The sequence below is a fragment of the Lathyrus oleraceus genome, chromosome 1, assembly GCF_024323335.1.
Source record: "Lathyrus oleraceus cultivar Zhongwan6 chromosome 1, CAAS_Psat_ZW6_1.0, whole genome shotgun sequence".
Classification (NCBI taxonomy): domain Eukaryota; kingdom Viridiplantae; phylum Streptophyta; class Magnoliopsida; order Fabales; family Fabaceae; genus Lathyrus; species Lathyrus oleraceus.
In genome coordinates, this window is record NC_066579.1 from 59782129 (window position 1) to 59926307 (window position 144179).

The following is a 144179-nucleotide window of genomic DNA, read 5'->3' on the forward strand; positions in this document are numbered from 1 at the left end:
ATCGTGAATACTCTAAAACAAATTATTTTATAATTATAATTATAATTATAACAACATATTCTTCTTAAATAAATCTAATCATAGAATTTATGATGAATTATTAACATTTTTCAAAATCCATTTAATTTGAATTTGTCACATATTTAAATGTTATTTTCAAAATAATATATAAAACAAATTTTAAATGAATGCAACTAAATCCTATATATATATATATATATATATATATATATATATATATATATATATATATATATATATATATATATATATATATATATATATATATATATATATATATATATATATATATATATATATATAAGAATATGTCAAAATAAGAAAGGCAGTGAAAAGATAATATTTGAAACATTATTATATTAATATTATTATCATGAGATCATGTCATCAATTTATTACGCAAAATTAATTTAAATGAATTTAAAATTTAAAATATTAATTTTATATAGGAAAAATTACAGTAGAATTTTTTTAAATTACTTATGTATTAAATGGATTTTTTAAATTTTTTTAATAATAATTTGTTCCTTTAAAATTTTGAATGGTATGAAAATAATGAAAAAAAACTTAAATTAAAAATATAGCAAAATATCAAAAGTAATAAAATATGATGAAAATATAATATTTGCAACATTATTATATTAATATTATTATGACTATATATTATTCATCAAAAGATATATATTATTCATCAAAAAGTAGGGTTTCTGTTAGCTCTTTTTAGTCAGGTTTGTTCATCCCAACTATGATACAACCCATCAAACCTTCTGCCAGAATATAAAGATATGATTTTGATCATCTCGAGTAAGAAATACACTATTAAAACTGCTTCGCAAGACATCACATTCAGTATTAGAGGATGATGCAACTCTTATTTGAGATGTTGATCCTGAAGATCCGTTAAAGCTTCCTGCAGAGCCACAATTGTATCACACGTTTTCTAAAAATATAGTTTGAATTTTACAATACTCTCTTCTCCATCTATTGAAAACTTGGCATTTGTTGGAGTATTATTGAGAGAAACTAAAAGAACAATAATTTTAAAGTAAATAAAATGTAAGACTTGACTCTATATTTATATCTATATCAAGACACTGACACACCCGTAATAATTTTAATATCTCAATAGGCCAACCAAATAACAATAACAATCTTATTAACTTGATTCACACTTTTAGGCAGTGCTGCGAATGACTTCAATCACGGATACTTCCGATATATATTTCAAAATAATCATTTGGCACAAATGAAAGGACTAATTTACTAAAAATGTATTTATGTTAAATCTAGCTCATACAATGAAATTAAAACAAATTGCCTTTTTCTTTCAAATGCGTTCAATTGAAGGAAACAGAGTTATTTAAAATGATTTTCTAAAAAAAAAATCTCTAATAAACTTTTCTATGTACAATAAATTAAATATATATTAGAATAAATGACCGTAAATTTCTAAAATAAAATTGTTAAACAAACAATCAAATAAGGTTTCAATATAATATAAAAAACCTAAGTAATATCTGTACAAATCTCAACTTGCAAAAAAATATTTAATTCATTAAATGAAATAAAAGAGATTTTAATATTTTTTTCTGAAATTTTAATAAATATTTATAGAATTAATTTAAATTTATATAAAAAAAATTAAGAAAGGATTTACGTGAAGTCTCCCAATTATCTTCTTTAATTTTCAACACAAAAATATCATAGTATCACAAAATAAAGAGTCATGCATAAGACAATTCATCAAATAGATGATCAAATGAATATTCAAATATAAAAGACAATTACCATAAATCTCGCGCATAATTTGATTCTAATCATCATTTAACCCGTACCCATAATAAATGTTATATTTCAATATAAATACTTCAAAAATTTTAATAAAATATTTTTATTTTTTTATTTTTGTAAACTAATAATTGAAATTTCAAAATTAAAAGTGAAAATCAAAAAGTCAAATATTTAATTCAAAATATCATTTTATCGTTAGCAAAGTATGAGACAATATAAAAATAAATTATTCATATTATTGTAATTTTTTTAAAATTGTCAAACATAAATAGAAAACCTCCTTGTATAAAGATTCAACAATAAATGAATAATATATAAATTTCAAGTAATCTATTAATATTATATGAGTCTTACTAACGAGTTCATCGAGGACACTCTTTATGTATTTTAAATAAAGAAAATAGTATATAACACAAGTATTTTAATTTCCGAAATATTAAATACATACGTTTAAAAAAAACTCATTTTACGGCCTTAAAGCGTGTCCCTAAGGCGTTCGTTAACATTTTCCATATTATATTCAAAGTTTTCAATAACCGATTAATATTATAGTTAGAATTGTAGATATAGCTTGACAAGTATCCCGACAAAAAGAATTACACTTCAACCGAATATTTAAAGTTGATAAATTAATTGATAGCTTAGAGTTTATAATTAATGACTGATTATTGATAACTTATAATTCGAGCTAATGACGGATGACTTATAATTTATAAGCTAATTAAAGTATTTAATAAAATTAACAATTCAACTAGTTGATAAATATAAAATGACGTAATTGTTTTGTATTTTTTGTAATATATAATTATTTTATTTTAAATTAAAATAAATTATAAAGAGTAAAAATGAGATACACAAATTATATTAAATATAACATAAAATTATATTAAACATTAATATATAAATTTTATAATAAATTTAATTAGATACACGAAATAATATCATTGCAATTTTGCATTCAGTTATATTAATTCAAAATAATAAAAAAAATTAAGTTTATCGTCTAATACTATACAATAAAGCTTCGATCCTTTTAATAGTCACCCATAAGACAATCCATCAAATAGATCTCGCACTTAAATCAAACAAATATTCAAATATAAAAGATAATTACCACAAATCTCGTACATAATTTGATTATAATCATCACTCAATCAGTACCTATAATAAATGTTCTATCTCAATATAAAAATTTAAAACTTTAAAGAAAATATTTTTATTTTTTTATTTTTGTAAACTAATAACAAAATTTCATAACTAAAAGTGAATAATTAAAAAGTCAAATATTTAATTCAAGATATCCTTGAATTGTTAGCAAAATATGAGACAATATAAAATAAATTATTCATATTATTGCAATTAAAAATTTGTCAAACATAAATAAAAAATCTCCTTATATAAAGATTCAAGAATGAATAAACAATGTATAAGTTTTAAATAATCTATTAAAATATTATATGAGTCTCGCTAAGGAGTGCATCAGGGGACAGTCTTTATGCATTCTAAATAAAGAAAATATTTTATAGCACAACTATTTTAATTTCCGAAGCATTAAATACACACGTTTCCAAAAAATATATTTTAAAGCCTTAAAGTGTGTCCCTGAGGTGTTCTTTAGCATTTCTCATATTATATTTAAAGTTTTTAATAATCTATTAATATTATAGTTAGAATTGTAAATATGGCTCGACAAGTATCCTGACAAAAAGAATTACACTTCAACTAAATATTTAAAGTTGATAAATTAATTGATAGCTTAGAACTTATAGCCCATGACTCATTATTGATAACTTATAATTTTGAGCTAATGACGGATGACTCGTAACTTATTATTAGAGTTAATTCTTTTTCAAAAACTTGTCTACAAAATTTATTATAGGGTATTTTAGTATTTTCTTTTAAGTCTCATTTGTTAGAACATGATTTGGTTTTGCATCTATACCTTGAGTTTTCATGATAATAATATTGTATTTGTGTGAGAACAATTTTGGTACCACAATGGTTTGTTATTGTGTAGCTTTAACAACTAATTCTGATTCTGAATATATGATGTGCAACATCATCAATTTCTGAACTATGTCCCTCTAAATCCGCTTTTACGCAAAGTATTAGAAGTTCTAAAAAACGTCATTATTGTTACTGCAATGTTCTTTCTGCTTCTAAGTTGTTTCACTTATTAGAAGCTTTTGAGGAGACTCTATGTTGCTGCTGCAATGTTCTCTCAGGTTGTGCTTCTGGACGTGATCTGATAACCAAACTTCTGAAGAATAACAAGCTTCTGAAGTTGTGTTATGAGGTTAAAGATTCTGAAGATCTCAAGCCATACAATTGAAGTAATCAAGGTTTTGTGTGAGGATTCCGAAGACTTTGAAGATTTTGAAGATACTGAAGACCTCAAGCCAGATTACTGACGCTATATAAGTTCTGACCCAAGGTTTTGAAGTTTCTGAATCCAGCTCTCTACTTCTTCACTTCATGCTTCAACCATCTTCCATCATAAGCCAGTGAATTTGAAGATAAGATCAAAATGGGAACGTGATCAAATAATACATGATACAAATCAAATAACCTTTCCACTACCTGATTTCATGGGCAAGGACAGTACTATACATCACACATGTCATTGATTTTATGGGCGAAATGACAGTACGCAATATCATTCCTTTCCCATCCAACAGTGGAATGCCGCTCAAATGAGCTTTCCCTATTTTGCCCCCAACGGTCACATGCTTATGCTATATAAGCATGCATTGGACACTTGAAGAAAATGTTGGTTGCACAAGTATTTTGACAAGCCATTTTTCTTTGTGAAAAGCTATCATTCTTTGTATACAGTTTTCTTTAAGTGTTTGTTATTCATTTCTATAAAATCTACTTATGTAGAAGCATCTTGTAACACACTAAATATTCTTCAAACTATTTGTTTGAGTCCTTAAAGAGGTTATCCTTGAGAAGACAAAGAAAATTGTTCTTTGTGAGTCCTTAAGAGACTAAGGTTTAGTTGGATCCTCAAGAAGATAAAGAAGGTTATTCTTTGTGTTTATTGTAATTTGTTGATTACAGTCGATTAAGTCCTTGTGTATAAGGCAAAATCACATTGGTGGGTGGACTGGATTAGCTTTGAGTTCAATCGAACCAGGATAAAAGTCTTGTGTTTTTATCTCTTTGTCATTTACTTGTTAGTGGTGTTTTTGTTTTGGAACAAGATTTTTATTGTAAAACCCAATTCATTACAGTGCAAAACCACCTATTTTTGACGGTGAGAAATTTGATTATTGGAAAGACAAAATAAAAAGTCTCTTTCTTCGTTACGATGTTGATCTCTAGGATCTCGTAGTCGATGGCTATGTTCACCCAGTAAACGCTGAAGGAAAAACTTTAGCAAGAAGTGTTACGTCTGATCAACAGAAGTAAGACTTCAAAAATCATCATAAGATCAAAACCATATTGCTTAATGATATCTCTTATACGAAGTATGATAAGATAACAAACATGGATTCTGCCAAATCCATCTTTAACTCTCTGAGAATGACTCATGAGGGAAACGCTCAAGTAAAGGAGACAGAGGCCTTGGCCTTAATCCAGAAATATGAGGCTTTCAAAATGGAAGATGATGAAAAAGTTGAGACTATGTTCTCAAGGTTTCAGCTGCTTGTCGCAGGGCTTAAAGTTCTGGACAAAGGATATTCTACAGCAGATCATGTCAAGAAAATTATCATAAGTCTTCCTAAAAAATGGAGACCTATGGTAACTACCTTAAAGTTGGCAAAGGATCTCAACAACATCAGTCTTGAAGAACTTGTTAGTTTTTTATGAAGATGAGATTGAGCTAAAAGAAGATGAACCTCATAAGAGAGGTAAATTTGTAGCTCTAAAATCCAAGCCTAAGAAGTCTGGAGCATATCTAGTTGAGGAAGAATCAGAAGGATCTGATGAAGACTCAGAAGATGACGATGACCTGTCTCTAATCTCAACGAGAGTCAACAGACTCTGGAAACATAGGCAAAGTGGTCAAGGGAAATTCAAAGGAGTCAGAAGGACTGGTGGTCGCTTCGAATCTTCAACTGGACAAAAGAAGCAAGTTTCTGGAGAAGAAGTTATCTGCTTCGAGTGCAAGGAGTCAGACCACTACAAAAATGGTTGCCCTAAGCTGAAGAAGGACATAAGGTTCCAAAAGAACTTCTCCAAAGTCAAGAAGGGGCTAATGGTAACCTGATATGATACAGAATTTGAAGAAGAAGATTATGACGAAGAAAAGGCCAATGTTGCACTGATGACAAACACTGAGGAACCATAAGACAAAGAATTATCATAATCATAATCTGACTCCGATTCTGAAGACGTATTATCGACCACGTAGCCATTAGATCATGTCATTAATATATTACACAAAACTAATATATATAAAATTTGTTTTAGAACAATTTAGTAATCTAAATTACCAAACGCGTGCACCCATTTTGAGTGGTATGAAAATAGGAAGAAAAAAAAATATAAAGTAAGAATATGTCAAAATAACAAAAACAACAAAATATGATGGAAATATAATATTTAAAATATTATTATATTGATATTATTATAACAATATATTATAAATCAAGAAATATGGTTTCAATCAGCTCTTTTTATCCATATTTGTTACTATAATACAATCCATCCGGCTTTATTTACCAAAATATAAAGATATGCTTTTGATCCTATGCACTATTGAATTCGGTGGTTTTTTATTTTTAAACATTTATATCTAAATTTTATAATAAAATTTAGCAATATACATGAAATAAAAACATTGCAATTTGGAATACAACCTTTAAAGTCTTTTAAGCTTAACATTAGTCTTGTCAGAGAACTATTATTTGGAATGTATTTGAAATAATAACAAGTGACTTATTAAGCTTCATTTCCCCTTCTTCAATGATTTCCCATATTTTAATTTAAGTTATTGACTTAAATATTTTTGTCAAATATTTTGCTAAATAAATATTAAAATGATTTCCCATATTTTAATTACAATGATTTCCCATATTATATTCATAGTTTTTAATAACCTATTAATATTATAGTTAGAATTCTAAATATGGCTTGACAAATATCCCAACATAAAGAATTAGACTTCAACAAAATATTTAAAATTGATAAATGATAGCTTAGAACTTATAACTAATTACTGATTATTGATAACTTATAATTTTTAGTTAATGACGGATGATTGGTAATTTATAAGCTAATTAAATTATTTGATAAAATTAGCGATTGAACTAGTTGATAAATGTAAAATGACATAATTTTTTTTTATATTTTGTAATACATAATTATTTTATTTTAAATTAAACTAAATTATAAAGAGTAAAAATGAGATACACGGATTATATTAAAGATAACATCAAATTATATTAAACATTCATATATAAATTTTATAATAAAATTTAATGAGATACACGAAATAATATCATTGCAATTTTAAATTCAGTTATATTAATTCAAAATAATAATAAAATAAGTTTATCGTCTAATATTATACAATAAGGCTTCAATCCATTTAAGAGTCACCCATAAGACAATTGATCAAATAGATCTCGCACGTAAATCAAACAAATATTCAAATATAAAAGTCAATTACCATAAATCTCGTACATAATTTGATTCTAATCATCACTGAATCTCTACCCATAATAAATGTTATATCTCAATATAAATATTTCAAAATTCTAAACATAATATTTTTTTTTGTATTTTTGTATTTTATTATTTTCAAAAACTTGTTATTAGAATTAATTCATTTTCAGAAACTTGTTGACAAAGTTTATTAGAGGGCATTTTAGTATTTTCTTTTAAGTCCCACGTGTTAGAACAAGTTTGGTTCTGCATCTATACCTTGAGTTTTGATGATAACAATATTGTATTTGTGTAAGAATTTTTTTGGTACCTTAATGGTTTGTTATTGTGCAACTTTAACAACTAATTCTGATTCTGAATATATGATGTGCAACATCATCAGTTTCTGAACTATGTGCCTCTAAATCTGCTTCTGCGGAAAGTATTAGAAGTTCTGAAAAACGTCATTATTGCTGCTGCAATATTCTTTCTGCTTCTAAGTTGTTTCACTCATTAGAAGCTTCTAATGAGACTCTATGTTGCTGCTGCAATATTCTCTTAGTTCGTGCTTCTGGACGTGACTCTGATAACCAAACTTCTGAAGAATAACAAGCTTCTGAAGTTGTGTTATGAGGCTAAAGATTCTGAAGATCTCAAGCCAGACAATTGAAGTTATCAAGGTTCTGACTGAGGATTCTAAAGACTTTGAAGATTCTGAAGATACTAAAGACCTCAAGCCAAATTACTGACGATGTCAAAGTTCTGACCCAAGATTTTAAAGTTTTTGAATCCAGCTCTCTACTTTTTCACTTCATGCTTCAACCACCTTCCATCATAAGCCAATGAATTTGAAGATAAGATCAAAATAGGAACGTGATCAAATAATACATGGTACAAATCAAACAACCTTTCCACTACCTGATTTCATGGGCAAGGACAGTACTATACATCACACCTGTCATTGATTTTGTGGGTGAAATGACAGTATGCAGTATCATTCCTTTCCCATCCAACAGTGGACTGCCGCTCAAATGAGCTTTCCCTATTTTTTTGCCAACGGTCACATGCTTATGCTATATAAGCATGCATTGGACACTTGAAGAAAATGTTGGTTGCACAAGTATTTTGACAAGCTATTTTTCTTTGTGAAAAGCTATCATTCTTTGTATACAATTTTCTTCAAGTGTTTGTTATTCATTTGTATAAAATCTACTTGTGTAGAAGCATCTTGTAACACACTAAATAATCTTCAAACTATTTGTTTGAGTCCTTAAGGAGGTTATCCTTGAGAAGACAAAGAAAATTGTTCTTTGGGAGTCCTTAAGGAGACTAAAGTTTAGTTGGATCCTCGAGAAGACAAAGAAGGTTAATCTATGTGTTTATTGTAATATGTTGATTACAGTTGATTAAGTTCTTGTGTATAAGGCAAAATTACATTGGCGGGTGAACTGGATTAGCTTTGAGTTTAATCGAACCAGGATAAAAATCTTTTTTGTTTTTATCTCTTTGTCATTATCTTGTTAGTTATCATGTTAGTGGTGTTTTTGTTTTGGAAAAAACTTTTTCTTGTAAAACCCAATTCATTACAGTGCAAAACCACCTATTTTTAACGATGAGAAATTTGACTATTGGAAAGACAAAATAGAAAGTCTCTTTCTTCGTTACGATGTTGATCTCTGGGATCTCGTAGTCGATGGCTATGTTCACCCAATAAACGCTGAAGGAAAAACTTTTGCAAGAAGTGTTACGTCTGATCAACAGAAGTAAGACTTCAAAAATCATCATAAGAACAAAACCATATTGCTTAATGTTATCTCTTATACGGAGTATGATAAGATAACAAACATGGATTCTGCCAAATCCATCTTTAACTCTCTGAGAATGACTCATGAGGGAAACACTCAAGTAAAGGAGACAGAGGCCTTGACCTTAATCCAGAAATATGAGGCTTTCAAAATGGAAGATGATGAAAAAGTTGAGACTATGTTCTCAAGGTTTCAGATGCTTGTCGCAGGGCTTAAAGTTCTGGACAAAGGATATTCTACAACAGATCATGTCAAGAAAATTATCAGAAGTCTTCCTAAAAAATGGAGACCTATGGTAACTACCTTAAAGCTGGAAAAGTATCTCAACAACATCAGTCTTGAAGAACTTGTTAGTTCTTTAAGAAGTCATGAGATTGAGCTAGAAGAAGATGAACCTCATAAGAGAGGTAAATTTGTATCTCTAAAATCCAAGCCTGAGAAGTCTGGAGCATATCAAGCTGAGGAAGAATCAGAAGGATCTGATGAAGACTCAAAAGATGATGATGAGTTGTCTCTAATCTCAAAGAGAGTCAACAGACTCTGGAAACACAGGCAAAATGGTCAAGGGAAATTCAAAGGAGTCAGTAGGACCGGTGGTCGCTTCGAATCTTCATCTAAACAAAAGAAGCAAGTTTCTGGAGAAGAAGTTATCTGCTTTGAGTGCAAGGAGTCAAGCCACTACAAAAATGATTATCCTAAGATGAAGAAGGATAGAAGGTCCAAGAAGAACTTCTCCAAAGTCAAGAAGGGGTTGATGGCTATCTGGGATGATTCAGAATTTGAAGAAGAAGATTATGACGAAGAAAAGGCCAATATTGCACTGATGGCAAACATTGAGGAACCAGAAGACAAAGAATTATCAGAATCAAAATCTGACTCCGATTCTGAAGACGTATTATCGACCACGTAGCCATTAGATAATGTCATTAATTTATTACGCAAAACTAATATATATAAAATTTGTTTTATAACAATTTAGTAATCTAAATTACCAAACATGTGCACCCATTTTGAATGGTATGAAAATAGAAAAAAAAAACATAAAGTAAGAATATGTCAAAATAACAATAGCAATAAAATGTGATGGAAATATAATATTTGAAATATTATTATATTAATATTATTATAACAATCTACTATAAATCAAGAAATATGGTTCCAACCAGCTATTTTTACCATATTTGTTCATCCCAACTATAATTCAATCAATCATGCTTTACTTGCCTGAATCTAAAGATATGATTTTGATCATATGCACCATTGAATCGGGTGGTTTTTTTTATTTTTAAACATTTATAGATAAATTTTATTATAAATTTCTTTCATCTTGATTGATCTATATACAAATTTTATTTTTAAACATTTTATATAAATTTTTAACGAGATACATGAAATAATAGCATTGCAAATTTGAATTTAGTTATAATAATTTCAAAATAATAAAAATATAGTTTACAGTCTAATATTCTATAATAAAACTCCAATCATATTATAAATTTCGTTCGTCTTGATTGATGTATTGACTCTCTTAGACGCTTCACTAAGTTAAGAATTGACTGTGTGTGATTTGGATATTACTAAAAAACATTAAACATTGTATTTTATGGTGAATTGACGCGTGTCTATTAGTGTGTGCGCGCATGTGGATATCTGCGTGCGCGTGTTTGTGGGTTGCTACCCGAATAATTTTTTATTAAAATAATTAAAGTATAAATAAAATAAAATGTAACAAGATAAAAGTTAAACATCACTTATTAAACAAAGTTTTTTCTATTAAAGTGGGTTGAAAAAATAAAAGTTATAAATTAAAAGCTAAAATTTGTTTTTTGGTTTTACCAAACATATTTTATGTGTAGCGTTCTTATCTTATGTTGTCGATCATAGTGTTGTAACCATAAGGGAAATACAATCTTTAAAGTCTTTTAAGCTTAAAATTAGTCTTGTCGGAAAACTATTGTATAAAATGTATTTTTTACCAGAAGTCTTGTGTGACTGACGCGGTGTTGCTGGTAAAAACTAGTGAGTTATTAAGCTTCATTTTTCCTTTTTCAATGTTAAATTTGGTGAACTTTCAAGGTTGTGGTGGTGCAGTGAATGTGAAAGAATTATGGAAGTTATCGAGTTTGAGAAAAGAAAAGAAAAAATTACATAAATCCCATGAAAATATTCTCTCTAATACTTGCAAATACTTTCCTTTGATGATTTTGTTATTTTGTTTTGATCTTGAGTGTAGTAGTCTAAACTATATATGCCTTGTGCTATTATACCATAATCTAAAACTTTAATACAAGGTTCAAATAAATTCAATGACAGTGATAAATTGTCGAATTCAATGACAATGTCAAAGACAATCAATAAATACTATATTTTTTAGGGCTAAAATTGATTATTCAAAATGAAAAAAATGATAGTGACGTAGAATTTAAAGTGACCACTGTATAGTAATAATTGTGTGACAACTATGAAATAAAATAAGTAATTGTCATTATTAATGTAATTTAAAATGAGTTCATTTTTACAACAAAAAAAAATTAACCTAAAATTACAATAAATTACATAATTATTATAACAACTAGTTATGTGCAAAAATAATAAGTACATAAAAACATTCTAATTTGAAAATATATTGTATTACATTTTTTTTATGAAAAACAAATATATTCTATAATAAAATTAAAGGAAGAGTAAAAATAAATAACAATAGAACAAAACAGATAAGAGAATATCAAGAATATCGGGAATACCCTAAAACAAATTATATCATAATTATAACAACATATTCTTCTTAAATAATTATAATCATAGGAGTTATGATGAATCATTAATATTTTTCAAAATCCATTTAATTTGAATTTTTTACATATTTAAATGTTATTTTTCAAAATAATACATAAAACAAATTTTAAATTAATGCAACTAAATTTTTTATATTAATTTACACTTCACAATTATTTAATTATTTTAAAAAAAAATACATATTTAAAATATATCCATACCCATATATATATATATATATATATATATATATATATATATATATATATATATATCATGAGATAATGTCATAAAAATTAAGAATATGTCAAAATAAGAAAGGCAACGAATGAAAATATAATATTTGAAATATTATTATATTAATATTATTATGATAATATATATATTATTGACCACGTAGTCATGAGATCATGTTGTCAATTTTTTACACAAAATTAATTTAAACTAATTTAAAATTTAAATAGACAAAATTACAGTAGACTTCCTTTAAATTAGTTAGGTAATAAATGGATCTTTTAACTTTTTTAAATAATTATTTGGTCCTTTAAATTATCAAACGCGTGCATCTATTTTGAATGATATGAAAATAAACTTAAATTATAAATATAGCAAAATATCAAAATTAATAAAATATGATAAAAGTATAATATTTGCAATATTATTATATTAATATTATTATGACAATATATTATTGATCAAAAGTATATATTATTCATCAAAAAGTAGGGTTCCAATTAGCTCTTTTTACCCATGTTTGTTCATCCCAACTATGATACAACCCATCAGCCCTTATCTGCCAAAATATAAAGATGTGATTTTGATCATATGCAGTATCTCGAGCAAGAAATACACTATTAAAACTGCTTCGCAAGACATCACATTCAGTATTAGAGGATGCAGCAACTATTATTTGAGAGGTTGATCCTGAAGATCCCGCAAAGCTTCCTGCCGAGCCACAATTGTATCTCACATTTTCTGACAATATAGTTTGAATTTTTATAATACTCTCTCCTACATCAATAGAAAGCTCGGCACTTGTTGGAGAGTTATCGAGAGAAACTAAAAGAACAATAAAAAGGACAACATGCCAAAGAGTTGTCATTTTAAAGTAAATAAAACGTAAGATTTGACTCTATATTTATATCAAGACACTTTTAATATCTTAAAATGGAAGCCAAATATTTAATTCATTAAATGCAATAAAATACATTAATAATTTTTTCTGAAATTTTAAATAAATATTTATAGAATTAATTTAAGTTTATATAATTTTTCAAGAAATAGTTTACGTGAAATCTCCCAATTATCCTCTTTAATTTTCAACACAAAAATATTATAATATCACAAAAAACCATAAGACAATTGATCAAATACATACCACATATCTGGCACATAATTCTATTCTAATCATCACTCAATCCGTACTCATAATAAATGTTATATCTCAATATAAATATTTTAAAAATTTAAACAAAACATTTTTATATTTTTATTTTTGTAAACTAATAATTGAAATTTCAAAATTAAAAGTGAATAATTAAAAAGTCAAATATTTAATTCAAGATATCTTTTATTGTTAGCAAAATATCAGGCAATATAAAAATAATTAGAATGATTTCCCATATTACAATGATTTCCCATATTTTAATTCAAGATATTTTTGTCAAATAACCAATATTTTATTGACTTAAATATTTTAATTCAATGATTTCCCATATTTTAATTCAAGATATTGACTTAAATATTTTTGTCAAATATTTTGCTAACATAAATATTAGAATGATTTCCAAAAAGAATTACACTTCAACAAAATATTTAAAATTGATAAATTAATTGGTAGTTTAGAGCTTATAACTAATTACTAATTATTGATAACTTATAATTTTTAGTTAATGACGGATGATTGGTAATTTATAAGCTAATTAAATTATTTGATAAAATTAGCGATTGAACTAGTTGATAAATGTAAAATGACGTAATTGTTTTGTATTTTTTGCAATACATAATTATTTTATTTTAAATTAAAATAAATTATAAAGAATAAAAATGAGATACACGGGTTATATTAAAGATAACATAAAAATACTATTAAACATTCATATATAAATTTTAAAATAAAATTCAATCAGATACACAACATAATATCATTGCAATTTTGAATTCAGTTATATTAATTCAAAATAATAAAAAAATAAGTTTATAGTCTAATATTATACAATAAATCTTCAATCCTTTTAAGAGTCACCCATAAGACAATTGATCAAATAGATCTCCCACGTAAATAAAAAAAATATTCAAATATAAAAGACAATTACCACAAATCTCGTACATAACTTGATTCTAATAATCACTCAATTTGTACCCATAATAAATGTTATATCTCAATATAAATATTTCAAAATTCTAAACAGAATATTTTTATTTTTGTATTTTTGTATTTTATTATTTTCAAAAACCTGTTATTAGAATTAATTCATTTTCAGAAACTTGTTGACAAAGTTTATTAGAGGGTATCTTAGTATGTTCTTTTAAGTCCCACTTGTTAGAACATGTTTGGTTCTGCATCTATACCTTGAGTTTTGATGATAACAATATTGTATTTGTGTGAGAGAATTTTTGGTACCTTAATGGTTTGTTATTGTGTAACTTTAACAACCAATTCTGATTCTGAATATATGATGTGCAACATCATCAGTTTCTGAACTATGTGCCTCTAAATCTATATCTGCGGAAAGTATTAGAAGTTCTGAAAAACGTCATTATTGCTACTGCAATATTTTTTCTACTTCTAAGTTGTTTCACTCATTAGAAGCTTCTAATGAGACTCTATGTTGCTGCTGCAATATTCTCTCAATTCGTGCTTCTGGACGTGACTCTGATAACCAAACTTCTGAAGAATGACAAACTTCTGAAGTTGTGTTATGAAGCTTAAGATTATGAAGATCTCAAGCCAGACAATTGAAGTTATCAAGGTTCTGACTGAGGATTCTGAAGACTTTGAAGATTCTGAAGATACTGAAGACCTCGAGCCAAATTACTCACGCTGTCAAAGTTCTGACCCAAGGTTCTGAAGTTTTTGAATCCAACTCTCTACTTCTTCACTTCATGCTCCAATCATCTTCCATCAGAAGCCAATAAATTTGAAGATAAAATCGAAATGGGGAACGTGATCAAATAGTACATGATACAAATCGAACAACCTTTCCACTACCTGATTTCATGGGCAAGAACATCACTATACATCACACTTGTCACTAATTTTGTGGCTGAAAGAAAAATATGCAGTATCATTGCTTTCGCATCCAACAGTGGACTGTCGCTCAAATGAGCTATCCCTATTTTGCCCTTCAACAGTCACATGCTTATGCTATATAAGTATACATTGAAGACTTGAAGATAACGCTGGTTGCACAAGTATTTTGACAAGTTATTTTTCTTTGTGAAATCTATCATTCTTTGTATACAATTTTATTTAAGTGTTTGTTATTCATTTGTGTAAAATCTGCTTGTGTAGAAGCATCTTGTAACATGCTAAATATTCTTCAAACTATTTGTTTGAGTCCTTAAGGAGGTTATCCTTGAGAAGACAAAGAAAGTTGTTCTTTATGAGTCCTTAAGGAGACTAAGGTTTTGTTAGATCCTTGAGAAGATAAAGAAGATTATTCTTTGTGTTTATTGTAATCTGTTAATTACAGTGGATTAAGTCCTTGTGTATAAGGCAAAATCACATTGGCGGGTGGACTGGATTAGCTTTGAGTTCAAGCGAGTCAGGATAAAAATCTTTGTGTTTTTATCTCTTTATTATTATCTTGCTAGTGGTGTTTTTGCTTTGGAATTTTTTTTTGCTTGTAAAATCCAATTTAAACCCTCCCTTTCTTGTGTTTTTCACACCTTGAATTGGCATCAGAGCTCCGGTTCTGATTGTGATAAAATGTTTTATCAACACCTCACAATATTCAGTATTGATCTAGTTGTGTGAGAAACAATGGTTGCTGCTAACATTGTTAATAATAATGATAGAGATCATTGCAGTGCAAAACCACCTATTTTTTATGGTGAGAATTTTGACTAATGGAAAGACAGAATAAAGAGTTTCTTTCTTGGTTACGATGTTGATCTCTGGGATCTTGTAGTCGATGTCTATGTTCACCCAGTAAATGCTGAAGGAAATACCGTAGCAAGAAGTGCTATGTCCATTACAATCAAAATCAACCATTTAAACATCCATTCAATCCATGTTACAAGTAGTTGGTTCATACTTGATATTTCAACTTTTCATGACTTGATCCACCCATCAATTTAACCTACAATCATTCCACAAAGGTTCAAACTTCATTTCCCATCATGATATGATCATATAAACTCAAAAAAATCCACCATTGTGCCTTGAAAAGTAAGAAATCACAAAATCATCAAATTAGGTCATGTTGGTTGGTCACATTTTGACAAGAATGACCCATGGGAAGTTCCAAAGACCATAACTCTCTCATCTTCAATATTTTTTCATTCCATTTTGAGACAAATGTCCTAAATAACTTCCTATCCAACTTTGTTTCAAGGTCCAAGACCTAATTTATTGAGGAAGGGGTTCAATTTTGCTATTGATCAAGCTGGTCCAACATGCCCACCATGCCTTAAAATCATGTCATAACCACTACTTTGACAAATTGCCATTTCCAAACCACAAACCCTTTTGACCTAGTTCTTTTTGCATTCAATCAAGTTCATAGCAAAGAATAAATTTCCCAAAATTGAAGTAAAATTCACGAATCAATTTTATTTGTCCTTGGTTCAAAGTTGTCGACTTTCCATGATGCACAAGCCAAATGCACATTAGTCCAAATTTGCAATTCAACACTCCAAGTCCTCAAACTCATTCCTTATGATCCCAATTCTTAATAAACACTCTACAAATGGTATTTTGGTAGGTTTGGAAGTCCACTTTCACATGGAAACATCCCCAAACAAAGAACCTGATGCCATGTGCAAAATTCAGCTTTTGCCCAAAATGGCAAAAAGCAGATTTTGCAGCAGGACTACTCATTGCCCTTGGTTATTCCAAAACCATGCTAGGGACCAAGATAAATTTTCCTGCAATGCAAACAACCATAAAGGTATCCATTTTTGTGTTCCCAAAGTCAACACCAACCTTGTTCTAACTCACATGCCAACTCTGCTCAAACTCTTTCAAACTCCCCCCAAACACCATCTGCATATTTACACTAAACCACCATTAACAGAGCATCGAGTTTTTAGTTCCAAGACTTTTCAACCCCAAACCACCACCCAGAAACACTCACGTCACATCACTCAAGCTTCCCAAACTCTGAAACACCCTTCCCCAAGCCTCATCTGACCAAAGCCCAACCGTTAGAAAACTCCCCTGAGCAACTTCTGATTAGGTAGTTTCACTCACCCCCATCTTTGAAACAAGTTCCTAATCACTTCGAAATCACTCACTGAATATTTCCCCCAACATTGAACCTTTGATTGCTTAGTTTTTAGAGTCTAATTTTTATTTTAGGTCATTTGTGTTCTTCAATATCGTGGTAAAACACTCCTCACTCAGAGCCAATCAATGGCTCATGAAAAGAGAGAACATTTTGTTATTGATCATACAATAAATCTTGATGCTTAAAACTGATTGAAAATTCGTGTTTTTGAGTTTTGATTATGAGTTGGCCAAAGGTTGAAGACAATCGTTGGCGCGTGTTTTAAATTCAAATGAAATGTTTCTCATACTATGATAGGCTGAAACGCGCGTGCATCCCATTTTTTATTGTTTTTATTATTTATGCGCTTCACTCTGTTTTATATCACAACCGGGCCTTTGGCCTAGTGGGTGAGGGGGTTGATCCCCCCGTGACCCCAAGGTCAGGGGTTTGACCCCCAGTGTGTGCACCCTGACTATATTTTTCTTACTTTGTGATATTTTATTTATTTACTTTCCTTTTTATCATCCTCTGTATTTTATTTTTTAACCCCTCCATTTTTATTGTTTTGCAATTTTGTTGAACACAAACCCCCTTTATTGTTTCCTCTAGAATTTAATGATGACTTGTTTGATTCCATTTGGGTTATTTTTGATAGACTTTTGAAGCCTTGAAGTTAAGGACTGATGAAAACCATTTAAGTCATGATATGTTTGTATTAGGGTGGGTTAAAATCTTTCATACTTCAAACCTACCATTGGATGATCAAGTATCCATCCATGGTACTTTAAAGCATGGATAGGTTTCCCCTACTTCAAACAACTTGGTCATTTTACTTGTGGATGAAGTCCTATTTTATTAACATGGATTCATTTGATACATTTATATTTCTTTTGTTTATGCAAACCTATTAACCCCTCTATACTCTTTTATTTATCATATTGACTTGTTAACCTAACCTTGCTAACATTATGTTGCTGTTATCATTGTTATTATTCATTGTGTTTACTTTTATGTAATTTAGTTCAAATATTCATCATCATCATTACCATTGTATATACTTCAATCATGCATGTTTATCACATTATCTTTACATTATTGTTATCATATTCATAAAATCAACAAAAACATGATAAAATTATAAGACCAAAAACAAATCATGGTACTTAATAAACTTGGACTTAGAGGATTCTATTTAGGACCTTTGCTTGGAGCCTTTTCCATTACTATCTTGTGACACTTTGTTTCAAACACTTGGGTTTCATATGTAACTTACATGCATGTTGTAAGAATGGCATCATGGTACCACCTTAGGGGACATGTTTGTAAGACCATTACCCTTTGTTTAGCATAGGTCACTTTTTGCAAACACAAGGTTTTCATTGGTCTACCTTACAATGAGACCCTTTTATTTCCTTGTTGGTTAGTTTGCATCCATGTTGCATTAAGCCAAATTTCTCAATCAAATAAACAAACCCTTAATCCAACGTCAAGTGACTTTTTCATAATCAAATTCAAAACACTTAATAAGTACGATTAAGTATTGTGCGCCACGAGCCTTAAGCGGTGGAGAATGAGTGAGAATGGAGCATTCCTTTCCTCACTCTGATTATTTTGGACGCAAGACACTAGGCTTGTTGTATAGAATGTTCACCTCCGTCCATAGACTTTAGTGCAATCTAATCCCAAAATCTTTCCATAAACCCTTATTCAAGGTAAAAACAACACAACCCATCAAACCTAATTTTTATGCCTTAGGGAACCCCTCCCTGAAACCCTTTTCTCAAAGGTAAAATCAACCAACACACAAACATTTTCTACTCTGAACTACGGAGCTTTGATTTCTCATCCCCGAATGAGTGATATGTAGGCACAAGGAACATAATCCTTGGCGAGCATTATAATAAAAAAAACAAAACCCCTCTCTTTCACACACATTCTTTTGAAAATAAAACAATAATAGATAAATACCCATATATGTAAAACAACCCAAATGGTTCTCATAGAATACCATGGACGTGAGGGGTGCTAATACCTTCCCCTTGCGCAACCGACTCCCGAACACTAACCTCGGTTGCGAGACTGATTCTTTATCCTTTCCCTAGCGCTTATCTTTTTTGATGGTTTTATTGACTATTTCCCCTCGCCTCTCCGATATAGGCACACAAATAAAATTCGGTGGCGACTCTTTTGATCTTTTTCGTTCAGTAAAGTCCAGTTCACTCGCTATCCCCGAAACCCCGGTGGCGACACACATGCAAATTCAATTCCCTCATAATAGAATAATAAACAACATTAAAAAGTATATCAACAATGACAAACCTCATAGTGACTCAAAGACTCAGTTGAAGAACTATAAATCCTTGAAGAACACCACTACCACTAATGCATACACCAATATTATTGAACAAGTGACTCCAAACACAAGAGGGGGGAGGTGAATTGTGGTATTCAAAATTCAATATTAATTAAAAAAGTTATATTACATAAATATAAAATTGTGTTAATATTTACAAGATCATAGAGAAAATAAGCGGAAAATAAAATTGTAAAGTAAACAACATAATTTAAAAAGATAAAGGTTAGAGAGATGACAATAGAGAATTAGCCAGGTTCGGCCAAATGTTGCCCTAATCCTATCCCCAAGAAATCTTCTTGAGATTTTACTATAATAATGAACTTTTACATGTTATGACCACGAACCTTCGATACAAGAAAATTTTACACCGGCTTATCCCACCAACTAAAAAAGAGTTTTTCTATGGGCTGAACTTACGAACCGAGTAGGGATTTTAGAGGCTGCTCTCAATGACCAAACAAAACTATTTCATTATGAGTTCTATAACCAAAAAAATATTTTAAAAATGGTTGATATCAAAAACCAAACTCAATTCTTCAAGAGTATTTCACTCTTGAAAATAACAATAGTGGCACGACACTGATACAACTCTTTCCTCACAAGCAATTTTCACTCACAAGGCACTAAGAAAACTTTTGTGAAGTAAAATATTTAAAGAGAGAGAAGAGCGAGACAAATTGTAATTAATTAAGAAAACTCCAAATTCTAGTGTGTAACAAATTGAAGGGAGGATTTCTTTATATAGGAGAAAGTTTGGCTCAAATGGAAACAATCCATGGGCTGAATTAATGGCCTAATCGATTAGGCTAACCAATTAGGTACATCCAATAATCGATTATTATGGACCATTATTAGGTTGTAAATTATAGATGAATAAATAAAACAAAGAATTCTAATAACCACGTTCGAAAATGCTAAATGTCAAGAGCCTTAAACATAGCTTCAACATATTAATCACGTCGACTGAAAATGATTCGACCATCTTGTCGGATGACCTGGGATTCAGTGTATTTTAATGCCTATGTAGAATGGTTTGAAAGAGTCTCATGAAAAAATCCATAATATTAAGATTACTCTCTCTTTGAAATATGTCCAAAATGTCGAAGGGAATTACACAAATTAACACTTCAACAAGGGTCGAGTTCGACACGTCTATTAGATTTGGGGACTTAGTGTGTTTTCAGTCTATAAGTCAGCCCAACTAAGGATGTTGAGAAAACACCATGTGGATAGACCAAAGAATTTCAACCATAAGCAGATACAGGGTTCAAAGGTAGTTATTAGCATAATGGGTGGTTTTCAGCAGTTTCAACATTGAAGACGCGTGGAAGCAAGTTAGAGAATTGAAGCCCACTGTCGCAACCTGCGAAAAAGAAAATGACAGAAGAGTCGCCACCGTGCGTTATTTATCCCAAAGGAGGGAAAGGAAACGCTCAAAGTAAACCTGGAAAAAGGAAAGAAAAAGACAAGGTCTCGCAACCAAATCTTGGGTTCGGGAGTCGATTATGCGAAAGGAAGGTATTAGCACCCCTACGCATCCGTAGTACTCTACGAGATCCACTCTTGTTGTTCTTGTCTAAAGGGTGTGTGTTTATCTAATGTACTATTTACTAAAAGAAAGGGTTAAAAGAAAATGACTCGCACGGATATCGCATCCACTGCATATGTATCTCATCTGAACATGAGAATCAGAGTCTTCGTAGCTCGGCTACCTATGGGTGAAAGAGAAGTGTGCTCGCTAAGACGTCGTGTCTTATGCCTACGTATCTCATCTGGAATGAGAATCAGAGCAAAACGTAGTTCAGCTAACTACGGGAACAAGGGTCTCGATTGCAACTAGGGCAAGAGAAAGGGAAGGTCTCGATCGCAACAAGGGCGAGAGAAAAGAATCACAACGAGGGCGAAAGCAACCAAGGATTAGTTGTTAGTTGTCAATAAAAAAAAGGAACTCGGCAAGACATCGCATCTTATGCCTACGTATCTCATCTGAACATGAGAATCAGAGTTGTCGTAGTTCGGCTACATAGGGGTTTCCATCTGAACATGGACTTACAAAGGAGGACACCAGTTGTGTCAAAGGAAGGTGGGCAATGTGTTCACGTCCTAGCAGCAGGTGTCGCAGCTCGCTGAATCGAGTCTTAGGCAGTTACCTCTTTGCAATAGAACGGACTACATGCCACAAGATCAGAGACGCACGGAAGGTCTAAGAAAATGGGGAAGCTCTTCCCTAGAGTTGTCATGCAATATGGACTTAAGTGTTAGGATTTACAAATGGGAACATCTACATAACGTTAGCATGCAAAGAATAAGGGAATTCTACCTATGTTATCATACAAAAGAATGAAGGAATTCTACCTATGTTATCATACAAAAGAATGAGGGAATTCTACCTATGTTATCATACAAAGGGTTCTACCTATTGGGTGCTACCTAAACGGAACAAGAATCGACGAATGGAGCAAGGAGAAGAGTCACTGGTAAGGGTGGATGGCGATGCATGAAGTAATCGACTTACAGGTGGTAGATGGTGATGCCTGAAGCAATCGACTTACAAGAGAAATGGTGATGCATGAAGCAATCGACTTACAAAAGAATGGATGAATACGTGCTGGTTCTGTTAAGTTTTGAAAATGATTACTCGACGTTGGATCGAGGTTTTGATCTTGTTTTGAAATGGTTACCGGGTGTTCGTTTTAATTCTTGTATTAACAGATGAATAAAGAGTGAAAGAATAAACATTATACAATTCATGGGAGAGGGGTACATTTGTTATGAATGGGGGTTGTTCATGGCAATCAAACAATAATATTATATGCCTCATACACCATACAAGTAGGCCACAGTTAGCAATCAAGCCAGATATATAAACAAGTATATGATCAAATCAAATAATCAAAGAATGAAGTAATGAAACATTAGACAATGCATGAGAAGTATAGACATGTTAAGCAATCAAACAATAGAAACATGGATGAAAGAAACAAGTATAAAAAATATCAGATGAAACAGACAGGTGAAATTATGCACACAAGGGATCACTGAATAATTTAATCGGGAAATGATGCAAGGATCAAATAAAATCAAGATGAAATGCCTATAATACATGGCATATGAGATGAACAAGGGAGGATCAAAAGATCTCTTTAATTGCCTTAAGCAATCCCTAAGTCAAACATCAATCATAGAAAGGTCAACTGTAAAGTCAAGTCAACTTGAAAATTACCAAAAAAATAGTAAATTAATCAATAAAATTATGAAAAATTAAACTAAATAAGGTGGGTTCAGGACATCATCATCCCCCCAAAAGATTTCAAAAATAATGAAAATTGGTTATTGAATTAATCGAATCAAAACAAAGGTCAAACCAAAAGTCAAACAACAAGACTAAGTTAGAAATAAATCAAGAATAAATAGTAAATTAATCACAAAAATTATGAAAAATTAAACTAACTAAGGTGGGATTAGGACATCATCATCCCCTAAAAAGATTTTAAAAATAATGTGAATTAGTATATAAATTAATTGAAATAAAATAGAAGTCAAATGAAAAGTCAACCAAGCAAACTAGGTCAAAAATAAATCCAAAATAAATTGAAAATAGGAAATAAAATTCCAATAAAAGGTCAGGTTGACCATGAGACATTGGTCAACCCTCATCCCAAAAATAAGAAGTTAAAAATAAATTTAAGCTATAAAAGTAAAATTAATAAAAAAAAAGTGTACTTAAAAGAACCACTTGAAATAAATAATTAGAATAAAATATCAACATTAAATAAAATATGAAAATAAAAAATAAATAAATAAAATAAAATATTAAGGAAAGTAAAAAATATTTTTTGGTATTTATGAATAAATAAAATATTTTTATTAATTAAAACAAAACAGAATAAAAAGAAAATGAATAAAAGAATGGAAATGAAAATAAAATGGAGAAATGTAAGTGGGCCAGGCGGGAGGTGTTAGTAGCAAGCTGCCAGCGCTAAGCCCAGGTCTAACTGAATTTAATTAAGTGTGATATTAAATAATAAAATGTACAATCTAATATGCTATGTGAACATGCCATCAATGGGTCAGCTTTCATTAAAAGCCACTACAAGACAAAAATGCAGCTGGACGGTGGTGATAAGAAGCAAACGTGGAATCAGACGGTTATAGGCTGCCGCGTGTGGCCTTGTTTTCATGCAACATAAAAAAGTTAATAACATGCATGCTGGGACGTAAAAACGCAGGCAATCTCATCTTCAAACCAACATAACAAATGCTATGGTCCACCAAATGGGATGAAGTAAAAAGCAAATTTCTAGTACTAAATGAGTAGAACATAATGGTGTTTTATTTCATGAAAAATAGTGATCTTAGCATGGTGAAAAGTGAACAACAAGGTGGCTTCATGAACATGGATACAACAAAAATTCAATGTCACAAAACTCCAACTTAAAGCAATGCCCCATGGTGAGGGCTTCATAAACAAGCATGGTATATTGTTAACATGGAAAATAAGCATGGCATGACATGGTATAAATGAAAAATAACATGAAGTATGGATGGTAAGCATGGAAGAAACAAGTGGCGAACAAGTATGATATGAGATGAACAAGGCCTTGGAAGAGAATGGATTAGAGCTTACCTAGTGGATGCAAGGTCCACTGCCCCTTGAAGATGGAGAGGATGGAAAGAGAATGAGCCTTGACGTTGCAACTTTGAGTGCTTGTGCAATGGAGAAGGAATGAAAAACCAGATCTTGACCTTGCCTTTGTTTGCTTGCTCTAAAGTTCTGCAGCCACTACTCTTCAAGTTAGGGTTTTACAAGCTTAAATATGTAGGGTTTCGTGTCTTAAATGGGCTTGAAGTATTTGGTTTGGATTCATAAGCACAATGTGCAAAAAGTGGGGTGGTATGAGCAAGTTCTAAATGTAGCAAAACTTAAGTGAGTGAACATAAAGCAAATGGCCAAATGAGGTAAAAGCAAGGGCTGGTCAATTTTTGTGGTCTGACTTGGTTTTCTTGTGCAGCACAAAAATAGTCCAACAGGGTGACTTTGAGGCTTTGTATCTTGATGAATACATGTCCAAATGGCAAGACAATGCAAACAGTAGAAAGAGGGCATGGAACTTAACATCTTTCATGTTGAACACAAGTTGAAATGATGAGTGGAAAGAGGTGAAAAATGGCCATAAAGTGCAGGTTCCATGGCTGCAAAATGGCTGGGCCAGTTTGGCCTAAATGCTGCCAAAAAATTCAGTCCATGAGGCCAACTTTAGATGAGTGTATCTTTCAAACCAATGATCCAAATGGGATGATTCTAAAAGGATGTGAAAGAGGACATGTCAAGGTACAATTGTCATGAAGAAAGTGTTTTCAAAAGATGCCTTGAAGTGCAATAAAACTGGCCCATAAATCTTGACAAATCTTGAAGATTTTGGACTTAGAAAATTTTCTAAGTGTCCTAAAATAATGTCTTACTTTGACCAAGCATAACTTTCTCAATTTTAATCCAAATGAAACAAACTTTATATATCTAGAAAGCTTGAAACAAGAGGCACAACTTTCATGTTGGATAAATTTTCAAATGGAGCTTGCATCTTGATGGAATATAGGCTTAACGTGGGTGCAAAAACCATAAAAACTTGCCATAAATGGAAAGTGAACTATTTCCAAATTTAGTAACTTTTCCAACTCCTGATTAAATGATGAATCCATGATCCAACCTTGATCAAATTTCACATGTAGGCTTCCTTAGGCATGAATTTGAGATTCCACTTTCAAAATGTCAGGAGTTGACTTTTCCCAAACTGTCTGATTCTCGATTCCATTGATTAATTGAAGCACCTCTGGCTCAAATAAAGAGCTGATTTTTTGTATGTAGACTCTTGTGGACATATGGAGGGCCATGGAAAAGAGTTTCACCCAAGGAATCAGAAATAAACCGATTTTATACCAAATCCTAGTTTTAGGGCAAATTGATCAGGAATTGATTGCACTGATTGCCAATGGATCTTTCTGAGATAATTTTGGATCTTCTTAGGCCAAGATTCCTCCATAATCATGACATGAATGAGCCCCTTCACTTCCAATCAAACCTTGCCTGTTGCAGATAGCCATGAAACCCTGATTTCTGATTAAATCCAGATGCACACTCTGAGAGCTTTGAATCTTCCACTGATGAACTGTAGACCACCACAAGATACCTGGACCACCTTGAGACTTGTATATTTGGAGAATGAAGTTCAATTCTCAGTCTTGCTTTGTGTGGGATCCTTCTGGTAAGGAGTGATCAATTAAACCCTGATTTCCCAAGTCACTAATGCAATATGCAATGAGTATGACCTAGTATGATGCTAATGCAGTGTGAAACATAATCCCATGTTTCCATGAAAAATGAAGGGTAAATTTTGGGGTATTACACCCACGTAATGAGATATGTTTCAAATCCCTTGGAAATAGACATTTTCGATGGTTACTATTGTATTAGTATATATAATCAATCTCATTTTTAGGACCGGGGTCGCAAATCTCATTTATTCTCTATAAAACTAAAGTACCCAAGTTATAGAGAAAAACAGTTTGTGGGAAATGTATGAGTCTAAGTCCTCTCTTTAAATTCTTCATGTATTTTTAATTAAATCATTTTTACTTTAATGATATTTATCACACTTTTTTTATTATCTTCATCAAAACCTTATTTTTATTGGAGTTTATGTTTAGTTTATCATTAACATTTAAGATTCAATCACACACACTTTTTGTGGCACATTTCTTCATAAATTGTCCTTGAGATTTTTTCGAGTTTTATCTCTTAAGTGAACCAAACTCGTGATTATTTACTAAAAATACCAGTAAACAAATTGACACACCCAGTGGGATCCTTTTGTGCAAGAAATCTTAAATTTTACAGAAAAACGTTGTGCTTTATATTCTTTATTTTTGTTCTTCATATAAATGTTTGAAAGTGCATATGTTTGAGAAGCGGCAGAGTTAAAAGGAGTATGGCCGCAAGAAATTCAAAAAATATTTCCCTTCCTCAAAATGATGCACCAAATATAGAAGAACAATCAACTGAAATGATGGTTGATGGTGTGGGAACTTCAACATCCATTGAAGTAATCGCTCCTGTTATAATCCAAATATTGGTTTCGACACTATCACAAGAAATGGTGGTTTCCCTATCATAAGTAAGAAGTGTTCCCACTATTCCCAGGGTTACACAACCAATTTTGGGAGATCCTAGACCAACTTTTCCCCCCAATTTTACCCTACCCCCTCTTGGTAAGGAGTATCCTTATGGCATGTCAATTGCAATGAGGGTAGGCCTATAAACAAATGCATCTATGTATGTAGATAATGCAATAAATGTTGCATCCTCTCTCAATCCATACTTAGCATCAAGATCTACTATAAGGAATCCAAGTCGAATGGTATAACCACAAGGAAGGGTATGATATGTCCCTCAGGTTATGCCATCCTTAACAACCAGTTCCCTCTTATATTATATAATAAAGCTTCAATCCTTTTAATAGTCACCCAGAAGACAATTGATCAAATAGATCTCGCACGTAAATCAAACAAATATTCAAATATAATAGACAATTACCACATATCTCGTACATAATTTGATTCTAATCATCACTCAATTTGTACGCATAATGAATGTTAGATCTCAATATAAATACTTCAAAATTTTAAACAAAATATTTTTATTTTTTTATTTTTGTAAACTAATAACGAAATTTCAAAACTAAAAGTGAATAATTAAAAAGTCAAATATTTAATTCAAGATATCCTTGAATCGTTAGAAAAATATGAGACAATATAAAAATAAATTATTCATATTATTGCAATTTAAAATTTGTCAAACATAAATAGAAAATCTCCTTGTATAAAGATTCAACAATAAATAAACAATGTATAAGTTTTAAATAATCTATTAATATTATATGAGTCTCGCTAACGAATGCACCAGGGACATTCTTTATGCATTCTGAATAAAAAAAACATTATATAGCACAACTATTTCAATTTCCAAAGCATTAAATACACATGTTTCCAAAAAAATATATTATATAGCACAACTATTTCAATTTCTGAAGCATTAAATACACACGTTTCCAAAAAAAACTTATTTTAAAGCCTTAAAGTGTGCCCCTGAGGTGTTTATTAGGATTTCTCATATTATATTTAAAGTTTTTAATAGCGTATTAATATTATAGTTAGAATTGTAATTATGGCTCGACAAGTATCCCGACAAAAAGAATTACACTTCAACTAAATATTTAAAGTTGATAAATTAATTGATAGCTTAGAACTTATAGCTGATGACTCATTATTGATAACTTATAATTTTGAGCTAATGACGGATGACTCGTAACTTATTATTAGAGTTAATTCTTTTTCAAAAACATGTTGACAAAGTTTATTAGATGGTACTTTAGTATTTTCTTTTAAGTCCCACTTGTTAGTATAAAATTTGATTCTGCATCTATACCTTGAGTTTTGATGATAACAATATTGTATTTGTGTGAGAATAATTTTGATACCCTAATGGTTTGTTATTGTGTAGCTTTAACAACCAGTTCGGATTCTGAATATATGATGTGCAACACCATCAGTTTCTGAACTATGTGCCTCTAAATCCGCTTATGCGCAAAGTATTAGAAGTTCTGAAAGATGTCACTATTGTTGTTGCAATGTTCTTTCTGCTTCTGAGTTGTTTCACTCATTAAAAGCTTCTGAGGAGACTCTATGTTGTTGCTGCGATGTTCTCTCAGTTCGTGCTTTTGGACGTGACTCTGATAGTCAAGATTTTGAAGAATGGCAAGCTTTTGAAGTTGTGTTATGAGGTCGTCGCTACGCGAAAAATACAGAGTCGCCATCGGTTTTTCTTTATTCCAAAGAAAAGGGAAAATATCGAGAAAACCCCAAACAATAGTCATCGCAACCAAGAACAGGTTCGAAAGTCGGTTATGCGAGGGGAAGGTATTAGCACCTCTCACATCCATGGTACTCCATGGGAACCATCTAGGGTATTTACGCTTGATTGGGTGTTATTATTGAAAGGTTTACTTGCCAAAGGTTTGCGGAGTGGAGATAGTTTTTAAATTAGTGTGCTGGCCGAGGATTTGGATCCTCGTGCCTACGTATGCCCACTTGTTGAAGTGAGCAATCAGAGCCCTGTAGTTCGTGGGTACAAAATGTTGTTTGTTTTGTTGATTTTAGACCTTGAAGAAGGGTTTTCGAAAGTGATGCCCTAAGGCTCAAACAAAAGATTTGAATGAGTTGATGTTGTTTTTTAGTTTTTTAATAGAAAGTTCTTGACTTCGGATTGCACTAAATACTATGGATAAAGGTGAATACCTCGAACTACCAAGCCAAACGTCTTGTGTTCAAAGCATTCAGAACGAGTATAGGAAAACTCCATTCTCATCCCTTCTTTACCACTTAAGGCTCGTGACATACAATCCTAACCGTATCTTATTGTGTTTTTGAGTTTGATTTAAAGAAAGACCGCTTGAAGTTGGATCAAGGGTTTGTTTATTGATTGCGAAATAGTAATCGTTCCTAATGTCTAAGGAATAGCTAGCAAACAATAAAGATAAGGAAAGCAAGTAAAAACATACATCTGAAAGGGGAGGGGGTACATGAAAAGCACAAGGGAGTGCGGAAATAAAAGGTCTCATTTTCAGATAGCCCAAGAAAAAACCTTGTGTATGTATTGTGTCATAAGCTAGAAATTGCATAAAAGATTACAAATTCTTCTTGATTCTTGAATGCTCCTTTCGTGTTAGGGTCAAATGCTTGTCTAAAGTCTATTGCAAAGGGGCCTAATAACAAATCTCTAAGTCCATTGTCCATTTCATTCCATGTTTAGGTTTTATTATCTTTTTTCATTTTTTTTTAAATCCATTCCATTTTAAATCCATTTTCAAGATGAAGTGAATGATGATATGGATGTACAATATGATATAAAGTAAAATAAAAACAAATAAATGACGAAAATTAAATTTTGTTAGTACTGATGAATTTATAGAGTGATGAGAGGGTAGATTGGGAAAGGGGTTGATGAGTTGGACATGAGCTTCATATTTTATTTGAATTAAATAAAAATTAAAATACTGAAAAATCTCATGAGCTTGGAACAGATCGGATAAGTTAGTGAACCAGTTTCTTTGAGCTTGGTTGATTTAAATGATTTTTTGGGGTCGGCTTAAATTGCTTGGAATGCAACATTTGTGGACTGACTTCCTGTTTTACACTGAATTTTGTTGGGTTTTCTCCATGCTAATGATGATGGGCCCGCTACAACATCGGTTCTACAGGTCTGAACCCTTGGCATAATGCAGGTTGGTTAGTTTCTCTGGATTAGTTATGGACATGCCACCTCCGGTTTAAAGCTTGAAAGCAAGAGCATTACCGAACGTTACAGGTGAACCAAAGATCTCTGTGGAGTCATACTCGGAAGACAAGGTTATGAATGAATTTGGCTTCCATGCTTGTTGGCACTGGAAGGCGGCTTTGCCATCATCACCGAACTGAGTCTTCAAGACTGTTTTTGGATCCACCGATTGTGGAGTCCTAATGGTAAATCTGTTCTCAGAGGAAGATAACCTGTGAACAAGTTTGGCAGTAGCTGTTAATCCATCTGGGCGGTCCACATAATGAAGGTACCACGTCTTCGGGGCCTCTCCTTTATCATCCAGCATAGGTGTTATAGAGAAATTTGGTTTAGTGAAGGTAATTCCGGCATTATTTTGAGAATGAATTAGAAGTTGTATTGAATCCAATTTCAATATTTTGCAACCAGCATGTGGTAGTACTACTTGTGCATCCAAGCCAACAACAACCTGTGACTTATGAGCACATCGCGGCACATCCATGGAGTGGGATGCTAGTATTTCCTCCACCAAATATTGACTCTTAGATAGAATATTAGCTTTCCTCCCTGCTGCTAACTCGAAATGCACAAATTCTGTCAATGTCGTCATGTTAGCCAACTAGAGCGTTACTGCTAATTTCTGGTATAACCTGTTAGTTTTTTGTTGTTGTTAATGTTGTGTAACATTTATTCGTCATGCCAACTGTGCCACTGCCCATGTTACGCTTCAATGCTGAACCATTTTATACGTGTAGCAGTGAGTCTTTTTGTTGTTCTCAATTTCTTTTTCTATTTTCCTTGTGGAAACACCGATGGTGATGCTTTTGTATGTTATTTGCTGCTAAACCAATTTGTGTTGAACCCATGTAATGTTTTGGACTTGACGTTGCAACATTCGTGGCAATGATTATTCACTTGCTCCACCTTCTGTTCCTGATTCTTTGTGAAGTGAATTACCTGGACTGCATCTTACTGTGGGTAAGAATCCTCGATCCCGAACTTAGTTCATTGTTGTTTTAGTTTAATGTACTTGTGAACTGATTTGGTGTACTACTGTGATGCCTGGTGGTTCTGAATTCTGTTGGCCTATGATTGCTCATGATTTTGATGACAGGTATGATACGGTGTTCCGGAGGCCTATTCATTTTGATTTGCTAATTCCAACTTGGACTGATGCAGCATGGAATCATGCTTCATGCTTCCTATGAACTCCGACTTCATTCATTGCCACGCCTTTTATCATGTTCTCACTCGTGATTTGCAGGATCCTTGGAATTGGCTTATGTTGACATGTCCTCGCTTCAGGGTCCATGTATGCATGTTTTGCAGCAAATCTTCATGGCATCACCTATTACTTTGGCTTTATGCATATGAAATGGGCAAAAGAAGCATGCCATCAACATGTACAAGTGGCTAACCATGTGATCAAGTATCAAAGATTGAAGATTAGGAATGAAATTGGGATTAGGTTTTTAGGATCTTTTGGGGATTGGATTGACTTTGGTCAATGTTGACTAGAAAGTCAATTGTTGACCCCAAAGTCAACATGTGGTCAACTTGCCATTTTTTTTGTAATTTTTTCCAATGTTTGGACCCTTATGATGAATATATAATGGAAACTGAACTTGAATGAAATGGATGGTTTATGAATGGAAGTGATACTTGTATGATCTTGAGTGAATTGAATCTGAAATGAATGAATTTGATGACCCTGATTATGATCATGCCTTGACTTGAAATGTATGATGAATTTGAACATAAACATTAAATCTTATACAAACTTGACCTTTGAACTGAATGGACTTGATATGAACTAAATGGTGAATTGATGCATTGATGAACTTGATGAATCAATGAATATGACTTGCAATTTGGACAACATCGTGACTTGAAATGAATTGACACTTGAAATGAATGAATCATTAACATGAATCAAGGGACATAACCATAACTTGAATGACCAATGGCAAGCATGAAACAAAGATCTTGGCAAGGACCAAGAGGCACAATGAACTAGGACCTAACTAGATATTCATGGACCAAGAACCAATGGCAATGAAAATGGCATGGAGTGGACTTGAATAATATTGACCAAATGAAGCCAAGCAAAGTATGAACCTTGTACTCGAAGTGTTGGTGTAAGCCCTAGAGGCCAATACTTTTGGTACTTGTATCGAATTATTTAAAGGCATTTTCTTTATTATGGTTGATTAATAAAGTCCCTAGAATAGATAGTCCGTTTAATGTATTAAGTGTGACTTAATCATGAGAACACATTAAACATAAGGCACTATTCTTAAAGTATCCGTAGTCGAGCTTTAATGTGAAGTGGGATAACATTAAAGCATTAAGACTATTATGTTTGTAGACTGATGATCACATCTCATGGATCATGGATAAAGAGTTATCAAGTCTTAAACATAGGTATGAATATTAGGAGTAATATTTATACCGGATTGACCCGCTATGAGAATACTATATAGAAAGTTATGCAAAGTGTCATAAGTTATTCTCATGGTGATAATAGTGTATACCACTCTTCGACCTGAAACCACTATGGATTCTAGATGTAGAGTCGACTGCTTTGTTGCTGATCCAACGTTGTCCGTAACTGGATAACCATAAAGACAGTTGATGGGTACTCCACAAAGCATGCTGAGGGACATGAGTGTCCTAGATGGAATTTTCCCATCCTGCGTAACAGGATAAATGTCTATGGGCCCAATATTGAACTGGACAAGGATGACACGGTCTATACCTTGTGTTCAATATAGACATAAGGGCAAAGGGGTAATTATACACATAATTATTATCACAGGAGGTTTTGTCATATCACATGACATTTTCGTGACTTGGGTAGCAGTGATGTGTTGCTAGATACCGCTCAATGTTTATTATGTTAAATGCGTGATTTAATATAATTGCCAACGCCGCGAAAACCTATAGGGTCACACACAAAGGACGGATTGATGAAAGATAGAATAATTAAGGAACATCGTAAGGTACGGTGTACTTAAGTAGAATACGAAATATGGTAAGGTACCAAATACTTAAGTGATTTTGGCATTTTATGAGATATGGGCCAAAATGCACTTAAGTGGGCTTTTTGGCTTGAAGCCCACACAAGTGGTTCTATAAATAGAATCCCTTGGGTAGAAGCATTAAAAAAAAACTCACTGAGACAAAAAACACAACTGAAGAGTTGGAATTTCGTATCTCTCTCTCACTCAAAGCCTTCATTCATAACAGCTAGCACTGCGATTGAAGGAATCCGTTCGTGTGGACTGAGTAGAGACGTTGTCATCGTTCAACGTTCGTGATCACCCCGTGGATTTGTATCAAAGGTTTTGATCATTATCAGAGATTTGCACCAAAGGTTTGAATCGCCACAAGAGGTAACGATTCTATCACTGATCATGCCCATTCGTAAGGATCACTAAATGGAGAAATTTTTAAATTCCGCTGTGCCTTGGATGGCAATTCTCCTTCAGTGGTATCAGAGCCACTTACGAAACCATGAATCTGATATTTGTTTTTGTTCTGTAATAATATGATTAAAGACAGAATGAATCAAAGATTAAATTGAGATCGATCAAGTTACATATATGTGATATATGTAATCCTGATGCAAAATACATTATATATGATATAGTGTTCTCGTTTCGTTCATTCAAACCCTCGATGATTGTTTTCCTTTGAGCGATCAATGGTCGTTTGCTTCTTGATCCGACATTAGTATGGTGAAGCAATGACGTGTTGATCAATCATACTGAATTAACAATCGAGATGTGTTTGACGGTCTGAAATTGGTGCATTAGGGTTAGTTACGGCACAAGGGTTGTGTTGTCAGAGAGTTATGCGATTGGGGTTTGACTGCACAAGAGTTGTGCATTCTAAACACTTTTCTGAACAGTGTTAACCGGTTAACGCGTATGGTTAACCGGTTAACGAGAAACTGAATACAGCCTTCTAAACATTTTTGGAACAGTGTTAACCGGTTAACGCATATGGTTAACCGGTTAACGGAATGCGAAATAAATTTTTTGAGATTTTCAAACAGTGTTAACCGGTTAACGCATTTGGTTAACCGGTTAACGCAAGGCGGAAAACAATTTTCCAAGACATTTTCAAATAGTGTTAACCGGTTAACGCATATGGTTAACCGGTTAACGCAAGGCAGAAAAGAATTTTCTAAAAGTTTTCAAACAGTGTTAACCGGTTAACGCATATGGTTAACCGGTTAACGTAAGAAAAAATTCACCCGTTCGGCTAGAAAAAGTGCTTTGAAGTATCAAGTGTTGATACGAAAAACGACGTCAATTTTAGATGAATTGTTCATTAAAATTTTCGAGCAGGGGCGCTGCCCCTTCGACCCCGCAAGGGGCGCTTCCCGTTCCCGCTGTTCGGGCAGCGGACCCCCGACTAACTCTGCGTAGTGTGATCGTTCGTCGAAATTTAATTTGATTTTAATTAAAGGAATTAATAATAATAATAAAGTGTTTATTATTGTCTTGTGGTGATCGGTTATGGCCTTAGTTTTCCTTTGTTTTGTTTTGGGTTTTTTAAAATACGACCTGCGTGTCGTGCCTCTCTCTTAATCTCCCAAATGTAACTTTTTTTCTCATCTCACTCCCTCGTATGTAAAACGAGTTTCTTTCATGTAATGTAATGATATGAAGAAAGCAAAGAAGTCAGTGCCAAAGGAGGACAACCTTGAAGATCTTGCTTGGAGAAGCTTAGATCGTCGTAGGTTAGCTTAGGTTCTCTCATTGGCTTGGGAGAACAATTGCGCTAGGGGCCATAACTGTTTCATTTTGTATGTTGATGCATGTGAATGTATGTTGATGCATGTGAGAGACGGTTTATATGATAAACAAGTCGGTGAGATCAGAATAATTGAAATTCCCTCAAATTAAATATTAAGTTTATGCTTTCCAAGTTTTAACACTCATCAAGACTAGTAATGGATAATGTAGGTTTCGCCTACGCGAGGTGCATGATCTATATATTAGTAAGGTGCGATGGGATAATTGTAATATCCAACTGTTAAAACAATGGGTCAAACTTAACTAAACAAATTATAATAAGATTATATATATGTTTAGAAGCAAGAGTTGGGAATGATCCATATGATGGATTGGAATAAGGAGTTATTCACCCAACTGAAATTTTCGAGAGTTGCATGAGATACAATTGGAAGGAGTTCCTACCTAAATAACCTAGTTTTGTGTAATCCGCCTACGCGGACTTAGAACGAAGTGAAATATGGATCTCAACCCACTAGAAAATCTTCCAACGGGATTTTCCGAATCAGATGATGAGGGTCATTTGTTTTGAGTAAAATAGTGGGAGCATATTTAATTAAAGGCCTAATTGAATTTGTCAATGATACTTATATTTTCATTAATCCTTATGTAGATTACCATGACAGCAAACACCTCTAACAACATCCTGCGATCAATCCTTGATAAGGAAAAATTGTCTGGGACAAATTTTCTGGATTGGCACCGAAACCTGAGGATTGTCCTCAAACATGATAAAAAGCTGTATGTCTTGGAGACACCTGTTTCTGAAGAGGAACCTCCTAGTTCTGCACCTAAGGCAGAAAGAGATGCTTATAAGAAGCATGTCGATGATGCCAATGAAACTGCTTGTCTCATGCTGGCTACCATGAACTCAGAATTGCAAAAGCAACATGAGAACATGTCAGCGTTCGATATGATCGAACACCTGAAGTTGCTCTATCAAGAGCAAGCAAGGCGTGAGAGGTTTGAAGTTTCAGAAGCCCTTTTTCAAAGCAAGATAGCTGAGGGAGCCCCTGTAGGTCCCCATGTACTCAAGATGATTGGGTATGTGGAAAACCTTGAGAGATTGGGTTTTCCCCTCGAAAAGGAACTTGCAACTGATTTGATCTTGCAATCGTTGCCAGATAGTTTCAGTCAATTTGTCCTAAATTTCAATATGATTGATATGGACAAATCTCTTCCTGAACTGCTCGCCATGTTAAGAACTTCCGAGCAGAATCTGAAGTCAAAAGGGAAGTCCATTCTGATGATTGGAAATGGAAAGAGACAGAACAAAAGGCCCACTAAGTAGAGTGATAAGGGGAAGGGCAAGGAAGTTGCCAATCCCAGATCCACTGATGCTTTGAAGCCTAGTGGAGGCATAGCAAAAGAAGGCACCTGCTTCCATTGCGGTAAGACCGGACACTAGAAGAGGAACTGCCCAAAGTACCTGGAAGATAAGAAGAATGGAGTAGAGACTTCAACTTCAGGTATTTTTGTTATTAATTTATCTACTTCTGCATCATGGGTATTAGATACTGGATGCAGTTCTCACATTTGTACAAATGTGTAGGAACTAAAAAGGAGTAGAGATTTAGCAAAAGGTAAAGTCGACCTACGAGTTGGCTGTGGAGCAAAGGTTGCTGCTTTAGCCGTAGGAACTTTTGTATTGACTTTACCTAGTGGTTTAATAATTCAGTTAGAGAGCTGTTATTATGTACCTGCAATTAGCAGGAATATTATTTCCATTGCTTGTTTGGACAAGTTTGGTTTTTCATTTATAATAAAGAACAATTGTTGCTCAATTTATTTGAATGATATATTCTATGCTACTGCACAAATGAACAATGGACTATATGTCCTTGATCTTGAAATGCCTATTAATAACATTAATACAAAAGGGTGAAACCTAACGAGTTAAAACCAACTACGTAAGAATATTAAAACTCTTCGATCAGATCGAAGTGATGAGTATTTAATCCTAGAGTTTGATGACCATCTGAAAGAGTGTGGGATCCTATCCCAACTTACTCCTCCTGGAACATCCCAATGGAAGGGTGTATATGAGAGAAGAAATCGAACCCTGTTGGACATGGTCCGATCCATGATGAGTCACACCAATCTTCCAAACTCCTTTTGAGGACATACACCATTGACATCAGCTTACACACTTAACCGTGTTCCATCCAAAAGGTTGAAAAGACACCATATGAGATATGGAGTGGTAAGAGACCACATATGTCTTACATGAAGATTTGGGGTTGCGAAGTTTATGTGAAACGACAAATTTCAACTAAGCTTAAGCCCAAATCTGACCAATGCTTATTTGTGGGGGTATCCTAAAGAAACAAGAGGATATTAATTCTACAATCCTTCGGAGGGCAAAGTGTTTGTCGCTTGAACTGGAGTTTTCCTAGAAAAGGATTTTAATTCCAAAGGAACCAGTGGGAGGAAAGTAGAGCTTGAAGAAATTCAAGAATCACAAAGCATCGATACACCTATGGAGGAATTAGAGCAGGAAACACAAGTAGTTGTGTAAGAGCAACCTGCTCAAGTAGAACAAGACCAGCGTAGGTCAGGTAGGATACGTCACCTACCTGAGATATATGGATATCTGATCAAGGTGATGTATTACTCATGGATCAAGATGAGCCTGTGACCTACTCATGGAATCTTCGCCTTGATGAAACAGTAAAACTGTATGGATTCATCAAGAACGAAGATGAGCCTTGTGGCTACAAGAAGGTTAGTGGGAGCATGATCGTATTCCTGGTATTATATGTAGATGACATATTACTCATTGGAATCGATATCCCTACCCTGCAACAAGTAAAGTCTTGGTTGGGGAAATGCTTTTCTATGAAGGACCTGGGTGAAGCAGCCTATCAAAATCTATAGAAATAGATCATGAAATGCTTGGCCTAAGTCAGAGTACATAGACAAAGTGCTGAGACGCTTTAATATGAATGATTCCAATCTGGTTATGTGTTTTGCTTAAATGGTGGCACTGTGAGCTTGAAAAGTTCAACGCAAGATGCAGTTGCTGATTCTACAATTGAGGCTGAGTATATTGTTGCCTTAAGTGCAGCAAAGGAAGCTGTTTGGATCAATAAACTTGGCATAGTCCCTAGCATTGTGGATCTCATTGGTCTCTATTATGATAACAATGGTATTATCGCACAAGCTAAGGAGCCTAGATCTCACCAACGATCCAAACACATATTTAGGCGTTGTGCGAAAATATATAAAATACCTACACTTGACAATATAGCTGACCCACTGACAAAGCCTCTTGCGCAGCAGAAGCATGATGGTCATACTAGATCAATGGGCATACGGGGTATGCCTGATTGGCTCTAGTGCTAGTGGGAGATTGTTGGTGTAAGCCCTAGAGGCCAATACTTTTGGTACTTGTATCGAATTATTTAAAGGCATTTTCTTTATTATGGTTGATTAATAAAGTCCCTAGAATAGATAGTCCGTTTAATGTATTAAGTGTGACTTAATCATGAGAACACATTAAACATAAGACACTAGTCTTAAAGTATCAGTAGTCGAGCTTTAATGTGAAGTGGGATAACATTAAAGCATTAAGACTATTATGTTTGTAGACTGATGACCACATCTCATGGATCATGGATAAAGAGTTATCAAGTCTTAAACATAGGTATGAATATTAGGAGTAATATTTATACCGGATTGACCCGCTATGAGAATAGTATATAGAAAGTTATGCAAAGTGTTATAAGTTATTCTCATGGTGATAATAGTGTATACCACTCTTCGACCTGAAACCACTATGGATCCTAGATGTAGAGTCGAGTGCTTTGTTGCTGATCCAACGTTGTCCGTAACTGGATAACCATAAAGACAGTTGATGGGTACTCCACAAAGCATGCTGAGGGACATGAGTGTCCTAGATGGAATTTACCCATCCTGCGTAACAGGATAAATGTCTATGGGCCCAATATTGAACTGGACAAGGATGACACGGTCTATACCTTGTGTTCAATATAGACATAAGGGCAAAGGGGTAATTATACACATAATTATTATCACAGGAGGTTTTGTCAGATCACATGACATTTTCGTGACTTGGGTAGCAGTGATGTGTTGCTAGATACCGCTCAATGTTTATTATGTTAAATGCATGATTTAATATAATTGCCAATGCCGCGAAAACCTATAGGGTCACACACAAAGGACGGATTGATGAGAGATAGAATAATTAAGGAACATCGTAAGGTACGGTGTACTTAAGTAGAATACGAAATATGGTAAGGTACCAAATACTTAAGTGATTTTGGCATTTTATGAGATATGGGCCAAAATGCACTTAAGTGGGCTTTTTGGCTTGAAGCCCACACAAGTGGTTCTATAAATAGAACCCCTTGGGTAGAAGCATTAAAAAAAAACTCACTGAGACAGAAAACACAACTGAAGAGTTGGAATTTCGTATCTCTCTCTCACTCAAAGCCTTCATTCATAACAGCTAGCACTGCGATTGAAGGAATCCGTTCGTGTGGACTGAGTAGAGACGTTGTCATCGTTCAACGTTCGTGATCGCCCCGTGGATCTGTATCAAAGGTTTTGATCATTATCAGAGATCTGCACCAAAGGTTTGAATCGACACAAGAGGTAACGATTCTATCACTGATCATGCCCATTCGTAAGGATCACTAAATGGAGAAATGAGCTCAGAAAGAAATATATATATATTCACTAAATGGATCTGATAAACTCTAAATTTTTTTACGTAAGGATCACTCAGGAAGAAATATATATATATTCAGATAAGACAAAACATCAGGGAAAATGACAAGAGAAAGAAACATCAGAAACAAAGACAAGCAAAGCAACAAGCAAAACATTCTAAGTGCCTAAGGGTTGGGAGGAGGAGGCATTCTCTGAAGCAGTTGATACAGATCCATTCGTAAGGTTTGAATCGCCACAAGAGGTAACGATTCTATCACTGATCATGCCCATTCGTAAGGATCGAAATAGGAACAACAACTTCAGAAGACCAAGACCCAGAGGGGATCGATCAGAATCAACATCTAAAGGTAAAACTAACAAAAATGTTATTTGTTATGAATGTAAAGAAACAGGTCACTACAGGAATGAATGTCCTAAGTTAAAGAAAGACAGTTCCAGAAAAGAGAGCTTCAAGAAAAATTCCCTCAGAACCAAAAAGGGATTAATGGCTACCTGGGATGATAGCGAGTCTGACTCATCAGAATCTGACTCTGATGAACAGGCCAATGTAGCATTCATGGCTACCACATCCAATGACAGTTCAGATGAAGAATCTGAAGAGGTATTTTCTGAACTCTCTCGATCTGATCTAGAATCATGCTTGTCTGAAACCCTTAGCTCATATCAGAAACTAAAACAAAAATTTAAAGCAATAAAAGGTTGTCTTGAAGAAAAATTTGAAGAATGTGGCAAACTTGAGATGACAATTCTAGAACTAAAAGATGAAAACAAATCTTTAACATTACAAAGAGATGCAGCAAAGAAAAATTGTTTAAAACTGGAAGAAGCGTTATCTCAAGCTCCACAAACTTCAAATACAATAATTTATAAATACGAAAAAGCCTTTCAAAAGTTTCTGAAAAATGGGATAGGAAGGAGTGTAATGGCATCCATGATTTATGGAGTCAGTCAGAACAATAGAAAAGGAATTGGGTATGATCCTAAGGAAGATAAAACTTCTACTAGTGACCAACTCAAATCTCCATTTTCATATCACTATACACACACACAAGAACAAAAATTTGAAAATGCTAGAAAACCCAAAGTGATAAGAAACTCTGGGAAAACTAATCAGAAAGGACCCAAGAGACTCTGGGTACCAAAAGATAAGATTGTTTATGTTGCAGATATCCTATGCAGCAAAGTTCAAACACCAGTCATGATACCTGGACTCTGGATGCTCGCGACACATGACGGGAAGAAAGTCTATGTTCCAAAGCCTGGAACTTAAAGACGCTGGATTCGTAGGCTTCGGAGGAGATCAGAAAGGAAGGATCAGAGGCTCCGGAACTATTGGTAATGGTACTCTTCCCTCTATATCTGATGTCCTTTACGTAGAAGGATTAATGCATAATTTGTTATCCATAAGACAATTAAGTGATAACGGTTATGATGTGATCTTTAATCAAAAAACATGTAAAGCCATAAATCAAAACAATGGTTTTGTCCTATTCACAGGCAAGAGGAAAAACAATATTTATAAAATTAATCTTTCTGATTTAAAAGAACAAAATGTGAAATGTCTGATGTCCGTTCACGAAGACCAATGGGTATGGCATAGACGCTTGGGCCACATTAGCATGAGGAAATTATCTCAGCTAAATAAACTCGAGTTAGTCAGAGGCCTACCTAAGCTGAAGTTTTCTTCAGATGCTCTGTGTGAAGCATGTCAGAAAGGAAAAATTTCAAAAACGTCTTTCAAAAAGAAAACTATTGTTACTACCTCTAAGCCTTTGGAACTTCTTCACATTGATCTATTTGGTCCTGTGAAAACAGCATCAGTCAATGGAAAGAAGTACGGACTAGTCATTGTTGATGATTTCAGTCGCTGGACATGGGTGAAATTCCTAAAACACAAGAGTGAGTCTCACTCTGTATTCACGAGTTTTTGCTCCCAAGTGCAAAAAGAATTTGACTCTAAAATTGTCAGAGTCAGAAGTGATCATGGTGGGGAATTCGAAAATAAATCCTTTGAGGAATTATTTGACTCTAATGGAATATCCCATGATTTCTCCTGCCCTAGAACTCCGCAACAAAATGGAGTTGTAGAGAGGAAGAATAGGACACTCCAAGAGATGGCCAGAACCATGATCAATGAAACAAATGTGGCTAAGCACTTTTGGGCCGAAGCTGTAAATACAGCGTTTTATATTCAGAATAGAATCTCCATAAGACCTATTCTGGAAAAGACTCCCTATGAACTGTGTAAAGGAAGAAAACCAAACATTTCATACTTTCATCCATTTGGATGCTCTTGTTTTATCTTAAACACTAAAGAACATCTGAACAAGTTTGATTCCAAAGCACAGAAAGATATTATGTTAGGATACTCAGAACGCTCTAAAGGCTACAAAGTATACAATACAGAAACCAAAATTGTGGAAGAATCAATTCATGTCAGATTTGACGATAAGCTTGACCCTGAAAAGTCAAAGCTAGTTGAAAATTTTGCAGATTTGGAAATCACTCTTGCAGGATCTGACAAAGCTCCAGAAGCAACTGACATTCAGAACTCTGAGGAAAGTAATCCGCCATTAATCCCAAAGAAAGCTAAAAGTCGCCTCAACATATCTGAAGAATTGATTCTGGGCAACAAGGACGAACCTGTCAGAACCAGATCTACCTTCAGGACTTCTGAAGAAACTCCTTTGGGACTAGTATCTCTGATCGAGCCCACGTCCTGTGATGAAGCACTTCAAGATAACGTCTGGGTTCTAGCCATGCAAGAAGAATCAGATCAATTCACAAAGAATGATGTCTGGGATCTTATTCCCAAGCCCAGAGGCACTCACGTTATCGGAACCAGATGGGTATTCAGAAACAAGCTGAATGAGAAAGGAGAAGTCGTCAGAAACAAAGCTCGACTGGTAGCTCAAGGTTACAGTCAACAAGAAGGTATTGACTGCAACAAAACCTTTGCTCCAGTCGCAAGGTTAGAATCTATTCGTCTTCTTGTATCTTTCGCTATAAACCATTCCATTAAATTATATCAAATGGATGTCAAAAGCGCATTCCTTAATGGTTATATATCAGAAGAAGTGTATGTCAATCAACCCCCAGGTTTTGAAAATCCAAAATTTCCAGAACATGTTTTTAAACTTAAAAAATCTTTATATGGACTTAAACAAGCTCCCAGAGCTTGGTATGAACGTTTAAGTAACTTTCTTCTGGAACACAATTTTATCAGAGGGAAAGTTGACTCCACACTCTTCTGTAAGAACCTTAACAATGATCTCATGATATGCCAGATATACGTTGATGATATTATTTTTGGTTCTGCTAACGCCTCTGTTTGTCAAGAATTCTCCGAGTTAATACAGGCAGAATTTGAAATGAGCTTAATGCAAGAACTAAAGTTCTTTCTAGGAATTCAAATTAACCAAACTTCAGAAGTCACGTACGTTCATCAAAGCAAATACATAAAAGATGTTCTGAAGAAATTTGACATGGCTGGATGCAACTCTGCAAAAACTCCCATGCATCCAACATGCATTCTTGAAAAGGAAGAAGTAAATAAAAAGGTTTGTCAGAAGCTCTATCGTGGTATGATAGACTCCTTTCTCTATCTGACTGCTACTCGACCTGATATTCTCTTTAGTGTCTGTCTCTGTGCCAGATTCCAATCAGATCCTAGAGAAACTCACTTAACAGCAGTTAAGAGAATTTTCAAATATCTGAAAGGAACTCCTAACCCGGGCCTGATGTATGAGAAAACATCAGAGTATAGACTTTCGGGTTACTGTGATGCAGATTATACAGGAGATAGATTGGAACAAAAAAGCACATCTGGAAATTGTCAGCTCCTAGGAAACAATCTGATATCCTGGGCCAGCAAAAGACAGTCAACTATCGCCCTATCAACTGCAGAAGCAAAATACATCTCAGCATCACTGTGCACAACTCAGATGCTCTGGATGAAGAATCAGTTAGAAGATCTGCAAATCTTCGAGAGTAACATTCCTATCTTCTGTGATAATACTGCTGCCATTTGTCTAAGTAAGAATCCCATTTTACACTCCAGAGCTAAGCACATTGAAATAAAACACCATTTTATCAGAGACTATGTTCAGAAAGGGATAGTAACATTGAAGTTCATTGATACAGATCATCAATGGGAAGATATCCTTACTAAGCCTTTAGCTGAAGATAAATTTCTTTTTATCCTAGAAAATCTGAACATTCAAAATTGCCCTGAATAAATTGTGCCTCTGAAGATGTAAAATGAGACTCTGACATAAACAAATGAGTTTCTGCCTCTGACTCTGATACTTCTACCAAGTTAAGAAGTTATCTGAGTTAGAAATCTCCAGGAACCATTCGTTTGGTATTCCTGAAGATCAGATAAAGCAAACACGTGGAGTGAATTGCGTCTAACCTTGGAACTTCTAGACAGCTGTCCAGAAGAAATTCAAAGCACAAACGTTTGAGATCTCCTCGAGCAGTGTGCATACTGTTGGGATTAGACATTCATTAATGAGCCATAATCATTTCTCCCTCTAAACGTGCTAACTTGGTTTTTGTGCTAACTCTGTTTTGCGTGTCGTTTTGCATGCGTTTCTTTTAGGTATATAAACACTCCTCTCACACTTCACACACACTTCAATCTCACTCACTTTTTCAAACCTAGCTCTCTCAGGCATTTCTGCAAACAGTTCATCTTCATCTCGTTCTTCATCAACATTGGATTCTCAACAACAATCCGTATTCAACCTTTCTCAACAAATGAACTCCAACAACGCAGCTCAAAGCACATCTACTCCAACTGTTACAGGCGTAACTACAACACCAGTTTACAAGGAGCCTCACATTCTTGATCGTGAGCCTCATATAAATCTTGCAACTCCATTTGAAAAACTGGATGTGCTGTGTGAATCCTTGGTGGATTTCAACAACATGAAGAGGAATGGAGTAGACCTAACTGAAGAACTCCGTCAACAAGGTTGGGAAAACTACTTTCAACGGCCTATGGCCCTGTTTACCCAAACCTCATTAAGGAATTCTGGAGGTTTGCTGACGCTGACGACCACTTCATAGTCTCCTACGTATTGGGGGTAAAAATTGTGATTACTGAAAAGTCTATAACTGCCTTGCTAAACATGGAAAAAGCTGGAGGAAGAAGGATTTACAACATCAATCCTAGGGCAAAATACATTGCTCATGAAATCAACCCCACTATCTTCAAACTCAACACAGAAGGCAACCCATCAAAGAACAAGGAACTTCATCAGAATCTCCGGGTGTGGCTCAAAATCATTCTGGGAACTATTCATCATCGCCCAACATCTAACTCATCAGATTACATCAATACAGATCAGAAATGCATTCTGTATTGTATCCATAAGGGTCTGAAGCTGTGCCTCCCTACACTCCTCTTCAAATACCTCAGAGATTCTGTACGGGAAACCAGGAATAACATGAAACCCAGAACCTACATTCCTCTGGGAAGACTCCTCTCAGACGTGCTGATAGAAAATGGTCTTGTGGACCATCTGATAAAACACAAACTTATGGATGACTTGGCAATAGAAACTGGAAGGCCTCTGAACTCCAGGAATCTGAAGAGCATGGGGATTCTGGAGAAGATTCACGTTAAACCTACTCTGGATACTTCTTGGGAAGCCTTAAAAGATCAGAGGGATATGCCAAATGGTCTATGCAAGTTCTACAGGGATGAACCCAAAGAAGCAATTCTCCACTATCTTCAATGTCTGAAGGATGAAGGAGTGGACATCTCAGACTTCAGATTGAGCGATCTGCCAGAGTCAGCTCCAGACTTCGTGAGGTTTAAAAGAGGTCCATCTGAGAAGGCATCAAAGGCGAAGAAAGCAAAGCTAGGGGAATCCTCTAAATCAAGACCTCCAGCACCTCTGCAAGAGTCTTCTGGTAAGTCTGCCTCTACTGCTCCCTCTATACAGCAAGTTGCTTCTTCTACTCCTTTACCAACTCCCATCTACACCACATCTGAAACCCCTCCTTCAACAACCAGAACCTCTCAACCACTACCAAAATTCAACCTTGCCAATACCTCATTACCACTTTCTGAAGCTGAAGAAATGAATCAAACCACTTCCTCATCCTCAGCCCCAGAATCACCTCCTTATTTTGTCCTTTCTTCTGACACAGAACCCTCTGACCCTGCTTCTCCCACTCTAGCCCAACTTCAATCTCTCAACCGTAATTCACAACAACCACAACAACCTCCACCTGAACCTGAAGTAACTTCACCACCCACAGAACAACCAACCGTCACTCCCTCTGAAGTTCAACCCTCTGACCTCCATACCTCTGACATTACCCTTCCACACACTTCCGCTGAACCTCAAACTCTCAACCTAAGCCCTCCAAACTCTCCACCTCAACCATCTGAACCAGAACATTCCCTGCCAACCTTAGAGGAAGCAATTATGCTATTTGCAGGAGCATCAGTTGAAAAGGTCAAGTCTCTGACCATCAAGTCTGGTACCAGTGATGATCCTGACTCTGTTAGGACACACTGGAACAGAGTCATTGGCTGGATGACATCTGAGGCCTTTAAACTGAAACACATCTCTGAGCAAGTCAGAAACGACTTCATCAAAGACGCTGAGGCAAGACTACAGGAGCGCTTGGCCAGAGAAGCTGAGGAACAGGCCAGAAGGGAAGAAGAAGAAAGAGCCAGACAAGAAGAACTTCTAAGGATAAGGGAAGCTGAAGCCAAAGCACTAGCTGCTGCTGCTGCTGCTGAAGCTGAAGCACAAGCTGCTGCTGAAGCTGAAGCTAAAGCCGCTGCTGAAGCACAGAATGCTCTGACTCAGGGGGAGTCCTCTACTTTTGTCCCTCTGGTTCTCAAGACGCTTGAAGAACTCCAGAAAGAGCAGAAGGAAGTCCGAGCCAGATTGGATCAACAGGACACAGTCAACGCCAACATCCAGAACCTGCTGACTCAACTGCTTCAGAGAATGCCTCCTCCTCCCAACCCTTAGGCACTTAGAATGTTTTGCTTGTTACTTTGCTTGTCTTTGTTTCTGATGTTTCTTTCTCTTGTCATTTTCCCTGATGTTTTGTCTTATCTGAATATATATATATATATATATATATATATATATATATATATATATATATATATATATTTCTTCCTGCTTATTATTTTGTTTAAGTCTTTTTGATTCTGACAAAAAGGGGGAGAAATCAAATAGCTCTGATGAAAAATTGCCTAATTCCTTAAGCACTCTGCAAACATACTATTCTCTGAAATAATTCATCTAACACTGGACTTAAGAAATTGCAGAAGGTATCGAGAAACTTCATTGCTTGGAAGCTCTGGTAAGAACTTCTGAACTCCCTAGTCTACCTCAGGGGGAGCTCATTTCTATCTGATCTGATAAACTCTAAATTTTTTATGTTTCATCTGTCTTTTGAGTTTGTTTTGTCATCATCAAAAAGGGGGAGATTGTAAGAACAAAAATTGTTCTACAACAGATTCCAGGATTTTGATGATAACAAAGAATGAAACCAAAAATGGCACTCTAACGAAAAGTTTCTAAGTGTGCAGGACTCTAAACAAGAAGAAAGGAATCTGATTGCGTCATCAGATACAGAATCAAATCAGATACAAATTATCAGAAGATCAGAAGCATCTGAAGTAGAAACGCGCTCTAGAAGTTCTGACTCTGAGCAAAACAGCATATCAGAATATCAAAAGCATCTGAAGAAGAAGCGCGCTCTAGAAGTTCTGACTCTAAGCAACGGTACATCAGAACTCCAGTCTTAAGATCATCTGAAGTTAACACTGGAAATCTAAAAGATGAGGACTATCAGAAGCTCTGAAGCCACATCTCAAGATCTCAGTCTAACAGAGTAACGCAGAATCTGATAATGGATTTCCTTATCCAGAAAGAGTAATGGCAACTTCAACTTCAAATGGAAAGAAACTATAATTGGAAAGAAGTTATTCAGGGAGACAAACTTGTTCTGGCAAGAAACAAAGAAGTTATGGCATTAAACTCTCATCAAGACTAAATATCTGCCATTACTACAAACGGTCATTTTTCACCTCTATATAAAGAACGACGAACCTCATTGAGAGACACACCTGAACACACTGAAATATTCTCTCTCTCTCAATCTTTCACGAGCTTTTGCTCAGAACGTGAAATACTCTATTTGCTCTTACTGCTGTAATACTTGCTTTATCCTAGAAGCACTCTAGATTACAAACTATGTTTTTATCTAAGTTGTTTTATATTCCTCAAGTGACTCTGCGCAGTCTGTATACTTGAGAGGACTAAGAGATCTTTTCTCTTAGACGTTGGTTGTAATAATCTTTCAAGATTAGTGGATTAAGTCCTTGTTGAAGGCGAAATCACCTTGGCCGGGTGGACTGGAGTAGCTTTGTGTTATAAGCGAACCAGTATAAAATCCTATGTGATTTTATTTTGCAAAAGCGCTTATTTTCCCAAACAATTCAAACCCCCCTTTCTTGTTTTTCTCACCTTCAATCTCCAAGTTGTTGGGAAACCCTAGTTTCCACTAGGTGCAAGAATAAAGCCATGAATTCAAGTCACGTGCCTCCTTGTGTGGAACCATGCTTATGCAAATGAAAAAGAATGCTTACGATGATATGCAAATGGTTAGGGCCAGTGACCTATATGATCGATGTGAAGGGTATGACGAATTTTGGGGTATGACAGAGGCTGAAGATTCTGAAGATCTCAAGCCAGAAAATTGAAGTTATCAAGGTTCTGACTGAGGATTCTGAAGACTCTGAAGATTATGAAAATACTGAAGACCTCAAGCTAGATTACTGACGCTGTCAAAGTTCTAGCCCAAGGTTCTGAAGTCTCTGAATCCAGCTCTCTACTTCTTTACTTCATGCTTCAATCATCTTCCATCATAATCCAATGAATTTAAAGATAAGATCGAAATAGGAATGTGATCAAATAGTACATGGTACAAATCAAACAACCTTTCCACTACCTAATTTCGTGGGCAAGGACAATACTATACATCACACATGTCACTGATTTTGTGGGCGAAAGGACAGTACACAATATCATTCCTTTCCCATCCAACAGTGGACAGCCGCTCAAATGAGCTTTCCCTATTTTACCCTCCAACGGTCACATGCTTATGCTATATAAGCATGCATTGGAGCCTTGAAGAAAATGTTGGTTGCATAAGTTTTTTGACAAGCTATTTTTCTTTGTGAAAAGCTATCATTCTTTGTATACAGTTTTATTTAAGTGTTTGTTATTCATTTGTGTAAAATCTGCTTGTGTAGAAGCATATTGTAACACACTAAATATTCTTCAAACTATTTGTTTGAGTCCTTAAGGAGGTTATCCTTGAGAAGACAAAGAAAGTTGTTAAGGAGACTAAGGTTTAGCTGGATCCTTGAGAAGACAAAGAAGGTTATTCTTTGTGTTTATTGTAATCTGTTGATTACAGTCGATTAAGTCCTTGTGTATAAGGAAAACTCACATTGGCGGGTGGACTGGATTAGCTTTGAGTTCAATTGAACTAGGATAAAAATCTTTTGTGTTTTTATCTCTTTGTTATTATCTTGTTAGTGGTGTTTTTATTTTGGAAAAAACTTTTGCTTGTAAAACCCAATTCAAACCCCATTTTCACACCTTAAATTGGCATCAGAGTTCCGGTTCTGATTGTGATAAAAAGTTTTATCAACACCTCATAGTGTTCAGTATTGATCTAGTTGTGTGAGAAATAATGGATGCTAATAACACTGATAACATTGTTAATAATAATGATAGAGATCATTACAGTGCAAAATCACCTATTTTTGAAGGTGAGAAGTGTGACTACTGGAAAGACAAAATATAAAGTTTCTTTCTTGGTTATGATGTTGATCTCTGGGATCTCGTAGTCGGTGGCTATGCTCACCTAGTAAATGCTAAAGGAAAACCTATAGCAATAAGTGCTATGTCTGATCGACAGAAGAAAGACTTCAAAAATCATCATAAGGCTAAAACCATATTGCTTAATGCTATCTCTTATACAGAGTATGAGAAGATAACAAACAGAGATTCTACCAAATCCATCTTTAACTCTCTGAGAATGTCTCATGAGGGAAACACTCAAGTAAAGGAGACAAAGGTCTTGTCCTTAATCCAGAAATATGAGGCTTTCAAAATGGAAGATGATGAAAAAGTTGAGACTATGTTCTCAAGGTTTAAGATGCTTGTCGCAGGGCTTAAAGTTCTAGACAAAGGGTATTCTATAGCAGATCATGTCAAGAAATTATCAGAAGTCTTCCTAAAAAATGGAGACCTATGGTAACTGCCTTAAAGTTGGAAAAGGATCTCAACAACATCAGTCTTTAAGAACTTATTAGTTCTTTAAGAAGTCATGAGATTGAGCTAGAATAAGGTGAACCTCGGAAGAGAGGTAAATCTATAGCTCTAAAATTCAAGCCAGAGAAGACTAGAGCATATCAAGTTGAGGAAGAATCAGAAGGATCTAATGAAGACCCAGAAGATGATGATGAGCTACCTCTAATCTCAAAGAGAGTCAACAGACTCTAGAAACACAAGCAAAGTGGTCAAGGGAAATTCAAAGGAGTCAGAAGGATTATTGGTCGCTTCGAATCTTCATCTGGACAGAAGAAGCAAGTTTCTGGAAAAGAAGTTATCAACTTCGAGTGCAAGGAGCCATACCACTACAAAAATGATTATCCTAAGATGAAGAAGGATAGAAGGTCCAAGAAGAACTTCTCCAAAGTCAAGAAGGGGCTGATGGCTACCTGGGATGACTCAGAATCTAAAGAAGAAGATTTTGACAAAGAAAAGGCCAATGTTGCACTAATGGCAACCACTGAGGAACCAAAAGACAAAGTATTATCAGAATCAGAATCTGACTCTGATTCTGAAGACTTATTATCGACTACGTAGCCATGAGATCAAGTCATTAATTTATTACACAAAACTAATATATATAAAATTTGTTTTATAACAATTTAGTAATCTAAATTACCAAATGCGTGCACCCATTTTGAGTGGTACGAAAATAGAAAAAAAACCTAAAATAAGAATATGTCAAAATAACAAAAGTAATAAAATGTGATGGAAATATAATATTTGAAATATTATTATTATAAAAATATACTATAAATCAAGAAATACGATTCTAATCAACTCTTTTTACCCATATTTGTTCATCCCAACTATAATAAAATCCATCAGGCTTTACTTGCCAACATATAAAGATATGATTTTGATCATACGCACCATTGAATCCGGTGGTTTTTTATTTTTAAACATTTATATATAAATTTTATAATAAAATTTAATGAGATACATGAAATAATAGCATTGCAAATTTAAATTCAGTTATAATAATTTCAAAATAATAAAAAAATAGTTTATCGTCTAATATTCTATAATAAAACTCCAATCATATTACAATTTTCTTTCGTCTTGATTGATCTATTCACTCTCTCTGACACTTTAATAACTTAAGAATGATTATCACTATTTTAAATTCATCACAAGGTATGTGATTTGGATATTGCTCAAAAACATTAAATATTATAATTTTTGTTGAATTGGCATGTGTGTATGTGTCTCCACACACGTGGGTATCTTCGTGCGTGTGTTTGTGGGTTGCTACCTGAATGATTTTTTATTAAAATAATTAAGGTATAAATAAAAAAAAATTGTAACAAGATAAAAGTTAAACATCACTTATCAGGTAAAAAAAATTCTATTAAAGTGTTTTGAAAAAACAAAAGTTATAAGTTAAAAATTAAAATTTGTTTTTTGGTTTTACCAAACATATTCTATGTGTACTGTTCTTTTCTTATATTGTCGATTATAGTGTTGTAACCATCAGGGAAATACAACCTGCCTTGTGTGACTGACGTGGTGTTGCTGGTAAAAACAAGTGAGTTATTAAGCTTCATTTTCCCTATTTCAATGTTAAACTTGGTGAACTTTCAAGGTTGTGGTGGTGTAGTGAAGTGAATGTAGAAGAATTTTGGAAGTTGTCGAGTTTGAGAAAAGAAAAGAAAAAATTACAGAAAGTTTTGATCTTGAGTCTAGTAGTCTAAATTATATATGCCTCGTGTTACTCTAACATAATCTAAAACTTCAGTACAAGGTTCAAATAAATTCAATTAGTGATAAAGTGTGGAATTCAATGGCAATGATAAAGTGTCGAGTTATAGTTAAATAGATGAGTTACATGTTACATTAATTTAAAATATTACCTTAACTAATTTTATATTTTCTTTATTGCAACTCTTATTGAGTTGCACTTTTTTATTGTTTGAGTTTTTAATTAATTATCTATTAGTAATATTATTATATATATATATATATATATATATATATATATATATATATATATATATATATATATATATATATATATATATATATATATATATATATATATATATATATATATGGTCTTTGATATATTTGAATTTATTAACCAGGAATACCCTAAAACAAATTATTTTAAAATTATAATTATAACAACATATTCTTCTTAAATAAATCTAATCATAGGATTTATGATGAATCATTAATATTTTCCAAAATCCATTTAAATAGAATTTGTCACATATTAAAATTTTATTTTTCAAAAGAATATATAAAACAAATTTTAAATGAATGCAACAAAAAATTTTATATTAATTTACACTTCACAATCATTTTATTATTAAAAATCAATTTATATATATATATATATATATATATATATATATATATATATATATATATATATATATATATGGACGGAGACATAGATTTTAAATTGTGGGGATGATATATTAGTTTATAAATTAATAATGTAATATATGAAATTTATTTTTAAAACAAAAATTATACATCATTTTTTTTTATCTTTTATGATATTTAATTTTAAAAAAAGTATATTTTTACTAAAAAAATGTTTTAAAATTTAACAAAATTAATTTGACTATATTTTAATTTTAAAATAAATAATATATATATATATATATATATATATATATATATATATATATATATATATATATATATATATATATATATATATATATATATATATATATATATATATATATATATATATATATTATTAATGGTAATTTAAAAAACATAAAAAAAAAACATTGTGGGGGCACATGCCTGCACTCTAGTCAACCTCTCTCTCTCTCTCTCTATATATATATATATATTTAAATTAAAAATATAGCAAAATATCAAAAGTAATAAAATATGATGAAAATATAATATTTGCAATATTATTATATTAATATTATTATGACAATATATTATTCATCAAAATGTAGGGTTCAAGTTAGCTCTTTTTATCGATGTTTGTTCATCCTAACTATGATACAACCCATCAGACCGTTTCTGGCAAAATATAAAGATATGATTTTGATAATAGACAATATCTCTAGGTAGAAATACACTATTAAAACTGCTTCGCAAGACAGCACATTCAATATTAGAAGATGAGGCAATTGTTATTTGAGATGTTGATCATGAAGATTACACAAAGCCACAGTTGTATCGCACATTTTTGACAATATAATTTGAATTTTTACAATACTCTCTTCTCCATCGATTGAAAACTTGGCATTTGTTGGAGTATTTAAAAGAACAATAAAAAGGACAACATGGCAAAGAGTTTCCATTTTAAAGTAAATAAGACGTAATACTTGACTCTATATTTATATCAAGACACTCACACGATTTTATTTAAAATAATCATATTTTTTAAATTAATTTCTAAAATAACTAATATTTTAAAAAAATTATCGGAATAACCACATTTACAAATAGATGTGCCAGATGAACTGACATATCCATTTGAAAGGAAGGGGAGACGCCATTAGTGTTGACGCATGCTTTCAAAGCATTGCATAGAGGCGCCAACAACCATGACGCCTATGCTTGTGCCTTGGTGTATGCACCAATTCATCTGGCGCATACACCTTAATATTATTATTTTTTAATTTTTAATTTTTTATTTAATAAATAATAAAATAGAATATTTTAAAAAATAAATTGTTCATGATCTAATAAATATTACATGGGAATTGACAAAAATTCAATGATCGGCCCGATCGAAACGCCCCCCTATTCTACATCTAGGTGCGTTAGTCTGTGTTCGAGGTCTCCCACAATTTTCCTGAGGTATTTGGGGTCTTTGTGTGCTGACCTGATCGAAAGATGAATGGTGTGAAGGTCAAGCGGAAGTTCCAGCAGTATTTGATAAATGTGTCATCATTTGTTCCCAATAGTCGGGGGACTCTGGCCAACGACGCTTTCGTAATGGAGTTCGGTGCCCATGTTATCTTAGTTAGGTCGATGTGGTTGGGTGAATTATGGACGGTATAGTTGTCCAAATTGGAATATTGAATTGTTTTGGAAACGAAGTAATGGTTCATGGGGTGTACTATAGTTAAACAATGATTGTGTGTTTTGGTGATGAGATATTTGGGTGATCATTGGTTGGGGGCTACGATGAAGTGAACCGTATGAATAATCTGGGCTATAGACAATTATGGTTGATGTGTATGGTTGTTTGTGGATAGGGTTTGATTCTTGATTTTGAGGTTGGGTGGGTGGCATGAGTGGATTACGAGGTTGGGTGGGTGGGATGAATGGGTTGCCAAGTTGGGTGTTTGGTTGTTGGGTGTATGTGGTAGGGTGATGGTGTGAGGTTGGTTATTGGGTTTGGGTGGTTTGACATTGGTATTGGACGGGGACTTGTTGTTGGGCGTATGATGACAAAGCTAATTGGCGTGGATCAATAAAATACCATGGCTCAGACACAAATTATTGCGTTGTAACCGACCTAAACCATGTCATATATTATTGAGTTGGTCTAGCATCTTGTATGACTGGTTCGTTTAAGATGTGTTGTCGTCGATTCCTCCAATGACGACACATCTCTTTTGCGAAGTCTCTCTAGTCAGAATAATCCGATTGGACATTGACTCTTTTTTTATGTCAATCTTCCAAAAACGTCGGAGATTCTGGAATTTGTCAATGCATGCCGAACTGCAGTTTTACCCTGTCACTCTGGTGCATCTCCACAGTAGTGAACCGGATAATTGGTGTATTTGTTGTCCAAACTGCAGTATCATCATGGTTAACCTGATGATCCATACCCAGATATGGCCTCCAGATAAACTGTACAACAATACAACACGATTAGATGATAAATAATTTGATAAGTAATTTTAAATTAAAATAGAGTTATGTAGGAGTATTACATCATCTGGTCAAATGTGGTCCAATAGATTACGATAGACTACTATAACGTGTTTCAAACACCTATTGTAGTTCATCCCTCTAACTGACCACCTAAATCATAAACAATTGAAAATATTATTTACAGTTAATTGTAATATAAACTCTAATTAATTAAATGGTAAAGTGTTAAACTTACTTTATTGCAAACGGGAAAATGAATGGGTTCTCGTTTACCGGGGTGAGTGACGACATTCTTGACCAATCTCATGCTTGTAGAAAATACGCACATGAATAAAAAGTACAAGTATTTTTTTTTGGCATTTTTAAACATCGCACTATATAGATGGGCCAATACAGCTGAACCCCAACTATATGTGTTTACCTTATTAATGTTGCGTAACAACGGTAAATACATAATATTTACCGTATTATCAGTACTTTCTGGAAATAAAAAAATACCAAATAAAATCATAATATAACATCGAGCTTTAATTATTTTTTCGTACTCGATTGATTCTTCAGACAATATTATACTCGCATAATATTGTTTGAGATATTTTAAATTTATACCTGGCCCCCTAGCTTGACCGGACGACTCTCCCTCAGCTTGGTCGTCACACAAAGAGGCACCCAATAATTCATTGCAAATAGAGTTATCCTGGTTAACTCTACCATTCACGGTCTTACCATCTATACGTAGACCCAACAACATGTAGACGTCCTTAAGTGTGACGATACACTCACCGAAAGGAAGGTGAAATGTGTGGGTCTCGGGTCTCTATCTCTCCAATAAAGCAAGAATAAATTTGTAGTCAACTGAGTACGAGACTATGTTGAGGAGATTTCCAAAACCATATCCTCTAATATATGGTTCTATCAAAGGATCGTGGGATATATATTCATGTACACGACATCAGAATTGTTTTGGGTCCTAATAAGAAGAAGTAATATACAATAAAAACATAAATAAGATATAAATATAAAATAAATACGAAATAAGTAAAAAGAGAGTAATAACATACAAATATCAAGATATTGTCGATTGTACCTATGTGTTCATCATCCATAGTCAACAGAGACATAATACTGCAGAGGTTGAGTATGGTAAAGATGGAATGTTGCAGAGGTTGAATGTGGTAAAGATGGAGTATTACAAAGATTGATTGTTAGTGTTGCAGATGATGAGATGTTGTGAGTTGATGCCTTATTTAGAGATGAGGAAGTCTTGAATAGGTTGAATATGTACGAGCATCTAAAGCATTGGATTAGATGCATGTGACAAGAGAGGAGTAGGCACCTAAGGCTATGGTGCATGCTTGTCTTTATAACATGCATAGTCACATACGCCAAGGCTAGTGGCGCATGCGTGTCTCTTTTGCCATGCAATGAAGAAGCGTCAAAGACATGGGCGCCTAGGTTGCTTTATGTGCCATTGGAATGGGCGCCTGCTTTGGACTATTGGGGCATATATTCCATTGTGAGACTCCTTGTGTGCAGGTGCATGCATTGTGTATGCAGAGATTCTTCTGGGTGCATGCATTGTGTGTGCAGAGATTCTACCAGGCGCATGCATCATATTATCATGTCTTGCAGATGAATTGCGTGAACAATGCATTCAACGTTTACCCTATTTAATTGCATGTGAATAACAGATAAATGCATTCACCATCAGTACCCATAAAAAATGTCTTCCTCACCACATTACATGATCAGTGCCCATACCGAAGGTGAAATATTTGAGTATCAATTATTCAGTTTTTGTTTTCGCAACACATAGGTAACTCGGTTTATAATAAATTAACGATCAAATTTTTTCACATCTAAAACAAAGAACAGAAAAGAAATTGCAATGCAGTCCTGTGGGCCAAATCATCTATAAAAATCCGGTGTGGTTTGCAGACAACCAGGTAAAGCTTTATCAAAAGAAGATTCGAGATGATGATGATGGTCATCATATGTTTGTCAGTCACGAACAATCAGGGTACAACAATATAGAGTTGTATATATTACCACAACAACAACAAGTGTCTCAGTTCATTGATCAGTCACAAGTGTTTTGTGAAATTGATGACGACAAACAAGCTGCGGTGAATGTTGTAGATGAGGAAGAAGAAGAAGCTGAGATTTTGGTTGATTCAATGGTGAATGATGATGAAGAAGAGGAACCATTACCAGCTAGTCATGTATATTATCCACATCAACACATGACAAACTTGAGTTTGGGTTCTGATGAACCTTCATCAGATATATGGTACAATCCTATAGGAAGGTTTGGATAGGTAGGACAAAGGCGGTTGAAAAAGTGTATGGAAATTGGGAGGAGTCTTACAAACAACTTCCAAAATACTTGTTAGCTCTTAAACAATATGCTCCAGGGACTATTTTCAAGTTGGAAATTTTGTCGGTGTATACACCAGACGGGACATGTGCTATTGGAAATGGAATATTCCACCATCTCTTCTGGGCGTATCAACCATGTATCAAATGTTTTTATTTCTGTAAACCTATTATACAAATTGATGGTACATGGTTGTACGGGAAATATAAAGGAACATTACTCATGGAAGTGGCACAAGATAGCAACAACAACATTTTTCCAATCGCCGTTGCCCTTGTTGAAGGGGAGACTGCCGAGGGATGGAGTTTTTTCCTAAGAAATCTCCGATTGCATGTTTCACCTCAACCTTACTTATGTTTGATCTCCGAACGAAACCCTTCAATCATAAATGCATATAAAAACATTGATAATGGCTGGTACGATCCTCCTTCGACACATGTCTTTTGCATTGACATATTGCTCAAAATTTTATGCGGGAGATCAAAGAGAAAATGTTGTGGAAGAAGGTTGTTAACACAAGTTACGCATTATCAGAACCTTCTTTCAAACACTACCGTGAAGAAATAAGATTGCCAAATGCATATGCAGTACGATGGATCGACAGTATTCCATTGGAGAAGTGGATTAGGGCATACGACAACGGTCAACATTGGGGCCACATGACAACAAATATTGTGGAATCAATGAACTTTGTCTTTAAAGGCATCCGAAACCTACCTATAACCGCTTTGGTACAGACAAAATATTTCAGGCTAGGGACGCTATTTGAGACTAGACGTTCCAAATGGAGTTCAGTGTTGCAATTTGGGCAGTTATTCAGTGATGCTTCAATGAAATTCATTAGACACGAAGCTGCCAAAGCAAACTGATAACACTGAAATTCACCGTATTTTCGACTCCGATTTCGCATGCATTTTAGTAGTTTTATTGTCATTTTATTGTGTTATTACTATGTTTCTCTTTGTTTTCAGGTTTTTACTTTAATCGGAGCCCCGATCGAGAAAAGGAGTGAAAAAGAGCTAAAAACCCTAAAATTCAGCATTTTGTACTTGTGGCTTCCACCATGGCTGGTGCCATAGACCCTGTCATGACGTGTCCTAGCTCAACTTCCCTCAACTGCCACGTTCCCCACTACTTCCACTAAGGCGCCTCAGATTGGCCTTGTGGCGGGCGCCATGGCCTTGTGGCGGGCGCCACAAGAGGAAAAGTTTTCCCTCCCATTTTCAAGTTGAATGGTATCCTTGTCGTTTCCATCTTTTTACTTGCTTATAAATAGAAACTCGAAATCACTTGTTTAGGCATCCAAACTTAGAACTGAGGCAAACTCAGAGCAACTTTGTTTCACTTAGGCATATATTCAGTATTTTAAAGTGGTAATCGCTTCGCATTGGGGTGTTACCACAATTGTGTAATCGAGTCTGTGATCGAGTCTGTAATCAAGTTTGGAGCACTTTGGAAGGAAGTTAATCCTGCCGCCATTTTCATTTCCGCTTTGCAATTTATTCAACCCTCCGATTGGAGCAGGTTTTTATTACTTGTCTTTATCTATTTTATTTTCTCGCACTCGCTTTACTTTTATTTATTTCTCGCACTCGCTTTACTTTATTTATTTCCCGCACTCGCTTTATTTTTATTTATTTCCCGCACTCGCACTACTTTTATTTATTTTCCGCACTCGCACTACTTTCATTTATTTTCCGCACTCGCACTACTTTTATTTACTTTCCGCACTCGCACTACTTTTATTTATTTCCCGCACTCGCACTACTTTTATTTAAATTAATGCACTTTTACTTTACCATGTCTAACTAAATTTATAAGGTTAGAATTTAAGGATCATAATTGAACCGATAATCTGTACAATTGTTCGTAGAAACACTTAAGGGCTATTTTGACTTTCAATTTAAGTTTTCCTGTACTTCAATTCTGTTGGGTAAGATCGAAAGCCGTCCAACGTCTATTTAAACTTAATTGTTTTTAACTATTTCAAAAACAGCGAAAGCGCTTTGTTTAGTTCATTAGGAGTCTTAATTTAAGAAGAAAAGAGATTTTAAAACTATTTTCGGACGCGTTTATAAGTTTAGAGTCTGGTTCGTGAGAACCTCATTTGGTTAAGAAATCCAGGTTAAAATACTTTTCAACTTAGTCAAGATACTATATTTCTTAAAAATAGGTTTACTACTCTAACGCAATGCACGCCTTTTTATAAGTGACAATAAGAGGGTTTGATTAGGGAGTACAACTCGGTTCTGAATACGCGAAAGCGACAGTTCCTGTTAAATTAGTTCTTTTCAAAGTAGGAAACACTGTCCATAAGTAGTTCTATTAGCAAGTACTTGGATTATTAATTGATTACGTGAATTACATTCGACCATGTCTTTATTAATTAAACTTTATTCAACACTTTACTTTTCATTGCACACTCTAAAAACACCTATTTTAATCGCCTTGGATAAACACCATAACAACAGATAACGATAGATTGACACTTGGTCTCTGTGGATTCGACAATCTTTTATATTACTCTGACGCGTTTGTATACTTGCGAAAAGCACGCATCAAGTTTTTGGCGCCGTTGCCGGGGACCAATTTCGTCAAATTTCATTTACCTGTAGTTATATCGTTTAGACTTAGGTTATTTACCGCCGGTCAATGCGAAGAACTCGCAGCACCGGAAGTTTAAGCTTAGTATACCCTCTGGAAGAACCTGAACGTTACGCTCGCGCACTTTTATTCTTTCATAGAATTAAGAGAGCTATGACCGAAGATCAAAACCAAAGACCTCTTAAGGATTTCGCTCAACCATCCAATGAAGAACCTAGTTCTAGTATAGTAAACCCAACCATCCCAACTAATAATTTTGAACTTAAACCATCCCTGTTACAACTAGTGCAACAGAGACAATTCGCAGGTCTTGCTACTGAGAACCCAAAACCAAGGAGAGTCGCTGTTCGAAGCTTGGGAGAGATATAAAGAGTTGTTACGAGCATGCCCATATCATGGTTTAGAATATTGGTTAATCATTCAAACCTTCTATAATGGACTTCACTATAACACCAAGATGACCATCGACGCTGCCACAGGCGGTGCTCTGATGAACAAACCTTATCCTGAAGTTAGTGCCCTCATCGAAGATATGGCTCAAAACCATCAATCATGGGGAGTCGAACGAGCGACAGTTGAGAAGAAGGAAGCCCAAGGAGGAGTGCATGAACTAAGCTCTATAGACATGATGCAAGCTAAAATAGACGCTGTTGATTCTAAGTGTTGGCAGCAATTTTGGTAAAACAAAGAGTGTTCACAAGATGTCATGTGTGATGTCTTAACATGAGATATCCTATGTACCTGCTGGAGTTCAAGAACATGTGCATGCAGGATTGTTTCAGAATGCCACATACAATGACAAGGCTTCTGATATTGGATGTACCTGCTGGAGCTTAAATGAAAGACATGTTCATGCAGGATTGTTTCAGATGACATACACAATGTCATGGCATCTGATATGGCTGTACCTGCTGGAAGTTATAAAAGGAATTATTGGATTATGCAGGATTTTTCCAGGATGTCAGACCCGATGTCATGACATCCTGTACACAGAACATTCAGTGTGAATGTCTGGTGTTTTGTGATTGCACAATTAATGGCAATCTTTGGATGATTAAAGATATGGCTAGATGGCGCATTCAATCATGGATTACAACCAGATTTACTTATTTTCCATGGAGATCTAAACAGCTGTTATAAAAAGATTTGATTGGAAAATAGATTTAGGGTTTTCAAGATGTCCAAGCTCAGCTGGATGCTTCTATAAAAAGGGACTTAGAAAACCTGTTTGAACACACAACCAAAGCTGAGCGAAATATAGAGAGAGAGCTAGGGTTTGTGTCTGTTTAGTCGTAAGACTTGTAGGTCATTCAAGTCATCCATTGATGATTGAATTGGATTGATTTGTGGTTGTAATTTGTCACTCTAAAGTTGTTAAGCAAGAGTGTGTGTCTTCTTGATCAAAGCTTTGAAGCAAGATCAAGAGTGTGTCTTCTTGATTGAAACTGTGAAGTAAAATCAAGAGTGTGTAATTGAAAAGTATTTTCTTTTCACAAGGGATTGTTGTTTAAAATCACTAGTGTGTGATTGTAGGGAAGTGAGTGGGTTCTCATATCTAAGAGTGCTTAGGTAGAAATTGCACGGGTAGAGATTAGGTGATAAAGACTGTAACTTGTTGAAGTGTACGGAAAGTCTTTGAATTAATTCTATTTTAGTGAATTTCCTTCCTGGCTTGGTAGCCCTCAGACGTAGGTGAGTTGCACCGAACTGGGTTAACAATTGCTTCTGTTATTCGCTTTACCATTCTGTTTTTGTTTATCCATTGTGTATTACCAGATATTAGTGTCGTGACATTACCTTCGACATCTTATATCTGATACCAGAATTTTAATTGGTATCAGAGCAGGCATCCTGCTCTGGTTCTGGGTGAGATCTAGGGGCAATACTTTCTAGTTCAATGGAGAGAGATGGAGGATCTGTTCATAGGCCACCAATTTTGGATGGTTCTAACTATGACTATTGGAAACCTAGAATGGTAGCGTTTCTAAAATCCCTTGATAACAAGGCTTGGAAAGCTGTGTTAACAGGTTGGGTACATCCTGTCATTACTAAAGAAGGAGAAGCCACCACTAAGAAGCCTGAAGAACAATGGTCCAAGGAGGAGGATGATCTTGCTCTTGGAAACTCTAAAGCCTTGAATGCAATATTCAATGGGGTAGACAAGAATATTTTCAGGCTGGTAAACAACTGTGAAGTGGCCAAAGAGGCTTGGGACATTCTCAAGACCACTCATGAAGGCACCTCTAGGGTAAAGATGTCTAGACTTCAGCTGCTCACCTCCAAGTTTGAAAACTTAAGGATGAAAGAAGATGAAAACATTCATGAATTTCACACGAGTATCCTTGAAATTGCTAATGCTTCAGGAGCCCTAGGAGAGAAGATGACGAATGAAAAACTGGTAAGGAAAATATTCAGGTCACTTCCTAAGAGATTTGCAATGAAGGTGACTGCCATTGAAGAATCTCAAGACATTTCCAACATGAGGGTAGATGAGCTAATTGGTTCCCTCCAAACCTTTGAGTTGGGACTAAATGATGGTTTTGAAAGGAAAACAAAGAGCATGACCTTTATGTCAAACACAGAAGAGGATAAGAGTCAGCAGGATGATGAAGATCTGGTCAATGAAGTAGCAATGTTGGGAAGGCAGTTCAATAAACAGCTGAAAAAGATGGATGTAAGATCAAGGGCAAATGTCAAGAACATCTCATCTGACATCAGTAAATCCAATAATGCTGGAAGAAGAGCAAGATCAGATGAGAAGCTTAAAGAAGGAAAAGAGGTTCAGTGCTATGAATGTGATGGGTATAGACACATCAGGACTGAATGTGGAACCTACCTCAAGAAATAGAAGATGAGTCTTGCTGCCACTTGGTCTGATGAGAGTGAAACAGAGGAGGCTGCAAATCTTGTGACAACAATGACAGGACGATGGGGATATGATGAAGACTCAAGTGATGATGAAGTAACCTTTGAAGAATTGGCCTCTACCTACAGAAAATTGTGTCACAAAAGTTTAGAGCTGTGCAAACAGGTTGAAAGCCAGAAGAAGGAAATAACTCAACTTGAGAATGAGAAGACAAAATACTTGGAAACCATCTCCAAGTTACAAACAGATGCAGTGGTTCTGAATGCCAAGCTAGACAAGAATCCACAAGCTGAAAATCAGAAGATAGCACAGCTGGAAAGTGAGAAGGCAGACCATGCAAAAACCATCTCTAAATTGAAGACTGAAGTCATGTTTCAAAATTCTAAATTAGAAGAGATGACCAAGTATGTAAGAATGTTAAGCAATGGGTCTGATTCCTTAGACAAGATTCTTCAAACTGGACAAATAACAGGAGACAAATTTGGCATTGGGTATAATAACTCAAAACCTGAGAGCAGTTACACTGGTGTCAAACCTCAAGCCAAACTTAAGTGCATTCAAAAACCTGTGATGTCACATCATATGTCACATCACCAGAGGAGAAAACAGTTGAAAGGGAAACACCAAAGATGGAGATGCCATTACTGTGGGAAATTTGGTCATCTAAAGCCTTTCTGCTATAAACTGTATGGCTATCCTAGGCCTGCTCATCATCAGGATCACTATCAATTCAGACCCAAACAGCACATGCCTATCATCAAAAAGCAATGGGTCCCTAAGACAAATATCACAAGTCTGATAGCTCACATTCCCCTCAGAATCTCAGCCAAAGAAGAGTGGTACTTTGATAGTGGATGTTCCAGACACATGACTGGAAACCAAGACCTGCTAACTGATCTGCACCACCATACCATAAGTCATGTAACCTTTGGAGATGGAGCAAAAGGTGAAATCAAGGGAACAGGTAAACTTAATTGCCTTGGAGTACCTAAACTTGACAAGGTTCTACTAGTTAAGGGCCTAACTACAAACCTAATAAGCATCAGCCAACTATGTGATCAAGGTCTGAATGTTAACTTCACCAAAACTGAATGTCTAATCTTTGACATAAATAGTGAAGTAATTATGAAAGGAATCAGGACCAAAGACAATTATTACATATGGAGCTCTCAATTGGATTATCCCTTAAAGTATTGGTTGAGTACAGATGCTCTCAAGAGTGATGAAAGACAAGGCTGGGGGAAATGTCATACAAAGATGTCACACCAGAATCTCAGAGGAGAAAAGGTTATGATGGCTCAAAAAACTGAGAGGTTAGATCAAATAGGTGGACATATGACCAGTCACAAGGAGAATGGAACTGTTGGGACTAAGCCACAAGGGACTCTATGTTTATCTCGATGCAAAAAGGCCAAGGACAATATGGAGAAGATTTGGATGACACCTGTGAAAGGTATAGAAGATGATAGCAGTTGGGCTCAACTGGGTTGGATGAAACTATTACTGATTGCATACAATGTCACACACGATGTCATGACATTGTATTATGACATCCTGAATGCTGAAAGTAGGTCCAAAAATTAGATTCAGCACAGATGGACAAAGTACTGTTCTTGCTATTATCACTCCATTAGAAAATTTGTGGAAGACAAATTCAGAAGTCTAAAGCTTGGACTGGAACTAGCAGACAAGGTTGCAAGGAATTTGGGTAAAATTAAATATGAGGGAGGGAAATTAGGGATTTGGACTCTTGTGAAATTATGGCAGTTAAAGTGGAAAAATAAAGAAAATAAAAATAGTGTTTGTCCTTTTAAAAGAAAGAGCCACATTAATGATAAATCATTCCCTGGCATTGAAAATAGTATCTATTCCCTTAGCACACGCTACCTGTAACACCCCGATAAAAATAAGATAATTATTTAATTTAAGTTAATATTATATTTATTAATTTAATTAAGTAATTAGAATTATTGGATTATTATTATTATTATTGGAATAATAATTATTGGAAAGTATATAAGTGAGAAATAAGAAAAGAGTTTCATTTTTTGGTAAAGAGGGTTTTTACGTGAAAAGCAGAGAAGCGGCTGAAAAGGGAGAAAGGGCAAAGAGGAAGAGCAAGAGAGCAAGGGTTGAAGAACGGAAAAGATTGGAGCTTAAGGATTGCCGGATTAACTCAGGTAAGGGGGGTTTATCATCGTTTAATGGGTATTATGGGATAACATGTAATAGGTAGTGATAAACCATTGATTTAACTCTGATTAGAATGATGTATGCTGAAATTGTGAAATATTGGATGAACGAAAATTGGATCATAATTGAAGGAAATTCGTAGGAATTAGATATAACAATGTTAGAATTTGTGAAATTGAATAGGGTATGATTGGTGTTAGACGATATGACCGAATACTGTATAAAATTGGACTGTGGAAGGTGGAATTGGAGAGATCTCGTAGCAGAGAAAACCATAGCAGATCTGGAAATCTGGTTTCTGGTCATACGCGTATGGCACTAGGCAATACGCGTATGAGATGGTCTGGTACGCGTATGGCACTAGGCAATACGCGTATGGATGAGGAAGATGATGATTTTAACGTAGTTTTGTCTCTGTTGGTACGCGTATGAGGATGTGGTACGCGTAGCATACGCGTATGAGACAGGCAATACGCGTATGGGATTGGCTGAGAAATGGGCCATACGCGTATGGGACTAGGCAATACGCGTATGGGCAGAATTGGGATTTTTCTGTGCTGTTGTTGTGCAGTTTTGGTTGTTCAAGCTGAGTAATGTAATTTAGCTGATGTATGATATAGTAGGGATCGTTTCCCGCTGTTTTGAGCAGTATAGGTATTAGTAGAGTGTGCTAATACTGTGATTAATTATTTGACATGATATGATGTTTTGATACATGTGTTGATGATGTATGATGGTATGCATAATGTTGTGAATGTATATGTTATGTATGCAATTGTGAATGGACTGTTTATGGCTTAGAGTGTGAGCATATGTCCATTGTGGATTATTGTTGATGATTTTGCATTGCTAGGTGATTTAGCATGCATATTGTGGCCTTTATGGTGGTAGCTAATTCCCATGGTGAGGAATTAGTGAGTTAGTCATTATGGACTGTTGTTGATGTTTGCATGCTAGGTGAATTAGCGTGCATAGCATGGCCCTTGGGGTGGTAGCTAATTCCCATGGTGAGGAATTAGTGAGTGAGTCACTAGGTCTCAAATGAGTGGGACTAGTGGGCTTGGTAGCCGTATCTGGATTTGATCGGTGAGGTTGAACTATATGTTCACGAATAGTCGGTACCGCATGCATGGAGTCTCATTGCATAATGTATGTATTGTGTATAATATGAATGGATGTGTTCCAATATTATACGTGTGTTTTGATGTTTATGTTGAGTATGATTATGAGTATGAGTTGATGTGGCCGTTACTGAATGTGTGATATGATTAGGGTGAATGAATGTGTTAAATTACTTAGCATTACATGATATTTTATAATGCTTATTACATCGATTGAGGAACTCACCCTTACAACTATTTTTCAGGTAACGAACAGTGATTGAGTAGAAGCTAGTGCTTGGAGTCTAGTGTAGTCTCCTTAGTGGGTCATGCTCTGATAGATGTAACATCGGGACGGGAGGTTTTACCTTGTTGAATAATTTTACATGTAATGTGTTACATGTTTTGCATGATTGAGTTGTTCTCTATCCGCTGCGTATTGTGCAATGCTTTATGTTTGATATAATAAAAGAGCATGACAGTTAATTTTGGTGAATGGTGTGAAGAGATTGTGTGACACCCTTAATTGCATATTTACTCTGATTTACATTGTTGTTTTAATTAAATATTTGGGGTATTTTAGAAGGGTGTTACATTAGTGGTATCAGAGCATAGTCGGTCGAGTCGAGTCATAATTATTCTGTTTCCCCTGTACGTGATAGGTGTTGTGTAACCCTATCAGTACTTATTGTTTTAGCTTGTTGGGTTTTCAGAATAGAGATGGCTGGAAGAGGTAGAGACGATGCTGCGATTGCTGAGGCTCTGGGTATGCTAGCTGGAGTACTTGGAGGGAATCCGAATGTTGTGGGAATGGGAGCTGCTCGTCAACTGAGTGAGTTCCAGAAAAACAATCCTCCAATGTTCAAGGGAGCATACGATCCAGATGGTGCTCAGAAGTGGTTGAAGGAAATCGAGAGGATCTTCCGAGTGACTGAGTGTGCCGATAACCAGAAGGTCAGGTTCGGTACGCATATGCTGTCAGAGGAAGCAGATGATTGGTGGGTTGCTACCCGCTCCGAGTTGGAAGCTGCTGGGAATGCTGAGATCACTTGGGCGGTGTTCAGAGAGAGATTCCTGAGGAAGTACTTTCCAGAGGATGTCAGAGGAAAGAAAGAGATTGAGTTCTTAGAATTGAAGCAGGGCAACCGGTCTGTTACTGAGTATGCTGCTAAGTTCACAGAGCTGTCAAAGTATTACACTCCCTATAATGAGGCTACTGGGGAATTTTCAAAATGTGTGAAGTTTGAGAACGGGTTACGTCCCGAGATCAAGCAGGCTATTGGGTATCAACGGATTAGAGTGTTTTCTGACCTAGTGGACTGTTGCAGGATCTTTGAACAGGATACAAAGGCCAGAGCGGAGAGCTATCAGCAGAGGGTTGATAGGAAAGGCAAGAATCAGAATGATCGTGGGAAACCGTATGCAGCTGGCAAAGGTTTCCAGAGACAGAGTGGGATGAAGAGGCCTAGTGGGGGAGACTCCAGTGCCCCTGCTAAGTGTTTCAGATGTGGTCAGGCTGGACATCGTATCCATGAGTGTACCAGTACTGAGAAGAAGTGTTTCAAGTGTGGAAAAGGTGGTCATTTGGCTGCAGAGTGCCGGTTGAAGACTGTGACTTGTTTCAACTGTGGAGAGGTGGGTCATATCAGTCCACAGTGTCCTAAGTCGAAGAAGGAGAACCAGTCGGGAGGCAAGGTTTTTGCTTTATCGGGTTCTGAGACTTCTGCAGATGATCGTTTGATCCGAGGTACGTGTTATATTAATGGCTTTCCTCTTGTAGCTATTATTGACACAGGTGCGACTCATTCCTTTATATCTTTGGATTGTGCTGTGAAACTTAAATTAGAGATATCTGAGATGCATGGAAGTATGGTGATTGATACTCCTGCGAAGGGTTCAGTGACTACTACTTCAGTTTGTTTAAATTGTCCTTTGAGTATTTTTGGTAGAGACTTTGGGATGGACCTAGTGTGTCTTCCACTAGTGCAGATTGATGTTATTCTGGGTATGAACTGGTTGGTGTGTAACCGAATTTATATCAATTGTTTTGATAAGACTGTGATCTTTCCTGAGATTGAGGAAGGAAGGAGTTTGTTTCTATCAGCAAGGCAGGTGAATGAGGCAGTAGCAGATGGGGCAGAGTTGTTTATGCTGTTAGCGACTTTGGAAGCTAAAGATAAACTGGTGATTTGCGATCTAGCCGCGGTGTGTGATTTTCCTGATGTGTTTCCGGAAGAAGTGAATGAATTACCACCAGAACGTGAAGTTGAGTTCTCGATTGATTTGGTACCAGGTACTAGGCCGATATCGAGGGCTCCGTACCGTATGTCTGCTGTTGAGTTAACTGAATTGAAGAGTCAGTTGGAAGATCTTTTGGATAAGAAATTTATTCGTCCGAGTGTGTCACCGTGGGGTGCGCCAGTGTTATTGGTTAAGAAGAAAGAAGGTACTATGAGGTTGTGTGTGGACTACAGGCAACTGAATAAAGTGACGATCAAGAATAGGTATCCTTTGCCGAGGATTGATGATTTGATGGATCAGTTGGTTGGTGCGAGTGTGTTCAGCAAAATAGATTTGAGATCGGGGTATCATCAGATACGTGTGAAAACTGAGGATATTCAGAAGACTGCCTTCAGAACAAGGTATGGACATTATGAGTATTCTGTAATGCCTTTTGGTGTGACTAATGCGCCTGGAGTATTTATGGAGTATATGAACAGGATTTTCCATCCGTACCTGGACAAGTTTGTTGTGGTGTTTATTGACGATATTTTGGTGTATTCGAAATCTGAAGAAGAGCATGCTGAACATTTGAGAGTGGTTTTAGGAGTTCTTCGAGAAAAGAAGTTATTTGCTAAACTATCCAAGTGTGAATTTTGGTTAGAAGAGGTTAGTTTTCTTGGTCATGTGGTTTCAAGAGGTGGCGTTGCTGTTGATCCTTCTAAGATAGAAGCGGTATCCAAGTGGGAAGCTCCGAAGTCAGTTTCTGAGATAAGGAGTTTTCTTGGACTTGCAGGTTATTATAGGAAATTCATTGAGGGATTTTCTAAGTTGGCGTTACCGTTGACGATGTTGACTAGAAAGGGGCAAGCGTTTGTTTGGAACTCAAAATGTGAAGAAGGTTTCCAAGAGTTAAAGAGAAGGTTAACTACTGCTCCTATTCTGATATTACCGAGTCCGTCAGAACTATTTGAGGTTTACTGTGATGCTTCATTGTTGGATTTGGGTGATTGTTGATAGATTGACGAAATCGGCTCATTTCATTCCGATCAGAATGGATTATCCGTTAGAGAGATTGGCTGAGTTGTATATTGAGAGAATTGTAAGTTTGCATGGTATTCCGTCGAGTATTGTTTCGGACAGAGATCCTAGATTTACATCGAAGTTTTGGGAAGGTTTGCAGAGGGCTTTGGGAACTAAGCTGAGATTGAGTTCTGCATATCATCCGCAGACTGATGGTCAGACTGAGAGGACGATTCAGTCACTAGAGGATCTTTTGAGGGCTTGTGTTTTGGAAAAGGGAGGTGCTTGGGATTGTTATTTGCCTTTGATTGAGTTTACCTACAACAATAGTTTTCATTCGAGCATTGGTATGGCACCGTTTGAAGCTTTGTATGGTAGGAGATGTCGGACACCTTTATGTTGGTATGAGTCCGGTGAGAGTGCTGTGGTTGGACCGGAGATTGTTCAACAAACTACGGAAAAGATTAAGATGATTCAGGAGAAGATGAGAATTGCTCAGAGTCGTCAGAAGAGTTATCACGACAAGAGGAGGAAGTCACTTGAGTTCCAAGAGGGAGATCATGTGTTTCTTCGTGTCACTCCGATAACTGGGGTTGGTCGAGCTTTGAAGTCAAAGAAGTTGACACCTCGATTTATTGGTCCTTATCAGATTTTGGAGAGGATAGGGGAGGTAGCCTATCGTATCGCTTTACCGCCGTCACTTGCGAATTTGCATGAGGTTTTCCATGTGTCTCAGTTGAGGAGGTACATTCCTGATCCGTCGCATGTGGTCCAAGTGGATGATGTACAGGTGAGAGATAACCTGACTGTTGAAACATCACCTATGAGGATCGAGGATCGAGAGTTGAAGCAGTTGCGGGGTAAAGAGATTGCCTTGGTGAAGGTAGCTTGGGGAGGACCAGCAGGTGGCAATGTGACTTGGGAACTTGAGAGTCAGATGAAGGAGTCCTATCCAGAGTTATTCGCTTGAGGTATGTTTTCGAGGACGAAAACTCTTTTAGTGGGGGAGAGTTGTAACACCCCGATAAAAATAAGATAATTATTTAATTTAAGTTAATATTATATTTATTAATTTAATTAAGTAATTAGAATTATTGGATTATTATTATTATTATTGGAATAATAATTATTGGAAAGTATATAAGTGAGAAATAAGAAAAGAGTTTCATTTTTTGGTAAAGAGGGTTTTTACGTGAAAAGCAGAGAAGCGGCTGAAAAGGGAGAAAGGGCAAAGAGGAAGAGCAAGAGAGCAAGGGTTGAAGAACGGAAAAGATTGGAGCTTAAGGATTGCCGGATTAACTCAGGTAAGGGGGGTTTATCATCGTTTAATGGGTATTATGGGATAACATGTAATGGGTAGTGATAAACCATTGATTTAACTCTGATTAGAATGATGTATGCTGAAATTGTGAAATATTGGATGAACGAAAATTGGATCATAATTGAAGGAAATTCGTAGGAATTAGATATAACAATGTTAGAATTTGTGAAATTGAATAGGGTATGATTGGTGTTAGACGATATGACCGAATACTGTATAAAATTGGACTGTGGAAGGTGGAATTGGAGAGATCTCGTAGCAGAGAAAACCATAGCAGATCTGGAAATCTGGTTTCTGGTCATACGCGTATGGCACTAGGCAATACGCGTATGAGATGGTCTGGTACGCGTATGGCACTAGGCAATACGCGTATGGACGAGGAAGATGATGATTTTAACGTAGTTTTGTCTCTGTTGGTACGCGTATGAGGATGTGGTACGCGTAGCATACGCGTATGAGGCAGGCAATACGCGTATGGGATTGGCTGAGAAATGGGCCATACGCGTATGGGACTAGGCAATACGCGTATGGGCAGAATTGGGATTTTTCTGTGCTGTTGTTGTGCAGTTTTGGTTGTTCAAGCTGAGTAATGTAATTTAGCTGATGTATGATATAGTAGGGATCGTTTCCCGTTGTTTTGAGCAGTATAGGTATTAGTAGAGTGTGCTAATACTGTGATTAATTATTTGACATGATATGATGTTTTGATACATGTGTTGATGATGTATGATGGTATGCATAATGTTGTGAATGTATATGTTATGTATGCAATTGTGAATGGACTGTTTATGGCTTAGAGTGTGAGCATATGTCCATTGTGGATTATTGTTGATGATTTTGCATTGCTAGGTGATTTAGCATGCATATTGTGGCCTTTATGGTGGTAGCTAATTCCCATGGTGAGGAATTAGTGAGTTAGTCATTATGGACTGTTGTTGATGTTTGCATGCTAGGTGAATTAGCGTGCATAGCATGGCCCTTGGGGTGGTAGCTAATTCCCATGGTGAGGAATTAGTGAGTGAGTCACTAGGTCTCAAATGAGTGGGACTAGTGGGCTTGGTAGCCGTATCTGGATTTGATCGGTGAGGTTGAACTATATGTTCACGAATAGTCGGTACCGCATGCATGGAGTCTCATTGCATAATGTATGTATTGTGTATAATATGAATGGATGTGTTCCAATATTATACGTGTGTTTTGATGTTTATGTTGAGTATGATTATGAGTATGAGTTGATGTGGCCGTTACTGAATGTGTGATATGATTAGGGTGAATGAATGTGTTAAATTACTTAGCATTACATGATATTTTATAATGCTTATTACATCGATTGAGGAACTCACCCTTACAACTATTTTTCAGGTAACGAACAGTGATTGAGTAGAAGCTAGTGCTTGGAGTCTAGTGTAGTCTCCTTAGTGGGTCATGCTCTGATAGATGTAACATCGGGACGGGAGGTTTTACCTTGTTGAATAATTTTACATGTAATGTGTTACATGTTTTGCATGATTGAGTTGTTCTCTATCCGCTGCGTATTGTGCAATGCTTTATGTTTTGATATAATAAAAGAGCATGACAGTTAATTTTGGTGAATGGTGTGAAGAGATTGTGTGACACCCTTAATTGCATATTTACTCTGATTTACATTGTTGTTTTAATTAAATATTTGGGGTATTTTAGAAGGGTGTTACATTAGTGGTATCAGAGCATAGTCGGTCGAGTCGAGTCATAATTATTCTGTTTCCCCTGTACGTGATAGGTGTTGTGTAACCCTATCAGTACTTATTGTTTTAGCTTGTTGGGTTTTCAGAATAGAGATGGCTGGAAGAGGTAGAGACGATGCTGCGATTGCTGAGGCTCTGGGTATGCTAGCTGGAGTACTTGGAGGGAATCCGAATGTTGTGGGAATGGGAGCTGCTCGTCAACTGAGTGAGTTCCAGAAAAACAATCCTCCAATGTTCAAGGGAGCATACGATCCAGATGATGCTCAGAAGTGGTTGAAGGAAATCGAGAGGATCTTCCGAGTGACTGAGTGTGCCGATAACCAGAAGGTCAGGTTCGGTACGCATATGCTGTCAGAGGAAGCAGATGATTGGTGGGTTGCTACCCGCTCCGAGTTAGAAGCTGCTGGGAATGCTGAGATCACTTGGGCGGTGTTCAGAGAGAGATTCCTGAGGAAGTACTTTCCAGAGGATGTCAGAGGAAAGAAAGAGATTGAGTTCTTAGAATTGAAGCAGGGCAACCGGTCTGTTACTGAGTATGCTGCTAAGTTCACAGAGCTGTCAAAGTATTACACTCCCTATAATGAGGCTACTGGGGAATTTTCAAAATGTGTGAAGTTTGAGAACGGGTTACGTCCCGAGATCAAGCAGGCTATTGGGTATCAACGGATTAGAGTGTTTTCTGACCTTGTGAAATTATGGCAGTTAAAGTGGAAAAATAAAGAAAATAAAAATAGTGTTTGTCCTTTTAAAAGAAAGAGCCACATTAATGATAAATCATTCCCTGGCATTGAAAATAGTATCTATTCCCTTAGCACACGCTACCTAAACGCAGCAATCTCCCTCTCCATTCATCTTCTCAGAAAAGCTCAGTTAGGGCAAAGAAACTTTTCTCAAAAGTCCTACAACATGTCTCAACATTCATCATCATCTAGTTCACATTAATCATCTTCTCACCTTGGAAAAACTCCCTCAATGGAGTTTGTAGATGAAGATGTGATGGACGTCACTCCACTCTGCATGATACCAGGAGACACCCCAGGTCCCTCTTCCAAAGCTGGAGATAAGCAAGGTAATACCTCTGGTAACTCCTCTCTCCCAAAAGACATGCATTATGCTGATCGTGCAATAAGGAACCTAGTCACTAGGATTCTAAGAGAAGGGCATGAAGTCAAAGGGGTTTCTACCCCTCTGTCTAGAAGGGAACCCTCTCCTGAGAAGGAACCTCATGCTGATAAAGATGATGACTCATCTAAATCAGAAAAAGAAGTTGCTGCTGAAGGGCTATGCTCTCTAGGTAAAACCCTACCTAGCAAGAAACCAACAAATATGTCTTAGGAGAAGGTCATTGACCTAGAGGAAGAAAGCTCTGAAGAAGAGGATGATCCTCTAGTTAATCTTGTAAAACCTAGTGTTGCTGAGAAACTGAGAACTAGGCAAGGGAAAAGTGTGGCTAAAATGAGAACAGGAAGAGTGAAAAATACTGCTGGTATAGGACCCTCAAAAGCTTGGAGCAAAGTTGAGGTTAGGAAAAGGAAAGAAAGAGATAGCTCTGACTCTGAGGAAGATGTCGAAGACGATGTCCCAGACATCTCCTCTGCAAAAAGGCAGGATGTTCAGAAGTCTCCTGGCAAGGCTGCTGTTGTGCATCTAGACAACATCTCCTTTCATTTGGAAGATGGTGCAGCAAAATGGAAATATGTCATTCAGAGGAGAGTAGCTATTGAAAGAGAGCTTGGAAAAGAAGCTGTAGAGGTAAAGGAGGTAATTGAGTTGATCAAAAATGTTGGACTCATGAAGACTGTGGCAGCTCTACCCCAATGCTATGAGGGGTTGGTAAAGGAGTTTATTGTTAATATCCCTGAGGATATTCATGAAAAGAGCAGCAGGGAGTTCTGCAAGGTGTTTGTAAGGGGAAAATGTGTGAAATTCTCACCAAGTGTCATCAACAAGTTCCTAGGAAGAGGAACGGATGGAGGAGTAGACCTAGAGACTACAGACAATGAGGTCTGTAGGGTTATCACAGATGGACAAGTTAAGGAATGGCCTAGTAGGAATCACTTATCAGCTGGAAAGCTCAGTGTTAAATATGCCATCTTGCACAAGATTGGCTCAGCTAATTGGATTCCTACTAATCATGTCTCTACCATCTCCATTAATCTTGGAAGAATCATTCATGCAATTGGAACAAGGGTTAACTATGATTTAGGCAAGTTTATATTTGATCAAACCATTAGACATGCTTCGACAAATGCTGTGAAGTTACCCATTGCCTTCCCCTCCCTTATATGTGGCATTATCCTGAGCCAACAACCAGGCATTTTGAGTACAAGTGACATTCCAAGCAGGAGAAAATCCCCTCTGTCCATTCACTATAAGCTGTTTGAGGGTAGTCATGTCAATGATGTCATGACATCTGCCAGAAGAGAGTCTACATCTCAAGGGAGCTTGGTTGATCAACTAAAAGAAACCTGCAAGGAATTGGAAAATGGTATAAGGGTGGCCAAGGCTAGAAAAGAAGCTTTAGAAGTTCTGATCTGTAGCCTGGAGAAGGAAGAAGTAGAGAAGGCCGGGAAGGACTCAAATACAAAATCCCAATCCAGTTCTGGAAGCTCAGAAGACTCTGAAGGTGCAGGTGAAGATTCAAATGAAGGTGAAGGTGATTCTTCTTCTTCTGATTAATGGTTCCTGCCTATGTTGAAGACTGATATGGTGAAGTCTGTAAGGTGTGCTGGAAAGATTGATGGAAGCTGGGTTGCTGTTTGGAAGGTTGTTGTCTTTACTGTATGTATTTTATGGCAGTCCTTATTGATGCCTGTTATGTAATATTTAGGGCTCTTAAAGAGTTCCTTGGATTTGTTCATTGTCTCAACTTTCAGCTGTGTATAATGATGGTTTGTACTTCCTGAATATTTTGTTTTAACATGCTTAATGTTATAACATCTCATCTAACATTCTCTGCTAGGCTAATAGACATTTATTTTGTCTAATTGGTCACCTTTGGTCAATTTTGACCAAAAAGGGGGAGAAGTGCAGATGTGGAAGTCGTATGTGGCCGGACAGAAGGACAACTATTATTGAAAGAAGTGCACAGGTGCTAAAACAGAATGTTGTTCTGTTTACATATGTCAAACAGGATGTCTGATATGGTGCACAGGTGTTGATGTTGAAGCAGATGTCAGTATGACATTCTGGCTGGTACAGGTATTGGAGTTCAGTAGCTGTTATGGTTGCTGCATGCACATATTTAGGGGGAGAAGAAGTACCCTTGTGCATTATGCATTTGTGTGTCTTACTAGTTTCATCCATAACTAGTAATTATGTTTGTTGTACAGATTTAGCGGGAGGAAAAGTACCCTTGTGCTTGTGTGTATTACTAGTAGCCATAGCTAGTAATTGTTTTGCTTCTGCTGCTGATTAAACTACTGTTATGTTGTTTAACTGCTGATAGTTTACCTTGTGAACAAAAAGGACAGATATATGTTTTAGCCAAAATTTGCCAAAGGGGGAGTTTGTTGATTCTAAGTGTTGGCAACAATTTTGGTAAAAAGAGTGTTCACAAGATGTCATGTGTGATGTCTTAACATGAGATATCCTATGTACCTGTTGGAGTTCAAGAACATGTTGGATTATGCAGGATTTTTCCAAGGTGTCAGACCCGATGTCATGACATCCTGTACACAGAACATTCAGTGTGAATGTCTGGCGTTTTGTGATTGCACAATTAATGGCAATCTTTGGATGATTGAAGATATGGCTAGCTGGCGCATTCAATCATGGATTACAACCAGATTTACTTATTTTCCAAGGAGATCTAAACAGCTGTTATAAAAAGATTTGATTGGAAAATAGATTTAGGGTTTTCAAGATGTCCAAGCCCAGCTGGATGCTTCTATAAAAAGGGACTTAGAAAACCTGTTTGAACACACAACCAAGACTGAGCGAAATATAGAGAGAGAGCTAGGGTTTGTGTCTGTTTAGTCGTAAGACTTGTAGGTCATTCAAGTCATCCATTGATGATTGAATTGGACTGATTTGTGGTTGTAGTTTGTCACTCTAAAGCTGTTAAGCAAGAGTGTGTGTCTTCTTGATCAAAGCTTTGAAGCAAGATCAAGAGTGTGTCTTCTTAATTGAAACTGTGAAGTAAAATCAAGAGTGTGTAATTGAAAAGTATTTTCTTTTCACAAGGGATTGTTGTTTAAAATCACTGGTGTGTGATTGTAGGAAAGTGAGTGGGTTATCATATCTAAGAGTGCTTAGATAGAAATTGCACGGGTAGAGATTAGTTGATAAAGACTGTAACTTGTTGAAGTGTACGGAGAGTCTTTGAACTAATTCTATTTTAGTGAATTTCCTTCCTGGCTTGGTAGCCCCCAAACGTAGGTGAGTTGCACCGAACTAGGTTAACAATTGCTTCTGTTATTCGCTTTACCATTCTGTTTTTGTTTATCCATTGTGTATTACCAGATATTAGTGTCGTGACATTACCTTCGACATCTTATATCTGATACCAGAATTTTAATTGGTATCAGAGCAGGCATCCTGCTCTGGTTCTGGGTGAGATCTAGGGGCAATACTTTCTAGTTCAATGGAGAGAGATGGAGGATCTGTTCATAGGCCACCAATTTTGGATGGTTCTAACTATGACTATTGGAAACCTAGAATGATAGCGTTTCTAAAATCCCTTGATAACAAGGCTTGGAAAGCTGTGTTAACAGGTTGGGTACATCCTGTCATTTTTAAAGAAGGAGAAGCCACCACTAAGAAGCCTGAAGAACAATGGTCCAAGGAGGAGGATGATCTTGCTCTTGGAAACTCTAAAGCGTTGAATGCAATATTCAATGGGGTAGACAAGAATATTTTCAGGCTGGTAAACAACTGTGAAGTGGCCAAAGAGGCTTGGGACATTCTCAAGACCACTCATGAAGGCACCTCTAGGGTAAAGATGTCTAGACTTCAGCTGCTCACCTCCAAGTTTGAAAACTTAAGGATGAAAGAAGATGAAAACATTCATGAATTTCACACGAGTATCCTTGAAATTGCTAATGCTTCAGGAGCCCTAGGAGAGAAGATGACGAATGAAAAACTGGTAAGGAAAATATTCAGGTCACTTCCTAAGAGATTTGCAATGAAGGTGACTGCCATTGAAGAATCTCAAGACATTTCCAACATGAGGGTAGATGAGCTAATTGGTTCCCTCCAAACCTTTGAGTTGGGACTAAATGATGGTTTTGAAAGGAAAACAAAGAGCATGACCTTTATGTCAAACACAGAAGAGGATAAGAGTCAGCAGGATGATGAAGATCTGGTCAATGAAGTAGCAATGTTGGGAAGGCAGTTCAATAAACAGCTGAAAAAGATGGATGTAAGATCAAGGGCAAATGTCAAGAACATCTCATCTGACATCAGTAAATCCAATAATGCTGGAAGAAGAGCAAGATCAGATGAGAAGCTTAAAGAAGGAAAAGAGGTTCAGTGCTATGAATGTGATGGGTATAGACACATCAGGACTGAATGTGGAACCTACCTCAAGAAACAGAAGATGAGTCTTGCTGCCACTTGGTCTGATGAGAGTGAAACAAAGGAGGCTGCAAATCTTGTGACAACAATGACAGGACGATGGGGATATGATGAAGACTCAAGTGATGATGAAGTAACCTTTGAAGAATTGGCCTCTACCTACAGAAAATTGTGTCACAAAAGTGTAGAGCTGTGCAAACAGGTTGAAAGCCAGAAGAAGGAAATAACTCAACTTGAGAATGAGAAGACAGAATACTTGGAAACCATCTCCAAGTTACAAACAGAAGCAGTGGTTCTGAATGCCAAGCTAGACAAGAATCCACAAGCTGAAAATCAGAAGATAGCACAGCTGGAAAGTGAGAAGGCAGACCATGCAAAAACCATCTCTAAATTGAAGACTGAAGTCATGTTTCAAAATTCTAAATTAGAAGAGATGACCAAGTATGTAAGAATGTTAAGCAATGGGTCTGATTCCTTAGACAAGATTCTTCAAACTGGACAAATAACAGGAGACAAATTTGGCATTGGGTATAATAACTCAAAACCTGAGAGCAGTTACACTGGTGTCAAACCTCAAGCCAAACTTAAGTGCATTCAAAAACCTGTGATGTCACATCATATGTCACATCACCAGAGGAGAAAACTGTTGAAAGGGAAACACCAAAGATGGAGATGCCATTACTGTGGGAAATTTGGTCATCTAAAGCCTTTCTGCTATAAACTGTATGGCTATCCTAGGCCTGCTCATCATCAGGATCACTATCAATTCAGACCCAAACAGCACATGCCTATCATCAAAAAGCAATGGGTCCCTAAGACAAATATCACAAGTCTGATAGCTCACATTCCCCTCAGAATCTCAGCCAAAGAAGAGTGGTACTTTGATAGTGGATGTTCCAGACACATGACTGGAAACCAAGACCTGCTAACTGATCTGCACCACCATACCATAAGTCATGTAACCTTTGGAGATGGAGCAAAAGGTGAAATCAAGGGAACAGGTAAACTTAATTGCCTTGGAGTACCTAAACTTGACAAGGTTCTACTAGTTAAGGGCCTAACTGCAAACCTAATAAGCATCAGCCAACTATGTGATCAAGGTCTGAATGTTAACTTCACCAAAACTGAATGTCTAATCTTTGACATAAATAGTGAAGTAATTATGAAAGGAATCAGGGCCAAAGACAATTTTTACATATGGAGCTCTCAATTGGATTATCCCTTAAAGTATTGGTTGAGTACAGATGCTCTCAAGAGTGATGAAAGACAAGGCTGGGGGAAATGTCATACAAAGATGTCACACCAGAATCTCAGAGGAGAAAAGGTTATGATGGCTCAAAAAACTGAGAGGTTAGATCAAACAGGTGGACATATGACCAGTCACAGGGAGAATGGAACTGTTGGGACTAAGCCACAAGGGACTCTATGTTTATCTCGATGCAAAAAGGCCAAGGACAATATGGAGAAGATTTGGATGACACTTGTGAAAGGTATAGAAGATGATAGCAGTTGGGCTCAACTGGGTTGGATGAAACTATTACTGATTGCATACAATGTCACACACGATGTCATGACATTGTATTATGACATCCTGAATGCTGAAAGTAGGTCCAAAAATTAGATTCAGCACAGATGGACAAAGTACTGTTCTTGCTATTATCACTCCATTAGAAAATTTGTGGAAGACAAATTCAGAAGTCTAAAGCTTGGACTGGAACTAGCAGACAAGGTTGCAAGGAATTTGGGTAAAATTAAATATGAGGGAGGGAAATTAGGGATTTGGACTCTTGTGAAATTATGGCAGTTAAAGTGGAAAAATAAAGAAAATAAAAATAGTGTTTGTCCTTTTAAAAGAAAGAGCCACATTAATGATAAATCATTCCCTGGCATTGAAAATAGTATCTATTCCCTTAGCACACGCTACCTAAACGCAGCAATCTCCCTCTCCATTCATCTTCTCAGAAAAGCTCAGTTAGGGCAAAGAAACTTTTCTCAAAAGTCCTACAACATGTCTCAACATTCATCATCATCTAGTTCACATTAATCATCTTCTCACCTTGGAAAAACTCCCTCAATGGAGTTTGTAGATGAAGATGTGATGGACGTCACTCCACTCTGCATGATACCAGGAGACACCCCAGGTCCCTCTTCCAAAGCTGGAGATAAGCAAGGTAATACCTCTGGTAACTCCTCTCTCCCAAAAGACATGCATTATGCTGATCGTGCAATAAGGAACCTAGTCACTAGGATTCTAAGAGAAGGGCATGAAGTCAAAGGGGTTTCTACCCCTCTGTCTAGAAGGGAACCCTCTCCTGAGAAGGAACCTCATGCTGATAAAGATGATGACTCATCTAAATCAGAAAAAGAAGTTGCTGCTGAAGGGCTATGCTCTCTAGGTAAAACCCTACCTAGCAAGAAACCAACAAATATGTCTCAGGAGAAGGTCATTGACCTAGAGGAAGAAAGCTCTGAAGAAGAGGATGATCCTCTAGTTAATCTTGTAAAACCTAGTGTTGCTGAGAAACTGAGAACTAGGCAAGGGAAAAGTGTGGCTAAAATGAGAACAGGAAGAGTGAAAAAGACTGCTGGTATAGGACCCTCAAAAGCTTGGAGCAAAGTTGAGGTTAGGAAAAGGAAAGAAAGAGATAGCTCTGACTCTGAGGAAGATGTCGAAGACGATGTCCCAGACATCTCCTCTGCAAAAAGGCAGGATGTTCAGAAGTCTCCTGGCAAGGCTGCTGTTGTGCATCTAGACAACATCTCCTTTCATTTGGAAGATGGTGCAGCAAAATGGAAATATGTCATTCAGAGGAGAGTAGCTATTGAAAGAGAGCTTGGAAAAGAAGCTGTAGAGGTAAAGGAGGTAATTGAGTTGATCAAAAATGCTGGACTCATGAAGACTGTGGCAGCTCTACCCCAATGCTATGAGGGGTTGGTAAAGGAGTTTATTGTTAATATCCCTGAGGATATTCATGAAAAGAGCAGCAGGGAGTTCTGCAAGGTGTTTGTAAGGGGAAAATGTGTGAAATTCTCACCAAGTGTCATCAACAAGTTCCAAGGAAGAGGAACGGATGGAGGAGTAGACCTAGAGACTACAGACAATGAGGTCTGTTGGGTTATCACAGATGGCCAAGTTAAGGAATGGCCTAGTAGGAATCACTTATCAACTGGAAAGCTCAGTGTTAAATATGCCATCTTGCACAAGATTGGCTCAGCTAATTGGATTCCTACTAATCATGTCTCTACCATCTCCATTAATCTTGGAAGAATCATTCATGCAATTGGAACAAGGGTTAACTATGATTTAGGACAGTTTATATTTGATCAAACCATTAGACATGCTTCGACAAATGCTATGAAGTTACCCATTGCCTTCCCCTCCCTTATTTGTGGCATTATCCTGAGCCAACAACCAGGCATTCTGAGTACAAGTGACATTCCAAGCAGGAGAAAATCCCCTCTGTCCATTCACTATAAGCTGTTTGAGGGTAGTCATGTCAATGATGTCATGACATCTGCCAGAAGAGAGCCTACATCTCAAGGGAGCTTGGTTGATCAGCTAAAAGAAACCTGCAAGGAATTGGAAAATGGTATAAGGGTGGCCAAGGCTAGAAAAGAAGCTTTAGAAGTTCTGATCTGTAGCCTGGAGAAGGAAGAAGTAGAGAAGGCTGGGAAGGACTCAAATACAAGATCCCAATCCAGTTCTGGAAGCTCAGAAGACTCTGAAGGTGCAGGTGAAGATACAAGTGAAGGTGAAGGTGATTCTTCTTCTTCTGATTAATGGTTCCTGCCTATGTTGAAGACTCATATGGTGAAGTCTGTAAGGTGTGCTGGAAAGATTGATGGAAGCTGGGTTGCTGTTTGGAAGGCTGTTGTCTTTACTGTATGTATTTTATGGCAGTCCTTATTGATGTCTGTTATGTAATATTTAGGGCTCTTAAAGAGTTCCTTGGATTTGTTCATTGTCTCAACTTTCAGCTGTGTATAATGATGGTTTGTACTTCCTGAATATTTTGTTTTAACATGCTTAATGTTATAACATCTGATCTAACATTCTCTGCTAGGCTAATAGACATTTATTTTGTCTAATTGGTCACCTTTGGTCAATTTTGACCAAAAAGGGGGAGAAGTGCAGATGTGGAAGTCGTATGTGGCTGGACAGAAGGACAACTATTATTGAAAGAAGTGCACAGGTGCTAAAACAGAATGTTGTTCTGTTTACATATGTCAAACAGGATGTCTGATATGGTGCACAGGTGTTGATGTTGAAGCAGATGTCAGTATGACATTCTGGCTGGTACAGGTACTGGAGTTCAGTAGCTGTTATGGTTGTTGCATGCACAGATTTAGGGGGAGAAGAAGTACCCTTGTGCATTATGCATTTATGTGTCTTACTAGTTGCATCCATAACTAGTAATTATGTTTGTTGCACAGATTTAGCGGGAGGAGAAGTACCATTGTGCTTGTGTGTATTACTAGTAGCCATAACTAGTAATTGTTTTGCTTCTGCTGCTGATTAAACTACTGTTATGTTGTTTAACTACTGATATATTACCTTGTGAACAAAAAGGACAGATATATGTTTTAGCCAAAATTTGCCAAAGGGGGAGTTTGTTGATTCTAAGTGTTGGCAACAATTTTGGTAAATAGAGTGTTCACAAGATGTCATGTGTGATGTCTTAACATGAGATATCCTATGTACCTGCTGGAGTTCAAGAACATGTGCATGCAGGATTATTTCAGAATGCCACATACAATGACAAGGCTTCTGATATTGGATGTACCTGCTGGAGCTTAAATGAAAGACATGTTCATGCAGGATTGTTTCAGATGACATACACAATGTCATGGCATCTGATATGACTGTACCTGCTGGAAGTTATAAAAGGAATTATTGGATTATGCAGGATTTTTCCAAGATGTCAGACCCGATGTCATGACATCCTGTACACAGAACATTCAGTGTGAATGTCTGGTGTTTTGTGATTGCACAATTAATGGCAATCTTTGGATGATTGAAGATATGGCTAGCTGGCGCATTCAATCATGGATTACAACCAGATTTACTTATTTTCCAAGGAGATCTAAACAGCTGTTATAAAAAGATTTGATTGGAAAATAGATTTAGGGTTTTCAAGATGTCCAAGCCCAGCTGGATGCTTCTATAAAAAGGGACTTAGAAAACCTGTTTGAACACACAACCAAGACTGAGCGAAATATAGAGAGAGAGCTAGGGTTTGTGTCTGTTTAGTCGTAAGACTTGTAGGTCATTCAAGTCATCCATTGATGATTGAATTGGACTGATTTGTGGTTGTAGTTTGTCACTCTAAAGCTGTTAAGCAAGAGTGTGTGTCTTCTTGATCAAAGCTTTGAAGCAAGATCAAGAGTGTGTCTTCTTGATTGAAACTGTGAAGTAAAATCAAGAGTGTGTAATTGAAAAGTATTTTCTTTTCACAAGGGATTGTTGTTTAAAATCACTGGTGTGTGATTGTAGGAAAGTGAGTGGGTTATCATATCTAAGAGTGCTTAGATAGAAATTGCACGGGTAGAGATTAGTTGATAAAGACTGTAACTTGTTGAAGTGTACGGAGAGTCTTTGAACTAATTCTATTTTAGTGAATTTCCTTCCTGGCTTGGTAGCCCCCAAACGTAGGTGAGTTGCACCAAACTAGGTTAACAATTGCTTTCGTTATTCGCTTTACCATTCTGTTTTTGTTTATCCATTGTGTATTACCAGATATTAGTGTCGTGACATTACCTTCGACATCTTATATCTGATACCAGAATTTCAGACGCATTAGCCCTTAAGGTCGAGCATATGTGCATAAACCCGAATACTGTAGCCGCAGTCTCGTCGGATTGTGAGATATGTGGAACCAAAGGACACCAATCCGCAAAATGCAGTCTATTAAATGAAACCCACTCTGAGCAAGTGAACTACACCCAAGGGAACCCATACTCGAATACCTATAACCCTGGATGGAGGAATCACCCGAACTTCTCCTATAAAAACAATAACCCAATCCAAAATAATGCACCTCCGAGACCTAGTTATCAAGCCCCATGATCAAATCAACCTATGCAACGTGTGCCACCAAAGCCGGGCCTTGAGAAAATTATGGAAAATTTTATCACTGCTCAAACCCAACAAAACAAGGAGATCATGAACCAAAACATTCATGTTAACGAATTGATTACTCAGTTAGGAACCAATGTTAACCAAATAGTTACTCATACTAAGATGCTTGAAACCCAGATCTCTCAGGTAGCTTTAAATCAAGCCCCTCAAACCACACCTAGAGGATAATTCCATGGACAACCTCAACAAAATCCGAGAGGACAAGCCAATGCCATTACCCTACGAAGTGGGAACGCTTATGATGAGCCACCAAACCCCTAGATTGAGTGAACCCAAAACTTCTAAGGAATATACCAAGCCCCCGGACGAAGTAAAGGAACCAGAGGAATCTGAAAACCAGGAAGGTCGAGAGAAAGGAGAAGAACCTAAAGATAAAACTTACGTACCACCCTCGCCATATAAACCACCTATACCATATCCGCAAAGACTCAAACAAACCCAGATCAATAACCAATATCAAAAATTTATTAAAATTATAGAAAAACTTCATGTAGAAATCCCTTTCACATAAGCCATCACCCAAATACCTTCTTATGCAAAGTTTCTCAAAGACATCCTTACCAACAAACGTAGACTTGACGATCCCAAGCCTTTGGAATGTAATGCTATTTCCGAGGACAAATTAGTAAAGAAAGATAAAGATCCTGGAAATTTCTCCATTCCTTGTCTTTTGGGAAGTCATGTCATCGAAAAAGCTTTTGTAGACTTAGGAGCTAGTGTGAGCCTAATTCCTTTAGCAGTTTGTGAGAGGTTAAACTTAGGAGAATTACAGCCCACTAAGATGTCACTTCAGTTAGTCGATAGATCTATCAAGTATCCGATAGGCATTTTAGAAGATGTCCCTGTTAGGATAGGTCAGTTATTTATCCCTACTGATTTTGTTGTCATGGACATCAAAGAGGACAACGATATACCAATCCTTCTAGGTAGACCATTCTTATCGACTACAGGAGCCATAATAGATGTCAAGAGAGGAAAGTTGACCTTTGAGGTAGGTGACGAGAAAATAGAATTTATACTTTCGAAATTTCTTATGGTACCTGTGATGGGAGATGCGTGTTATGCCTTAGATATCATTGATGAATGTGTTAGAGAATTAGAACAAGAAGAAATTATAAAAATAATTAAGTTACCATCAACTCTCATAATGGAAGATGATGACTTTAAGAAACCCTTCATCGATGATAACCTTTACGAATGTTTATCCCTTACCCCAGATCCTATGCCATGCCCTAAGAAACCAACCTTAGAACTTAAGGAACTGCCTAAGAACCTGAGATATGAGTTCCTCGATGAAGAGATGAACCGTCCAGTCATAGTCAGTGCTACCTTGAGCCAAGAGGAAACAAACCAACTTTTAGACGTTTTACGAAGATATCCCTCAGCCTTAGGATATAATATCTCTGATCTGAAAGGTATAAGCCCATCCGTATGCATGCATCGGATTTCGCTCGAAGAAGATTCAAAACCCTCCAGGGAACATCAGAGAAGAATAAACCCTATAATAAGTGATGTTGTTAAAAAGGAAGTTCTTAAGTTACTTGAGGCAGGTATAATCTATCAGATCTCGAATAGTAAGTGGGTGAGCCTTGTGCATGTAGTACCTAAAAAGGGAGGCATCACAGTCGTGCAAAACGATAAAGGCGAACATGTAGCAAAACATTTAGAAGGAGGATGGCGAATGTGTATAGATTATAGAAAATTAAATAAAGCAACCAGGAAGGATCATTTCCCCTTACCATTTATAGACCAAATGTTGGAGCGTCTGGCCAGACACTCTTACTTCTACTATCTAGATGGATACTCTGGATTCTTCCAAATACCTATCCACCCCGAAGATCAAGAAAAAACTACCTTTACATGCCCTTATGGAACTTTTGCCTACAAACGAATGCCATTCGGCCTCTGTAATGCCCTAGCCACTTTCCAACGCTGCATGATGTCAATATTTACAGATCACCTAGATGGTATCATGGAAGTGTTTATGGATGATTTCTCGGTTTGCGAATTTGATTTCCACAATTGCCTTGCTAACCTTGAGAAAATCTTGGAGAGATTCGTGGAGGTGAACCTCGTGCTAAACTGGGAAAAGTGTCATTTCATGGTGACCGAAGGAATAGTTTTAGGACATATAGTTTCCGAAAAAGGTATAGAGGTAGATAGAGCTAAAATAGAAGTTATAGAAAACCTAAAACCCCCTAAAACTATCAGAGAAGTTCGAAGCTTTCTTGGACACGCTGGATTCTACCGGCGTTTTATCAAGGACTTCTCCAAAATAATTAAACCTTTAACCGGACTTTTAATGAAAGATGCTGAATTCATTTTCGATGAAAAATATAATGACGCATTTAATCTTTTAAAGCAAGCGTTAGTATCGACACCCATTATGAAACCACCTGATTGGTCAGAATCTTTTGAGATAATGTGCGATGCTAGTGATTATGCAGTTGGAGCCGTTCTAGGACAAAGGATAGATAAAAAATTACATGCCATTTATTATGCCAGCAGAACCCTAGATGTTGCCCAACTTAACTACGCAACAACTGAAAAAGAATTACTCGCTATAGTTTTCGCTATAGACAAATTTAGATCTTATCTAGTAGGAGCAAAAATTATAGTTTACACCGATCATGCTGCCATTCGTTACCTATTAAGTAAAAAAGATGCCAAGCCCAAGTTACTCCGATGGATTCTATTACTACAAGAGTTTGATTTAGATATTAGAGACAAAAAAGGCATTGAAAATGTAGTAGCCGATCACCTTTCTAGGCTAGAACATCTAAAACCAGAACTAGTACCCATAAATGATGATTTCGCCTATGATAAACTGATAGCTAGAGTAGAAACCATTGAAGATAATAACCTAGATCCTGATGAGCACCCCTAAAATTCCTTAGCAATAAGTAACGTACCATGGTATGCAGACTTTGTTGATTACCTAGCTGCTGATATAGTACCCCCTGATCTTGACTACCACCGCAAGAAGAAATTTTTCCACGATGTGAGAAACTTCTATTGGGACGAACCGCTCCTTTTCAAAAGGGGTATAGATGGCATTTTTTGCCATTGCGTTCTAGAAGAAGAGGTAAATAGTATTATCGAGCATTGTCATTCTGCACCCTATGATGGACATGCGAGCACCTCTAAGACATACGCCAAGATTCTTCAAGCTGGCCTATTCTGGCCTACCATGTGGCGTGATGTTTATGCTTGCATTGTCAAATGTGATAGATGCCAGCGCACTGGAAACATTTCAAGGCGTGATGAAATTCCTCTAAGAAACATTCAGGAAGTAGAACTCTTTGACGTATGGGGTATAGATTTCATGGGACCTTTCCCATCATCCTTAGGAAACAGGTATATCTTAGTAGTTGTAGACTATGTGTCTAAGTGGATTGAAGCTATAGCTGCACCCGCAAACGACACTAGGGTTGTGATTAAACTATTTAAAAACTATATTTTCCCTAGATTTGGAACACCACGTTTAGTCATAAGCGACGGAGGATCACACTTCATATCAAGGATATTTGACAAACTTTTAAGAAAATATGGAGTTAGGCATAGAGTAGCAACACCATACCATCCACAAACTAGTGGCCAAGCAGAAGTATCCAATAGGGAGATAAAACAAATCCTAGAGAAAACTGTTTCTACTTCTAGGAGAGACTGGTCTCTGAAGCTTCAAGAAGCATTATGGGCCTATATAACCGCTTTCAAAACCCCTATAGGAACTACTCCTTACCAACTAGTCTATGGAAAATCCTGTCACTTACCGTTCGAGTTAGAGCATAAGGCCTATTGGACCATTAAAACTTTGAATTTAGACTACCTAGCCGCTGGAGAAAAGCGTACCCTAGACATTCATAAACTAGAAGAACTTAGGCAATCTGCCTACAAGAATGCAAAAATATACAAAGAGAGAACAAAATCCTATCACGACAAAAGAATAGTAAAGAAAAACTTCAATATAGGCGATCCTGTTCTCCTTTTCAACTCTAGGTTACGACTCTTCCCTGGAAAGTTACGCTCAAGATGGACTGGCCCTTTCGAAGTATCCAAGATTCTGAGATCCGGAGCCGTAGAAATCAAGAACGAAACCTGTAGTCCATTCATTGTAAATGGACAAAGACTGAAGCTCTACGAAGGAGAAGACATTCCAGCATACTACTCAAGCCACACTCTGATTGATCCACCGATTCCTACTACTACAGGTGTATAAATTCTAATTGTCAAGCTAATGACGTTAAACAAGCACTGCGTGGGAGGCAACCCATGGTTTTTTCATTTTACTTTTTCGCATTTATTTTATTTTATTTTATTTTTATTTTTATTTTTCATCGAGACTAAAAATTTGAATGGTTTGTATTTTCAGGATCACTTTCCTATTACATGATGCAGGATTTCGACGATATACACGTAGCCTACAGAGATGATGCTCAGAGAGAGCGCTACATTGTTCTTTATCAGCGCCCTATGGCACCCACACGTTATCCTGATCAGCACTGTATGGAGGCACTAGGCATTGAGCCGAGTATCCGATTCCTTAGCCACCAGCTTCACTGGGACGAGTTTGCTGACGACTTGAGTAACACCTATAGGAACCTGACATTGGAGTTCCTGAGTTCATTCGACTATGACCCATACTCTGGACCAGATGGGTATGCTGCTTTCAGGATCTTTGGAGTTGAGTACTCTTTCATCCAGAAAGAGTTCGGCGACCTATTGGGTTTCCAGACCACTTCCGATGCTATCCCGGAGACACCTATGGGATATTTTCTGGGTAAGGAGGTGGAGAAGTTTTGGAGTGATATATCGGGTGGTGGAACCCAGGATCCGTCTACGCAGTTGTCTTATGTCATACATAACCCTGCCTTTAGATACTTCCAGATGATATTGGCACATTCCTTCCTAGGAATACCGGATGTTGAGATATTACTGAGTGAAGAGGAGATCTTCCTACTATTTTGTGCATCCCAGTCTCGCCCAATAGCATGTGGGAACTTTTTGTTATGTGGTCTCAGCGGTGTCTCCAGATCGACCTACTCTCTACCATCCAACAACAACTGGTGAATAACATAAGCTTCATGCAAGAATCACAGCGGAGGATAGACAGGTCCTACGACACTGTTCTACAGTCCCTGCAAATGATTACAAATACGTAAGCCCGTCAGCAACAATACCACCAGCAACACATTGCACTCATAGAAAATACTCAAGGTTCCATTTTGGGTAACCTTCGAGAGGTGAGGACCGCTCAGGATGCCTTGTAGGCGAGGATGGATCAGAGAGACCGTCGTCGTACCCGATCCCGTCGTCCACCTCTGGATGGCGAAGGCACCAGTGGTCCGCAATAGGTTGTCAGGTAACTCTTCCCTTATCTTATTTTGAAACATTGGGGACAATTTTCGATTTAAGTGTGGGAGGAGACTCTAGCGTCTTTTCTTTATTGCTTTTCTCGTCTTTTCTTTATCGCTTTTCTTTGCTGTTTTTAGATAGTTTGTTTATTTTTATTGGCTTTTAGTTGTTTACTTTGCTTTTTAGTTTAAGTGTCTTAGATAATGCATGAGTCTGACGAGTCACCAAATATAGTGTATCTTTAGTACAATCTAATCTCCCCATACCTTTAGCCCCACCGAAATTTTTTGCAAAAGAAAACAACGTTATTCCGAAAGTTTTCGGGTTTTAAAGACAAGTTTTGAGTAAGGATGCGGTGACTTGGGAGAACTTTGCGAAACATCAGTATCTGTTTTATCACCATAAGCTTCGTAAATATAGGAATCATTCCCGAAACCCCATATACCATGGCCTTAATCATCATTTCTGTATAAGTCCTCAGTAGTTTATCTCAGCAGTCAGCTCCGGCCTACGCATCCTCTACGTAGGGGACCAATGCAAATAAGTGAATGATCCAGCAAAACAAAAAAATAAAAGAAAGCAAAAAGGCAACTCCGGTATAGGTGACTCTCACAAAGTCATTTAAACCAAAGAATTGTAAAAATTTGCTACAAAAAGAAAAAGAAAAAGAAAAAGAAAAAAAAGAAAAACTTACCCGCTGTTAGTTGGTTTAGAGGTATCTGGAACTGAACTCGGTAGGGCGGATTACGATCCGATCCCCCACAACTACAGTTGGGTCAAATAAAAGGGTTTACATATATTTATGTTCCAGAAACCCCATGCTTAGATCATAATCACTAACAGGTCACTCTGCTATGAAGCATGTACGGATAACGGGATTAATGTGATTGCGCCTGAATGAAAAGGACACAAAAAGAGATGAAGAGGCAGGCCTAGGTATTGTGGGATAATATGGGTTGATTAATATAGGAATGAAGTTTATGTCCGTATTTGCGGATTAGTGTCATCATGATACCCTTAGTTCACTCAGTTGGTACCTATCACTGCATCCCGACTTGAACTTAGAATTTTTTACCTGAAGCACTCGTTTACACCAGTTTTTCTTTTATGAGCTTTTTAATGTTTTGCTTGAGGACAAGCAAAGGTTTAAGTGTGGGAGAGTTTGATAACACTGAAATTCACCGTATTTTCGACTCCGATTTTGCATGCATTTTAGTAGTTTTATTGTCATTTTATTGTGTTATTACTATGTTTCTCTTTGTTTTCAGGTTTTTACTTTAATCGGAGCCCCGATCGAGAAAAGGAGTGAAAAAGAGCTAAAAACCCTAAAATTCAGCATTTTGTACTTGTGGCTTCCACCATGGCTGGCGCCATAGACCCTGCCATGACGTGTCCTAGCTCAACTTCCCTCAACTGATACGTTCCCCACTACTTCCACTAAGGCGCCTTAGATTGGCCTTGTGGCGGGCGCCACAAGAGGAAAAGTTTTCCCTCCCATTTTCAAGTTGAATGGCATCCTTGTCATTTCCATCTTTTTACTTGCTTATAAATAGAAACTCGAAATCACTTGTTTAGGCATCCAAACTTAGAACAGAGGCAAACTCAGAGCAACTTTGTTTCACTTAGGCATATATTCAGTATTTTAAAGTGGTAATCACTTCGCATTGGGGTGTTACCACAATTGTGTAATCGAGTCTGTAATCGAGTTTGGAGCACTTTGGAAGGAAGTTAATCCTGCCGCCATTTTCATTTCCGCTTTGCAATTTATTCAACCCTCCGATTGGAGTAGGTTTTTATTACTTGTCTTTATCTATTTTATTTTCTCGCACTCGCTTTACTTTTATTTATTTCTCGCACTCGCTTTACTTTATTTATTTCCCGCACTCGCTTTACTTTTATTTATTTCCCGCACTCGCACTACTTTTATTTATTTTCCGCACTCGCACTACTTTCATTTATTTTCCGCACTCGCACTACTTTTATTTACTTTCCGCACTCGCACTATTTTTATTTATTTCCCGCACTCGCACTACTTTTATTTAAATTAATGCACTTTTACTTTATCACGTCTAACTAAATTTATAAGGTTAGAATGTAAGGATCATAATTGAACCGATAATCTGTACAATTGTTTGTAGAAACACTTAAGGGCTATTTTGACTTTCAATTTAAGTTTTCCCGCACTTCAATTCCGTTGGGTAAGATCGAAAGCCGTCCAACGTCTATTTAAACTTAATTGTTTTTAACTATTTCAAAAACAGCGAAAGCGCTTTGTTTAGTTCATTAGGAGTCTTAATTTAAGAAGAAAAGAGATTTTAAAACTATTTTTGGATGCGTTTATAAGTTTAGAGTCTGGTTCGTGAGAACCTCTTTTGGTTAAGAAATCCAGGTTAAAATAATTTTCAACTTAGTCAAGATACTATATTTCTTAAAAATAGGTTTACTACTCTAACGCAATGCGCGCCTTTTTATAAGTGACAATAAGAGGGTTTGATTAGGGAGTACAACTCGGTTCTGAATACATGAAAGCGACAATTCCTGTTAAATTAGTTCTTTTCAAAGTAGGAAACACTGCCCATAAGTAGTTCTATTAGCAAGTACTTGGATTATTAATTGATTACGTGAATTACATTCGACCCTGTCTTTATTAATTAAACTTTATTCAACATTTTACTTTTCATTGCACACTCTAAAAACACCTATTTTAATCGCCTTGGATAAACACCATAACAACAGATAACGATAGATTGACACTTGGTCTCTGTGGATTCGACAATCTCTGACGCGTTCGTATACTTGCGAAAAGCACGCATCACAAACACACATGTGGTCACGATGTTTGACCGTACTAAAGGTTGGTATAGTATTGCTGAGTCCATGGATCACAATGAGGGCATGCCGATGAGACAATATAGAGTGGAACTAGATAGAGGTTGGTGCGACTACTAAAAGTTCCAAGCCTTTTGTACGCCCTGCTCCCATGTCATTGCGGCATGTTCAAAGTTTGAAGGGATCCTACTTATTATCTGACTTTTACAAAGTCATAAGGCTATCAAATGTTTACAAAATTAGTTTTTCAGTAGTGGCAAAGAGGATTACTTGTCAGAATATCAAGGGGACATTGTCTGGCACAACGAAGTTATGTGAAGAAAGAAAAAGGGTCGCCCAAACAACACATGTATTCGAACTGAAATGGATACGGTGAACAAAATGGTTAAATTATGTAGTTCATGCCATCAGCCAGGTCACAATCGTACTAACTGTCATAGTGTTGGAACAAACACAACAAAATAAATTCACATGTACCTCTTTTGCAATATATAAAAAACAAAATTTATTTCATATTATAAGTTTGTGATGAAATACCATTACATAAACAACAACGCAAACAACTACAACAATTAAAATATGATTACTATAACTAAGCAATTACAACCATCAAAACAATTTTGAACATATTATGCATCATCCTGCGAACATCTCTGTCAGTCTTAATATCCACCCATTCACGCACTTCTCTATTTTGGTTGAACGTGGACTCAAGCCATTGAATCCTTCTAATCCTTTCACCATCATCAATTTCCCCTTCTAACCAACGGTTCAACGTCCGATTAAGACTTTTGAACGAATTTATATTCCAAAGTCGAATATTTATCGGTGACGCGACGACGGAAAATATTAAATCGGCATTTATCTTGTGAATGTGAAAAGACATGGTTAGAACTCAAAAACTTAAAGGAGATTGAAGTTGAATGAAAGAAAATGTGGTTGTATGGTAAAAATTTGTAAAAAATATAGGTGAAGGATGAGTTATTTATAGAAGAACCATCAAAACTACATGCGCCAAAGGGGTAGGCGCCACACATGTGATGTCATGCATGCGCCAGAAGCATGGAAGCAAGCACATGCAACCACAGGCATGTGCCAACAGTCTTGACGCCTCCATGCATTGCTTTTAAAGCATGCACCAATGGTGTTGGCGCCTCCTCTTCCTTTCAAATGAATGCAACTGGCGCTTCTGTTTGGAAATGTGGTTATTTCAATAATTTTTTTGAAAAATTAATTATTTTAAAAATTAAATTAAAAATTATGGTTATTTTTAAAAAAAAATCACACTCACACACCCGTAATAATTTTAATATCTCAATATGGCAACCAAATAACAATAACAATCATATTAACTTATTAACACTTTTAGTGCTGTGAATGACTTCAATCACGGATAGGGATGACAATGGGCAGGGTTTGGGCAGGGTACTATAGTACCAATCCCCATACCCGCGATTTGAAAAAATCCCTGTGCCCGAGCCCATACCCGCTTGGGTGTCAAAGTTAACACCCGTACCCCTGCCCTCTGGATATGTAAGTACCCATACCCGTACTCGTGACCCGCATTCCTATTAAAAATAAATAGATCAATTATAAACTATCATATAATTTTAAGTTTTTGAAAACATTAAAAAAAATTCAAACAATTTATTATTGAAATAAACTAACACTTATATTAAATATGTAATTGTTTTATAATTGATAGACATACATTTTTATATAATAATATAAATTAAAATATATAAATAAAAATAAATATATATAAATATATAGTGTGCGGGTATGGGGCGGGCTGAGTACCAAGGTGTCCATACCCGTACCCGTATCCGCTTATTTTTATGGGTAATTACCAGAGCCCATACCTGCATCCATATTTATGGATTTTTACCCTACCTATTATGGATAAATTTGCAAGTGTCCATTGAAAATGGGTCAAATTGCCATCCCTAATCACGGATACTTCAAATATATGTTTTAAAATAATCATTAGGCACAAATCAATCAAAGCACTAATTTACTTAAAATGTATTTATGTTAATTCTAGCTCATACATTAAAATTAGAACAAAGTGCCTTTTTCTTTCAAATACATTCAATTGAAGGAAACAGAGTTATTTAAAATGATGTTCTAAAAAAAAATCTCTAATAAATTTTTGTATGAACATAAATTAAATACAAATTAGAATAAATGACCGTAAATTTCTAAAATAAAATTGTTAAGCAAACAATCAAATAAGGTTTCAATATAATATAAAAAATCTTAGTAATATCCTTACAAATCTCAACTTGCAAAAAAATATTTAATTCATTAAATGCAATAAAAGACACTAATAATTTTTTCTCAAAACTTAAATAAATGTTTATAGGATTAATTTAAGTTTATATAATTTTTTTTAAGAAATGGTTTACATGAAATCTCCCAATTATCCTCTTTAACTTTCAACACAAAAATATCATAATATCACAAAATAAAGAGTCACCCATAAGACAATTGATCAAATAGATCTCACACCTAAATCAAAAATATATTCAAATATAAAAGACAATAGATCTCACACCTAAATCAAAAATATATTCAAATATAAAAGACAATTACCACAGATCTCACACATAATTTGATTCTAATCATCAATCAATCCGTACCCATAATAAATGTTTTATCTCAATATAAATATTTCAAAATATTAAACAAAATATTTTTATATTTTTATTTTTATAAAATAATAGATGAAATTTCAAAATTAAAAGTGAATAATTAAAAAGTAAAATATTTAATTCAAGATATCCTTTTATCGTTAGCAAAATATAAGACAATATAAAAATAAATTATTCATATTATTGCAATTTAAAAATTGTCAAACATAAATAGAAAATCTCCTTGTATAAAGATTCAACAATGAATAAATAATGTATAAGTTTCAAATAATCTATTAATATTATATGAGTCTGACTAACGAGTGCATAGAGGACACTCTTTATGCATTTTAAATAACAAAAATATTCTATCACACAAATATTTCAATTTTCGAGGTGTTCGTTAGCGTTTCCCATATTATATTTAAAGTTTTTAATAACATATTAATATTATGGTTAGAATTGTAAATATGGCTCGACAAGTATCTCGACAAAAAGAATTACCCTTCAACCAATTATTTAAAGTTGATAAATTAATTGATAGCTTGAAGCTTATATCTGATGACTCATTATTGATAACTTATAATTTTGAGCTGATGACGGATGACTGGTAACTTATTATTAGAATTAATTCATTTTCAGAAACTTGTTGACAAAGTTTATTAGAGGGTATTTTAGTATTTTCTTCTAAATCTCACTTGTTAGAACAAGATTTGGTTATGCATATATACCTTGATTTTTGATGATAACAATATTGTATTTGTGTGAGAACAATTTTGGTACCCTAATGGTTTGTTATTGTGTAGCTTTAACAATCAGTCCTGATTATGAATATATGATGTGCAACATCATCAATTTCTAAACTATGTGCCTCTAAATCCGCTTTTGCGCAAAGTATCAGAAGTTCTGAAAGACGTCATTATTGTTGCTGCAATATTCTTTCTGCTTCTGAGTTGTTTCACTCATTAGAAGCTTCTGAGGAGACTCTATATTGCTGCTGCAATATTCTTTCAGTTCGTGCTTCTGGACGTGACTCTAATAACCAAACTTCTGAAGAATGGCAAGCTTCTGAAGTTGTGTTAGGAAGCTGAAGATTCTGAAAATCTCAAGCCATACAATTGAATTTATCAAGGTTCTATCTGAGGACTCTGAAGACTCTCAAGATTCTGAAGATACTGAAGACCTCAAGCTAGATTACTGATGCTGTCAAGGTTCTGACCCAAGGTTATGAAGTTTCTAAAATCCAGCTCTCTACTTCTTCACTTCATGCTTCAATCATCTTTCATCAGAAGCCAATGAATTTGAATATAAGATCAAAATGGGAACATGATCAAATAATATATGGTACAAATCGAACAACCTTTCCACTACCTGATTTTATGGGCAAGGACAATACTATACATCACACCTGTCACTGATTTTGTGGGCGAAATGATAGTATGTAATATCATTCCTTTCCCATCCAACAGTGGACAGCTTCTCAAATGAGCTTTCCCTATTTTGCGCTCCAACAGTCACATGCTTATGCTATATATGCATGCATTGGATACTTGAAGAAAATACTGGTTGCACAAGTATTTTGACAAGCTATTTTTCTTTGTGAAAAGCTATCATTCTTTGTATACAGTTTTCTTTAAGTGTTTGTTATTCATTTGTATGAAATTTACTTGTGTAGACACATCTTATAACACACTAAATATTCTTCAAACTATTTATTTGAGTCCTTAAGGAGGTTATCCTTGAGAATACAAAGAAAGTTGTTCTTTGTGAGTCCTTAAGAAGACTAAGATTTAGTTGGATCCTTGAGAAGACAAAGAAGGTTACTCTTTGTGTTTATTATAATTTGTTGATTATAGTGGATTAAGTTCTTGTGTATAAGAAAAAATCACCTTGACGGGTGGGCTGGATTACCTTTGAGTTCAAGTGAACCAGGATAAAAATCTTTGTGTTTTTATCTCTTTGTCATTATATTGCTAGTGGTGTTTTTGTTTTGGAAAAAACTTTTGCTTGTAAGATCCAATTCAAATCCCCCCATCTTTCTTGTGTTTTTCACACCTTCAATTAGCGTCAGAGCTCCGATTCTGATTGTGATTAAAAGTTTTATCAACATCTCACAGTGTTCAGTATTGATCTAGTTGTGTGAGAAATAATGGTTGCTTCTAACATTGTTGATGATAATGATAGAGATCATTGCAGTGCAAAACCACCTATGTTTTATGGTGAAATTTTTGACTACTGGAAAGACAGAATTAAAAGTTTCTTTCTTGGTTATGATGTTGATCTCTAGGATCTAATAGTCGATGCTTATGTTCACCCAGTAAATGCTGAAGGAAGTACTTTAGGAAGAAGTTATATGTCCATTACAATCAAAATCAACCATTTAAACATCCATTTAATCCATGTTACAAGTAGTAGGTTTCATACTTGATATTTCAACTTTTCATGACTTGATCCACCCACCAATTTGACCTAAAATCATTCCACAAAGGTTCAAACTTAATTTCCCATCATGATATGATCATATGAACTCAAAACATCCACCATTGTTCCTTGAAAAGCAAGAAATCACAAAATCACCAAATTAGGTCATGTTGGTTGGTCACATTTTGGCAAGAATGGTCTATGGGAAGTTTCAAAGACCATAACTCTCTCATTTTCAATATTTTTAAATTCCACTTTGAGTCAAATGTCCTAAATAACTTCTTGTCCAACTTTGTTTCAAGGTCCAAGACCTAATTTATTGAGGAAGGGGTTCAATTTTGCTATTGACCAAGTTGGTCCACCATGCCCACCATGCCCTAAAATCATGCCATAACCACTAATTTGACACATTGTCATTTCCAAACCATAAACCATTTTGACCTGGTTCTTTTTTAATTTAATCAAGTTCATAACAAAGAAAAAATGTCCCAAAATTGAAGTAAAATGCACGATCCAATTTTATCTGGCCTTGGTTCAAAGTTGTTGACTTTCCATGATGCACAAGCCAAATGCACATTAGTCAAAATTTGCAATTCAACACTCCAAGTTCTCAAAATCACTCCTTATAATCCCAATGCTTCACAAACACTTTACAAATGGTAATTTTGTAGGTTTGGAAGTCAACTTGCACATGGAAACATCCCCAAACAAAGAACCCGATGCCATGTGCAAAATTCAACTTTTGCCTAAAATGGCAAAAAGCATATTTTGCAGTAGGGCTTCTCATTGCCCTTGGTTATTCCCAAACCATGCTAGGGACCAAGACAAACTTATCTGCAATGCAAACAACCATAGAAGGTATCCATTTATGTGTTCCCCAAGTCAACACCAACCTTGTTCCAAGTCACATGTCAACTTTGCTCAAACCCTTTGAAACTCCCCCCAAAACCATCCAGACACATTCCCTATAAATAGGTGAAGGTTTCCCATTGTAAAACTACACTGAAAAAGGCCTGAAAAACCATATGCATATTTTCACTTAACCACCATTAACAAAGCATCAAGTTTTTAGTTTCATGGCTTTTCAACCTCAAACCACCACCCAGAAACACTCACCTCACATCACTCAAGCTTCCCAAACACTTAAACACCCTTCCCCAAGCCTCATCTGACCTGAGCCCAACCGTCATAAAACTCCCCTGAGCAACTTCTGATTAGGTAGTTTCACTCACCCCCATCTTTGAAACAAGTTCCTAATCACTCACTGAATATTTCCCCAAATATTGCACCTTTGGTTGTTTAGTTTTTAGAGTCTAATTTTTATTTTAGGTCATATGTGTTCTTCAATATCATGGTGAAAAATTCCTCACTTGAGCCAATTAATGGCTCATGAATGGGGATAACATTTTGTTGTTTATCATACAATAAATCTTGATGCTTAAAACTGATTGAAAACTCGTGTTTTTGAGTTTGGATTCTGAGTTGGTCGAAGGTTGAAGACAACCCTTGGCGCATGTTTTAAATTCAAATCAAATGCTTGTCATACTATGATAGGCTGAAATGCACGCGCATCCCATTTGTTTATTGTTTTTATTATTTATTCGGTTCACTCTTTTTTATATCACAACCGGGCCTTTAGCCCAATGGGTGATGGGGTTGATCCCCCATGACCCCAAGATCAGGGGTTCGACCCCCAAGGTTTGCACCTTGACTATATTTTTCTTACTTTGTGATATTTTATTTATTTATTTTCCGTTTTATCATCCTTTGTATTTTATTTGTTAACCCCTCCATTTTTATTATTTTGCAATTTTGTTGAACACAAACCCCCTTTATTTTTTCCTCTAGAATTTAATGGTGACTTATTTTTATTCCATTTGGGTTATTTTTTATAGACTTTTGAATCCTTGAAGTTAAGGACTGACGAAAACCATTTAAGTCATGATATGTTTGTATTAAGGTTGGTTAAAACCTTCCATACTTCAAACCTACCATTGGATGATCAAGTATCCATCCGTGGTACTTTGAAGCATGGATAGGTTGCTCCTACTTCAAATAACTTGCTCATTTTACTTGTGGATGAAGTCCTATTTTATTAAATGGATTCATCTGATACATTTACATTTCTTTTGTTTATGCTAACCTATTAACCCCTATATACTCTTTTGTTTATCATATTGACTTGTTAACATAACCTTGCTAATATTATGTTATTTTTATTATTGTTATTAGTCATTTTTTTTACTTTTATGTCATTTACTTCAAGTATTCATCATCATCATTACCATTGTATATACTTCAATCATGCATGTTTATCATATTATCTTTATATTATTATTATCATATTCATAAAATCAACAAAAACATGATAAAATTATAAGACCAAAAACAAATCATGGTACTTAATCAACTTGGACTTAGAGGATTCTATTTCGGACCTTTGCTTGGAGCCTTTTCCATTACTATCTTGTGACACTTTGTCTCAAACACTTGGGTTTCATCTGTAACTCACATGCATGTTGTAAGAATGACATCATGGTACCACCTTAGGGGGACATTTTTGTAAGACCATTATCCTTTGTTTAACATAGGTCACTTTTTGCACACACAAGGCTTTCTCTTGGGCTACCTTACAATGAGACCCTTTTACTTCCTTGTTGGTTACTTTGCATTCATGTTGCATTAAGCCAAATTTCTCAATCAAATAAACAAAACCTTGATCCAACGTCAAGTGGCTTTGTCATAATCAACTTTAAAACACTTCATAACTACGATTAACTATTGTGCATCACGGGCCTTAAGTGGTGGAGAATGAGCGAGAATGGAGAATTCATATCCTCACTCTAATTATTTTAGACGCAAGACAGTAGGCCTGTTGTCTAGAATGTTCACCTCCGCCCATATACTTTAGTGCAATCTAACCAAAAACTCTTTTCATAAACCCTTATTCAAGGTAAAAACAACACAACCCATCAAAACTAATTTTTGTGCCTTAGGGAAACCCACCCTGAAACCCTTTTCTCAAAGTTAAAATCAACCAACACACAAACATTTTCTACTCCGAACTACAGAGCTCTGATTCCTCATCCCCGAATGAGTGATACATAGGCACAAGGGCCACAATCCTTGGCGAGCATTATAATTAAAAAAACCTCTCTTTCACACACATTCTTTTGAAAATAAAACAATAATAGATAAATCCCCATATACGTAAAATAATCGAAATGGTTCCCATGGAATACCATGGACGTGAGGGATGATGATACCTCCCCCTTGTGTAACCGACTCCCGAACCCTAATCTCGGTTGCGAGACTAATTCTTTATCCTTTCCCTAGCGCTCCCCGTTCGCTTATCTTTTTTTAGGGTTTTATTTACTATTTCCCCCCCGCCTCTCAGATGGAGGCACAGAACTAAAATTCGGTGGTGACTCTTCTGATCTTTTTCGTTCAGTCAAATCCAGTTCACTCGCTATCCCCGAAACCCCGGTGGCGACACACATGCAAACTCAATTCCCTCATAATAGAATAATATACAACATTTAAAAGGATAGAAATAATGACAAACCTCATAGAGACTCAAACACTCAGTTGAAGAACTATAAATCCTTGAAGAGTACCACTACCACTAATACATACGCTAATACTATTGAACAAATGACTCCAAACACAAGGGGGGGAGGTGAATTGTGGTATTCAAAATTCAATATTAATTAAAAAAGTTATATTACATAAATGTAAAATTGTGTTAATATTTATAAGATCAGATAGAAAAGAAGCCAACAATAAAATTATAAAGTAAATAACATAATTTAAAAAGATAAAGGTTAGAGAGATGGCGATAGAGAATTAGCCAGGTTCGGCCAAACGTTGCCCTAATCCTATTTCCAAGAGATATTCTTGGATTTTACTATAATAATGAACTTTTACATGTCATGACCACGAACCTTTGATACAAGCAAATTTTACACTGGCTTATCCCACCAACTAAAAAAGAGTTTTTTTACGGGCTGAACTTACGAACCGAGTAAGGATTTTAGAGGTTGCTCTCAATGACAAAAAAAAAACTATTTCATTATGAGTTTTATAACCAAACAAATATTTTAAAAATGGTTGATATCAAAAACCAAACTTAATTCTTCAAGAGTATTTCACTCTTGAAAATAACAATAGTGGCACGACACCGATATAACTCTTTCCTCACAAGCAGTTTTCACTCACAAGGCACTAAGAAAACTTTGTTGAAATAAAATATTTAAAGAGAGAGAAGAGCGAGACAATTTGTAATTAACTAAAAACACTCCAAATTCTAGCGAGTAATAAAATGAAGAGAGGATTTCTTTATATAGGAGATAGTTTGGCTCAAATGGAAACAATCCATGGGCTGAATTAATGGCCTAATCGATTAGGCTAACCAATTAGGTGCATCCAATAATCGATTATTATGGCCCATTGTTAGCCTGTAAATCTTAGATGAATAAATAAAACAAAGAATGCTAATAACCAAGTTCGAAAATGCTAGGTGTCAAGAGCCTCAAACATAGCTTCAACATATTAATCACGTCAACTGAAAATGGTTCGACCATCTTGTCGGATGACCTGGGATTTAGTGTATTTTAATGCCTGTGTAGAATGGTTTGGAAGAGTCTAAGGAACATATCCACAAGATTAAGATTACTCTCTCTTTGAAATATGTCCAAAATATCGAAGGGAATTACACAAATTAACACTTCGACAAGGGTCGAGTTCGACACGTCTATTAGATTTGAGGACTTAGTGTGTTTTCAGTCTATAAGTCAGCCCAACTAAGGATGTTGAGAAAACACCATATGGTTCGAACAAAGACTTTTAACCATAAGCAGATACAAGGTTCAAAGGTAGTTATTAGCATAATGGATGATTTTCAGCAGTTTCAACATTGAAGACGCGTGGAAGCAAGTTAGAGCATTGAAGCCCACATAATGAGATATGTTTCAAATCCCGTGGAAATAGACATTGTCGATGGTTACTATTGTATTAGTATATATAATAAATCTCATTTTTAGGATCGGGGTCACAAATCTCATTTATTCTCTATAAAATTAAAGTACCCAAGTTATAGAGAGAAACAGTTTCTGGGAAATATATGAGTCTGCGTCCTCTCTTTAAATTCTTCAAGTATTTTTAATTAAATCATTTTTACTTTAATGATATTTATCATGCTTTTTTGTTATCTTCATCCAAACCTTATTTTTATTGGAGTTTATGTCCAGTTTATCATTAACATTTAAGATTCTATCATACACACTTTTTGTTGCACATTTCTTCACAAATTGTCCTTGAGATTTTTTTGAGATTTATCTCTTAAGTGAACCAAACTCATGATTGTTTACTAAAAATACCAGTAAACAAACTGACACACCCATTGGGACCCTTTTGTGCAAGAAATCTTAAATTTTACAGAAAATCGTTGTTTTTTTATATTATTTATTTTTGTTCTTCATATAAATGTTTGAATGTGCATGTGTTTGAGAAGCGGCAAAGTTAAAAGGAGTATGGCCGCAAGAAATTCAAAAAATACTTCCCTTCCTCAAAATGATACACCAAATATAGAAAACAATCAACTGAAATGATGGTTGGTGGTGTGGGAACTTCAACATCCATTGAAGTAACCGCTCCTGTTATAAGCCAAATACCGGTTTTGAGAGTATCATAAGAAGTGGAGGTTTCCCAACAATAAGTAAGAAGTGTTCCCACTACTCCCAGGGTTATACAACCAATTTTGGGAGATCCTATACCAACTTTTCCCCCCAATTTCACCCTACCCCTCTTGGTACGGAGTATCCTTATGGCATGCCAACTGCAATAATGGCAGGCCTGTAAACAAATGCATCTATGTCTGTAGATAATACAATAAATGATGCATCATATTTCAATCCATACTTAGCATCAAAATCTACTATAAGCAATCCAAGTCGAATGGTATAACCACAAGGAAATGTATGATATGTCCTCAGGTTATGCCATCCTTAACAACCAGTTCCCTCTAATATGTGAGGAAACAAATGGATAAGAGTAACCATCAGATGATGAATATGCTTACACAACAAATTGGAGTTGTGTTTAATCCTTTGATTCATAACACCAACCATAATTACCTGCAAGTGGTGCACCAAATGGGTCAAATTGCTAATTTCTTTTGTGCTCCTCAAGTGCGTGTGCTACAAGTGCCTAATAACCAAATACCACTGTAGGTTGTACCTGTCGAACAACCCGTACCAAGGGTAGTCGAAGGAAACACAAGTCAAAATGACCCTAAGGTAGTAATTATGCATAGAAGTCAGGATGCATACCAGGTGGTTAGGAATGTTCAATAAAATGATTTTTGGGGGAAAATAATATAACTAATGTGGTCAAACAAATTTTGGCCCATAATAGCCTTAATGTTGTCCTTCACATGCCACATTTTGTCTCTTATTTGTCTGAATATGTGTTGTAGATTGAACATCCAAGGGGTTGGAAATCCCTAAGTTCACCAAGTTTGTAGGGGATAATAATGAGTCCACTACCAAAGATATTACTAGGTATCAGTCTGAGGCAAGGGACTTGGCCAATAATGAGAACTTAAAAATAAAGTGTTTACCAAATTCTATAGATAAGAATGATTTTACATGGTTCACTACCCTTCCCCAAAATTCCCTACGAAATTGGAATCAGTTGGAAAGAGTATTCCATGAGCAGTTTTACATGGGCCAGTCGAAGATAGCATAAAAGAACTGGCTAATGTAAAGAGAAAGTTCTATGAGTCAATAGATGACTACCTTAATAGGTTTAGACTATTGAAGGCAAGGTTTTTTACACAAATACCTGAACATGAGTTAGTTGAACTGGTTGTCTAAGGTCTCGACTATTCCATTAGGAAGAAGTTAGATATCCAATACTTGAAGGACATAGCCCAATTAGCAGACATAGTTCGACAAGTCGAACATTTGAAAGATGAGAAGGCCAAGTCAAATAAATATAGAAAAAATAGAATGTTTCCTATGTTGAGGCGGATGAAATTGATCAACTATACGACATTTATTGTGAATATGTTGAAGAAAGTGAGGTTAATCTAGCAGAATTAAAGTCAGGGCCTCCTTACGTTTGTAAGGTGCTGAAACCTTCGAATGGGAAAAATCCTTCCAAACCTAGTAAAAATGAGAGGTTTGTTACAAAAAGATACACATTTGACATAATCAAGTGTGCCGAAATATTTGACCTGTTGGTTTATGATGGCCAAATCATAGTCCCTAAATGGTTTAACACACCTCCGTTAGAACAAAGAAAGAAAATGGGTTTTTGCGAATTTCATAATTGCCTTGGTCATAAAACTTCTCTTATTTTCAGGGATATAGTATAGAATTCCCTAAAGGATGGAAGGTTGAAGTTTGCAGATAAATGAAATCCTTGGGTGGAAGGTGACCCAATCCCCGTAGCTGAATAAGGCCTATTTATCGAGCATGTAGAGGTAATGATAGTCGACGTCACCGAAGACCTCGACAATAAAGTAGGTGAAGTCAACATGCTCAACTATACCGAGTAGATGAATGTGGTCTACCCCAGAGCCGAAGAAGAACTAATCGACTTCCTAAACAGATGTAAGATCAAAAACTCTAAAGTTACGCTTTATCTATACTACAATGCAGTCTTCAACAAAGAAGTTTACAAAGAACTAGAGAAGGTCACACCCTATAACCACCAATCAAATAGGTTTGGTAGACAAGACAAGAAATATAAGTTTGTTTTAGACAAGAGGGATATCCCACCCACCAATAGGTTATAGAACACAACAGAGCAGGACTTATGTCCCACCCACTAATGTTCCCTTGGGTGATTGGATCAAACTTGTAAGAAAAACAGACAACGATTAATGCAAATGGAAATAAATTGAAGTTGGTAAAATATCATCGTACCATGATAGTTCTCAAGTGTCGAAGAAGTATTCTTATATTTCTAAGAATTACCTGGGCAAGAATCATATGACCAGGACATAAAGGAGAAGGAACCAGCGTAAGAAGAAGGTTGCCTTCGAGGTAGAAAGTTCAAGCAAAAGTGATAGTGTTCAAGCCATATATGAAGGTCAGTCAACCAAAAGGCCTGTGAAACAGAGTTTATTCCCTCCTTTTCCACCAGTGGCAAAGTCCAAGGAGAAACATGACACACATAACCAAGACAAAGACATGGCCACAAATGATTTCGATTTTGGTTCTGAACCTGAGTTGTAACATGATATATGTGTTACCTTTTGAATATGACACGACCATTGAGGTGACCAAAGAGGAAGATAATGGTTTGGATGAAGAGTTGGCAAAGCACAAAACTTTGTGTTATAATGTGATGAAATACGGTTGTGTCAAAACTGTATTTGAAAGGCTTGATATGGCAATGAAACAACATTTGAAGCCAATGTGCATAAGGGCCAAGGTCGAGAACATGGTGATAACAAGTTTTTAGTAGATGGAGGGCTTGCATTAACATAATGCCACATTCCTTGCTAGGGAAAATTGGAAAATATGACACAGACTTGAAACCCCACAACATGGTTTTATCAAACTATCATGCTAACTTTGTTTGTGGTTGTTCCAACCAAGGTAAACCATAACTTACTCCTTGGTCGAGAATGGATTCACGGGGAAGGAGAAGTCCCTTCAACCATGCATTAGAGAATTTCAATTTGGAAACCTGATGGAATTGTCGAGAACATAGAGGAGGACTAAAGTTAGTTTTTGGCCGACGTGAACAACATAGATCGGAGAAACTTTGAAAGATGATTGGCAAACATTTCACCATGTACACCTGCTAAAACATGATTTTCATTGTAGGAATATGTCTATTATTCAATAAAGATGCACCACACACATGGATTCATGTGGGAGTATGAGACCATCAGAGACCATAATCGATGGTCATAATCAGATGATAATGATGACTGACTTAGACACACTTGCTCAAATTTCGGATTACATAGCTAGAAAAAACAAGAGCGGATTTAGAAGCCGATTTTCATTAAAAAAATGGTTGTCAAAGCCAACCATATTGAGAAGAATAATACAAGGATTATGGACAACCCGATTCCAGAAAGGCATGGGCTCAACTGTATCTATGATAATGAGTCTTTGGGGTTTGAGAAAGAACCTTTGGTTTCGACTAGGAGGATCCACACACAAGACCCATTAGAAGAGGTTGATTTAGGGAATGGTACACCTAGAAGGAAAACATTTGTTAGTGCCAAGGTGGAGCCAATCCTGAAGTCCCATATAATAGAGTTGCTAAAATAATTCAAAGATTTATTCTCCAGGGACTATGATGAAATTCCATGACTCGATAGTGACTTTGTGGAATTAAAACTGCCAATTCGACCTGACAAAAGACCGGTGAAGCACACACCAATGAGGTTTGCACTAGAAATAATGTCAAAGATTAAAGAAGTGATCAAATGACTCCTCAAGAATAAGTTCATAAGAAATTCAAGGTATTTCGAATGGCTAGGAAACATTCTTCATGTGATTCAAAATAATGGGACTCTTAGAGTTTGTATTGACTTTAAAGACCTAATATTTCTACTCCAAAAGATGAATATGTTATGCCTGTAGTAGAAGTGCTAGTCGATTCAACGGCAAGATTTGAGTATATAAGTCTTTTAGATGGTTATTCTATATATAACCAAATTTTCATTATAGAGGAAGATGTGTCAAAGGCGGAATTTCAATGCCCTGAGGCCTAAGAAACTTATGAATGGGTAGTGATGCCCTTTGTCCTAAAGAATGCTGGTGCAACATACCAAAGGGCGATGAATCATATGTTTCATGATTTCATTGAAATCTTTATGCAGGTATACATTAATGATATATTCATTAAGTCCTCGTCGGAAAATGGTCACTTAGACCACGTTTAACAGCCCTTTGAAAGGATGAGGAAATATGGACTTAAAATGAATCCTTTGAAATGTGCTTTTGGTGTTCATGAGCTGACTTCTTGGGATTTTTTGTTCACAAAAAAGGAATAATTACAAACAAAAATAAAATAAAGGCCATATTTAATACAAAGCCTCAATCAAATAAGAAGAAACTCTAATCTTTACTTGGGAATATAAATTTCATAAGGAGGTTCATTTCAAATCTAAATGGCAAGACAAAACAATTTCACCTTTGCTATGATAAAAGAAAGAATAAGGATTCAGATGAGAACTAGAGCATCAAAAAGCCTTCGAGGAGATCAAGACATACCTGTTGAATCCTCCCATGTTATTACTTCCTAATAGGAAGAAGCCAAGGAAGTTGTACATTTCTTCGTCTGACACGACAATAGGAAGTATGTTTTCATAAGAGGATGTTAATGGTGTCAAATGGGCCATTTATTATCTTAGTCGAGTCTTAAATAATCTAGAAACTAGATATATTCCAATAGAGAAATTATGTCTATGTTTATACTTCTCTTGCACAAAATTGAAATATTATATAAAGCTAACAAATGTTTTCGTCTATTTCCATTTTTAATGTTATTAAACATACGTTGTTAAAACCTATTTTGCATAGTGGAATTAGAAAATAGGATATGGTTTTAACTGAATATTCTTTAACTTATGCACCTTTAAAGGCCATGAAAGGCCAAATGGTGGCCGATTTTATTGTAGATCATGTAGTAGTCAAAGTTACACAAAGTTATGTTGAGCTAAAAGCCTAGAAGTTATACTTTGACGGCTCCATACACAAGAATGGAAGTTGTATTGGAATTATGATTATTTTCCCAGATGGATTCCAACCAAGTTCAAATTTAAAATTGAAGGTTGTTGCTCTAATAATGAAGCTGAATATGAAGCCTTAATCACAGACCTTATGGTCTTATAGACTTGGGAGCAAAAGGAGTCGAAATTAAAGGTGACTCAGAGTTGGTTATGAATCAATTAATAATAGAATACAAATGCATCAAAGATAATCTATTGATGTACTTTGTTGCATCCAACTCATTATTAAAAAGATTAGATTCGGTCGACATCAAACATGTGCCTCAACTGGAAAATCTAGATGCTAATGACTTGGCACAAATTGCTTCAAGTTATAGAGTCTCCTAGGGAAATTTGGAAGAATTAATAAAATTCAAAGAAAAATTAATTTCTACTAGTAATCTCCCCTCAGAATTGTCAAAGTCAAAATTGGTGGGGGTATAGAGGTTGGATGACTTGCAAAATTATGAAATTTTTAATTTCTGCCATTGACAATCTGTCGAATAAGGATTGGTGAAAATAAATTATAGAATTTTTAAAATATACAACAAGAATAACAAATTGAAATATCAAATACAAGGCATTTAGGTATGCTATCATTGGCAATGGATTGTTTTAAAAAAACTCATGGAGGAGTTTTACTTAAGTGCCTTAGTGAAAGCGAAACATATTTGGAAATATTCAATGTCTATAGTGGGTTAGGTAGTGCTCATCAAGAAGGTCACAAGATGAAGTGGATTTGTTTCGACAAGGCATTGGCCTACTATACTGAAGGATTGTATCGAGTTTTCCAAAGGTTTCCAAGACTGTAAAAAACATGTCGGTATTCAACATGTCCCTACAAGTTAATTTTATTATATTGTTAAGCCTTGGCCATTTAGAGGTTGACCACTAGGTTTAATTGGTGAAATTATTCTTGCTCCGTCTAAGAGTCATAGGTACATCTTAGTAGGCATATATTATTTTACCAGACGGGTCGAAGCCATACCTTTGATAGACGTTGATCAAGAAGTTGCGATCAACCTTATTTAGAGCCACATCATTGTAGGTTTGGAATTCCTGAAACTTTAAGCATTAACCAAGGTTCAGTTTTCACTGGTCAAAAGAAGATGAAGTGGGGTAGGGTAAATTTGAGGGTATGACAATGGTCTGACGGGATTTCGACCTGCCTTTGGATTCTAACTAACTGCAAGTAAATCTCCACAAGTAAGACTGCATCATAGTCAAATGTCAGTCTAAATGGGGTAGAATTAATTGCTTCTCTAGGAGATGTTCAACAAGCCCAAAGTGTCTGATCCAAAGTCGTATGCTAATTTCTTGGATTTTGACCCACATGTTTTTTAATCAAGTCAAATACAATCTTGTTGGCTGCTATAACTTGACCGTTTTCTTGAGCGTGGTAAGGCTTAGATGTCAGAAGTTTGTTTCTTGATTCTGAAGCAAATCCATGAGCATACGTCCCATACATGTCATCTCATATGCATATATACTTAATGATTCACAAGAATCCACAAACCCAAGGGATGAGATTCATCTGTGAAGCCTCAAGATCCTCAGGCCATGTTGAGGTGTGCCCAAGCCATCTCAACCCTCATATCCATCCTCAAGCATCCAACAAAGATTAGAGGATCACTCAAGACATCTTACTTACTACCCATACCCAATTTGGGTGGTGAGTCCCCTTTGAAGAAGCTTCAAGATTCATCTGGTCACCCAAGGACCCAAACCCTAGCTCTTTGCCTCATTTGGCTTGTATAAGTCATGATTCACCATGGATTTTGACCATGCCTTTGAGGACCCCTAAAATCCAAATTCTTTTCATGCCTCGTACCTTTTAAACATCTTAATATGACCCTTGCATCATCAAACCCTAATTCATTGAACCTTGGTGTAAGACCCTAATTTTGACCCTAAGATCCCTCATGGCATCATAACATTGCATTTACATCTTGCCTCAAGGATCATAAGCATCTTGGCTCCTTACCTTTGGGTGGGATCTCTTGTGAGTTGGTTTGAGATCACCAAGCATGCTTGAATTGTATATTATTGATTTTCTCATTTTATTTACTAACCAAAAGCACAAAAATATGTCACTAACATCTCTTGTTTGTAGCTTGAGCAGTCACAAAATCCAAAGCCTCTAAGAGATCCTATGTGCATTGATTGGGCCAATTGAAGATGAAAGCAAGCATGGCAATGGTTCCCAAAGCTCTCATTCTTCAAATATTCCTCCCAAGTATCTCAATTCATCATTTTGATCAAAGCAAATCAAATGGGCTTGAGGCTTGTTTCTCAAGGAAACCCTAATTCATCTGTGTGTCAACTGTGCCTTGCTCATGAAGCAACCTCAACCCATGATCAAATGCAATCAAGATAAGTTATTTAGTTCATCATTTCATGAATATTTGAACTTATTTGAGTGTCCTCAATCATCAATTCATCAAGATATGAGGTTTGGACTTGAGAAGTTGATCAGTCAATTCATCTGACTATTTTGAAATACACTGAGACCTAACTTTTTATGTATTTGTCAAATGGAGATGACCCCAAGATAAAAAATGTTCTTAAGGACCATATGAACAACTTTCATGTTCATCAAAAATTGTTTTGAAGCTTGGAAGGTCATCATCCATTCGAAGACATTATAGGTTATTTTGACTGAAACCCTAATTTTAGGTCAACTTCCAAAGGACATAACTCCTAAATTTTTCATGATCTTGAGGTGGGATTAAATTCATTGGAAATATTAAGATGTCTACTTCAAATGTTATGTTGAGCAAAATTTCAAAATCTTAAAAGAAATACATGTGATAATGCAAAACATTATAGGTCACTTTGGACCAAATGCATTGAAATGTGAAAAAATCCAATTTCAAGTGCCCATAACTTCTTCATCAAAAATCCAAATGATACAAAATTTAAGTTCATATTTATTTCCTTGAAAATATATACAACTTTGATGTTGAAGAGTTTGTCATTTGGAGCTTGAATCATTGAAACAGAAGGGCTTGAACTTTGGCCAATTTTGAACATCTCACATGTACATGTTTTGCACCCTACACTTCATGACCACTTTCTATCAATTTCCAAGGCTCAAATGGAGTTTTGATCAACATAACATTTAATCCTCATGCAAAAAGATTTCCAACCATTACTCATCAGGTGGTGTTTCTATTTTGGACATGGCATTTTCGAAGACTTGAACATAATGGCACATTTTTGAAAATCATTTAAATTTGCATTGCATGATCCATTAATACACAATCTGCACATCCAATTTGCTTCTATCATTGTTCAGCTGCCAAATCCAAGTGGAATTGGGCCCTCCATGTGCCTGTACAGGCCCATGCATGGAGGCCCTTTCCATTCACGCAATGGAATGATCATGCATTTCAGCTTGCCTTGCCTATAAATACAATGCTATTTCTCTTCATTTCACTAACCTGAAAGAGCCCTAAATGCTGTGCAATTGAACCCTCACCCTCACACCAAAGGGACTCTCTCATTTTTATCTCAATTTTCAGATCTAGAATTCAATTACCTCGGTTGTTTTCTGAGATCTAAAGTTCCTTAGCCTTCTTCTCCTTGATCCATAGAGTGAACTGCAAGCATCCATAGCAAGGAATTATGACTCCAAGCTCTGTAAATCAAAGGTTTACCTCAACTTTTATTTTCTTCGAATCAACTTATATTGTGGTTATTTCTTGTTGTTGTTGTGTGATCTGAAGTCCTCTATGCATAGAGGCAATTGTTTTGAGCTTCGAATTTTTGAAATCTAGCAAGTTCAGTTGAACACCATTAAAATTCCATCTCTGATTTCTCTCAATGTAGAAACCTAGAGTGAATTTGGTTGGTACATGGGTGATGTACATCACCCCAGCTTTTGATTGGTGCCTGGATCGTAGCATTTGGTTAACATTTTTTCTCTGCAAATTTTGAGCTTGGCCGGAGAAGATGGTGGCGCTGGTCACCGTCTGTTCTCCAGATTAGATCTGAGCCTTCCATTTCATTTTCCAGATTGAATCTTGTCCGTTCCATGTTATGACTTACAATAATGCTACATGTGATGCATTGTCAAAGGAACATGGTAGGCGCGCGTGTGTGAGCCACATGATTTTCCAGCTCAATTAATGAGCTCAGATCAGACGGTCCACGCTTTTTCGTATTTTCTAATTTCTGATTTTTATTTCTTTTATTTCTTTTAATTCCATTTCTTTTTAAAAATTCATAACTCCTTCATTATTGGTCCAAAAAATATGAGACCAATTCCATTTTTCTCCTTTTAATTTCTAGTTTCTAAAAATGATTTTTAATATTTTTTATTTTATCATTTGATATTTTTTAGGAATTTTCTCTTTTCTAGTTATTTTTCATTCATTTAAAATAGTTTTTGATATCCAAAAAATACAAAAATATTTTTCCAACCTCTTTGAATGATGATAGATCTATGAAAAATATTCTCATCAATTTGTTAATTGATTTGAGATTTATTTGAGATTTTAGTTCAATTAGGTTATTTTTATACATTTTTAATTGATTTAAAATAGTTTCTGACTTCTAAAAATGCTGAATTTTTTTGTCAAACTTTGTTTGACCTTGTTGAACTTGGGATAATTCACTTGGACTTTTTAAAAGTTGATTTGAAGTGAGTTTGAAGTTTGACCGTTCTTTATTATTTTAATTCAAGTTTTATTTTAATATTGAAAAATACCAAAAATATTTTATTTGTTTCTTGACTTTTAATCTTCATTTTGCTTCTGTTGTCTATTGTTTGACCTTGATCTTCTTTATCTTTGGTCAATGCTTGTTGATTATCTCATTCCATTTCCATTAACGTACTTTAATATTCATCTTCTTTTTCTTCTTCTTTTTCTTTTTTGATCAATGAGTTAAAGATTGGTGGTTAGCCTTGATACATGGAGGTTTAATCTTCCTTGATTCAAATCTAATTCAACTTGATCATGGATCAAGTGAATGACTTTGCTTTAAGGATAGGTTGCTTCCTAATCATGCAAAGAACCTAAATCAATACAAGATCATTTCTCATCTTCTTGTTGGAATGACAAATTGTAGGAGTTTAATTCACTAATCAAAATCTCTAACTTGTGTTGTTGCCTACATTATTATTGACCAGCCTCAGATAGTTGTGACTTCTACATAAGTCCAATTACGATTGCTTAACATAGCGCTAAATGGCCTTATGACACACTAACTCTAACACTAACCATTAACCACTAACATTTAATTCGTGCTCTTTACATTTATGCTATTTACTATTCTTGTACATACTATTCATTTGCTTTTTCCTTTGCTCATTTGAGCACATGTTTATGTTAATGCAATTTGCCTTTTGCTCACTTGAGCACATAATTGTGTATATATTATTGTGCTTGTGTTTTGTTTTGATTGTTGTGGACCAAATGAAAAAATGGACAAATGGACTTAGTTTCTAGGACATTCCCTATGCAAAATGGAGTAAAAATGCCTAATGTTGAAGATGGATTAGAAGGACCAAAATCTCTAAACTCACTCTTGCCCATTCTTGATTTGCTTCATAGAACTTTTTGATGTTTTATGCTTTTGTGTTAGGGAATCATATTTGAGCCAAATTGAAGAACCATTGCCATGTTCATCCAAAGTGAAAGATACAAGAGCCATTGGGGATCTTCTAAGAGCTTGCTTGATTAATTTGATTGCTTGAAGCTTACACTTATTTTGCTTGCATATTCCAAAGGATGGGAGCTACTTGGATCATCAATATGATCTTAAGAGAGGAACTCCATTTGTGGTCTTGTTTCTTATCCTTCATCTCTTGTATGATTAAGACTTTAGCCATTCTTCTTCTTCCCTCCACTCTAACCCAAGCCAAAACTTTTTGTGCAAACATTTAACACTTGTTTTCAAACATTAGAAACCTAAGCAGTATGCTTTTGATTTTCCAACTTTCTTTTCATAACACTTATTTTGAATTGAATCTTTAAGCCAACTTTGACCATGCTTTGTAAATACTTTTCATTGGTAAATATAACTCATTCAAATATTTTTGTGGTTTCAATGGCCACTTTCTTAATCAAATTTTTTTTCGTAACCTTTAGCTATTAGGTTTGAGTTATCCTTGAGGTAGATGTAATACTCACATATATCCTTAGTGATGGACAATGAGTCTTCCATGCTTATTATAGGGTTAACCCCTCACCAGAATGTTGAAGCTATCCTCACATGGTGGATTTGTGGTTTTAGGTTGAGTTTTCTCCCTTGGATAACAAAAGACCTTAAGGCTTTTGGACCAATCAATTCACCAACTTGTTTTGTGATTTTTACCCCGAACTACGAGGTTTTGATCCTAATCTTTTTTAAGATGGTACGTAAGCAATGGGTTTATCCATCCAAACATAAAATTGTAAATAACTTGTATATTCTTCTCTCATTTCTTCAATCATGTTTGCACAAATAAATTTTCACAAAAAATACCAACCTTACAACAAGTGTGAAAAGGGCTCCCTAGGAGTACCTAGGATGTTTTGGGTGCTTAGAACCTTCTCATTGCATAACCAACCCCCTTACCCCGATCTCTGACATTTTTACTAGTTTTTGATTCGATAAAACTTTTAGGTTTTTGTTCGCTTTCTACCCATTCCTTTGGATAAATAGAAGTGCGGTGGCGACTCGACTTGTATGGTTTACCTTGGATTTAGTCAATATCTCTAATGGTAACGAATACCCCACTACACTTGGTTCTTGAGGAAACTTGTTGCTCAAGAAACCCTAATTTGGGCATACATTGATCATTAACCTTGCTTCATTTTGATCATCCAATCACCCCAAAACTCATTCAACATCATCTAATGTCCATTACAATCAAAATTCATCATTTAAACATCCATTCAAGTAATGTTACAAGTACTTGGTTTGATCATGGTTTTTCAACTTTCAAGGCGCTTGGTCCATTCATGAACTTGACCTAAAATCATCCCATAAGGCTCCAAATATCATTTCTCATCATGTTATGATGGTATAAGCTCAAAACATCCACCATTATGCCTTGGAAATCAAGAAATCATAAAATCCCATTTTTAGGTCATGTTGGTTGGTTTCATTTTGGCAATAATGGCCTAGGGAAAGTTCCAAAGACCATAACTTTTTCATCTCACAAGATTTTTGAATTCCACTTCAAGCAAAATGTCCTAATTAAGTCCCTATCCAACTTTGTTTCAAGGTCCAAGACCTAATTCATTGAGGAAGGACTTTAATTTTGCTATCGGCCAAGTTGGTCCAATATGTCTACCATGCCCTAAAATCTGACCAAGACTACTATTTTAGCACATTGACATTTCAAAACTATAAACCCTTTTAACCTGGTTCTTTTTTCATTCAATCAAGGATATGGAAAGAAACAATTGGCAAAAGTTTTAGACAAAATGCACAAGCCAATTTCATTTTCCCTTGGTTGAAACATTGATGATCATCCTGATTAGCACACCAGACCAAGTCAACTAAAAATTTGCAATTCCATTCTCCAAGTCCCCAAATCAATTCAATATGATCCCAATGGTCCCCAAACATATTACATATGATATTGTGGTACAAATGGAAGTCAACTTGGTAGCCAAAACATCTCACAAAGCAAAACCCGACCCCATGTGCAAAATCAGAATTTTCCCAAATTGGCAAAAAGTTGAATCCATATCAGGCCAAACCAAGGCCCTTAACAGTTTCAAATCAATGCAAAGGACCAAGACAAAGTGGTATGAGGTGTAAGCAAGGTCAGAAGCATGCTTCGAGCCACTCCCTATTCTGAAGCAAAACCTCATTTCCTTCCCTTCAATCCATCTAGACACCTTCCCTATAAATAGAGGAAGGTACCCCCTTCATTCAACAAGCTTGAAAATACCAAAAACCTCTACTGCATTTTTGAACCAAAGCCTTTAAAGTAGAGAATCACGTTTTTATTTTTAGAGTGTTGCAACCCCAAATAATCACGCAAAAACCTTCACTAACATCTACTCAAACTTTCTAAAGTCGTAACTTATCTTCCCTAAGCTTCATCTGAGCTGAGCCAAGTTATCGGAATACCTCTTTAAGTTTGATTCTGATCAGGTAGTTCCCTTCACCCCCATCATCCAAACAAGTTTCCATTCACTTCGAAAATTCCTTCTGATCATTAACCCAAAACTTGTAGCTTTGATTAGTCAATATTCAGAGTTTAATTCTTAAACTAGGTCAACTGTGTTCATCTGAGTCATGGTGAAATACTCCACACTTAGAGCCAATCAATGGCTCATAATTGTGGAAGATGATTTGTTTTTAATCATACAAGTTATCTTCATGCTAGAACCTGATTGAAAACACATTTTTTAGTTTGATTTTGAGTTGTCTCGAGGAAGAAGACAATTGTTGGCGTGCACATTCAAATTCAAAAACATGTGTTGTCATGTTTTGATTGACCCTTCTGCACGCGCATCCCATTTTCACTTTGCTTTTATTATTTATTTGTTCGGTGTGTTTGCTAACACCATCGAGCGCTTGGCCCAGTGGGAGAGGGTTTTGATCCCCTCATGACCCCCAGGTCAGAGGTTCAACCCCCAGTGTGTGCATCCCTTTGTTTCATTTTTCATTCCACTTGTTTTATTTATTTATTTTCCCATTTTATTTCCATTTTCATTTTATTTTTTTACCTTTATTTATTTTATTATTCTGAAAAAATGTTCAACATAGGCCCTCTATCATTTTTGTCTCTAGTACTTGATTTTGTCTTATTTCAAGTCATTTGGATATTTTTTGAGATACTTATAAAGTCTTGAATCCATGGGCTAATGAAATCTACTTTGGTCCTTATATTGGTTGGTTTAGGGTTGATTAAACCTTACATACTTCAAACCTACTAATAGATGATCAAGTGTTCATCCATGGTACTTTGAAGCATGAATAGGTTGCCCCTATTTCAACTAACTTAGGCCATTGACTTGTAGATGAAGTCTTGCTTACATTTGTTAACTTGTGATTTCATCTGATACATTGTCATTTCTTTTTATTATACTAACCCACTAACCTCTTATACCTACTTGTTTATATCATACACTAACTCTTGTTGCCTTGTTAATATTATGCTTTGATCTTATACTTGCTAACTTAACAACTGAATCAATCATTTAACCTTCAACCTTGAGTTTTGCATAGTCTTCCTTTTGTAAATCTATTGATAGATGGACTTGGGGTTGTATAACTTTCATTGATACAAATCTATGGTAAGTTAATCCATTGATCATCTTCCATACTTTTCATCAGTGATAAGTTATCCCCTGATGCGCCATATTTTGAATCTATTAACTTAAATATAGATAATCCCCAAGTGTTGGTCCATTATTCATAATACCAACTTGACCTAACTTTACTAACTTTGATTACCACTAACCTTTTGTTATTGTTACTGTCATTGTTATTTTGTTATTTACTTTTATGTCATTTACATTTAAGTACTCATCATCATTATCATCATTGTATAAACTTCATCATGCATGTTTATTATTTGTCTTTACTTTATTATTATCATTACATTCAAAAACAATAAAAACATGATAAAATTATAAGACCAAAAAACAATCCATTTCACTTAATCCACTTGGATTTAGAGGATCTCATCCTAGGACCTTTTCTTTAAGGCCTTTTCCATTATCTTTGTGATACTCTATGAACTTTGGATTTCATTTGTAATTACATACTCGTTGTAAGAATGACATCATGGAACCACCCTAGGGGGACATGTTTGTAAGGCCATTATACTTTGTTTAGCTTATATCACTTTTTCACACACAAGGATTTCTCTTGGGATACCTTAGATTGAGACTCTTTACTTTCTTGTTGGTTACTTTGCATGCATGTTGCATTACCCAATTTCAGAATCAAAATAAACAAACTCTTGATCCAACATCAAGCAACATTTTCCTAATCAAATTTAAAACACTTAACAACTACAATTACTTTTGTGCGCCACGAGCCTTAAGTGGTGGAGAATGAGTGAGAATGGAGTACTCATACCCTCACTCTGATTATTTTGGACGCAAGACACTTGGCTTGTAGTCTAGAATAATTACCTCCGCCCCTATACTTTAGTGCAATCTAATAATAAATAATCTTTTTCATAAACCTTTGTTAAAGGTAAAATCAACACAACCCATCACACCTAACTTTTGTGCCTTAGGGAACCTCCTCTGAAAACCCTTTTCTGAAAGGTAAAATCAACCAACACACAAACATTTTCTACTCCGAACTACGGAGCTTTGATTCCTTATCCCTGATGAGTGATACATAGGAACAAGGGCCACAATCCTTGGCGAGCACAATAATGAAAAACCCATAGTCCCGTCACTCTCTGTACACACTTTTTACACATTATTTTAAAAATAAAACAATAATCGTGATAAATACCCGCATACGTAAACAACCTAAATGGTTCCCATGGAGTACCATGGACGTGAGGGGTGCTAATACCTTCCCCTGGCGTAACTGATTTCCGAACCCAAGTATCGGTTGTGAGACTGATTCCTTATTCCTTTTTGCACTTCCCATACACATCTCTTTCTTCGAGGGTTTTATCGACTATTTCCCCTCTCCTATCCGATAGAGGTAAACCAAATAAAATTCGGTGGCGACTCTTATGTTATGCCTCTTTTGACATTTCTTTAGTTCAGTCTCAGTTTCGTTATCGTGAAATCCCAGTAGCGACAACCATTATTGGGAAATGATGTTGGATGAGTTAGTAATCTAGATAAAGAAAGGCTAACTACTTTAGATGTTCTTATAAGGCAAAAGGAACAAATATCTAAAGTCTATAACAAAAAGGTTAAGTCAAAAACCTTTACAATTGAGGATTATGTTTGGAAGGTTACTCTGTCCATGGATCGAAAGGACATAACCTTAGGAAAATGGTCACCAAACTGGGAAGGGCACTTTCAAATTAGCTAAGTATTTTCAAACAATTCTTTTGAAGTCAAATAGTTAGGTTCTGACAATTGAGTTCTAAGGATAAATGACAAGTACTTAAAATGATATAAGCATTTGCTGCAATAAATCAACATAGTATAAGAATAATAATGCATGGAAAGTATATGATGCTAATATGGAATTAATTTTAAAAATTACAAAATGACAAGATTCGTCATAATAGTAACTCAATTACAAATATTCCAAAATTCAGGAAAAGAGGTCAACTTTCTTTTTCTCGAAGCACAATTTGGCAAGTCAAATCTTCTTGTCATTCATTGAGTCTTCATTCTTCATCTTGATGACTTCTTCCTCCATTAAGAGAGTAACTTTAGCATACTGAATACCAACCTTATCCTCTCCAACCAGTTTTGCTTCGACAGAAGCCAATTATGAAGTATCAACCCTAACTTTCTCTTTTTTTGCTGGCTCTATTTTTTGTTGAAGCTCTTCCATTTGCTGCGTCCAGAGCTGAATGTTGAAATCACAAGTAGCCAGTAGATTATTATCTAATTTAACTTTCGACTCCCACTCGTTGAATCAAATCTGAGATTGGGTAACTAAGTCCCATTGTTGAGACATAGTGTTAATCTGTCGATCGAGACTATTAGCAAATTCTATTTTGAGCCTAACATTTTGAACGATTTACTTAAGAAATGGTTCAAAGTTAAGAATAAAGATGGAAATAGAGTCTGGAGCCTCTGGTTAATTCAGTTGTGCTAACAATACCTTTATTTCACGGAGAATAGCATGATTGTCTTCTATGGCTTGAAATAGATTCATACTAACAATCTTGGTTTTCAGTTATTAGAATAGCTCTACAAAGGCATTACTAAAAGGTTCGACACTAAGAGCAGTTGAGTCCCTTGGCTATCTATGATAATCTTGAAAGTTTCTATATGGTTCTTCTCACTAACATCCTACAGGACTTCTTGATTGAGATTGTTGTTGAAGGTGTTGAATGAAGAAGTCGGACTTGGACTTTCATTGGCTATTGGTGAAGGCGTTGGAGCAGTAGCTGTGTGAGTTCCCTCCTTCTCGACCATATCACGCTGATAGTGGATATGACTTTGAGTTTATTGATCTTTACCAAAAGTTAGTTCCTCTTGTATTTGAGCATCATCTCAATTCCCTTGTGACTGGCCAACATGATTTGAAGTCCCTGGTGTTGGTGTGATCTTTTCTTGACTAGTCGATTGGTTATCAACGTTAGCATCCTCAAAGTCAAGGTTTTTGTAGCTTAGCCCATCAGTCGATGGTTCACATTGTTGGCCTGCAGTTTTTTTTATCTGATAGCTCTGTAACATTTCCCTCGCCCTCTTTCTCTGGATTATCAATAACTATCCATCCAAATGGATTGTCAACTATTGGTGAACTAATGGAGATATTTGTATAGGTGTCGACCAATGGAAACTATAAGAAATGTTTGTTGAAGGAGGATTAGTAGGTTGAGGTTGTGATGTTGGAAACTCAACGTTGAGGGGTTATTCCTGTGAAGGGCAGTCGAATAAGAATATAAAGTGTAAGATGGAGATTGAAAGGGATGAAAAGAAGTAGAAAGTTACCTCAGTAAATTGGAAATATGTACTTCAGTGGGAACTTCCTAGGCTTCTGTTGGGTTAATGTGGCGTTGTTCGTCATGTCTTCTTTTTGGCCAACTGAGGACCTTCTCTTCTCCATTCCCATCATCATCAAAAAATGACAACAATTTCTTTTATCACCTTTTTTGGGTTGGCCTCAAAGGTTTGTTTCTTGTTTTTTCTTCTTATTCTTCTTTTGTCGATGGCCGGAAGATTCAGCATGATCCTTATCCTTCCTTCTATCTTCAAAATTTGAGTCTGCAGATCTGATGGCCACATCACTTTGATGCTTTAGTGGAATGGGTTCAGTCGACTGCAAACTTTCATCACTCACCCCAGTCAATCTCATCTATTTTTTATAGACTAAGATATTCAACAATTGTCACTATGGTGAAGGATAAATGCGAAGAAATGAAAGAAACCAATGAGGTAATTTAAACCTATTTTTCTTCATTGGCTTCAGTTTCTTTGTTATTTTTGGTATTCTTCTTAGTTGGTGCTACAGTGGAGGAACTGTTTTCTCTCTTTTGACCCTAGAAGATAAAATCAAATAAGACTAAGTTTTGCAAAAACAAAAGTTTATACTCTTAATAGAATACAAGTATAGAAATTTACCTGTGTTGTTTCCCTTGTTGGGTTTTCACTGTTGGTTGTGTCTTTTTCTTTGATTCTTTTGGATTAATATGGATGGCTGAAATAGTTCGACACAAGTGAGTAAAAGGGAAACATAAAGGAAAGTTCATAATTTTCCTGAGAGTCTTGTATTTCACCTTATGAAATGGATTCCAAGACTTGAAGATGTTCAACATTAACATGAAAATGGCGTTTATAATTATCCATGTGATACTTAGTTGACACACCTCTATGACGAGGCTTTTTCAATTCATTATTTAAAGTTGATAAAGACCCATATAAGAGCCAGTATGTAATTGGTGGGCGAATAGCCATGCCAAATTCACAGGTTGGCAACGAGGGAAGTTTAGAAAAATAAAATTTTAAAGCAAAGTTATACCTATCTTCTACAAAGGAAGGAATTTTCAAGTTTGAAGTTTTTATGTAACTTTATGTTTTTAAGTAAGAGACACGTCATAAATAGTTCGACGAATATCACAAGGATTATATACAATTTCAAAATAATGCTGGAATGCTTGAATTTCCTTGATATGTGTACATTTTCTTTTCTTCGTCTAATCCTATAGAAACAAAAAAAGTATTTATTAGGCGTTGAACCATAGATAAAGGATTTGTCATGCCTTGGTAGTATGTGAACCACTAGTCTTCGAATTCTTTTCTACAATGGAAAGCGGGTGAGAATTCGAAAGGATTGAGGTGTAAAGATTTTTTATTGAAAAAGTCTAAACACTTATAAAGCCATTCTTCATCTGGCTCGTCAGTAGCAACAAAGATTGACTCTTCTTTTATAATAAAGGATTTTGGCAAGAATTGGCTAAAGTCAAACTGCATGGCTACCAATATTGGCTGATAAAAAGCCAACTTAATACCTGATTAGGAAGAGTAGAGTTTGGTAGACAAGACGGAGGGTTTGAAAAATTCCATCCAAATATCGACAATTTCTCTTTGCTCCTCAAACAAAGAGGCTGGGAAGGCCTTTCTGAACCAGTCTGGTCTATGGCTTCGACTGAAAAAGGGAACCATGGTTGAAATGAATGTTTTACAGTTGTAGAACATGAAGAAGTATGTGTCAAAGGCTCCCTTCGATGCAAAGTTTCCATCATTTGGCATAATCTTGGAAAGCCTTAGGCCTTCGATTATCCTTTATGGGTTAGGTGAAGCGTTAGCCTTAAGGGAAGGTTTAAGGGTGGAATTAATCCACAAGTGCAATAGCTAGATGGGGCCTAAGATCAGGAAATTTTCCTTAGGACATACCCATGCCTTGAGGTCACGAGAGGAAATCGAAAAAGATTCATACAAGATGCACAAAATTAGCTTGTTGAGACAAATGTTTCTCCTCTCATGAAGCTGAGTAACCAAATGGATAAACTTCTTGGGTACTTGAAGGGAGTTGGAGCAAAACACTTTGTGAGATAACCATTAGGTAAGGAAAATTATGTGTTCTTGGGTGCTCACATTGTCAGTTGAGGCATGATGGTATTTAATAAAAGTGTTATAACTAGGGTGAGAAAAGGAAAAATTAGGTTTGGTCTTGTTTATCAAGGCAGGGTCGAAGGTTTCCCTTATTAGTTGAAGGCGGACAATTGTTGTCATATTAAATAGCATGGGAATGATCATTACACACGGTAAGTGAAATGTGTTGGTCTAAGATTCCGAAAAGCACAAAGCAACAACCATCATGTGAGAATTATACCTAGGGCCAACTCTTAAGAGTTGTATAAAGTCGAAGATACCTTAGTCTTTCCATACTTTTCCCTTCTTTTGTTAAACCTTATCAAGCCACTTGATGTAGCAAGAATTATTGATCAAAAGAGATGACTAAAACATGCGATTCCTTATGAAAATGATATCAAAAGGCTCATCCTTAAATATTAGGGGTTCACACGATGAGAAACTAGGGAAGAAATTTATCAAGTTATGGGGTTTCTTGGTTCGTATAAGTAGAGGGCCCATGAAAGCATGAGTAATACCTGCAAGGGAGTAAGGGATTGATACTTAAGAAAGCTAGATGGTAGTCTTTTCCTTTTACATGGGAGGCATTGGGACGTAGGTGCAACCATCCCTGAGAATAGGATCTTGGAGTTTAGCAGCAGAAGGAACTTGTGGTGCACGTTTAGTAAGAGAATCAAAAACCATTTTTGATTCTTGAGAGCTTTTTGAGAAAAAGAGAGCAAAGATGGTATGGAGCTCAAATAAATTTATAGGGTTATGAAGAAGAAGATGGCGAAAAGGGAAAATAAATACTGAAGAAGCGTATATATAGCCACAAAGAGGAAAAAATTTCAATTTCCCTCTAAAAAAGTTGGACAAGTGGTGTCTCAGAATGAGCGTGTGGAATTTAATTTTTTGGAAATAATTAAATTAAATGATTTCTTTTAATGTGATTTAATTTTGTGGCCCATAATTGTCCTAGGAAATCAGAGTGATGATGACAATCTGCACCCACATCCTTGATGTGATGTTTTGGTAAAAAGTACTCATGATGATTAAAAATGTCTAACTAATGTGACATGTGCATGTGATATTGAACAATGTCGAGCAATTACCAAAAACATCACCTTTCTTCCATCTTTCGTACATGATCGAAAGTGGTATTTTTGGGGGGCGTCTGTTAGCCTGCAAATTCTAGATGAATAAATACAACAAAGAATGGTAATAACTACGTTTGAAAATGCTAAGTGTCAAGAGTCTCAAACATAGCTTCGACATATTAACCATGTCGACTGAAAATGGTTCGACCACCTTGTGGGACGACCTGAGATTTAGTGTATATTAATGCCCACATATCATGGTTTGAAAGAGTCTCAGGAACAGATCCACAAGATTAATATCACTCTCTCTTCGAAACATGTCCAAAATGTCGAAGGGGTTTACACAAATCAACACTTTAACAAGGGTCGAGTTCGACACGTCTATTAGATTTTGGGGACTTAGTGTATTTTCAGTCTATAAGACAACCAACCTAAGAATGTAGAGAAAACACCATAAGGGTCGACCAAAGAATTTCGACCATAAGAAGTTAGAGGGTGCAAAGGAAGTTATTAGCATAATGGGTGGTTTGCAGCAGTTTCAACATTGAAGATGCGTGGAAGCAATTTAGAGCGTTGAAGCCCATATAATGGGATACATGACCAATCCTGTGGAAATTGTCTTTGTCCATGATTACTATTGTATTCTTATATATAGTCAATCTCATTGTTGGGATTGGGGTCTCAAATATCATTTATTTTGTAGTTGCATGTCTCTACTTCACTCAGGGGGAGCATCAATATTCGATTATTTTGTTGTTTGTCTTATCACTTTCATCTTTGATTTAATTTTGATTTGTTGAGCCCCCTTCATGATTGTACTTCTCATAATCAAGTTTGAAAAAAAATGTTTTTAGCATGCACAAAACTTTGGTTAGATTTGATCTTGATCATGATGTTCTTTGCTCAATTGTATATGTAAGTGGAATGAAAATATTTTGTGTTTTTGGTTTAAGTTTGATTCAAAGTAAAATCTCAAAGTGACTTTAAAATTTTGAAAAATTGAGATTTTACATGTTTGTTTCTAATCATTGAGTTTACACATAATGTTTTATTCTAATCAAATTGGACAGAAGTGAAACCTAGTCACTTGATTCGAATCAACTTTTGCACTTGATCCATATCATTTTCATGGTGACCAATTTTGTTTGATTTGATTTGAATCAAACTTTATACATGATTTGAATCACTATCTTTTTCAATGTTTTCTCTGCCATGGCTGTGGGATTTGATTCAAATCAATTTTCCACATGATTCGAATCACGTGGCTCATGATTCAAATCACTCTTTCCATGATTCGAATCAACTGGAAGATTTTTTAAAATTATGTTATTCTTTTATTCCACTACATTTTCTCATTCGATTCAAATCATAGATTGCTCTTGATTCGAATCTAACTAACTTTTCAACCAATCTGCTTGCTTAATATTAAGCATATATAAAAGCTTTTTGCCATCATTTCTCAACACACATCTATCATTCTGATCATAATTTTCAGTGTAATTTTAGTGGAAAAAAATCAATTTCCTCTGTTTTGAATGTTCAAAGTCTTGTAACGAAATTCTTGCAATGAAATTCTTACATCTTCAACTTCAATTGAGTTTAGATCTTGATGACGAGAGTTATGTAATCGATTGGAGGAGGCGCGTCCTTGAAACTAGTCATTCTTGGAGATCTTGTTGAGTGTTTAAGGTTGTTAGCAAGATTGAGGTGATTCTCAATGGAGGTGACAAATTCCATTTTAAAGAAGTAGGTTCTTCTCTCCAGAATTGTCTTAGTAGTGATTGTGTGGAAGGCTATGGATAAAGCAAAGTTCTTTCAGATCTTTGAGTAATTCGAGTAAAGATTCAATAAATGTATTTCGAGTAAAGATTACATAAAAAGTTTGACAAGTGTGTTGTATACAAGTCAAGATCCAAATAGGAGATTTATTTTCTTAGGTGTATTGTGTATTGGTGATTGTATGAACTCTTGGAGATATTTGTCAAATAACAAGGAACTATGCAGGTTCCAATGTGAAACTGTTGAAGAGTGAACGTAGGAAGAGTAAGGACGAACACCAAAGCACTATAAATCTCGTTGTCATCTCTCTCTCTCTTACTCTTGTATTTAATTTCGTAGTAATTACATGCTTAGGTTTTTAAATTATGTCGTATTATATCATTTGTTCATTGATGGCGATTTATTATGTAAGCATTAGGTTTTGTTGGAATTGGATAACTAGTTAAGCTAGTTATGTGATTAATAATCTAAAAATAAATTGAACTTAGATATCCATCAATTGAATCATTGTGAAACACTTCTTGTGCATTACCTAATTGAATTAATTCATACCAAGCGTTTCATCATTATAATCTTTGATATTTATGAAACGATTCATGTTGACTTGAACAATATCCAAACTATATAATTTTCATTTTCACGTTAAACCTTCCGCTCGCAACTCATATTTTGAAAACACTCTAATTTTAGAAAGCGATGATTGAATTTTAATTTGGGTCTATTCACCCCCCCCCCCCCTCTGGACCATTTTTCTACTTCCATGTTCATACCCAACAACTAGCATCAAGAGCTGGTCTTTTGATTGTGTCTAATCAACATCCAAAAGTTTACGAATATGTCATAAGATGACAATCCTAATTGAGCTTATAATAAAGCACCAGTTTCCAAAGGCTAAAATTTTACTTATTAGAAATCGATCATGTATGTACAACTGTTATCACTTGATAAAAATATGTGATGTGCCGCCACCGAGAGACCATTTATTCCCAAGGGCAACGATGACGTTGTTAAACATCCAAAATAATGGGATGATTCTGAAACCAAAAAGGCTTCATATGATTTGAAAGTGAGGAACATACTTATTTCCGCGCTTAGCGCTAAAGTGTTCTATTCGATTTCACATCATACGAGTTTTAAAGGTATGTGGGATGCTCTCCAAACTCTCTATGAAGGAACATAGGATGTCAAGGATTCTAAAACCAATATGTTTATAGATGAGTTTGAACTATTTCGTATGGAACCCGATGTATCTGTGGATTCCATACAAACTAGATTCCTCCATTTAATCAACAAATTGCGAGACTTGGGTAAAACCTTTTCCAACAAAGATTGCACTAAAAAATATTGAGATTCATGTGTAGGGAGTGGAAACCAAAAGTTACTGCTATAAAAGAAGCAAATGATCTTAGTACTTTGGATATTACAAAACTGTTTGGGAAGTTAGTCAAGCATGAGAATGAGCTGAAACGACTCGCCAATAGCAAAGTAAAGTCAAAAAAGAAAGAGAAAGCTAAATAAGAGAAATGAGATCTTTCTTTGAAAGATTCATCCTCTAAAAGGAATAAGTCAAAGGAAGAAAATGACAATTATGACGAAGAAGTTTCCGAAAAGTAATAAATGGGTTTAATCCTCAGATGCTACAATAGATATCTTAAGAGAAACAAGCTCAAGCATCCCGACAAAGGTCTAGTGAATTTTAGAAATACCCATGCACCCAAGAAGGATCACAATAAAGAAGATGATGAGTTCACGTGTTACAAATGTGGTAAATTGGGACACTATATGACCACCTGTCCAAATCTCGCCAAACATCATAAAAGTAAAGACAATGACTTTTATAAGACAAAGGGGAAGTCTTCCAAAGGTCGTAGAGCCTACATCGCATTGGAAGAAGAGGTTGAGAGCTCCTACCCTGATTCCTGCTCGAGTTTAGATGATGACTGTGCCAACTTTTGCTTGATGACACATAAGAAATATGGAACTTCAAAGGTATATAATTCTTATTACGAAAATGAGTATACTTATAGTGAATTATTGAATGCATTCAATGACATGTATATTGATTCCATAAAAGTGTTTAAGAAAATTTCTCTCCAAAAAGAAATGATTTCAAAACTTGAAAAGGAGATAAATAATCTTAATCGTGCTTTAGATTGTCTCAACGTAGCTCATACATCTCTTATGGATGAGCGTTGTAATGTTTAAGATACTTTAGATGAAAAGATAGAAGTTGTGGAATACGTTGAGTGTCCAATTTTAAAAATTAAAATTGAAAATCTTAAGGGACAATTAACATATGTTGCCACACTATATAATATTTATTCTAGTTCTTCGAGTGAAAGAGGGGGGTTTTTAAGAAAAAACCTCATTTCACTAGGAGAAAGAGAAGAAGCATTTCATCTAAAGCTATTTGCCATTATTGTGGAGATAAGGGTCATATTAGGTCTCTTTTTCATGTTAGGAACATTCAAGTTCCTAATGGTAAAATAACATGGATTCCTAAATATAACTTAACTAACCCTAAAGGACCTACTAGTTAGGGACCTATATTACCTATTTGATTTTTCACAGGAAAGTCGTGCCTCTGCAAAAAGATTATGGTTTCTAGAGAGTGGATGTTTAAGAGACATGATGGGAGATGCTTCCATGTTCATCAAGTTTGATGAGAAGGAAAGTGGTCACATCACGTATGGATATAATACGAAAGGTAAAATTCTTGGTGAAGGTAATATGGGGAATCCCTCCATAATTACCATTGAAAATATGTTGTTAGTGAAAAAGGCTTAAACACAACTTGCTAAGTATTAACCAATTATGTGACAAAGGGTATTCAGTTATTTTTTATACTTTTAGTTGCGTAATTGAGCATAAGACTAGTAAGGACCTTGTATTTAAGAGTTCTAGGATTGAAAATATATAAATGCTTGATCTAGATGACGTGTCAATGCATGGGACTAAGTGTATAGTAGCTAAGAACGAATATTCTTAGTTATGGCATAGACGCTTAAGTCATGTGTATTTTGAGTTTCTAAATAAAATAGCATCCAAAAATATAGTAGTTGGTCTTCCTAAAATAAAGATTTTAAAAGACAAATTATCTAATGTTTGTCAAATGGGAAAGCAAACAAGAGTGTCGTTTAAACCGAAGAAGGTAATTTCGACCTTAAAACCTTTTGAGCTTCTTGATTTAGACTTGTTTGGCCCTTTGCAGACAAGAAGTCTGGGAGGAAATTATTACGGATTTGTGATTGTTGAAGACTACTCTAGATTTACGTGACCTCTATTTTTAGCCCATAAGGATGATACTTCTAAATCTTTTGTTAAATTTGCTAAGGTTTTAAAAAAAACTTGGTTTTAAAATCATCACTTTCCATAGTGATCATGGTGGGGAATTCGTTAACCATCATTTTCAAAACTTTTGCACCGAAAATGGTATTGGTCATAATTTCTCATGTTTGAGAACTCTATAAAAATGGTGTTGTAGAGCACAAAAACCGTGTTTTGGAAGAACTAGTCTGAACTATGATAAATGAGATGAGCTTACTTAAGTATTTTCTGGCGGATACGTTTAGTACCACATGCCACGTCTTGAACAGGGTGATCGTTGATCCATCCTAGAGAAGACACCCTATGAGATACTTAAAGGTAGAAAACCTAATATTTCATATTTTCGAGTTTTCGGTTGCAAATGCTTTATTTTGAATAACGGAAAATACAACCTTGGTAAATTCGATCGAAAATCTGATGAAGGTATATTCTTAGGGTAATCATCTACGAGTAAATCTTATAGGGTTTATAATCATAGAATTTCTTATGTAGAAGAGTCAACTCATGTATCTTTTGATGAGTCATCACCCCAAAAGTCGGGGAAGGGTATTTATTTTGATGTTTCAGGTGTGATAATGGAAAGACTGATAAAAAAAAAGTTCTAAAGAGGATCTTGATCCAACAATAAAGGATAAGGACATTACGAAAGATAAAGAGAACAAATTATATGAGGATGAAAAACAAGAGACCTCAAACCATCTGCCTCAAGATTGGACAATCGCAAAGGATCATCCATTAGATCAAATCATGAGAGACATCAAAATAGGAGTAACTACTAGATCACATGCTAACAATTTATGTAAGTACTCCGCTTTCATTTCTCATATTGAACCTAAATCCATATCCAATGCCTTACATGACGAGGGATGCCACTTGATATTCAAGAAGAACTAATGCAATTTAAGCAAAGTGACATTTGGGATCTTGTTCCACGTCTGGTTGATAAAACCATCATAGGCACAAGATGGTTATTTAGGAACAAGATGGGTGAAAATGGTGTAATTACTACAAATAAATCTAGGTTAGTGGAAAAAGTATATAATCAAGCTAAAGGGATAGACTATGAGGATATTTATGCTCCTATAGCCTATCTTGAAACTATTAGACTCCTTTTGGCATTCGTTTGTTGCACGGACTTTAAGCTTTACCAAATAGACGTTAAGTCTTCTTTTCTAAATGTCCATATAAATGAAGAGGTGTATGTATCACAACCTCCGGGTTTTGAGGATCGAGATAATCCTAATCACGTTTTTACGTTGTAAAGAGCCCTCTATGGTCTCAAAAGAGCTCCTAGAGTTTGGTATGAGCGATTGAGTGTATTTTTGATCAAACAAGGATTCAATCGTGGGAAAGTCGACACCACTTTGTTTTTAAGACATAAGGAAAAACATACTCTCTTAGTTAAAATTTATGTAGATGGTATCATTTTTTGGTCCACTAATGAATCTCTTTGTCGAGAATTCGCATTTAAGTCTTTTAAACGTGTGTTACTAATTATATGCATTTGAGCCTTGATTACTTGTTCATGTATTATTTATGATTATCAATGCATACCTTGACATACAAGTTTGATCACTTAATTATTATCTGTTGAATGTTGGTGTTGCATGTCTATTTGCATTGTGTTGCTTGTGACATGTCTATCTTCGTTGAATATGAGATCATTATTGTTGTATATGCTTCTTATTGTTTAACTTTTATGTTCATTTGGATTATCTGTTAGTGGTTGTTTTCTTGGTTTTAGACATATTTAGAACTATCTCTTTTTGATATTGTCAAAGGGGGAGAAGTTGTAATGAGTCTAGAATTGTTTTATACATTATCATTGTTTCAGGGGGAGCATACGTTTTATACTCAAAGGTCGATTCAGTTTCAAGTGAAAGCTTACCAAGCATCAAAAAGGGAGAGACTGTAGTTGCATGACCCTACTTCACCCATGGGGAGTATCTATATCTGGTTATTTTATTGCTTTTCTTATTGTTTTCATATTTAATTTAATTTTGATTTGTTGAGTCTCCTTCATGATTGCACTTTTCAGAATCAAGTTTGAACTTTTTTGTTTTTAGCAGGCATAAAACTTTGGTTAGACTTGATCTTGATCATGATGTTCTTTGATCAATTACATGTGTAAGTGGAATGCAAATATTTTGTGTTTTTTGTTTAAGTTTGATTCAAAGTAAAATCTCAAAGTGCCTTTAATATTTTGAAAGATTGAGATTTAACAATTTTTATTCGAATCATTGAGTTTACACACAACTTTTTATTTTGATCAAATTGGACAGAAGCGAAACCTAGTCATTTGATTTGAATCAATTTTTGCACTTGATCCGAATCATTTTCATGGTGACCAATTATGTTTGATTTGATTTGAATAAAACTTTATAGATGATTCGAATCACTCTTTTTTTCAATGTTTTCTCTATCAGGGGTGTGACATTTGATTCGAATCAATTTTTGCACACGATTCGTATCACGTGGCTCATGATTCAAATAACTCTTTCCCTGATTCAAATTAAATGGAAAGTTTTTAAAATTCAGTTATTCTTTTATTCAACTACATTTTATCATTTGATTTAAATCATAGATTTCCCTTGATTCAAATCTAACTAACTTTTTCAACCATTTTGTATGCTTAATCTCAAGCACATATAAAAGATTTTTTTCATCATTTCTCAACACACATCTATCATTTTGATAAGAATTTTCAGTGTGATTTTAGTGAAGAAAATTCATTTTCCTCTATTTTGAGAGTTCAAAGTCTTGCAATGAAATTCCTGCATCATCAACTTCAATTGAGTTCAGATCTTGATAACAAGGGTTTTGTAATTAATTAAAGGAGGCGCGTCCTTGGAACTAATCTTTCTTGGAGATCTTGTTGAGTGTTTCAGATTGTTAGTAAGATTGAGGTGATTGTCAATGGTGGTGACAAATTCCATTGAAAAGAAGTAGGTTCTTCTCTTCAAAATTACCTTAGTAGTGACTGTGGATAAGGCAGAGTTCTTCTCAGATCTCCGGACAATTTTATCGCTCAAGGAATAGGTAGGATCACGGGGTTGATAGCTACACATGAAGTCTTGAAGCAGAATTGGTGATATTGGAAGATTCAAGAAACACAATTCGAGTAAAGATTACGTAGAAGAGTTTGGAAAGTGTGTTATATACAAGTCAAGATCCAAATATGAGATTTATTTTCTCAGTTGTATTATGGATTGGTGATTGTATGAACTCTTGGAAATATTTATCAAATAATAAGGAACTATGTAGATTCCAATGGCAAACTATTCAAGAGTGCACATAGGCAAAGCAATGACGAGCGCTGAAGCACTATAAATCTCGGTGTCATCTCTCTCTCTCTCTCTCTTGCATTTAATTGCGTAGTAATTGCTTGCTTAGGTTTTTCAATTCCGTCGTATTATATTGTTTCTTCATTGATAGAGATTTATTACATAAGCATTAGGTTTTGTTGGAATTGGATAACTGGTTAAGCTAGTTCTGTGATTAATAATCTGAAAACAAATTGAACTTAGAAATCATCCATTGAATCATTATGTAAACACATCTTGTGTATTACGCAATTTAATCATGAAGTACCAAGTGTTTTACCATCATAATCTTTGATATTTATGAAACAATCCGTGTTAGCTTGGTTAATATTCAAACTGTATAATTTTCATTTTTGCATCAAACTTTCCACTCGCAACTCATTTTTTGAAAAGACTTGATTTAGAAAATGACATTTTAATTTTAATTTGGGTCTATTTAGCCCTCTCTAGGACATTTTTCTACTTCCATATTCACACCCAACATATTTTCTATAGAACTAAAGTACCCGAGTTACACAGAGAAATAGTTTGTGAGAAATGTACGAGTCTGCATTCTCTTTTTAAATTCTTCAAGTATTTTTAGTTAAAGCATTTTACTTTTATGACATTTATCACATTTTTTATTTATTATCTTCATCCAAAGCTTATTTTTATTGGAGTTTATATCCAGTTTGTTATTATTCAAACATTTATAGTTCAACCAGACACACTTTTTGCTGCATATTTATTCACAAATTGTCCTTGAGATTTTTTCGAGTTTAATCTCTTAAATGAACCAAACTCGTGATTGTTTACTAAAAGTACCATTAAGTTCCATAAAATAAGGTTTTGATATAGAGTTGTTACAAATCATTAAGAGACTGTCATAATCGATTGTGGACTCAATTAGGCACAATCTAACTGATTAGACATATAATCTAATCGATTAGACAAATTAAAAAAGTGTCCCAATCAAGTAGACAATCCCTTAATCAACTGGCTAGGCTTTAAAACATTTTTAAGTGACTTTGTTAAGTAAAGAGAGGCCTTAAAAGTATTTTAGATGTGTGTGTGTGTGTGTGTGTGTGTGTGTGTGTGTGTGTGTGTGTGTGTGTGTGTGTGTGTGTGTGTGTGTGTGTGTGTGTGATTTGCCTTAGTATCTTAAGAGTTACTCTCCTACTTTCACAAGACTATGACCACTCTGACAGACACAACTAAACAATCTTTCATAATTTTTAAGCTTTCAATTTCCTTTGCCAAATATATCAATCTTATATGGACGTTGCTAGAACCTTGAATCTTCTATTGGATGAGGCTTTAGATATCTTCAAGTTAATCACCATCATCTGAGAGTTGAAAAGATATTTCCATCAACTTCAATATTCATTGGACTTGTCGTCATCAAAATACTAGAAAGGTTGTCAACATAATCATCATCTTCACACTTGCACATGCATAGATCCATAAATCACGTGGAATCATAAATGATATAATAATCCCCTAGTTATTAAAGGTCGATCTATCATCAAAGTTGTCCATGTCGTTAGAATCATGGAGATCAATAATGATCAGCAAACAATAGTTGATAGAATGGAAACGAAAGAAGAAGACAATGACAACCTTAAAAGACACTTCTCATATTGGGCACCAACTGAATCACATCCAAGAAATCTTAAAGTGTATTTGAATGAGGTAATTGAGAATTTTTAAAGAATTAAAAATTCTAAGCAATTTAAATGATTTTCAATTGAAATTCATTCATTTTAAAGAAAAAATGTTTGGATGAAGTATTAAAATGATTCATTGTTAAATTTTTTGGATCATTTTCACAAATTTTAAAACTATTGGGCCAAATTTAAAATATGAAAAATAGAGATCAATTTGCAATTTTAAAAAATTTGAAGGGACCAATTTTTAAATTTTAAAAAAATTTAAGGACTTACTTGCAAACACAATTTAAATTATGGAGTGATTTTGAAATTTTCAATAAAATATGAAGACCGTCTTGCAAAATTAGAAAAATTAATATAAAACAATTTAACATTGACATTATATAGAGTGAATGATCAATTTCAAATTCTTTACTTTTGGACGTTGAAATTCCTTAAATTTAACTTGTTAACGATTCTTCATAATTTTTTTTATCCAAATAATAGATTTTGGTCAAATCATTTTAAATTTCCTCAAAAAATTACTTTCCTTCATTAAAATATTCCATCCAAACACACTTTTAGAGTGTGTTTGGAAGAGGTAACTGAAAATTTCTAAAGAATTTAAAATTCTAAGTAATTCAAATGATTCAATTGAAAATCATTCACTTTTAAATTCTTTTGTTTGAATGGAATATTAAAATAATTCATTGTTAAATTTTGGAGTCATTTTCATAAATTTTAAGATTTTTGGGTCAAATTTAAAATATGAAAAATAGAGACCAATTTGTAATTTTTTAAAATTTGAAGGGACCAAATTGTAAAATTATTAAGGACTTATTTGCAATTTGAAATTTTTTACTTTTTTGTGTCATTTTAAATTTCTTAAATTTAATATGAATAATATATTTCATAAATTTGCACCGTTTTAATAGTACTCCATATTTTGATCAAATCTTTTCAAATTCTCTAAAAAAAAATTACTATCCCTCCTTTAAACATATTTTCAGAGAAATTTAATATTAGGCGCATTAAATTCATTATCCAGGATGAGAATAATGAATTAAAAAATAAATTTGCTTGATTAGAGATGATATTTGAAGTAATGAAGTGTATTTATGTATTTTTAAAATTTATAAAAGTAAGTATGCGGGATGAGGACGAGTTTTACTTTCCTTATACAAAAATATCATTCTCTATAAAATCTCTGCTTCTCGTTCCAAATCTAATATGTATAAAGAATTAAAACTCAAATCCGTTTTAAATAAGTTCAAATTGAATTTGATGAGTTTGAAATGGATATTAGTGCAAATCAAAATAACAAAATTTGGATTATATATTAAATAATAAAACACATTAATGAAATAACAAAATTTTCTCTTTTAAACTTAGGACGGGATTGGATGAGTTTCCACGAATACAAGTTATGTTATCATGTCTATAAAAAAATAGAGGGAGATAAAGACATTAATATACATTATTAAAATTTTGAGTGTTCAAATAATATAACTCTAATATTTTTTTATTTAGTAATTTGATGACCAAAATTTTATTAATTAAATATGAATAGACAGAATAAAGGATTTCAAATATGCGACTCAACAATCATTTCTCCATATCTCAACTAAAATGAATTAATAGGGCTAAGATAATTTAGTTGTGTGGATAAGGAGTTTACTCACACACTAAAGATAATAAATTTAATTTTCTCTCTTGATGTCAGACTCTCTTTAACGAATAATCTGTAATACCTTTATAAACATTCTTTAAACTTTGAGGCATGTTATGATCCGAGTAAACCATCAAAAAGTTCAACTCTCCTAATTTTTAAAAATAAAATAAATAAATATAAATGGCTTAACCTACCATTATTGTGTAATATGTATATATAAATATATATTGACTGGCCTTAAAAAAACAAAATTCAATTATTGTAGTTGCTTGAGACAACTCACCATACAGTGTCAACTTCTGTGAGTGTGAACCTAGTTATGCTAATAAACGAGGAAGAAAATGAAGACAATGAAGACAATATAAGCCAAATCTAGTTGAAACTTTTTATCATTACATTAAGAAACTTATCCTAATCAAATTAAGAGGACCATTAATCATAAAATTTGAGTTGATTGTGAAATATAATTTGTCTTCTTGACAAATATGCCACTCTAATTTCTTCTACATAGGGACCACGACTTTAAGGATATAAGTAGGTGGAATACGACAAGGATAAATTAAAAAAAGTTTATCAATATTCATTTATTAAAATATAATTTAAAACGAATAATTTATCCGTCTCTAAATTTAAGATTTTATTGATTAATATACAAGAATTATAAAAGTTATTAATCAATAATATTAATTTTAATAAGTAGTATTATTGTTCTTATCTTTCTATTTATGAGAGAAGACTAATTTATGTTTTTTATCAGAATATTTTTATAGCCCGTATTAAAAAACTGTAAAATAGATAATGGTTAGAACTTTGGTTTTCAAATCAACTCTGGATTATGATTTCTTTTTTAATTTTAAAATAATTATTTTTTTCAATTTAAATACTAAAATAATATATTTTTTAAATTAATTATCAAAATAATTACCTTTCACTATTGATGTGTCAGTTGAACTTGCGCATCCAATTAGCATTCAAATGAGGTGCTCAAACATCTGCCGCATGCATGCAGCCAAACATGTGAAGATGTCACATGTATTGGCGCATGCATGTAGGCATGTGAGTGTGCGTCACATGCATTGACGCATGCATGTGCCATGTGTGTGTGGCGCCTAGTGTAATACCCCGTTTTTTATTAGATATTTTATTATATTTTAAATGTTAGAATTATAGATTTTGATGATTTATTTTATAGTTGGGTATTGGCGGAGTATGTATCCTTGAGTTAAGGGTATAGAGGGATGATAAAAATAAGTAGAATAATTTAGAATTGTTTTGATAATTAAAAATAATATTTTAATTATTTTTATTATATTAATTAGTGAAGATAGAATAATTGAGCCAAATATGAGAAATTGAGAAAGTTAGTAGGAGGAAGGAATATGAGATGATTAAGTTTGGGGCAAGTTGGTGATTTTAAAAAGTTTACCCTAAAAATAAAAAGTTAAGAGAAACCTAGGTTTTAGGAGATTTTCATAATACGTGGCATTTGAGAAAAATGAGCAAAGAGACAATAGGAAATGTGATCAAGAGAAGAGAGTGAAGATTTCAATTCAGAATTTTTGCAAAGAATTCAGGTAAGGGTGGGAACTTGTTCCAATAGTAATGGGTATGATAGAAAGGTAGAATGGAGGAACCTTTCACCTCGTTAGGGTTGAGTGTTTTGATTCATACTTTTGAATTTGGATGTTATGATGGTTGTTATATGATGATTATATGATGAATTTTGTGTCCCTTATGTGCGTGTATTTTTCTGTTTTTATGATTAACATATATCCACCATCGTTGCAATTTCGAAAGTTTTAGGCAGAATCTTAAAACTGTGATTAAATGATTTAATTATGTTAAAACTGTAAATTAACTTTATATAATTAGAGTATTGCATGAGTCGTAATTTTCTGAGCGTTTGGTTTTTTACAAAATCAAAATAGGAGGTCCGGAAGATCTCCAACGATAAAAAAAAAGCAGAAAATTCTGCATTCTGTCTGTCACGGTCGCGCTCAGCACGGGAGCCTTTTTTTGTGTTTTTCGGTCGAAATCGTTTTAACTATAACTTTTGATCCGTAAGTCCAAATTGAGTGTCGTTTGAAGCGTTTGATATCTGGAATAGAGACCTATAACTTTATTTCAGGGATAAAATGATTTTGGTGATTATTTCATAGACGTTTTTGGGGTTGAAGAAGATGAAAATTGTGTTGGAAGTTTTAGAAAACAACAACTTTTTAGTAACGTCTTCGTGCACGGTTTTGATCATAACTTACAACTCGTGAATCATTTTGGATTGGGGTTTGAAGAATTAGAAAGCTGACTCTAAGAGATATAATGTGATGGTGATAAGTGAATTGATTGAGTATTATTTCTATGCCTACTGTGCTGGTGAAGTTTTGTTCATATGTTCGGTTAATGAATTGTTGACATATCCCGACGATTTTGGTCATAACTTTTATTCCGTAAGTCCGGTTTTGATGTCGTTTAAAGTGTTAGAAAGATAACGCTCAGACATATAACATGGTAGTGATTGTTGATATGTTTTAATAATATTCACATGCATACTATATTAATAGATGTATTGGTTTATACATTTGGTTGATGAATTGTTGCATTGTTGTAATATCATGGTGTGATAATTATGTTGGTATGTCGATGATGTTAAGATGTTGATGAATTGCTGATGTTTGTTGATATTATTCATGTGATAACAAGAATTGGTTGTTGCATTATGAATGGTGTTATGCATAAATGATAAGATGTGTGTGGGGATCCTTTAGGTGAACCTTGTTGTGTTAATGCATGTTATTTGAGAGTCATGCATCTTGGTGTACGGGCTTCGGTCCAATTTTGGTGAGACTTAATTCTATGGTGATGGATCAAGTACGAGTAGCTAATTCTTATTATGGGGGATTAGTGAAGCGTTACCTATGTTGATGGTAACGAGTTTTGGTGAGCCTCGATCCCATTGTGATGGATCGGGTGCGAGTAGCTAATTCCTATTATGGGGGATTAGTGAAGTGTTATCTATGGTGATGGTAGAGATTTTGATGTGCTCCGGTTCCAAGAGGGAATCAATCATATGGTGGGGATCAAGGAGTGAGACGAACTTGAGTGTTCATATTTGGTACCATGTGCATGTCGAGTCAGTGTTGAGTATATTACATAAGTGTTGCATTTGTATTGGTTGTTACTGATGTGTTTTGGATGCGATATTATTGCATATGATGTTAATGATAATTGAGATATGGTCTTGTATGATGTTGATGATAATTGAGATGTTGTCGTGTATGATGTTGATTATGATTTGGATGTAAGAATGTGATATATTGTTGTGCATGATGTAGCGGTAAATTCATGACCATCAAGCTATGGAGAAGCTAAATGTCAATAAAACCAGAGTCACCATCACACTTTTATTGTTTCCAAGGGAAAAGGGAAAATTACGAACAAAAACCCAAAAGATAAGAAGTTTTCAAATCAAAACTAATAAAATTCCAGATATTACAGGTAAGGGGGTTGGTTACACAAAGAGAAAGTGTTAGGCACCCAAAGTGTCCTAGGTACTCCTAGGGAGTCCTTTTTTATGTGCATATGTATTTTTTGTACAAAAGATGTTTGCAATAAATAGAGTGGAAAGATGAGAAAAGAATTCATTAATTATATTTTTGTGTTTGACAAGACCTTCAGACTTGTGCCTACGTACCAACATAAAATGAGGGATCAAAACCTCGTAGTTCGTGGTAACAATTTCGAAGTGAGTGCATTGCTTTTAACAAAAATTTAAGTTTAACAAAGGCACAAGAGTCCTAAAAATGGTTTGAATGAGTCTTAGTTATTTTTGGCTTTTGAAATTTTAAGTCAAGTATGATTAAGTTCATTTACAAATTTGATTGAGAAAAGAGTTTAAAAATGAAATGGCATAAGACCAAAGTTTCTAATTTGCAAAATGGTCTAAGTTTAGAAAACAAACACAATCAAAGAAGATTTTAAAAGGATGAAGAGATTTGAAATTAAAGAAATGGGGAGGAGATGAAGAGACTAATGCTAAGCACAAATTTAAAAGTTAAGAGTTGAAAAGATCTGACCAATGGGCTGCAATCCAATAGACAAGAATGTCATATAGAAACCCAAATTTCCCTTGGAATTTAGAATCAAGCAATATCAATACACAAATAGCAAGATGAAGAGCAAGGCATCAAATAAAGATAACCACATCCAAGCTTAGCAACTTTATGATCTTCTTCATAATCTTCCATGTATAAGATAACTTCAAAGATAAGCATTAGACACAGGTTCAAAGTAACAGCTCTAAAAGATCATGTAGTAGATGAACTCAAATAGGATCACAATACTTGCTTCGGATGAAGTTTCAAATCACGAGCACTTGGTTTCATGAAAGTTGGCATTGGCCAAGTCCTTTTGTATAAGGAGTGTTTCCTAATTCTAAGTCCAATGTCTCAGAGCAAACCAACAGTCCACACAAAATGTCTTTTAGGGTTTTTATTATTATTATGTACATTAAAGTCAAAAGAACACAAACAAGTATGTACAATCACAAAATAATCACAAGATATGGCTCAAATGAGCAAAGTGAAAATGACATTAAAGTAAACAAGTTAAATGGTATGAATAATGGAAAATGAATAAGAGCTCAAAATTAAAGTGCATAAAAGTAAATGGCTTGAAATTAAATGTTAGTTGTTAATTGATTAGAAGTTAGTATTGCTTTTGCTTTTGTTTTGTTTAAGTCATTCTTTGGAGAACACTCAACCCACTTGTCACAAGCATGGATCCTTGAACCAAGACATCTTTCAAAGGAAGGAAAAAGGCCAAGTTTCCACACAATACCATGAAAGAGTGGAGACTTACAATCTCACTTACTAGAATGCTATGCCTTTTCTGTCAACCATTTAGCGTTATGTTAAGCAATTGTAATTGGACTTATGTAGAAGTCACAACTATTTAAGGTCGGGCAATAGAAATTTTAGTGTTAATTCATGTTAGAGACATGGTATTATGAACCATGCTCCTAAAACATACCACACTTAAAAAGAATATGCAAAAGAGTGGACCTAATCTCATTCACACTCATGTTGATTTTTCAATCAACTAGTCTTAGGATGTAGAGATATCATAGGTCTATGACATGAATGAAAATAGAATGGGATCAAGATGAAGGGGGAGGGGAAATTGAATCAACACAAATTGGTCAAAGGAGGACTTTTATCAAATTAAAATCATTCATTCATTTTGGGAGATGAAATATACATTTCATCAATCCCCTAAATCCAATGATTTTAACTCAACAAAGTCAAATCAACCTTGACCAAGACCCAACAACACAAATCAAACTCAACAAGTCAAGATTAGAAGCTCAACAGAATTTATTTTGCATTTAAACAATTAAAATCAATTAAATAATGCATATTGTCAAATTCCTAAAACCTCATCAAAACACCAAAGAAATGGCCATGAGATTTATCATAGGTCAAACAAGGTCAAAGGACCTTGGGGAAAATTTTTATAATTTTTGGAAACTTAAAAGTAATTTTAAACAATTAAAAATATTCACAAAATCAATTAAATCATGAAAAATATTAATAATGATCCAAAAAATAATTTTAAATTAGAAAATGAAAGAGAATTTTTTTTTAATTGTTTTGGTGAAACTCTCATATTGTTTTGATCAATATTAAAATTAATATGAATTAATAAAAATAAACCAAATAAAAAGAAAATGAGAAAATAAGAAAAAACGTGGACCATTTGATCTCCCTCATTAATTGAGGTGGCAGATCAAGTGGCTACTAGCACGCGTTCCACCATGGTCCTGAGTCAGCGTGCAACACAAGTGGTAATCACTTTCAACGCACGTGCTTAAAACATTTCAAATGGATCAAGTGGTTCTGATGAGTGCCAACACATCACCGGAGCCAAAGCTCCGATCTCCTTCTCCGGTGAGCTTCACCGGACTGGTTCACTCACAACTATCACCAAAATTAAAAATAAGGACATGAATTTAAAGTAAAAATGCCTTTGAGCTCGAATCTGGCCTCAATTTATCCTAACTCCAAGTATATTGAGAGATACAAGGAGTTGAAATTTGAGGTTCACGATCTGAGTTTCTTCGATTTGACCTCAAAGCAACTTAATCTTGTTGCCTACATTGGTAGGACTTCAGACAACCAAGGATACAAGAGAATTATGGAGAATTAAGTGAGATTTGAAGAAATAAAAATTTCTAGAAAATACCTTCAATGTAGCTTTCTGTCTTGCGTTAACCGGTTAACCCAGGGTGTTAACCGGTTAACACTGTTATGAATTATGAGATATTGTTGTCTGTCTTGCGTTAACCGGTTAACCCAGGGCGTTAACCGGTTAACACTGTTAAAATTGCCAGGAAGCGTGTTCTGTGTTGCGTTAACCGGTTAACCCAGGGCGTTAACCGGTTAACACTGTTGGAAAAGTGAAAAATTGATATTTAAATATTGTGTACATATTTGATGATTGACCTATATTGGTGAATGATATATTGCATGTATGATATAGTAGGGATCATTTCCCGTGGTTTTGAGCAGTATAGGTATTAGTAGAGCGTGCTAATACTGTGATTTATTATTTGGCATGACATGATATGATTCTGTGATAAATATGCTGATAATGTATGATGGTATGCATAATGCTGTGAATATATCTATTATGTATGCAATTGTGGATGGACTGTTTATGGCTTAGAGTGTGAGCATATGTCCATTGTGGATTGTTGTTGATGGTTGCATGCTAGGTGATTTAGCGTGCATAGTATGGCCTTTATGGTGGTAGCTAATTCCCATGGTGAGGAATTAGTGAGTGAGTTATTGTGGATTGTTGTTGATGTTTGCATGCTAGGTGATTTAGCGTGCATAGCATAGCCCTTGGGGTGGTAGCTAATTCCCATGGTGAGGAATTAGTGAGTGAGTCACTAGGTCTCAAATGAGTGGGACTAGTGAGCTTGGTAGCCGTATCTGGGTTTGATCGGTGAGGTTGAACTATGTGTTCACGAATAGTCGGTACCGCATGCATGGAGTCTCATTGCATAATATATGTATGGTGTATAATATGAATGGATGTATTCCAATATTATACGTGTGTTTTGTGTTGGGTTGAGTATGATTATGATTTTGAGTTGATGTTGCCGTTGCTGAATGTGTGATCTGATTTGGGTGATGAAATGTGTTAATTTACTTAGCATTACATGATATTTTATAATGCTTATTATATCGATTGAGGAACTCACCCTTACAACTATGTTTCAGGTAACGAGCAGTGATTGAGTAGAAGCTAGTGCTTGGAGTCTAGTGTAGTTCCTTAGTGGGTCATGCTCTGGTAGATGTAACATCGGGACGGGATGTTTTACTTTGTTTTCATTTTGGTTGTTGAACAACTTTACATGTAATGTGTTACATGGCTTGCATGATTGATTAGATCTCTATCCGCTGCGAATTGTGCAATGTTTTATTTTGATTAATAAATGAGCATGACAAGTTATTATGGTGAATGGTGTGAAGTGTCAAGTGTGACACCCTTAAATTGCATATCTACTCTGATTTATATTTTGTTGAATTAATTAATTAATTAATTATTGGGGTATTTTAGAAGGGTGTTACATTAGTGGTATCAGAGCATAGTCGGTCGAGTCGAGTCGTAATTATTCTGTTTCCCTGTACGTGATAGGTGTTGTGTAACCCTATCAGTACTTATTGTTTTAGCTTGTTGGGTTCTCAGAATAGAGATGGCTGGAAGAGGTAGAGATGATGTTGCGATTGCTGAGGCTCTGGGTATGCTAGCTGGAGTACTTGGAGGAAATCCGAATGCTGTGGGACTGGGAGCTGCTCGTCAACTGAGTGAGTTCCAGAAGAACAATCCTCCAATGTTCAAGGGAGCATACGATCCAGATGGTGCTCAGAAGTGGTTGAAGGAGATCGAGAGGATCTTCCGAGTGACTGAGTGTGCCGATAACCAGAAGGTCAGGTTCGGTACGCATATGCTGTCAGAGGAAGCAGATGATTGGTGGGTTGCTGCCCGCACTGATTTGGAAGCTGCTGAGAGTGCTGAGATCACTTGGGCGGTGTTCAGAGAGAGATTCCTGAGGAAGTACTTTCCGGAGGATGTCAGAGGAAAGAAAGAGATAGAGTTCTTAGAATTGAAGCAGGGCAACCGGTCTGATACTGAGTATGCTGCTAAGTTCACAGAGCTGTCGAAGTATTACACTCCCTATGATGAGGCAGTAGCAGATGGGGCAGAGTTGTTTATGTTGTTAGCGACTTTGGAGGCTAAAGATAAATTGGTGATTTGCGATCTAGCCGTGGTGTGTGATTTTCCTGATGTGTTTCCTGAAGAAGTGAATGAATTACCGCCAGAGCGTGAAGTTGAGTTCTCGATTGATTTAGTACCTGGTACTAGGCCGATATCGATGGCTCCGTACCGTATGTCTGCTGTTGAGTTAACTGAATTGAAGAGTCAGTTGGAAGATCTGTTGGATAAGAAATTTATTCGTCCGAGTGTGTCACCGTGGGGCGCACCAGTGTTATTGGTTAAGAAGAAAGAAGGTACTATGAGGTTGTGTGTGGACTACAGGCAACTGGATAAAGTGACGATCAAGAATCGGTATCCTTTGCCGAGGATTGATGATTTGATGGATCAGTTGGTTGGGGCGAGTGTGTTCAGCAAAATAGATTTGAGATCGGGGTATCATCAGATACGTGTGAAAACTGAGGATATTCAGAAGACTGCTTTCAGAACAAGGTATGGACATTATGAGTATTCTGTAATGCCTTTTGGTGTGACTAATGCGC